The following is a 132,422-nucleotide window of genomic DNA, read 5'->3' on the forward strand; positions in this document are numbered from 1 at the left end:
CGGGAACACGCAGCAAGATCTAAAATGGCGCGTCACTCGCAAAGAAAAACAACTCGGCAAACGCTAAAATGACGGAAAGTGAACGCCGTGCACCACGCCGCGCGCCGCAACCAAGCAAAAAATCCGCCGCGAGCGGATTCACGGATTTTCGACAAATTCGCGAGCGTTCGCGGATTGCGGATTTGCCGAAAATCCGAAAAATCCGCGAGCGGAGCGGATTTTACGCCCATGCTTACCTGGGTACACTGTTACAGGGGCCAATAAGGTGAGCCAATTCCAATTGTGTATGTACCTAAGGTACATGGAGTCCATTTTAAGGAGAGAGCAATTAGCCTGGGGCCCTGAATAGCAGGATCCCAGGCCAACTATGTCAAAAACCAGCTAAACACCAGGCAAAAAGTTTGGGGGTAACCATAGTCAGATATCCACCTTCCTACATAACCCCCCCAAACGAAAGGAGATAAGGCTATCCTTGACCAGGTAAGCCTATATTGCCTAAGTGGCCATATAAGGAAGTACCAGCTCTGGCTTGGTTACCCCCTGTCTCATGGTCCACTAAGCAATCCCTCACCCTAAGGGTATCTGAGGGTCTCCACCATAGGGAATCTCTACCTGTGGTGTGTCTTTGCAAAGTTAAAGGCTGGTGTTGGGATGGAGTACCGAAGTGAGATTCCTCTGTAGGGCTCAGCTTCCTCCAATCACTCTCCACCATGTGTGCCTTTCTTTCTTTGACTGAGTTGCACTGTGCTCTCAGGGTCAACCTCTGGCTACCTAAAGCTGGAGGCTGGGTCCCTCTTGTTGGTTTACTGGAGGGACAGTTCAGGTTTGGGCCCTTGGGGTCCCAGGTTTGGCTGTGCCCAACAGAATCCATCTGTGGGAGGTCCCTAACTACTTTTAAGGGGTCTCCCTCAGGAGTTTTTAAAGTTTTCACCTCACTAGGGCTACTAGTTTCGGTGCCCCTAATCTGTTGATGGGGGTGCTTTATTTGATAGGGGGCCCTTTGGGGCTCACTGTCCTTCTTGTCCTCTGCAGCCCTGGGCTGACTAAGGCAAGGTAGAGAGGGGCAGGTTACCTGCTCCAGACTGGGTCCCACCTGAGAAGGGTCCACTGTCATCAGAGGCTCTGTCAGGCCAGGCCTAACAACCTCTGGGACAGTTCCTTCATCAGGGGTAAGATCAGTTCCCTGAGGAGGCTGATCCTTTCCTAAAGTCTGGTGGGAGGGAGATTTCTCTTCCTCCTCAATGCTCTCTGTTTGTGTGGAGTGATCCATCTTTTCAGGCTTCACAACACATGTATCAGTTTGAGTTTGGGCTGTGGCCATTAGAGCCCCACCAACCTTTTCAGGAGGAGACTCAGTTTGGGTATGGGCTGTTACCATCACAGCCCTGCTAATCTTTTCAGGAGGGAAGGTAGCTAAAGATGGGGCTGAGGTTTGCTCAGCCCTACCAACCTTTTCAGGAAGGACATCTTGGATTGGGGCTGTAGCCATCACGGCCCCACTAACCTTTCCATGGAGATTTACCATTTTAGAATGGGTTTCTTGTTCCACCTCAGCCCAGGCTGAGATTTCTAAATCATTCCCCAGTAGACAATCTACAGGCAAGTTTGATGACACTGCCACTCTCTTTGGGCCAGTGACACCTCCCCAGCTAAGATTTACTACTGCCATGGGGTGATTGCTTTCTATTCCATCAATGTTTGTCACCTGATATGTGGCATCAGGTAAAAGTTGCCTTGAGGGGACTAGACATTCAGCCAACATGGTGATGCTAGCCCCTGTGTCTCTAAAGGCCTCAACTTTCAAGCCATTGATGAGGGGCTCCTGTCTATACTTGCTCAAAGTGTTTGGGCAAGCAGTGAAATTGGCAAACCCCATGCCAGTCTCATAGACAAGAGTATCTGAGGTAGGGGACCTGGTTAGGCCAGAATCCACCTGTCCTCCAAAAGTAAACCCACCCAGATTCCTGGGTGTGCTCCCACTTCCTGGGGGATTACTGCTGACAGTAACAGGAGGTGTTGGAGCTGGCTTTGGAGGTATATTCTCTGTATTGCCATTCTTGGGACAACAGCTGTCTGTTTTGTAATGCCCAACCTGTTTACAGGCATGACAATAAGGCTTTTTCTGGGCTGAAGAAGTGTCTTGGGACCCACCCCCATCCTTGGAGTTTTGGGGCCCTGGGGAAGTCTTTTCCTTACTTTTATCCCCACCCTTCTCTTGAGGCTTGGTAGTCTCTTTCTTTTGGTCACCACCCTGGTTCTTAGGCCTGATCCTGGTTCTGACCCATTTGTCTGCCCTCCTACCCAATTCTTGTGGGGAGGTCAGATCAGAGTCAACCAGGTGCTGATGTAGAAGCTGATTTTGACAATTACTTAAGATTTGCTCTCTCATAATTAAATTATACAATCCTGTATAGTCAGTAACCTTACTTCCCAGCAACCAGCCCTCCAGAGCCTTAGTGGCACATTCAACAAATTCAGACCAGTCCTGAGTCTGTGTCTTCTGGGTATCTCTGAACATTAACCTGTACTGTTCAGTGGTTAAGCCTAACCCATCAATCAGAGCACTCTTCAGGACCAGGTAGTTTCTAGAATCCCCATCACTAACTGTGAGGAGTCTGTCTCGGCCTCTACCTTCAAAGGAGAGCCACAAGATTGCTGCCCACTGCTCCTGAGGGACCTGCTGTACTTTGCAAGCTCTCTCAAGTGCAGTCATCCACTTGTGGATATCATCCCCAACTTTGTAGGGGGGCACAATCTTACTAAGGTTTCTATTGTCATAGGACCTGTCTTTATCCTTAGGGATAGTGCTGCCACCAGTGGATTCTAATCCACTCTCTCTAGGCTGCCTTGCTCTAGCAAGTTTCTCTTTGGCCAGGGCAACTTCTAACTCTTGCCTCTGGATCCTAAGTTCAGCCTCTCTCATTTTGGCCTCATGTTCCCTTCTCTGAGGGCTAGTCAACTCCCTTCTGGAGTTGCCATGAGAACCTCTAGAAACATGGGAAGTATTGGACTCACCTGAGTGATTCCTCCTCCTCCTATGCTCCTGGTTAAGTCCATTTGGGGGTCTGAATGGGTTGGACCCACCTTCAGTCCCAAATAAGCTTAGGTTAGCCTGGTTAAGCCTGCTGACTAACACCTGGCTATCTCTACCATCACCAGAATCACTTTCTTCCACCTCCTCCCCCTCTTCTTCTTCCTCAGGCTGAGAATTCCCAGGGGTCTGGTCTTCCTCATCTATCTGGATGACAGGGGCAGGGGCATCAGGGTTATCATCTTCAGTGGGAGATCCTCCATCTCCAGTCCCTGAGGGGCCTGGTTTGGAGTTCTTTAGAGCTTCAGACTGGTCTAACAGCTCTCTGAGGTGTCCTGCTGTAGGAGTAGGACCTGTTTTGATTCCTCTCATGGAACACAGTTGCCTCAGTTCCTTAAATGGAAAGATAGCAAATTTGGATGGTGCCCTTGGAGGGTCACTCTCAACAGAGATGGTTCCAGTGGATCCCTCTGCTCCAGACATTGCTCTAGTGTGGTGGATGTGTTGCAATCTACCTACACTTGTGTTTTCCTACAAAACCTATCTAGTAGTTGTAGTCAGGGTGTGCTTCTCCCTATCCTCTACAACAACTAAGTTCAGTAGAACTTAAGTATATCTAGTCTTGTTTTAGTGTACCTATCAGGTACCTGTATGATCTTTCAAATGATATTTTCAAAGATTGTAATGGTAAAACAACAGCAAGCTCAAATCCCAATCCGCTGCTCACCAATGTGAGAAGTTGGCCTGGTATATGATGCTCACTAGTTCTAGTGATCACCTTGTACCATGCCAAGCAACCCTTATGGTGCAGGTTGTAAAGTCAACCTTATAGACAAGCTATCCTAGGGGTAGCATGGACTAAGCAGTCTTAGGCTAAACTCTGTAAAGGCATGTGAAGCAAGCTGTTTTACCATATACAATCCCTTGAATACCAAATGAAAGGACACCACACAGATATATATTGAAAATATATATAGATTTATTTCTACAAATATCCCTGATACTCTTTATGAGCACAAAAGCAAATGCGTTGAAACAAAACACAGTTTAAATACACAAAAGTTGCACAATATGGATGAGCCCTAGGGGCCACCTAAACCATATACTAAAATAGTGGTATAAGAACCACTATGGGGAAAGTGAAGAGGCCTAGGGCCTGGGGAATCGCTGGAGCTGTTCGGGACTAGCAGTGAAGAAGTCGGGAAAGGCCCGCGGGACTCGGGTGCAGTGCGGAAAGTGCACGCTTTACCAATGCAATGTCAATGGTGCGTAAAAGTTACAAAGTTAGTTATTAAGGAACCTTCCGAGTGACCTAGAAGGATGAAACTTTAGACACAGACACTAGAGGTGTATACCAGTGTGGGAACACCGGCGTTGCTGAGTTACCTCACCCACAGGAAGCGGGTGCACAGGGTCGAAGTAGTGTCGGGTTTCGTCACGCAGGTCGATGGTGCTTGGAGCTGAAGATGCTGCAGGCGGCTCGAGGTGAAGAGTTCCGGTGGATCCAAGGGTGGATCTGAAGAGGTGAAGACCTGAAAGCAGAGGGGACAATGTTCAAAGTCACTAGCCAGTGACTACCGTGGAACCAGGAAGGAACCAGGCGATGTCGGGTGCAAACAGGTGATGTCGTGAAGATTGTCTCTGCAGCCACGTGGACACGAAGAGGTCAAGGACGTCCAGGAGTCGGTCACGAGCTGCCCACGTAGGCTCTCGCTGATGGCGGTGTCGGCAACTTGATTGGAGCAAACAGGCCTTGGCTAAAGCAAGCCACGCAGGAAGTGATTCAAGCTTCTCACTCGGACCAGCAAGGTCAGAGCGGGTGCTCCTTTTCAGGGGAGCAAGGGCCAATCTGGAGCAACCAGACCAGCGGTGTAGTTCGTCGTTTTCGTCACCAAGATGGCCGCTAGCCACGTGGCAAGTGGCCGGGATGGCGCATCGAGTGGCACGGTGCAAAAGGGCCCCACGCAGATCGTGGAGATGCTGGGAGGCTGATCTTCGGTGCAAGGGCTGCTCGAGGTTAGGGCTTCTCAAACTCCAAAGCACAGCGTCGAGGGTGCCTCAGGTGCTGCGCAGTCAGCTTCTCGGGGGTCTTTCAAGAGGTCCGGTCCCACGTCTCTCGGTGCCTCCACGGGTCCCTTCTTTGCAGGGACTGTGGATCGGACTGTGAGAAGTCTGGGAGTCTGGGTCTTGTCAGGCTCTGGGCTCGGGCTCCGGCGGGAGGCGGCGGCAAAACAGACGTCGAGTTGCTGGTTGGTGCCTGTGTTCACAGGGTGGTCACTCCTTGGCCACAAGGGAGATTCTCTTCCGTCTTCTGTGCAGCAGAATGTCAAAGTCCAGTCTTCTTCTGTATTTCAAGTTGATTCAGGATGATCTGAAGTCTCAGGACACAGCTCCCACTCTTATTCGAATCTGGGGGGCCGGATCACCTACTAGGTCCCTCCTCTGGGTGGAACCAGGAAGGGGGGTGGTTACACCCCCTTTCCTTTGTCCAGTTTCGCGCCAGGACTGGGGCTGGAAAGCCCCAGCACCGGTTTGAACTGGCCTATGCACAGGGACACCTTGTGTGCCCCAGGCATGTCTGATTCTATTCAGCCCTGTCCTACCCAATACACAAAATCCTGTCTGGGGTGGTGCTAGCACCTCCCCAGGCAGGAAACCCTTTGTCCAAGCTGCCCTCGCTGGAAGGACTCCCAGCAGCAGGAGGTCAGACTTGTGTCTGTGGTGGCAGCATCCATTTTGTGATGCTGAGGCTCTGTTTAACTTTAACCGGGGTTCAGGCTAGGTACATGTTGTGTCCCTCTATAAGGGTGGAATGCTACCCCCGTCGCCAGAACTGGCGAGGGGGTAGTATTCCAATTCGTATGACACCTTACTCGACATGTTTTGATAAAGCCAAACCCAAGATAGCATTCAACCGCGAGGTTCATAATGCACTTAAGAGTATATGGTATGGCAGTATCATGAAACAGCTAAAGGACATGGTTCCGAAAGCTGCAGACAGGCTCAGCTCATGCCAGAGCACCATCTCACATATTTCCAAGCACTCTGCCTCCAGGATTGATGAGGCCTTCCATAGGAGTGACTGATAGGAACATATGTGTCCATTTTAGGTTAGGTATAGGCATACTACACCTAAGTAAGGGGTGGTTACACCGACTTACCCCAGCTGAGTGATCAGCCAGTTGTGTCAAAATATGGAGGCCAGGCCAGGGGTGGCATAATACATGCTGCAGCCCCTGGTAGGCCTTGGAAGCACCTATGCCCTGGGTACCTGGGTACACTGTTACAGGGGCCAATAAGGTGAGCCAATTCCAATTGTGTATGTACCTAAGGTACTGTGATGTATTCCTAAAGGTTCTGTATAGATCCCCCTATTCCTGACCCTATTCTGGTTAACAAATTAACTAGCAGCCATCCCATGATGCAGAAACCGTTATCTGATTAAGCCAGACCACGGCACAGGAGCGTGTTATCTGATTAGGTCATAACGCTTGCCATCTAATTAGGCAAGCAATATTCCTCCAGCCCCTGATAAGGCATACGGAGTTCTCAAAACAAATCAAACCTATGACAACCTGGGAAAATCCCTGCGGCCATTGTTTTGATTTCTCAAAGAACTTCAGTAAAAGAATGTGCTAACGACCAGCTCGTATGACATCCTTATTGACGTATCTATGTCCATCCTTACGTCAATCTCGGCACCTTACAGGTATAAATATTACCGACATTGCCTTAAGCAAACACACGCGGTGGTGACGAGATCGGAGCAGCGAGACTTGCCGAAGCCCAGCAGAGAGCGAAGCCCACTGGCGCTGCCCCGCCTTCCTGACGCGCTGAGAACGAGACGCTGCCTTTCTCCTGCCGAGAAATCCAGCTCCGGCGCTTCCGAGCAGCCCTTGCAGGCAGCTTGGAATATCGAGACCACAGACGAGAGATACCATCCCTCAACCATCCTAGATCTCAGGTACAGAACTGAATAACCCCTTGCAGAGAATTCTTGAGTCAGTCACTTGGCAAAACAAACTTAACTCAAACTGCTACTTTCTACTCCAGCCCACGTATTAGGCTTAGGTCAGGTACACCGGGGTAGGCGTGGTTAGAAGCACCAGTTGAGTACGAGTAGTTAAATGTATATGTGTATGTATATATTCTATCCATTTTAAATAGCATATGGCTTAGAAACCATATCAATGCTTTTACAGTATTATTTCATAATTCTGCTTTTATTGTATGCACTTTACTTAACCATAAGTATTGCAATAATATCGATTCATTTCTCTTGTACGAGAAAAGAGACTGATCAATAAATAACATCTTTTATTGAACACGCCCGTCTCTTCCTTTTCTCTACAATCTGATGAAACTAAGAATGCACGTACTGACTGAGTAAAATAAGTTGTCTTTTGTTTTCACACGACTCTAGAGATACACTCTTGATTAGGGGAGAGCAAAGTTGTCATGTTCTATGGTTGTCAGAAACTAAATCCCTTCTTTTCTATCCAGGGAGGTTCAACTCCTCCTTGCCTATTCGAGAAAGTTTCTAGTGAACTCTGAGCTAGCTGGCAAACCCAAAACTTTAAGTCTAATATCGACAGTAGAAGACCTAGTTAACGTCTGGTCTAGGTCTATACTATTGGAGGTATTATTCCAATGCGCAGAGCCTATTGGGATAATAGGAACTACACTACAGTACATGGAGTCCATTTTAAGGAGAGAGCAATTAGCCTGGGGCCCTGAATAGCAGGATCCCAGGCCAACTATGTCAAAAACCAGCTAAACACCAGGCAAAAAGTTTGGGGGTAACCATAGTCAGATATCCACCTTCCTACACCAAGCGTGCCAAGAGCCCCTGATCCCTCACTCAAGATGGCGTCCAAGGAGCGTGAATGCCCTGATTTCTCGCTAAGCAGCGAGATGTGTAATCACAGATTTTATATGCAGGTATGTGGACTGAGGTAAGAAAGTTTAGACCCAAGGAGCAGGATTTAAAAGCAATTTAGCGAACACTTTAAAACATACGATTTAGAGCAAAATACACGCAGCGTTTCAGGAGACCTTTCCCTCCCAGTCAGCGCGCTGTTATCGTCAGTCTATGCACTAGAACTCCTTTTATTCTTCAAAATTCATAACTCAACTTCTACTTATCGGATATTGGTTGTTTTGGTCTTGATTTATTTCTGAAATGATTGTCTATTTTTTTTAACCTGTGTGGAGGCTCTTTGGGGTGTGTTCATAGTGTTACTGTGTGTTGTGTTTCACAAATACTTCACACATTGCCTCTTTAGATTAGCCTAACTGCTCTGAGCCATGCTATCAGAGGGCGAGCACAGGTAACCTTTTAGGGTGTACCTGACTTACCTTCTCTAGGACTCGGATTCCTGCTTGTACACAGGGCATACCTCTGCCAACCAGAACCTCAGCTTCTGACAGTGCCTTATTGTGAAAGCTGCTCTAGCGGTTGTCGCAGACTGGAACCAAGACAGGAAAGGACATATTTTTGTGCAAGACACGTTAAATTTCGCAATCTATGAAAGGTGGGTGGCTTTGGCAGGAAAGTAAAATCTGTGCTGCCAAAGGGAATTTAATCTCCGATAATCCCCTTGCGAAATTTAGGCAGCATCTCACCTTTTTCAGTCACCTGTTACAGCTTGGCCAACATCTCCAAGTACACCCGGAACCCGGAAGTTCAAACAATGGAAAAATCCTTGAGGGGAAACACGGAGGCGTGAACCAGCTGGGCTTTGATCCATAAAAAAAGATGGGAGGCAAGGAAGGGAAGAGTGTAAAGCTGGAGAGAGCAAGTGAAGCCAGCTAACTACGGCTGAGTAGGTGAAGAGAGGTAGGTTTCAATGGCGCTTTTAAAAAATATATTGGTCAGTATTTTTTGCCGTTTCTTTGTGATTTTGCCACTTCTCTTTCCATTTTCTATAACGTGACGTTAAATGTTCTACATATAGTACGGGTTTGAATCCAGTTTTCACAATCTATACATTGAAATTTACAACAGACTACCATGCAGTGTTAATAAAACAAATACCGACATGGTCTATCTCAGCTGTTATAAATGAAGATTTCTTCTTGGTAACCAGGAGTTATTTAAACAGTTCATTTAGGTTAAAAGGTCGTAGGTTTGTATAAGAATTGGGTTGCCGGTGCTCAGCAGCACCCTTCACCTGGAGCAGCATCCTCCCTGCTCAGCCACTCCTGATAACCGAGCCACACAATCACACCACCATCATTCCATGACCTCACACACTGAGCTGACAAGGACACACACAGCCTCACAAAACTACACATTATAACAACGACCTACCACGTCTTCGTTTGTGAAAGGCAAACGTTGAAACTTAGTGATTTCTCATTAAAAGTGGTTTGATTCGATCCAGCCTGATTCCCAAGACTACAACTACCAGAATCCTTTGAGGAGCAACTATAAAAAGCCAAGAATCGGCAAGTTGGCAGTTTCATTCATTGAGACACGCAGCGCTTGGAGGATTTTCATCTAACAGAAGAACACCTTTTTAGGGTGCAATTGGTCTTTTGCAGCGATAATCTGTTGCAACCCAAACATCTGCTGTTGCCAGATCACCTCACATTTTGCTCTCGAGATATTTCAAGTTTTATGGTGCCACCAAATGTATGATGCAGTTATCGAGCCTCTGTGATACAGGAACAACCTTTCTGGCTGTGAACTAATTACAGCATCTGGTAGCCAATCTCAGACCCCCCACAAGTAACAGGTAAAGATAAATAATTAAAAGAGAGAACATTTTCTTATTCTTGCTTAATTTTCATTTACCTCCTAGAATGTGATGGCAGCTGAGGAGCAGCATGCTTATCTGATGTGCCCATCTCCTTTTACATTGATACACCTATAAGGTCTCCAACGTCACTCTTGCATTTCATTTTCTATTACCTTCACTGAAAAAAAATGTTAATACACTATTAACTCATATCACAACGGGTGTAGAACTGTTGATTTTAATGTTGTTGTCTTTTCATTTCACTAATAACGTCAATTAATTAATAGAGGGCTGGTAATTGATGATGAGGGGCATGGTAGGTACATGAAAGTCATTGATGACGTTTAGGAGGTTAAACAGCTAGTAGTGTTTAAACATATGTCTACTTGCAAGATTGATTTGATGTGGGTTTATCAATTGAAAATGAAGAACAAACAAAAAATAAATGAATTTGAGGATTAAATGTTTTAAAAGACAATAGAGATTTTTTTTATATTTTAAGTATTCAGTTCATATACTAGAAATTGATAAGACCAGTATTGGCACATATCAGTTTACTAAGGGACACTACACCGAATTGTGCAGTGCATGATCAGCTTATAATTGGCTCCTTGACTGGCGAGCTAACTTTTGGAACATGCATTAAAATAACCAACTTGATAAACAATGCAACTAATTCAGTGGATCAAACTCAATTTGGGATCCAAATGGGTCACCCTGAAGATCGTCATGGATTTTCTCCTGTAAAGTGCAGGTCCAGGTACAAAACGTGGTAATTTGGAGAACAAAACATTCCTACAATTGTGGCTTGTATGGGTATGGGGTTTCTCAATGATACGTTTTTCCCCACAGAAAAAAGAAAAATGTATCACCTGTGCAATAGCACGTGAGACGAACATTTTACATATGCATGTACAAATGTTCACATTCAAAAGGCATTCACATTTTAATATACTTGGATTCATAAAGTATTTCCTATACTAATAATGGGATGGGAATGTTGTGTTTCTTGAATAATCTGAGAATTCCTAAAAGTATCGAATCTGCTTGAAACATAAGCATACGTCTTTAGATGCAAACATCAATTTTATCACAATGGCACATACAGGGTGCATCACCTGTGTTTTGCTAACTATGATTCATTTTATGTTTGGAAAGTCAGAGTAGAGAACATTAAATTCCGTTCTCCCTAATTCCATTCAGAGGTGTGTTCTGACATTAAAATATACATGATAGAAAGTAGCTGGGAAATGGGATGTGACATTGAAAGGGAGGCACTCAGAGGACTGCAGCAAAGGATATTAAAATGGGGTACTCATTTCAGATTTGGTGGTTGCCGGTAAACCTAAGTCTACCCGTTGGTAACAGTTGGACTTGAGTTTGGGGATGCAAATAATCATCAATGACATAAAAAGGGAGTAATATCAAAGAACCATCTTAAAATCAAGGATATTCTACAACTTTAGTAGGAAGATAGTAGTAAATAGTGAACAGAAATAAGTTAAAGGAGTGTAATGTGTAGAAGTGGGCAAGATATGGCTGCCCTTGTTAGCTATCCGTGCATCAATGACTATATCTACCCTGTTTTATTCTTGAAGGAAAATGAAGAAACTCTGCCTGCTTCTGCCTGTCCTCCTGCCACTGACTTTGGCGCACTATGTTTGTGGTAAGTTAACTTTACATATGTGTTTAAGGAAAACACCGACCTTGGTTATGAGCAAATTTATCCAGGGTGGGGACAGTGAATGATTATCTTTTGATATTGCCTAGTGGGAAGTTTTTCTTTTTTTAAGAAATAGTTTTTCCCTTTTTAAAGGATAAAAGCCCTCCTTACAGAGTATCCATTATTTTGGCCATTGACAAATTATGGACTCCTTGATTTTCCCTTCAGTGGCAAGTAAAAACCGGATGGAAAAGTAAACACTGCAAACAAAGAGGATCAAACCACTGGCTTCCAAATGATCAGCAGTACATAATATAACCTGACGAAAATGTTGGCATGCGCATTGGCCCAGTATCAAGGCCTTTGACCCTAAATATGCTGGGACTGTGTTTTGCATGGTAAATGAACCCTATTCTGTGAGAGACAGGAAGCAAGTCTGTCTGAATTTAGAAAGTTGAAATAGAGTGCAATATTTCACTGAAATATTTACATTAGTACTTTAGCAGTCTATGTTTCTGAGACTTTATTTTTTCAGTTATTGGTCCTGATTCACAAAACGTTTATACATGTACTACAATATATGTGCTCCTAAACATGTACTATTTTAGAGGGATTTGAAATAACCAGATGGCCTTCAGTTCCTACACTGGCCCAACATATATTAAATAAAAACAGATGCCCCCAAGTGTAGACCAGGGGCAGGAGAAAGGAAATTATGTCTTCCAATCCCTATTGAACATAGTTATTTGCCTCAGGCTGAATAAAGCTTCAAAACTGCCAAATTTCTCTTTTACTTCAAGAAATGCAGTTCCTGTGTCTAGTAGCACAAAAAATCGTCCTGTGTGCTTTGGCATTCTATGATCAAGACAACAGTGAGACAACTCTAGGGTTAAGGCGTTGTACCCCTCACCCTGTGCTATCTGCTGCCATCCAGTACAGATTGGTCAATCTTACAGGGATTCCAGCATGAGCTACAAACACTGTCTCAGGAAGAATTGCAGCGCACAACAGTCACCTTGTCCATCAAAGCCCTAGATCTTCAAAGAATCAATTGTGACATGTCTTTTTTGATCAAATTTATGTTTTTCAGAAAATCACATGTGATGTGAGTTGAAACTAGTATGTAGTAGACCACTACAGTTGGATTAGGGATGTGGTATTCCAGGACTCAGAAATAAAATCTTACATGTGAATACAAATTCAAGCATTTCAGCTAAAGTACACGTAGATAATAGTTGTGAAGTTGAATTACCAAGCCCGAAATCCAAATTAATAGGGAAGTAACAGTATTGCTAAACAGGTAGTTATGTCTTCAGCAAAGGGCAGTAGGTCTCAATGAAGTGGGTAGCTGATGAAATGAGCAAGCAGGTGGCATGACAACCTATTACCAGAATCTGGATGTGTTGGTTTTTACACTCAACATGGAGCAAGGGCCTGTTGTGCAGGCTTCAGCTCAATTGAGAGGTCATGCATCCAATATACAGAGATGCAAATCAAAAACAGGCAAGCACATGCAGAGTACATGGATTTCTACATAATGCGTTGTCGCATAACGGTCACTCCTTCTTCTGCCCAGCTCGCGATATCAACAGTTCTGCATTAATCCATCGATTTCTGGTGCTTTTGTACCACTTGTTCATCAATAATCAGTATTCCAGTAACTTAAAAAGGCAAAGAGTACTTGTACAACAGAAACAGACACAAGAAAGAGAATTGTCATTGTCCACAGGATGAGGACCGGGTGAATTTAAATGACGCCTGCTTATTACACATACGACGCTTGTTGAGCGAAATTTCCAAAATTACACCATTACACCTTTTCATGTGAATTACGCATATTTGTAGGTAAAAGTTTCATGCTAGCACCAGAATAGCCTGAATGGCCTAAATGAGAGTGACTGATAAATGTGCCTTTAGATTTTTTTGCACTATTTTTTTATTCGAAAGTTGTCCTTGCGACAAATTGACGCAGGAATGTATTTTGCACCACAATATAGCCCTAAATTATAGATTAATGCATAAATTCATGTAACTTTCATTATATTTAAAACATTTCAAACACCCTTCCACAAGACTCCTGATATAAAATTGGATAAAACTCCACTAAATTGCACCATTCACTCCTTCACTTTCTGTTGCGTTACATCCTGTAAAAATGTACCCCTTTGATGAAAGTAATTTTAGATGTTGAATGATTAATCAAATCACCAGCTCAAATCTGCAGTTCAAAGAACTTGTCTTGATACAGGTCTCATTGATTTCCAACAAGGAGCATTCCCACACCTAAGGCCACAATCTCAGTTGGATCTTTTCATCAAACTTTAATAAACAATATCAAACAGAAAATTGTCCAACAAAGTTATGTTTTGTGTAGTACTAGAAAGTCTTACCTTCAGTTGTACCAGTTACTTCTTGCAATGTTAACCAAAATGGTAATGGCAAGTATTTATACAGGTAAGAGCAAGATTTTAAAAACTCTGTTGTCACTATAGTACTTTTTAAAAACATTTTGTGTATATTTGTGCCATTTATAAAGACAAAAGAAAACAGTTTTTACAACCTATTCTCAAACAATATGTACAACAGATCTTAATCAATAATATTACATTTGTAAATTTACCACACAAATCTGTGTGGACTTTCACAAATCAGCATTTTGTTGGAAATGATTGAAGGAATTTTGGAAAGGATAGTCTTTCAATATTGTCTGTACCACCAGAGACTATTATACATTTGTGTCTTTTGATGGAAGGATATAGTGTTTTCAAATGTTTTGTCTTATTAAACACTTTATTTAAATGCACTAGATCTCTGTGAAAATAGTGCTTTTTTATGACTTTGTAAATATGGATTTAAGACATTATTAGAACATTGAGATTTTGTATATATTTATGTCCAAATTTTATTGATAACTAAAAATGACATAAATCAAATGTTCACTTTGATGTAAGTCTGGCCATTACACAAATGAATGTACTTCCATGTCTTCCTTTGTGTCCTATTAGTCAATCATAATGCCTCCTTGTTGAAAGACTACTTGAGTATTATTTTATATACACAAACCTTTTTCCTCAACTGCACTATCTTGTGGGAAATATTAGGGATAATGATGACTGTGACGCATTAAAGTAACAGTTTTGTCAAAAAGCTGCGGCCCAGATATAACCTGTCAAGTCCTATTAGAAACACAAATAAAGGGGAGAGCCATTGCAAGAATATAACACTTCTATTGCATGCCAATTTTGTAGGAACTTTTTATTAACTATTATTTTAACTGTATCTACATCTGTTTTAAGTAGATGTGTCTTACTATATTTGTATTGAGTAGGATTTCATTCCTCATGTATATTTACCAGTGTACAGGCTGAGTCTTTGTCACTGATCTGCAATAATCTTCTTGATCAGATAGCTACGATCCTCTCACGGTGAAGAAGCTTGCCATTCTAGACTTGGTCGCCAAGTGGGATGACACCAAAGCTGATGAACATGGTCACAGCCATGATGACCCAGATGAGATACATGGCCACACGCATGAACCAACTCCTTTCCCTCTGAACAACGGCCAGAAGTTGAGCCATAGTTGCAAGGAAATCAAAGCAAAGAACCCCGCAAGCCGAGGTGGGTGAAATGCATTAAATGATAAATACTTTTATGGAAATGGTTCTCTTATCACATCTGGATGAGAGTTACAAGGCAAGCAACTACAGTGTAAGTAAGCAGGGGCCACTTTCATGTGATCCCTGTTCTCACAATGACAAGTAAATTAAGAGAATATCAATAATTTCAATGTGCTTTTGCCTACTTTTTCCTTGCATTCCATCAGTTTCATTTTGCATTTACTATCATAAAGTAGCTTAACCTGAGTGCTAAGAGCAAAAATGATCAACAACTTAACTGATTTGAGATCCTTAGTACAGGCCTTTATTTAGAGTTTGGCGGGTGGGGTACTCTGCCCGAATCTGACAGATATTGTGTCTGCCATACTACAAGAGCCATAGGCTATATAGCACTTATACCAAAGTGTGCCTTTTTTGAGTACCAAAGAGGTAGGCAAAATTCCTTTGAATGGACCTTCGCAATGATCAACCCCATAATTTTAAATATCTGTAATATGTTTATATTAAAAAAATGACTTCATAATGTTCTGTCACAATTATAGGTCCTATCTAAGTCTGTTTTATATAACATGGTTTCCTTAAACTAAAGGTCAATTCACAAAAGCATATAAGAGTACCACGAGAAGTACCACATGAGTACTCTTTTATGTACCCTAATATATTTTTGTGAATCTGCCTGAATGTCCCACTCTCTCTTGGTAAAAGTGCAACAAGGGCAGATTTCTTTCTAGGTAGAGTAATTGCATATGAATACTCTAGTTGATTCCCATGTTATTCTGATTTGAGATGTTTCAAGTCCAATGCCCAAAGACATTTAATAGTGTGTTAAGGAGTTCTACAGGAGTATTGCCCGATGAACTCCAAAATGCCTTTGTGAATAATATGCCCCATTCTGTAATACATATATCATCTCGTCATTGAAATATTAAATTTTCTGGTAAGAATTTCGATGTCTTTTCTTTAGAGGTGGTTTCTATTAATATTAAATTACAAAAACCATTGACAGAGTGCTTATAATTTATCAACGTGTCGGCTTTTCTCTTCACCATTTCTGTCTGCACTTCATTTATGGAAATATAAATAAAAACCAAGCATGTGATAAACATCAGTGAAACGTATGACATTTTTTCCATACCGAAGTTGACTAATTGAGAGGGCACAACCCTCCATCTCTCTTCACACTCAACTCTACAATGGCTCTTGGGTGTAGCCATTTACGAGGAATGTGCCACAACTAAATTGGGCCCTGACAATTATAGCGCTAAAGTCCAGAACTTTCCACCCAAACAGCAATCTATGCTTATAATTTATGATTATGACTAAAAGTTAGTGTTACTACTTATTGTAAGTGATTGAGGGCCAAATTTCAATCTCATTCCTGTTAAGAAAGGACCATTAGCCATGTCTGATGTTGGCAGCTGGAAATATTTTTGCTTTCAGAGGTAAAGGGACATTTTGTCACCCTACTCTTGATCAATTGGCAATATGTAAGGCTATTAAGGGAAATCTGGTGCTGCTCTGCAAGCAGCTCTCTAGCTACCTGTATGGGTGAGTTTGTCGTTAATGCCACAGATCTTTGGACACTGTTAATTTCCTAAGTGGAAGCATTTATTCCCACTTTTCAGCACTCACACCTGTGCCGTAGTTCAAATCTCCAGTGAGGAAAAAGGAAACCTACCACTCTGCTAGATGGTCAGGCAGCACTGCTTTACTTTGTCAAATTGGAGAGCTTAGGGAGGGGTAAAGGTGCTTGTCTTCACCACATATGCTTCCTTATCATCACAGGACTGGCTAGGGGTCAGTTTTGCATTCCATGCATAACAAAGGGATAGCAAGTACTTTAGGGCAGGTCTGGTCAAAATCAAGAGATGCAAGGGTCCAGTCTTTGGCCAGGGTAGCTTCTTGAATAGATTGATGTATTTTATCATATGGCCACCTGACTTGTAGAGTCTCTGGACCACTTCACCAAGACGGAGAACAGTGAATGGAGAAAAGAGGACAGAATATGAATTCCTTGGCAATTAATTTGTTAGCTATGACATACTGTCAACAGTGGCACGACCCAAGGAGAGCAGAATATATATATATAGATCTGATACTATGTGTTGGCACACCTTAAGGGGGGTTGGGGCATCAGTTATGGAAAATGTGCTTCTGCGTTGTTTCCAGAACCTTGTGTCACATAGTGTCATAGGGCTTGTACTTCTACGGTAAAACTGTGCATTTGTTGGACATCACAAACATCAGGATTGTGCCAGACTGATTCTGTGCACACCCTCAAGATATGTTGGCCTATAGTCCTGCTAGTCCACAGTGCACCATCTGCACCCCTAACCTAACAGGGTAAGGAATGTGTGAACAACCTCTGAACATGGCAACCCTGACTCCCCAAGAAAATCATGGTAACAAACCCAAACCCCCTTTGCTTAGTTACTTATGCATACCCTAAGATATACACAAGAAATACACAACATGCGGTTTCAATATTCAATGAAGCAGTATGATTCTTTATTAAAATATGTCCGTTGCAATAATCACCAGAAGGAAACAGAATAATGTAATTAGCATCATAAGAATGGTGAAGGAAATTAATATCTAAACAATTGAGCTATAGCAATGAAAATATGCGGGCATAAAAGTACTGTATTATAGTTTACTCCAGCCTAGCTTTCCCTAACCTAGTCTTGCCGAGGGGGGGTAATCTGCCAAATCTGTCTAACTCTCCATTACCTGTGGGTCAATGTCTACAAGCTGCCCCTCTTGGTGTAGAGTTGGACAGCATCCATCGCATGAGTTGACAGGAATAAACTAAGCTGGAATTCTGGCATGGATTAGCCTCACAGCATTAACTAAATGCTCCTAAACAAAGGCTTGATGTAATAAATATATGTAATGACATCCTCCATGTTGTCATGCCCAAAGCCCAAGTCAGGCCGGTACTTGTTTATTGTATTATGATTGTTCTGTTGCTGAGAGGCCTAAGACAAATAACATTGTGCATGCTGAACATAACCCTTGAACAGAATGATGAAGGTGTCTTGATAGAGTGACTACGAAACAGCTTTGTAAGTAAAATTAATTTGCATAATGTTATCACACATGTACACGCAAATGAATGTGAGTCAAAAGTCAATGTGTTTCAGGAGACTTTAGGTCCATGTCGTGGTCACGAACTGGTCATCCCTTGTAGACATATCTGTAACCTGTTGGGCTGAAGCATCACCATGTAGACACCTCGCAAATGACAACAAATTGATCTTCTGCCAACACCCGGAAACTGATGTTTATTTATAAAAGGTGTCCTTGCCTTGGGCCGAGATCTTGATCTGGCTGCCATTGTTTGTGTGTTATAGATAGCTATGTCACCATATGTATGAAGACAACAACCACGTTTGCACAACATATGTATAAACCTTGTACATGGTGTCAAGGTAGATAGTGTTCTTGCGAGTTGATTCTGTAAGCAAGCATAGTTTCCAAGAAAGTAATCCAGACTGTCACAGACGCAAATGTTTGTCAGATGTCATTTTGTAAAAGTGAAGGCAACTTCAAGAAAGACCCGTGTATATAATGGCAGTGTTTCTCTCCAGGCCTACCTGGAACACATGACACCTACTCGTAGGATATACGTCAACTAAGAAGCTATTCAAATGGAAGAACCTTATTGCTAAAAATGCAGCAGCATGTGCAAAGGAAATCTTAAGTGTCATAAAAATCAAAGTAAAAACTGCGTAAAAGTCAATTATGAGATTTAGAAGCCCAAAGCACAAAGAATGCCAATTTTTCAAAACATAAACGCATTAAAGGGTCAATTTAAAAATCAAATTAAAACAGACTGAATAAATGTTCACACCAAACGAAATAGCCAGAGTTTATGTGCTCCGAGTGGTAGACGAAACATTTCTGTTCCCAGCAGCCGCAGACGATGATCCCAGAGGGACACTTGAGCGCAAGTTTATAGAGCAAATATGTTCACATACAACCCACACAGCAGTGGCCGAGGGAGCAAAAACAGTAAGTCGGGTTCCAGAGAACCAGAGCCAAGATCCAACCGATCTGGGCAGAAAGATCCCAGGGAGGCTCATAGAATGCTACCAAGAGCAATGGAATATACAGGAGACAACTATACATATGGGCTTTTAAGGTGTCCACCAGTATGTTTATGTCTGAAAGCTCAACCAGTTGCGATCCCAGGCATAAATCCAAGGCACACTTGAAAGTGCACAGCAGACAGCGGAACACGGGCTGAACGCAGTGAAGCCACACAAGCTGAGATGATGAGAACCAATGCTTTTTACAAGGGAGCACCAAAGCAGCACACTATGTGCTCATGGCACAGTAACAAATGAGTTCGCCCCAGAACCATTTGATCTTGTAAGAGGACATCCATTACAGAGCAAACATCTTAAAATGACTGTCCTGGCAATCAGCAACAGGACCAGCATTTATAGATCTTAAATCTGCATTTGATCTAGTCCCCCGTAACAAGCTATGGGACAGTCTTAAGGAATCAGGGATGCCCGCTGAAATCTTATTTTTTATCATAAAATTACATGAATCTACTTATGCCAAAGTCCGTTGGGGTCAACAGGGTGAGCTAATAGAACGTTTCCCTGTGAACAAGGGAGTTAGTCAGGGTTGTGTTCTCGCCCCTACCCTCTTCTCGTTGTTCATAAATAATGTTATCTCATACTACACTGATTATCCTACGGACGCTCCTACTCTTGCAGGATCGAGGGTTCCGCTTTTAATGTTTGCAGACGATACCCTAATTTTGTCTAAAACACAAGTAGGTCTGCAAAGAGCCCTCGACCGATTTAGTCTTTTTTGTAAAGACCACGACCTTGTAGTCAATGTTGAGAAGACCAAGTTCATGGTCTTGCATAAACAAAAAAATTTGAAAGCTAGAGTAGAAATTAATAATTTGTCCCTGGAACAAACTGACTCCTTTACATATCTGGGCGTTACTATGGGCAAAAGGTTGAACTGGAAGCCACAGATGAATCTGTTGGTCTTGAGGCACAACCAACTAGCAGGGGCCCTGTTAAAAGAACACAGGCGATCCCAAAGCAAACCAGTTGCTCCGGCTCTAACTATTTACCAAGGGAAGGTTAGTGCTTCAATTATTTATGGAGCTGAACTTTGGGGCTTCGAAAATCTAGTTCCATTAGTCCAAGCTCAGAACAAGTTCCTGAGGGCATTGACCGGCCTTCCTCAATCCACACCTCTTAGACCATTACTTGCAGATTTGGGTTGTGTTTCTTTTGAGGAGGCTGCGGGCTTAAACCTCTTGCCTATTGGCGAAGACTATGGACTACCCCGGAGTTAGCTCCTTGTGCACGAGCAGTTAAGTATATTAGAGAAGCTGATAAATCCAACAAAATCACATGGTTACAAAAGATTAAGGCCACTTTATTGGCTATGGGCCTCATCCATTTGTGGGAGGACCCTGAAGGGAATTCTTTCCCTTCAAAAATACCTTTAAAGCCATATACAGGGACATGGTTATCCAAAAGTCTTTGTCTCTGGTTAATGGTGCTTCCCTAACAGGTCTCTTTCTGGATCACAAAATTGAATATAGGCTGGAGGCTTTTTGGGATACCATCACGAGCCCTGGTGACAGGAAACTCTAGCACCAATTTAGAGTGGGCTCTCTCCCCCTAAAATCTTTTACTAAAAAGCGGGGGATCAATCAAGAAACAAAATGTCACCTCTGCCCATGTGAGGAAGAGACCTTACTGAATGTTCTGTTTGTATGCCCTGCATACAAGGGTCCTCGTCATAAATGGCTTAAGCCGGTTTGTGCTATAATAGGAACAAGATCTTGTCAAACGGCTTTGTGTATCTTAAAAACTGATACTAGTGAAGTCATAGTTACTGCAATGGCTACATTTTGGAGCTGGACGTGGACCCTTAGAAGGTTTAGTTTGCAAGGTTCTACGTAACATGATTGTGTTGAGAGTACTGTGTTTTAGTCTTCTCTGATATATCCTGCTCATAAGAATGAAGGTCTAGCCATAACCTGTGTAAATAGATTTATTGTAAGAGTTTTATATAGCGCTGGCTAGACCCAGAGGTATCTGAGCGCTTTAATGAGGTTCCACAAAATTACAAGATTACATCAGTTCCAATTGACATCAGTTGCTAGACAAACAGTTACAAGAGCATAGAAAACGAGATAAGTGAAGTGTAGAGGGGAAGGGGTAAGGGCAAAGTAATGGGAGGAGATACAACAGAAAGACGAAGGAAAGTCTCACCAAACTCCGGCTGGGTAGGTGACGGTCACGGGGGAAGTCCCAAAACCCATCTCCTCTATAGCTATCAGGTAGCTCCACCGGGCTTTGGCCAAATAGCTAGGTCTCAATGGGAAACATTTAAGGAACATGGAGGGCAAAATAAATGGAGCGTAGAGGGGAGGGGACAGGGAAGGTGAGAAAGGGAGGACAGGGGAAGAGACAACAAGGAGAGACAAAATGAAATCTGTCTAAAGGCCGACTGGGTAGGTGACGACCAAGGAGAGGGTCCACGGCCCATCTCCCCTATAGCTAAACCAGTTAGCTCCATCAGGCATCAGACAAAATAGTTCAATCTCAATACACTGAGAGAGGAGAGAAGGAGAGACATAAATAGAGGGAGGATGCGGGAAGAGACGACAGGAGAGATGAAAGAAAGTCTGGCTAAAGACCGACTGGGTAGGTGACGTCCAAGGACCTGTCTCCTCTATAGCTAAACCAGGTAGCTCCATCGGGCATCAGACAAAATAGCTAGATCTCAAATGACGAGGGGAAATTCACAGGTAAACAGGGAGGGGACTTGGGTCAGGACAGGTGAGGGCAGAGGTCAGTAGCAGGAAAGTGGAGAGGAGTAGAGCGGGGAGGGGTAGGGGGTAGGGGGTAGGGGGTAGGTAGTTCGGTAAAAGTTCGCATGGATCTGCATCTAGTCATTCAAAAAGCAGGTCCGTTCCTTCTCAGGCGCCATCTTGAGGTTAAAACGCTGGGTGAGATTTTCGCCAGAAACCTTGTGTTGCTACGACCGGTTGGAAAGGCGGCCACAGCGTCAGACACTCCCGACCATCCGATGTCCGGAGATGGTTGAACAGTTGTTTAGGGGGGAATTAAGCGCCTCACTTAGTTGATGAAAGCTGGGCTTCAGTGGAACAGAGGCTCTGAGCAGCCAAGTTGGATCTTGGCCTATCCTCCTTTCCCTTGAGGGTGCCGTCGAGAGGTTAGATGAGGTTAGATGACAAGTCGAGCAAAATAAGAGCAGCAGACACCCTGTAACAGATCGTCCTCCATTCATCAGCATATAATGTTTTTTATTTGTTTTTAGTAGGAAAGGATTTATAATCATTTTATTGTTGATATGTGCCTAGAATGGTAACAGAATTCCACCATGATATGTTTAATATGTTTTTTAAAAACAAAATTCCTACCATGAATTTTAAGTATCTGTATTGTTATATGTGTCTTTTATGATTATTTATGATCGAATAAAGACAAATTTGAATTTGAACAGGACCAGCGGAAGACCTCCAAAGATGCACCAAAGGACAGAGTGAATAAAAGATTTAGGGCTAGATGTACAACCCATTTTTGCATGCGCAAACACGTTTACGAACCCGTTTGGCATGCAAAAGCATCATGGGCCATATACAAATCTTATTTAGCGAGTCACAATTTATTTCTGACTCGCTAAATAGGTTTTGCACACTCACAATTACCACCTACTTTAAGTCGGTGGTAATGCATTCTCAAATGGGAAGGGGTCCCCATGGGACCCCTTCCCCTTTGCAAATGCATGCTAAAATATTTTTAAGGCCAGCCAGTGGTCCCAGGGACCACTGCCTGCCCGTAAAAAAGGAAGAAAAAATGTTTCATTTTTGTTTTTTAATGCATCCTGTTTTTCTTTAAGGATAATGGGCTGCATTAAAAAAACTGCTTTATTTAAAAGCAGTCCCAGACATGGTTGTCTGCTGAGCCCAGCAGGCCACCATCCCTGGGAGGGCCTGTCATTCCCAAGGGGCTCGCAAATTGCGAGAGGCACATTAATATTAATGAGCCGTGCAATTTGCAACCCCCATTGGGAATCGCAAACAGTGTTAAACACACTGTTGTACAATTTATTCTGTGTCTCACAATTTGCGACTCGCAATTAGTCGCAAATTGCGAGGCTCAAAATAAAATGGTCGTACATCTGCCCCTAAATGACTCCGACAACTGTCTGCAAGGTGCTAACCAACCCAGAGCTTATACTTTAGAAAAAATGTTCTATTCCCTTTGTATTATGCATATTAAAAATACGATGCACCAGCTCCCCAAAATGTTTTGGGAAGTAAGAGTGGAGTAGCGCCTGCATTTCTGAAGAAGACCTTGCTACCTGAAGAATAAACATCTCCTTAGCAGTAGTTAAGGCCACATACTTTTGAAACCATATGGCTTTCAGTTTGTTAAAAATGCATGGTGGTAAGATCAATTGAAGGCCTAAGCGTCGCCTCCATAACTGTACGGGTAGGTGGAAACAGTACTTGAGTACAACAAGTAACAACAGAAGAAACTGTCACCAGATAGGCATCCCCCGGCTTCATTCAACAGCAACCTTGACCATTCAACATCAGGTAACTCCCGTTAGAGAGTAATCTGAAAGTCGGATGTATCGTGGATGCCAGGGAACCTTTTAACTACCAGGACATGTTTGCCACAGAAGCATTACAAGCCCCATGTAATGAAATGTCTTTGCAAACTAAGAATCCACTTAAAGTACTCTCGCAGTCTGAACTGCTGAGAAATACTTCATTCCCTTATTTCAACAGCAAAACTTAAAAAGGAGTCCCCAAGGCTTGTGTACAAACCCTTCTTCTAACATTTCATATCTGCCCACTTGGTGATGTTGTAGACACTACAGGAAATACCATGAGGAGATTGGCAGTGTAATATACCCACGGATTATCCAATTGACGGATACCATTTCAGCCATGATGAAAGGTAACCTCTCTAGCTTCTCTATGTGTAACAGTGTATTTAGCATCTTTGTGTGGCATAAGTATCTGCTGTTCTGTAAGATGGTATGAGGAAAACAGACTTGTGACGTTGATATGTCACCATGGCACGTGGCCAGTACGTAGTATTTGTAATGTCAAGCTCAATAGCATATTAGACCTAAGTTGTGACTGCCCATGTTGTAACATGGACATCTTTTGTTGCACAATGTTTATTACTGAGGATACTATGTTTCCCAAAGAGTATATCCTAAATGATAAGGTGGTCATACCGTTGTCAATCACTTTAAGAGCCTGTTCTAAATTAGCCCTATCGATTTCTTGCAATCTTTCAGCATCCTCCGGCTGAGAGGCCTTCCATATTTTGTTGTAAATCGCATACAAGAAGCGCTTTTGACATGGTTAATGGGTACCTAACAAATAGTTTCTAAGTTCCAGGTCATATGATAAAAGGGACAAGTGTTGTTTCACCTGGAACAGTGTCGAAGGTTTTAGCCAGTCAAGGTAAAACTTCTCAACACTGTAAGTTGTCACCACCGTTGAGTGTTCAGAAGGCACGCCCTGCATAACAGGCCTACTTGTTTTAAAACCTTCAGTGTTGTCGAAGAAGCATGCCTGAGATCCGTTCATGTCTAGTGTCCATACTAACTATCCCTTCCAATTGGGGTCAGATTTTTTGTATGTACCATTACGCAGCATTGTATCTGATGTATCCTCACTGCAGTGTGTTTTTCGTTGCCAGTTTTCAAAATGTGCAAATGTGGCAATTTGTGGTGTGTTTAAATCTTTAATCTTGGTGAGTCCACGTCATGTTTTTTGCACAGCTTTGTTCAGGAAAATCATTTGTTGTGGTATCAGGCATGCTCTAAACAAAGCCTCAGTTTCCTGAACCTGCCAGTCTCTTGTCTCCCATATAGACTTTATATCTATGGTGTCCTTCCGAAAGTCAAACCCTGTACAGACAGCTGGGAATTTTGGTGTCAGTTAGCATATTTTTCTTTGAAGGTGATGGTGCAAGCCTAATAAAATTTGAGTCAGGGTCAGATTTATTGTAAGCAGAAAATGTTCCCATTGGGTCTAATTGTAAACTGCACGTTGAATTCTTGCTTTATGCGGAAAATGGTAACCGTAATGTTGAAAACAAACAATGTCATCATAATTTGAAGTACCATCATACAATTCATCAGAAGAAAACAGTTGAATGCTGTAGATTTGCTGTGGATCTTCTAGCAGTTCATGCACTGTATCAATTTCCCAATCATTAGAAACAGTATTAGAGGTAATGACATGATTTAAGGAAATTCTGAACAAATGTGATATTTTTAAAGGCTCAGTGGGGCCATTCACATCATACAATACCCTATCTCAAACAATCCCAGCTGGAACTGGAACAGCTATAATGTTCACTAGGAAAAGGTCTCTTCGTTCTTGGTGTGATGTTGAATGTGTTCACCAGTTACACTGCAGAGCGTTCTGGGAGGAAAATTTCATTCAGAAGCAGGACAAATACTGTCACAAAACCAATCCAAAGGACTAGGAAAAGGAAGGCAATTATAATCCAAAGATGTCTCCATGGAGACACGAAATTTGTCCTTTTCAGCCAAAGATAGAAAACAAACACTTTCAGCTTAAAAGGAAGAGGCAGTGGAGGAGGTGGTGGTGGATCAGTTGAATCTGATGAGAAGTCATCAAAGTCGATGAAGCAGCCAGAGTCCATCCAATCTCAACAGGCTTTAGAGAACTGGGAGATGACTCGATCTGCGGTATATTGATGTAGACTGTGTTCTTTTCAGGTTTCTTAATTGAAAGCTTCCATGTGGACTTTCTGTACGGTAATGAGAGGAGGTAGGTAGCTACATAGGAGCCCATGTGGCTTACTGTTCAGTATTGGCCACATAGTGTGGTTTGATCAGACCAATGGGGACAAATCTTTTGTCTTTGCGACCGGTAAGGGCAGAAGAAGTACAGTTCTGGTACTTTCAACAGCCAGGAAAGGTACAGGTGCTCTGAAGTACGCCCAAATTCTTTCTTGTCCAACTTTTTTCTCTGACCAGATCCCCAACCTTGGGATCCAGCCATGCCTTCACTTCTCCAGTGGAGGTGCTTTTTACTTGGACGTTGCTTTGCTCGTCCCAGAAGCTGTTCATTTCCTGTAAAACAGTCAAACGTTCATTGATGTCAAATGTTTTTTCCAGGTCCACTGTGCTGGTATTGTTGAGGTGTGGAAACTACACCTTAAACCCAAACAGGATTTCATAGGAATGTGACCACCAAGGCATTTTCTTGACATGTTATTGAATTCCCTCTGGCTCCTATATAGGCGATGGACCCAACTGTGACCTTAGCCTAGGATTCTCGCCATTAAAGACTGGATTAGGTCACGTTTTGTCTTCTCCACAAGCTCATTTCCTTTGGGATGATATGGAGATAAGAGATGCAGGGTCACACCAAAATTTCCCATGGCCTCTTTGCAAGCCTTAGAGCTAAATGTCGGACCGTGGTCGGAATGTACTGTGCCACCTGCGTAAGTCCTGATAAAGACTCGCAGATCCTTTTATAACAGTCCGGGAGTCAGCCGATTGCTGTGGTCAAACCCACAGGAATTGAAAGCAGAAATCAATTGGTACCAAGACGTACTTATAAACCCCATCTGATGACAGCGGCTGGATTGGTCCAAATTGACACAAGTCTGAGGCTTGTTTGAAATAAGTAGAAGTGTCCGGTGTGGACATGCTATGCTGGAGCCCTTAATTTGCTGGCAGATGTATTTAAGGACAAAATACTTGGTCTGTTTATAAAGACATGACCACCAATGGCGCTACTGCAGTAATTAAATTGTTGCAGCCACCACGCATGTGCAGAAGCCAGACCCTCATATGCAGCTAGTATTAACTTCAATCTGCGATCAGTCTTTGGTATTACTCTATCCCCCACTACAGGAATCTGAGCATATGGTATGTTTTGGGCATCTAAGTTGTAGAGTACTTGAGTTGAAAGCCTTTCAGCAGGTGGGTGTCTTTGCGAGCAACATTGACGGCCACCATAATGTCTCTGTCTATCCTCGTGCTAGAACGAGTAAGTGCAGCAACCGCAGAAGTGTGAACTGCTCCTTATGTGGCTTCATCAGCCATAGAATTCCCTGCAATGTGAAACCCAACACGTGGATGACTCAATGTGTATATTACATGAGTCAAAGGAAAGCAGTCTTTCAGCTTTGCCACCTGTTCCCAAAGCATCTTGTGCTTTATTGTGTAACCCTTTGAATCACTGAATGCATTCTGCCTCCAATAGTGTAGGTATTCATTATAAGACTGGACACAGTAATATGAATAGCACACTATAAGTGAGGAATACAAGATCAGTATTTCCTAGTGCCAGAATTAGAACCTTTAATTCTGCCAGCTGTGCTGTACAATCACCAAGTGACTGTGTGTAGGTTTTCTCAGGATGGAATTCTCCATTGTGTATGCGCCCTTTCACAATTGCGTACACTTCGAAGTATTGGTGCTTCGTCCCTAAGGCAGGCTGGTCGAAACCATCAGTATGTATGATATAATCATTGCAATCTAAAGGCCTTATTTCATTAGGCAGAGGATATTCTTGTTCGTACTGTAGAATGACTTGTGTTTATAGTGTAGAATCAAATATGTAGTCTACATCTGTTGCTGTGAGTGAGTTAGCCCATTGTATCCATTGGAACACTTGCTTTGGTGATGGCCTCTAAGGTCGGCACCGGGGTCACAAGAGTTATACGTTTACCCTGAGCCAGGGCTTGCTATCTCACCACACCACTCTGCACTGCTGTCAGCATTTTTTCAGTAGGTGCAAAAAGCATTTCAGCATTAGTGTACAAATGCGATTTATATGTAATTGGTGCTGTGTCACCTTTATTAAACATGTCATATGTATACTTTGATGTTCCCGCAATGACGTGGATCACCAGGTTTGTGTTTGAAAATGTTTGGAAGCTATCATGTAAGCTTGTACGGAACATAACATATTTGTGTGTTCCTGTGTACAATGTGTGCTTGAGAAGTCTGGACATATCAAGTCATAGAATTGTTTAACCTATTTTGCGTAATCGGGAATGTATGTTCTGCCAAAATGTATGAATATCAATATGGATTGTAGTCTTTTCAATGTCGTTAGAGGTTGAAGCAGCGTACATTTCTCTAAGAACCTGCATAGGGCTGACATGCGGAGTAAGCTACCAATTACAGCTAGATCTGCAAAGGGAGGAAACTAGGTTGGCCTTGGTTCAGTCTGGGGACATGACCCCCTTGGACATACAGCAAGCAAAATTAGATCTCTGTAGATGCATAGAGGATACCTGGGCTTGTTTCGACAGATACACCCTGGAGCAGTGCAGACAGCGGCTACAAAGGGAGGAAGACAAAATGGGGCACCTCTTTGTGTGGATATTGAGTTGCAGACAGCAGCTACAAATGGAGGAAGACAAAATGGGGCACCTCTTTGTGTGGATATTGAGCAGGGAGACCCCCTCCCCGACAATAATGCACTTACCCCGGATGGCAGGTCAGTGGTCACACAACAAGGTTTAGCATAAACGTGTAGTTCTCACTTGCAGGAAGTGTATACAATGGACTCTGCCATCCCCAAACCAGATAAATCCCATTGCTGGATAGACTGGATGTCCTGCAGTTATCATATTAGGCCATAGAGGAGTTGGAGTCTCAACTGACACCCGAGGAACTCAGAGCCTCTTTGGGCATGCTTCCTCATCTGAAATCCCCAGGAGGAGATGTATTCCCGGTTGAATTCTACCAGGCCTACCTGCGGAGATGGCCTGGTACGTGCTTGAAGTCTTCCTTGAAGCAACAGATGCAGCGCCCCTCCCTCTAACTATGCGGGAGGGGGAAATCTGTATGCTCCTGAAACCAAGGGGGAGGGGGCGAATTGAACCCAGCAGCATAATGGCCAATTACTATAATCAACTCAGATGTTAAAATCTTATGTAAATTACTAGCAAACTGACTGGTTCTCATATGTCTACGCTATTCCATGAAGACTAGTGCGATTGTATTCCGGGCAGACATATGGGAATGAACCATAGGAGACTTGCACATGAATTACACAAACCCGGAGATCTGGATGATGAGATGGCGCTGGTCTCTTTCGACCTAGCCAAAGTATTTGACACAGTAGATTGGGGATACCTGTTGGAGGTTCTCCGACTAATAGGTTTTGGCCCTCATTATTGGGAATTGATCAAACTGCTTTACTCAGACCCTGTAGCCAGGGTCAGGGTGGATTAAGTTCTCTTGGACACCTGGGCATTGGGCAGCAGTACTAGACAAGGTTGCCCGCTGTAGCTGCTACTGTTCGCCTGAACCATTAGCCATCAAAGCCAGACAGCAATTGCAGCCATATAGCATCCATTTAGGTGACATACACCACATCATATTGTTGTACGCAAATTACCCGCTATTTTATATCTCGTCGCTTCGCACAGCATTGCCAGAGCTCCTGCATTTCCTAGTGGAATTTGGCAGCATCTCTGGCCGCCGCATTAATCATATGAAATCTTATATTCCCGCTTTCCTCCTTGGTTGTGACCCAGACAGACAGCCTCCCCCTCCTGGGGTTACGATGGGAACTGGTAGCATTCAGATACCTGTGAATACAGATAACTCACAGTCGGGCACAACAACTGAGACACTATATGGGCAGGGTACTTGACTTTCTTAAAAAATCTGTAAATTTCTGGAACACATTACCCCTGTCCTTAGATGGACAGGCTGGCCATCTCTAAGGTAGTACATTTGTTGAGATGCCTGTCCATGTTGCAAAATACCCTATGTCCCATTCCAACACAAATGTTTCGTCACCTTAACTCACTCCTTACGGCTCTCTTATGGGCTTGTAGGAGCAGCAGAGTAGCTTTGACCACGTTAACCAGACCCTATTCTTTGGGAGGATTGGAGGTATCACGTTCGTACTTCTATTACTATGCTACCCAGCTACAGCAGGCAGCTCGATGGCTTGACACAGACCCTAACTAGGAAACGCATCTACTGAAGGGAAGGGTGGATGCAGAGTATCTCCCAGTTATTAATGGAGGGTAAGGGCACACCGAGGAACACTCCCTACATTGTATGACAGACAGATCTATAACAGTGGTTTGTAACTGCAGTTCCTAAGCATGCACCGTTCCACAGAGAGCTCCCAGTCTGGATTCTCAAGCAAGTAAGGGAGATGGCACTCAGTTTGTCCTTCCAGGCCTGGAGGGAGGGGGATTGCAAGCAATGGGTTGGGCTATTGAAAATGCTTGAGATGCATACGGTCCGGGCAAGAGGCAATTTTTACAACACACAGGGTTCGCAGAAATAGCTAAGCAAGCCTGGCCAAGCTATCCAGCGGTCCCACGGACTACCCGCACTCTCGAGATACTTATCACATGTGGTGCAAGCAGACACTTAATTACACATCTTTACAGGGCAATGTGCTCAGATGCAGTAGGCGTTCACCATCGGTCTCCAGAGGCCTAAACTTAGACCCTGATACTCTGATTGGGGATGTGGATTGACATTGAGCATGCAAACTCACACACACACACACACACACACATACACACATAGTCTCAAGCAATGCCCTCTTTCAGCTGATACACAATAATGTCCTGCAAAGTTCCTATTTAACACCCAAGGATTGGTCTCGCCAAGACACATGTACACGATGTAACACAAGTGGGGCGAATTTCCTACATTTGGCATGGTAACTCAACACCATAAAATCCTTCTGGCAGCTGGTAGGCAGTGTATTGATGCGGGCCACATGGCTGCATATTGAGCTGATGCTCCCAATGCTGCTTTTTGGGGGTTTTTAAGATGCCAGAGGGGCCGTAAAAATTACTTATAAATTTGGCCAATTGGCAATGGCCCGGCGTAGAGCTGTTATCACGTGGCTGGCCCAACACACCCCAATGAAAGAACTCTGGCACAGGGATATAGCTGAGTGAAAGGACGACAAGGTAGATATGCACGATAAATACATTACAGGCTCCGACAGATAAGCTCCTAGCTCGCACCTCTGGAGAGACAACGGGCACGGACTCAGACCTGATACACATGAGGCAAAACACCTCAGCATGGGGGAAGTACAGGCATGAATGTGCAGGGGAACATCTTGACCTGTGGCAAGGTCACCACAAGGGCCCTCGAGGAAAGGGGAGACTTAAGCCCAGTTCCAGGATTACATGGAAATGTTATATGACAAAGCAAAAACAAGGAGATGATGGACGGAGCACTGAAACTTTTCAGAACCTCACCCCCAGTCACAGATGAGTCTGTAGCAAACACTCTTTGAGTTTTTACACCTACCCCAAAGCATTTTTGTGCTTTGTGGTATACCCTATGGAATCTCTAAATCCATTCTGGCTCCAATAGTGTAAGTACTCATTGTAAGACTGGACACAATAATACGAATCACACACAATTGTATGGGAAATCCGGAATCTGTATTCTCCAGTGCCAGTATTAGAGCACTGAGTTCTGCAAGCTGTGCTGTGCAACCACCTAGTGACTGTGTGCAGGTCTTGTGATGGTGGAATTCACCATCCTCAATTCTACCCCTAACAGCGGCGCATGCTGGCAAGAATTGGTGTTTTGTCCCTATGCAGAAATGTCAAAATAGATGGTGTATCATACTGTTCAAGAGGCATAACTTCATTAGGCAGTCGATATTCATTTTTGTATTGCAGGTATGCTTGTGTCTGTAGTATAGAGTCTAATCTGTAGTCTACATCTGTTGCGGTGAGAGAGTTGGCCCACTGTATCCATCATAAATGTAAAGGGTTAGAGTTAAGAATGCTGGCCTTTGTGACAGAGTCAAGGGATGGAACTGGAGTCACAACAATAATGCATTTCCGCTGAGACAAAGATCTTTCTCTCTCTAATGCCGTTTGTACCGCCATCACAATCTTCTCGGTTGGTTAAAACGCATCTCAGCATTGGTGTATAAATGTTATTTAAATGCAATAGGTAGAGAGTCAACGTCATTAGTGTGACATAGGTATACCCGCAATGATACAGATCATCAGGTTGGTGGTATTTACACGTGTTAAGTGTTTTTAGGCTCGCATGTCAGCTTGTACTGAACGTAAAGTGTGTGTTTGTTCAGCAGTCCAGTGTATGCTTGAAAAATGTTTATGTATTAGGTTGTAGGACAGTTTAACTCGTTCTGCATAATCTGGAATGTAAGTTCTGCCAAAATGTAGGGATCCCAATATGGACTCAAGTTTCTTCAGTGTGTTTGGTGGTTGTAAGAGTGCACACCTCTCTTAGAAATGCGTTGCAAGGCTTTTGCCTTCACATTACAGTTTATATCCTAGAAACAGGACACTGAGGTGGGTATTTTTTTATTTTTTTTAATTAAATTTGTTGCTCATGTGAGCGAATCCCAAAACAATGCGATCCCCTCTTGTTAAGTGCGTAGAAAGATAATCATCCGTTAAGTAAATGTCATTGAGATAGGACAATGCCTGGTCAACAAAATGTTGTAAAAGTTCAGTAACCCAAGCTGAAAACAGCCCTGGGCTGTTCTTATACCCCTGGGGATCTTGAGCGCATTTAGCGGGCTGGGGTCTCAAAACGGTCCTGTTTTGTGAACCCATCATGCTAAATGTGGTCAAGTTCCTGCTTTCAGGTGCTATATTTTGGCAGAAAAATCTATTTGAGATATGCAGTGTTGTTTTGTATTTCTTTCACACTATGTTGTTCTTTACCCCCGCGCAAGGAAAGTCTTGTACAGCAAATGTGCGTGTAGCTGTGTTCAGGTGTCTGTAATCAAATACCAGAAGATATGAATGGTCCGGTTTCATTACTGGAAACTAAGGATTATTCATAAGGGGTGTGCAACTTTCTATTACACTTTGGTATTTAAGTTGTGTGAGTCTCTCTATAACTTGTTTTTTTGCCTAATTTGTAATGCGGTATTGCCTTTGAGGTCATGGGCTGACCTCACTGGTACTACATGGTAAGGGAGAACAGTCATCCCATCCCACATGGTTGGAGATAACGCAGGAGCTAGAGCTAATGCTCACTCCTAGCATATGAATGTTTTACTGATTATGGAATGAGGTCGGAAAAAGCTGGTAAAATTACTAGTTCTCTCTCTGGGCAATCCATCACAAATTTAGCTGGCTATTCTTTTTCAGCCAAGAGAATGTCGCAGCTGAATGGCAAGTTCTTCCAAAAGAGAATATTAATGTATCTTAGTATGTTCTCCTCCAATTGGACTTGCATCTCATGTAAACGATGAAGCAAACTCGCCCTAGTATCTGATGTTTCCATGTGGATATAGTCATTCAATGCTACTGCCACCAGACAATTCATCAGGTAACAGCAAACTATTCTGACTTCTGCCATGTTGTCCAGCGTCGGCAGAGTCCACTCCCCACTCAGAAGCAGTGTCCTCAATATCCTTGGCATGTTTGACTTTCAGTACCATCGCCACCTTCTTTTTGAATTGAGGTTTTGACTGTTTTGGTTTAGCTTCCTTTTTTACTATGTAATCAGAAGAGCGTAGTTAGTCCTTCAGTTTCATGTACTCCTCTGATCTGCGCTCTGACCATCCTCCTCTCTCCAAGCATTTATTGAATGAATCCTGAAAGGATCAAAATGAGCATGTATCAGTTTCCTGATACCCATCAGGCATCTTAATATTGTCACGATTGCACAGGTTGTAGCGCTTTTTCGTGGCCTTGTGATGCAGAGATCTACCCTGTGACTTAGTCTTTTCTTTATGTTTCTTATCATCCCACTTTGACTTAACCTTTTGAGAATTACTCTTAATTTGTGTGTTACTAGTTCTGGCTCCCAAATTATCTCGGCCTACTATTGCATAGGCTTCCTCAATAATTGTAGGTATCTCGAGCTCTTGTTCTCCCGAGTGAAGTTGGTGAGTTGTTGACGTGATGCAAAAGCTGCTGCTTCCCTTTTAATGTTACTCATCATTATGGCAGACACTGCAGCAAAGTTGCCTATCGGTTTCCTCCCCAAATCCAGCGCAAGGGCTGCTCCGTACTAATTTTAAATCGGTTTAAGCATCTCTGGCAAAACAGCTAATGTAGGAGCACCATGAGTTCTGTTGTATACTGCAGCAAAAACGTTACTCCTAGTTGTGCAGTCTTCCAAAGGAGAAGCCATCCCCATTTGCAAGTATATTGTAGGAATCCTGTGGTTTCATATGGAGAAACACTACTTTAAGCTGACTTGTTTTTAGTGCATTTCGCAAAACAGAGGACCCTAGTAAATTAGGATCATGTAAATGATAGACATACACTGAATAGTATGTATGTCCTTTGTCCAGCCGGACAGGAATTTATTAATTTGAATATTTTATACTGGTTCATATTGTAAACATTTATACACAAGTGGGCACAACCTGTGACCCACAGAAAACAAGACAAAACAAGTGAAGACAAATTATGTACGGGCGCACAAGGCGGTCTGTACTAGTATTCAGTTTACAGACTTGGATTCATTTTAGCAAACCATTGTAAAAGACGTTTTGTGACTTTGTAGAAAACATATGGTGCTTTTTGGTCGACGACGTTTCGATGCAATTAGAAATGCAAGCATCATCATCAGGACAAAAAATATCATATCATGTTTGTCTTGAGAACATTTTCATAGTAACACAGCCTCTATAACATTTTACACAACGACATGAAATAGGAGGTGGAAGGAAGAAAAATGGGAAGAAAGACATAAGCAAAATTTGCGTTAAAATTCGAATTGCTAGGCATGAGTTCAGTTCATATTCTGGTACCGCGAGAAACTAACACACTGTGTAGCACTACAGCGGAAGAAAAAGTGTGTGACTCCGAATGGATCTGTGTGATTATTAGCAGCTAAGCGAAACTGGTTTCAATTATCATTCGTGATTTGGAAGGCATGCTTATCAAACGAAAGGTAATTACTAAGGATTTCAGGTGATAAGAACGGTGACTGTATTTATTCATGACTATAATTTACATTAAAAGAACTTTTCGGCGCAGTGAGATCTTTTCGGCGGAGTGGATTACGTGCATAGAAAATTGGAAGGAGAAAGATTAAACAGGAGTGGTATACCTGCGTGGGGACCACGCGTATTTCCAGATAGTGGTGGAGTAACGGTCTATTATTCTGCTCGTTTGTACACTGAAGCAGTTCTGTCAGGGTGAGTGAGAGAGGAGAATTAGATGTACTTAATGGCAGTTGTGCTGACTACAACTGTGATTATAAAATGGATACTCACTTTAACCGGCCATTCCAGACGGCGCGGCGCGTTTGGTAAAGTGGATGACTAGGGGGGAGAGAGAAGGAGATGGAGGGGATAATCGGTTGGGTGAAGATCACGGGTGAATAAACAAGTAACCGGCGAGCCTGGCAGGACTTACTTCGTATTGCGAATTCCAGGGCCGCTAGCACGGCAGCACGATGCTCCAGCGTACACATTTCTGGTGAATAAAAAACTGGATCATGAGCTCAGGGGGTCTAGTATCGGCAAGCGGGTGCACAAGGGAATAGAATTTGCAGCATGCAGTTACTTACTCAATGTTGTCTTGCTCGATGGCAGGACGGATGGGGTTCTGGCGGTGATCGCTGCCGGGGTGTGGGCGGGGCATAGTATTTAAGACCAATCTTGGAAATCGAGATGGGACTCGGGCGGGTGAAGGGAGTCACAATGGGGTAGGAGGAGGGGCGGCCATCTTGGAGTGGGGTTGAGGAACCCAGGAAATAAAAGAATAGTGACAAGTGAAAATTACTACAAGTGACTTATATGTCTGTATACAACAAAAACACTTAACCAAAAGTTACATTGTGGTCTAGACGATCAGGAGAAATTGTCCTTTTTAGGGGAAGTTTCTTTATTTAAGAAACGTCACAACAATGATGTCCAATCCTCAACCGAGAGACGTTACTAGAACCTCGAATCAAGAATAACCAAGACAGAATCACCTGTGTGACCACATTTTCCCCTGCATCCAATGCGATTAAGAAAAGTGTCCTAAAGCATTGGCCAGTACTAAATGCCGGTGTCCTTAACTTGGAACGACCATTGTTTGCCTTCAAAAGAGCAAAGAATATAAAAGATCACTTAGTATGTTCCTCACTTCCTCAGCCAGTTGCCAGAACTACTCTCAATGATGTGTGGAACTTACCTGCTCTCAAAGGCCACGTTAAATGTGGCCAATGTGTCTCTTGTGACTCAACTATCGAGGGTAAGACCTTCTCCTTCGGCACAATTAAATATGAAAGACACCATTTCACCAATTGCAATTCTTCAAATGTAGTTTATGCAATCTTCTGTACATGCATGTTGATATATATAGGACAAACAAGCCAGAATATTAAACTACGGATAGGACAACACAGAAGCAGGATCCGCTGTCAAACTGCCAATGCGCCCCTTGTCGAACATTTTTTGGAAAAAGGTCACACAGAGAATGATTTCACATGGACTGTGATCACACAGATAAAAGCCCCACCTCGGGGAGCAAACATTTCTCAAAATATGAACAAAGAAGAGCTACACTAGATTCTGAGAACGGACAGTATACGAAAAGGCCTGAACCGGGTTGAGGATTGGACATCATTGTTGTGACGTTTCTTAAATAAAGAAACTTCCCCTAAAAAGGACAATTTCTCCTGATCGTCTAGACCACAATGTAACTTTTGGTTCAGTGTTTTTGTTGTATATAGACATATAAGTCACTTGTAGTAATTTTTACTTGTCACTATTCTTTTATTTCATGGGTTCCTCAACCCCACTCCAAGATGGCCGCCCCTCCTCCTACCCCATTGTGACTCCCTTCACCCACCCGAATCCCATCTCGATTTCCAAGATTGGTCTTAAATACTATGCCCCGCCCACACCCCGGCAGCGATCACCGCCAGAACCCCATCCGTCCTGCCATCGAGCAAGACAACATTGAGTAAGTAACTGCATGCTGCAAATTCTATTCCCTTGTGCACCCGCTTGCCGATACTAGACCCCCTGAGCTCATGATCCCGTTTTTTATTCACCAGAAATTTGTACGCCGGAGCATCGTGCTGCCGTGCTAGCGGCCCTGGAATTCGCAATACGAAGTAAGTCCTGCCAGGCTCGCCGGTTACTTGTTTATTCACCCGTGATCTTCACCCAACCGATTAACCCCTCCCTCTCCTTCTCTCTCCCCCCTAGCCATCCACTTTACCAAACGCACCGCGCGGTCTGGAATGGCCGGTTAAAGTGAGTATCCATTTTATAATCACAGTTGTAGTCAGCACAACTGCCATTAAGTACATCTAATTCTCCTCTCTCACTCACCCTGACAGAACTGCTTCAGTGTACAAGCGAGCAGAATAATAGACCGTTACCTCCACCACTATCTGGAAATACGCGTGGTCCCCACGCAGGTATACCACTCCTGTTTAATCTTTCTCCTTCCAATTTTCTATGCACGTAATCCACTGCGCCGAAAAGATCTCACTGCGCCGAAAAGTTCTTTTAATGTAAATTATAGTCATGAATAAATACAGTCACGGTTCTTATCACCTGAAATCCTTAGTAATTACCTTTCGTTTGATAAGCATGCCTTCCAAATCACGAATGATAATTGAAACCAGTTTCGCTTAGCTGCTAATAATCACACAGATCCATTCGGAGTCACACACTTTTTCTTCCGCTGTAGTGCTACACAGTGTGTTAGTTTCTCGCGGTACCAGAATATGAACTGAACTCATGCCTAGCAATTCGAATTTTAACGCAAATTTTGCTTGTCTTTCTTCCCATTTTTCTTCCTTCCACCTCCTATTTTATGTCGTTGTGTAAAATGTCATAGAGGCTGTGTTACTATGAAAATGTTCTCAAGACAAACATGATATGATATTTTTGTCCTGATGATGATGCTTGCATTTCTAATTGCATCGAAACTTCGTCGACCAAAAAGCACCATATGTTTTCTACAAAGTCACAAAACGTCTTTTACAATGGTTTGCTAAAATGAATCCAAGTCTGTAAAACTGAATACTAGTACAGACCGCCTTGTGCGCCCTTACATAATTTGTCTTCACTTGTTTTGTCTTGTTTTCTGTGGGTCACAGGTTATGCCCACTTGTGTATAAATGTTTACTATATGAACCAGTATAAAATATTCAAATTAATAAATTCCTGTCCGGCTGGACAAAGGACATACATACTATTCAGTGTATGTCTATCATTTACATGATCCTAATTTACTAGGGTCCTCTGTTTTGTGAAATAGACTACTGCCCAAGGACCCTAGTGCTATTCCTTTTGGGTTTTCCCTTGTTTTGTATAATTGTTTTTAGTGCAAGCCAGAACAGAAATTCCTCCAGTCTGATGGGAACCTTACCCAAGACTGCATTAATCAGTTGTGGGCTTATGGTGAATACAATGAATAGCTCAGCCATTGTGCAAGAACAGTGACTATATGCAGTTTTATAAGTACTGTATAACTGTCTATTCCTACCTAGCACGTCCTTAACCTAGTCTTGTGTAGGGTGGGCAATGTGACAAATCCCTGCCTGGTGGTCTAACTCCCCATTACCTGTGGGTCAATGTCTGCGAGGTGCCAGTCTTAGTGTAGAGTTGGACAGCATCCCTTGCATGAGATGACAGGAATCAGCGGAGTTGCAATTCTGGCATGTATTGACTTCGCAGTGTCAGCTAAATGCTCCTTTGAATAAACAAAGGCTTGATATCATATATAATAACATCCTCCACATTGTCATGCCGAAAGCCCCAGTTTGGCCAGTATTTGTTTATTCTATTATGATAATTATGTCGCTGAGAGGCCAAAGACAAATAACATTGTGCGTGCTGAACCTAGCCCTTGCACAGAATGTTCAAGGTGTATTGACAGAGTGCCTATTAAATGGCGTTGTACACAAACTGAGTTCAAAGACAGTTATCCCATATGTGCCTGCAAATAAATGCGTGTCAAAAGTCATCGTGTTTCAGGAGAGAAGGCAGCTTAAGAAAGTGCACATGCAAAACGGTGATGTCTTAACTGGGCCTCAACAACCCCACATGACAGTAGCTTGGCCTGAAAAGTGTCAAGAGAAAGCATAATACTCCTGGGGTTCAAGTGTGATAAATACCACTCCACTGGATCTGAACTGGAAATCCCTACTCAGGGGGGCTCTTTGCCAGAGGTCTTCAGTGTAGTTTGGTGAAGGGCCCTGAATGATGGGGTGTGGGAGTGTGTGCAAGTTGAGTAGAGTGGGAGTGAGTGTGTGTGTGTCTAAAAATAGCTATGAGAGTCCAAAATAACTTCATTTGGAGGATGCTGATGCTATGATTAAAACAGATTACGTGAGTTTTGGCTGGCTAGGAAAATTAAACTTGCTGCAGCTCAAGGTGAAAGGTGAAGTGTGGGAGTGGTCAATTGGTCGACATGTTTCATGCCTCAATTCTCCAGATGGATGAGCTGCATTTCATCGGGGCCGGGTGGAGAATAACCTCATCTACTCTGCTAAAGGAAGAACAGTCCGTGTCCTTGGAGGCTCCGTCCCTGAGTACAGAATTCAAAGTCAAATTCGAGGTGCAAAAGGAGGGTGGGAGTAAAAACAATCTACCTTCTGGTAATACCTAGAAGGGATTATGGGGAGGCCCCAACCTGGATGGCCCGGACACTAGCAAAACTGACGAGGGCGAACAACTTGGAATTAGCTGCTCCTGCTCATGGTTCCTAACCACGTCCGGACATCGGGGGTAAATATTCCAATCTGACTAGGACGACGTAGTTGAGAAAGCTATGGCGGCTTGCAAGTGGGTTCAAGTCAGGGGGTCTCCAACCTTTTTGGTATTAAGAGCTGCTAATGTTCAATGAAAATCATGTCTAGCTACTGATATTAGTGTCATAATAGAGATCTTATTGGATTGATTACATTAGGTGACTGTATGCAAGATTACTACATTTATGACCTCAGTATATTAGGTAGAGTTGCATGCAGTAATGAAAAAAAAGACATTTTTGCCAACTTGGAAAGCCACATGAGTAATACAAAGCGTCCAAAGCTCCAGTGCCCCCAACAACATGTTAACATTCTTTGCAATTCTTCCTGCGGTCACATGATTTATCACTCAAATATCAGCTTTAAATATATTTAGGAAATGCAGTATTGTATTTCCAATGTTGTCTTATGAGTTCTGAAAATACACACATTTTCGTCTGTAATACAAAATCTCGATTTTGGTATGCAGATATTAGTTCAACCAAGGAAAAGCTTCTAATTTAGTAGGTTGGGCTGCACCTAGGTGAAGTATTTACAGGTAGCTGAAGAGGTACTAGGAGCTCACGAACTACTCATTGGAGAAGTAGTAATTTATTTGCATAGTTAATAAAAACCATTACAATTCGAATAAAACCATTGCAGTTCGTCCATTAAAAAATGACATGTATGTACTGTGCATTTTCACCATATCAATAATATAACGTATAAAATAATTTGCAATTTTTAAAATCATGATGATTAAATTCAATTTACCAAACATTATTATATAAAATTCATCTTAGTTTCATTGTTCTCTGAAAGCTTAAAGCATACTCATTTCTGCTGCTCCTTAGAGTAGATATTATTAGGCAACACTTTAGTCATAGTTCAGTTTAATTAAATAACTACGAACTTAGTTGAAGGTTAAATTCCTGCATCTTTTTCTCCACCACCTTCATAAACTTTACCAGGCTGCAGTTCAGCTGCGGATCGTCTGGTGTGAAACAGGCAAGAACTGCATGTCTGCGAGTACGTATTCCTCGTAGGTTAAACTGGAATTTCAGCAGACGTTTTCTTTCCTCCAGCAGTTTGTCACAGGAACACAACAGATGTGTCATGTCCTCAATTTCCTTGCCACATAAACGACAGAGGGAGCCCCCTTTATCCCTCAGCCAGTGGGGAAGATGGCATATACAGGGTAACAGGCCCAATCTGAGCTTTAGAAATTTCAGTTTTCTAATTCTTGAATACCCCTGGTCGAGGTAGCTCTGTTGACCTTGTTCACAATAAGAGTTTAGGATAATCCATCCGTGTGACCTCTTGGCAACAGTCGCCTTGTCCTCTATCCACGAGAGATATTTTGTTGTTTTCTTTACTAATCTTTTGACCGTGGAGTGATTAGTAGGGGTATTCCACAGCTCCTGTATACCTAAGGTGGCTGAGCTTTTTTCCAAGTATTTGGCAGCTGGCGAGGCCAGATTTCTCTGTATTTCTGCCCATAAAAAGCTGTTTAAAGTTCCCTTTTTGGCCTTCCTAATTTTGTCCCAAGTAGTTATGTAGGCCCCTTGTCTTGCCAGAGACTGTTTTTGGCCACCAAACTCTAACCTAAGTTGTGCCGGGGAGGTATGTTTTGGCAGACCAAAGATAATCCTATATGCTGCTGCCACAGTTTTGTCCAGAGTCACTGCGTCTCTTCCTCTTTGTGCTTCGCTGCCATAGATAATTGTAGGCAAGTGTTTAGCCCATATAACTTGCGTCATCGGAAGGAGAGATGGACTGGTGAGTCTTCCATTTAGTTTTTTTAAGGAGATTGCTATCGTAATACCTTTTCATCTGATGCTTTCTTTTTGGATGATGAACTGACCGCTGCTGTCAATTTGGACCCCTAAGTACTTTTAGACTGACGTGTCTTGTATGCGGATGTTATTCCAAAACCAGCTATGAGGGTTTTTTCCTTTCTTGTTAATTGACATTGTTTTGGACTTCTCCAAATTTATCGTCAGTTGATTCTCATCAGAGTACTTTTTTGTTGCATCCACAAGATTTTGCATCCCTATTTTAGTATGACTAATTAGGATCAGGTCATCTGTATATAATAGTGTTGGAAGTATTTGACTTCCTAATTTAGGTGCATGAGAATTGCAGTTATTAAGAACCGGGATGAGATCTCCTAAAAACAGGTTAAAGCGAGTTGGGGCCAGGACGCATCCTTGTTTGAGACCTTTATTTGTTGGGATGCGTCTTGATAGATAGGAGCCATCACCCAACTTCACCTGTACCCATGTTTCGCTGTGCAAATTGATCAGCAGGTCTAATAACGGCTTTGGTATTCCCCACCTTTCCAATTTGGACCATAAAAGGTTCCGGTTGACATGGTCGAAAGCCGCCTTGTAATCTATGAAGCACAAGTGGATTGGCATTTTAGTCGATTTTGCTTTATCGATTAGCAGACTCATAGTCAAAATGTTCGTTGTAGTCCCTATCGATTTGGAAAAGCCGGTCTGATTGATGGGGATTAGGGAGTTTTCTGAAGCCCAGGCCTGTAGTTCCTCCAAAAGAATCCCAGCAAAGTACGTTGCCTCATTATCCATAAGGGCAATCAATCTGTAATTGCAGGGTAGAGATTTATCCCCTGACTTGAAAATTGGGGAGATAATTGAGCCCTTCCAGGAGACAGGTAGTTTGTTGAAGTGTATGATTTCCAAAAACAAAGGCTCAAGAGCTTCAGCCCAATCCTTTTCCTTCAGTTTATAGAGGATAGGAGGGATTCCATTCGGACCTGGAGCCCCCTCTCTTCTACCTTTTTTGATGTAACGCCTCATAGTCTTTTGTAGATTTGTCTCTCCTGTGGTTGTAGATAGAGCTATTTGTTTGTTTAGAGTGACGCCCTATGGTTTTAAATTCTTTTCATCATTTTCCGTCGCTGTACCATAGGTTGTATGTTGTGTAAAATGATCTTTAAGATGGTTTACCCATGTTTCTTCGGAGATGTGAGAGGAGACTCCATCGTGCCTAGGGTTTAAAAATGAGTTGATGGTTTTCCAGAATCTCGCTGCATCGTTCTGCTTGATGTCTGCATTTAACTTGGCCCACAAACTGTCCTCCATTGCTCTGTTTGCTTCCCATTTTGTTTTTTTCAAGGATGCCTTTAGTTCTCGCAACTGGTTGTGCTTCGCCGTTTCTTTTGGGGAATACCTAAGTTGGCGCATTGTTTGAGAGATACATTTTTTTATGCATTTTATCCTTTCTTTATGATTTTTTGAAAAGGAAGTCATGTTATTGTCCTTCTGTGCATATTGGAGTTTTGGAGTTGTAGTGTAATTTGCCATGGTTGTTGTGAAGTTCTCCCATTTATCAACCTCGCTCTCTCCAATTCTCCCATCAAAATGTGGCTTTGCCATTTTTTGGAGGTCTCCATCTTTTACTACAGAATACTTAATCCTTTTGTAGTTAATGGTGTAAATTAGATCTTTCGATACCAACGATTGCTCAAATTTGGGTTTACCGATGTTAAGTATAATTTCCTGAGGACAATGGTCGCTGTCAGCTTTTCCCCCTATGTGGAATGAAACAATATGGGGGAATAAGGATAGTGACATGAAAGTGTAGTCCAATATTTTGCTGAGTCTTGTTGTATAAAATGTACATGCTGGTGGGATGTCCTCAGTAAATCTCCCATTTAATGCTCTCATGATATAGCACTCAAGATTCTCTAGCACCTCCTCTCCTAATTTGGAGTATTTGGATGACAGTGGAGGCTCTTGTTGCGGTATTTTCCAGGCTGTGTTTTGATAATGATTCTCATCAGTTGTCGTGTTTCCCATCAAATTGAGATTGAAATCCCCGGTGATCATAAGGTCCATTGTCGGTGTATCGTTAGTGATTTCCTTCAGGCATTTATATAGTTCTTTAGTTACCTTTCCTTTCCTTTTTGGGTGTATATAAACATTGATCAATATAAGATTTATGCCCTTTTTGCCCGGTTTCAAGGTGGATAAATTTATTATCTTTAAATCAGGGGAGGTTGGTCCTGATTCCCTGATCTCATATGCACTTGAAGCTGAAACATATGTTACTAAGCCCCCTTGGAGATGGCCATATTTTGCTGTTCTTACCGCACTAGTAAAGAAACGTAAAAATCCATGCAGGTGAGGGGGTTCTAGTTGCCATGTTTCTTGCAGGGACACAATATCAAAAGATCTTAGATAGTTGATAAATTCTATATCAGATATTTTGGAGGCCAAACCGTTGATATTCCATGAACATATTCTGAAGTGGTTTTGAGTGCTTATATTAGGGGGGTTTTTTGTTGGTCAATGTGACTGATTATTAATTGTTCTCGCAATCCATCTTACATCTTGTGTTACGTCTTAAATCTTGTGTTACGTTGGAGAAGCCTAGATTAGGTAAACTGCTGGCTTGTCTACATGAATGCGCATGCCATCAATTGAATCTTGTTGTATAAATAAATATGTCATTCCACAAGACTCAGACTCGAATTTAAATTATCCTGTCACAACAGAAGCATAACCTCCGGCCTCCAATCTAATTTACTGCAAAGTGCTCTTCCACTGTTACTACTGGATGTAGAACTAAACTTGGCTTGGATTAACCAACTCTCCTCTATGTGTAAAAGGCCAGCCACAGCAGCTAAATACAAATATTGCCAGGACCTTGGAGGACAACTTTTTTCAAGCATTATTTTCCTTTACTTTACTCACAGGCTTGTTGCTGAGCTTGTTGTGAATGTTGAAATGAGGAGACACCAGGAAATGAAGGTATTTCTCCTCACAATCGTAGTCTAGAATGTCGAAGAAGGAATACTGAGCGGCCAAACGAAGGAAATCACAAAGGCTGGAAGAAGAGATTGTGTACCATCCATCAATTGGGGAAATTGTAAGTGCACTACTCACCCATGAGGGTCTCAAGGCACGCGGGGCCGGTTATAATTGGCAACCTTCATAATATTTGAGAAATTCTAAATGAAATGTGAAACTAAATATCAAAAAACCTAAAAACATAGGTGCAGAACATGGAGGTGCATAAGGGATCAATATTATTTAGAGTGAACGTAATCTTACAGGCATGCGCTATGTTGGACTGTATGAAAATTATTCTGTTTTTGTTTGTTTTAAGCATTTTGTTGATAAATAACGTAATATAAGAATGGCATAGAAATCATCACCAGTATAGCTTGGCATCTCCGAGAAGGAATTGTGGTTGCAAAAGTGTCCAATCCACAGCAGGCATGAGGTAGACAGAAGCCATCCAACCCATTCATCTGTGTCCCCCTTTCTCTGTCCAATTGTGCAACCATGGAAAGCTTGGACATCCTTCCTCTCAGTTATCATATTTTATCAAGCTTCTCCAAACAGCCCCGTGACTGATACTCCATCCGCTCTACTAGCATACACCAGTCCATGTTCTGTGCGTATAGGCTCGAACTAGGAGGCCTCTTTTTACCCCAAGGCTGAATAATGTCTCTCCTAGCCACCATCAATGCAATGTTACAAAACAGAAGGGAATACCACTGCAGGGTCTGTTCCCCCACAGATGTCCAGTCACACCATCTGTGCCAATAGATCAACCAGAATCCCCACTTCATTTTCTAGATGTCCCCGTATGGTCCACCAACACACCCCCAAGCCTCAGGCACTCCCACAGGGTATGCAACAGGGTCCCCTTCTGTCCGCAGCCGCTCAGGCACTTGTTGTTAGGAAGTCTGGCCACTGCATGAAGCCTCGTCTGTGTGTACTATGCTCTCTGCCATATCTTCAGCTGTTTGAGGCGAAACCATCCTGATCACCCCCTTCCTCGGATATCTGCATGACTCTGCCGAGTCTGCATCCTCCAGTGAGCCCAGGTTCCACTCCCAACTACCCTTCAACTTGTCCAAAGGCTGCATGCAGTTCCTAATTAAGGTGGCCTAGATGATGGACACCACATGTCATTGAATTGGGGCTGCCAGAAGTCTAAATTCCAAAGGCGATTCTTCCTCTATTTGCTTCAGATACCCAATGTACTTGGTAAGGGCGTATCTAACCTGCAAGTACCAAAATCTCTGTGACTCTGCCAATTCATTTTGCTCTTGGAGCTGCTCAAATGAGACCATCCCAGTCTCTCCCTATAGGTTCTCCACCTTAGAGTTTCCAATCAAATCCCACTAACCGAAACCCTACAGCAGTTGTAATCCACAGCAGCATTTACAAGGTGATGCTCCCCTCCCATCTAGTCACCCTGCTCGCCTTCTTCCATGCCTGGACCATTACGTCTGTGGAGGCCAGACCCTCCTGCACTGCAGTCTGGCCGTAAAGTGCCCTCAGATACCCTGTTGAGGTAAAGCCCTTCTGTCCACCAGAAAGGCCGGGTCATGCTGCTCCAGAAATGCCCACTCATCAACCACCTGCAGATGTGCTGTCCAGTAGTAGATGGGACAAAGCAACGCGCCCATCATATGGGCCATGCATGAGGGTGTTTAACGTTATCTTAGGGCAACCCCCCTCCCATAACAATGTCTTAGTAGCCGATTTCACTGCCCCAAATAAATCATCAGGCATATTGCACGGTGTATTCTGTAAGACATAGAGGAGTTTAAGTAAATATATCATTTTGTAGCGCGCCGCTTTACCCATCAGGAATAGCGGCAGCTTCCTGCATCTGGTCACATCATCTCTGTAGCGACCAAATAACCCCTCCAGATTCTGAGCATAGAAGTCGCGAGGGTCTTTAGTTATAAAGATGCCCAAATACTGAAAACCAGACTGGGACCAATGCCGGCGGCAATCCCAATTCTCAGGCAGACGCCAACCCATAGGCGAATATGTCGCTGACAATATATCTTCATCCCAGAGTACCTTGCAAAGACATTGAGGATTCTCAACACTCAGATAATGGATTGTAGTGGGCCAGCCAAGTGTGACAACAGGTCATCAGCATAAAGCCTCAAAAATGGGGTCCCAGTGTAGCCCCCTCGTATAGGGGGGTTACAAGCACCCTTGCCAATAATTTTGCCTCTAAATTTTGCAACAAGATAGGACTATAGGAGGCACAGTCTTCTGGCTCCTTCCCCACCATGTGTATGGGGGCAATGTAGGGCGTCCAAATGTCTAGGAGTAGAGTCCCTGCTGCCAGACTCTACCACCAAGGCAGCATGTTACATTCCAAGGAGTAGCTCCCCTAAACATTTGAAAGAATCTGCTGGCAGGCCATTTGGGCCTGGAGTTCCTCCCTTAAGGTGGGGTATGGCATCCACAATCTCTATCACCTTGAGATGCCTATACAGGGTAACTACCCTCCAGAGTCAAGACCAAAGTAGGGATATCACCTATAAAACTCAGTAGTTCCTCATGTGTGAATTGCCACCTGGCAGAGTATAGGGCCTCCAAATACTCTGTGATCCTCTCAGTGATTTCTGGGGCCGTATCCACGGTGTGCCCAGTCATCAGGACCACCTCATGGACCCACCTCTGAACCTCCTCCTGATGAGCTAACAAAGCCAGGAGCTTCCTTGCCTTATTCCGACCACATATAAACTAGGCTTTCCTGTTTCTGTTTTTATTTTTGGTCAATTCTGGTGGGGGTTTTTTCCAGTGTTTTCAATACCTTTAAAAAACTGTGATTATCAGTGGTTACACATTTTCGCACCATTAAAAAACAACAGAAACAGTGTTTTCCCGGTTTCAAAAGAAAGGAGAGACAGTGGAAACTTCCTAATTGTAGCACCTAACACAAATCCCCCCCAAATTTTTAGTCGCCCCTGATAGTTTGTATGGGCGAAGTGTGTGCACACTGGTTAACACCCACTGTCACAGTGATGGTTCATCCAAGAACTCAAGTAATCAATACATAAACGCAAAGGTGCACCACACAATTCCAAAATTACAATGCCAATAATCACAGACGTAGGTTTTCTTAGTTGTGATTTTCTTTATTCCAAAAGGGTGTACAATCAAAACACGGGTGTTCACAGCCGACGCGTTTCGTCCTCAAGGGACTTCTTCAGGGCTGCCATAAAAACATATAAACATACAATTAAAATCTGAGTTTAAAAAAAGCTTAATCAACCAGATGTGTTTTTCCGGTGTTTATGGAACTTCTTACTTTTATTATTGCTTGCTTTCTGCACTGATAGTGCATGGTATATAGACAGTGTATATGAGGTCCAAATACATTTTCACAAATCAAACTTATCGTAGTACACCATACAATACTTCTTCAGTGAATCTTTGGTCATACACACTCGCTCTTAACTTCTCATGTAAACTTTTATCTGAGAAAAGGCCCTCTCAACATTGGCACTTGAGACAGGCAACACTAAAATAGCCAGTACACAATTTGCTAACTCTGGCCACAGACTCCAGTTTTTTTTTAATATGTCCACTACAGTAGTCATGCTCTCCTGTAAAAATCTAAGAATTCAATAGAGTGTACTGTTTTTCAAATCACAATCAATATGTGACCAAAGATCCTCACATTTCTTGTCTTTGGCATCATCACTCAGCAAAAGTTCTGTAAAAGGTTGCCACATGGATAATATAGCATTCATGGCCTCTAGGACTGAGAACCACCAGCTAAGTGACACAGATGGGATGACTCTTTTTTTGATGCCACACAAAGCACAAAATGAGAATAATTTGCGTTTTAGTTTCCATGAATAACAAAATAGTGCACCAGAATGGACTTAAAAGTCATCCACTCGCTCACGAAGAATCCCGAAGGTGCCAGACACTGCTTCCAGGAAGGAATGAAGAATGTGGCAACCTGGATGAAGGACAGCTGCCTGAAGCTTAACTCAGAGAAAATCAAGGTTCTCATCCTTGGAAACTGCTCCACCACCTAGGACAACACCTGGTGGCCCTCTGCCCTCTGGAGCCCACCAACCCCTAGAGACCATGCTCGGAACCTCTACATCATCCTGGACTCCTCCCTCTCCATGAACCGCCAGAACAACGCTGTCACCTCCACCAGTTTCAACTGCCTTTGCATCCTCCATAAGACTTTCAAATGGATCCCCACAACTGCAGAAAGAGCATCACCCATGCACTCATCACCAGCAAACTGGACTAGGGCAACGCCCTCTACACTGAAACCAACAAAACTCTTCTACATAAACTCCAAACATTCCAGAACGCTGCAGCCAAGCTCGTCCTTGGAACACCGTGCCACGAGCACATGACCCATCACCTACGAGGCCTCCACTGGCTCCCCGTTGAAAAGAGGGTCACCTTCAAACTCCTCACCCATGCCTACAAATCCCTCAACAACATTGTACCCAAATATCTCAACGAGAGACTATCCTTCCACGTACCCAAGAGGAGCCTCCGCTCTGCCGACCTCGCCCTGGCAGAGGTCCCCCGCATCAGCACAAACAGATCCGGTGGGAGAGCTTTCTCCTACATCGCGGCGAAAACCTGGAACGAGCTCGCTGTGAACATAAGACGCTCCCAGACTCTGCACAGGTTCAGGAAGAACCTCAAGACTTGGCTCTTCGACTGACCCAGAGCCACTGCCCCCCCCCCTCCCCAAGAGCCTTGAGACCCTCACGGGTCAGTAGCACGCTTTATAAGCCCCTGATTGATTGATTGATTGATAGCATTCTTGATTAACTCTGAAGATTATAAAGATGTTTTCAGCATACCATCTAACAACCAGCAAGGATCTCTTACAGGGAAGCACTTCAGCTCAGGTATCAATTTTGACAGGTCATCACACAACTTTTTCATAAATGTAGCTGAATCGCTGAAAATGCAAAAATATCACTCCAATCTTTGTTGAACTTGGTAAGAACTTAGTAAGAAGTTCTTGCAGCACCATTCCAAGCGACACTGTGTTCCATGTTTTCCAAAAGTCTGGTGTCATGTTTTCACCAGTATCCCAGATGCTTTGTGACTGCACCCTTTTCACATATACCTGTCACTATACCTTGCATTGAATGTTTAAAGCCTGGGGTGTTTGGCAATTCACCTACTATCAGTAGACTCACTAGAAAAGGGGGCTGACGCATCAAGGGGTTTTACCCATTTTCTGAGGATAAATGTGATAGTACATATTGGGAAAGATTATTATGAAACCTGCATGTTTCCTATCAGTGAAAGACTCAAACGTAGCCAAAAAATCAAATATGATTTTGTTATTTCCTGATTCTCTACAGTTTATAAAATAAATAAACAGCCCCGAAAACATGCTTCTAACCCCTGTATCTTTAGACTAAAGGCAACAAACTGAAAAAGGAAGAAGAAATAATATTTTAGTGACATCCCTAAGCAACAAAACTTAAGCAGAATAATGTTAGCCCAGTCTTTCTTACTGATACTTTATATAACAAAGTTACATTGTATTGGCCCCTTCATGAAGAAATAAAAATGACTTTCACTCTCCTTTTCCTTTCTTTGAATGGCAATTACTTTGTGTTTGTGCAGGTTTTTTTTCAGTTTTTTTATATTTACACTGGTAAGGGCTAATTCCCTTCCGGTGGGGTTTTATCAGTTATTTTAGGTTTAAACCTAAAACCAGACAGCCTGCGTATAATCTATGTTGCATGGCCCTAGGCTGTTTCCATGCCATGTCTTCCTCTAGCTGCCTGTATTCCTCCCACATGAGTGCAAGGTAATGCACCTACACATGAGTCTGAGTGGTCAGGTAGTCCTATTTGAAAACAACAGGTGCCATACCTCCGCCTGTAGTTGCCGAATGGCCCCACCCTTTTCCTTCACCATAGTGCTACCATCCCCACTCACATCAACATTTCTGGAAGTCCATCCGCAAGAGAGTGAGGTCCATCGCCACCATGTCTATTTTCTGTTCCAGCATTGATTTGGTCTTCGTAAACTGCCAGCAGTAGGTCTCTCTAGAAGGGCTGGGGAAGGAGACACATCTTTTTGCTACAGTCCGTGGGGGGCATGTGCCCCTGGTCATCCATCATCGCCACAGCGCTTTCTGGCCTTTGTCACACACCATTGTAGCCTACCCGGCCTCTGCAGTAAACACACCGTATCAGGCAGCAATACCTTAGGACATGCCGATGGAACGCAGAACAGATTCCAGAGCCCACTTGAAGCAGGCCTTGAAGGTAATTAATATCACCTTGGGGCCATGTACTTCCTCCTGGAAGAGAGCGTTGTCCAGATCAATCCAAGGCCCGCATTCATAGCTCCCTCTGGCTCAAGGCCACTGTTCTGGTCATAGGAAGAGCAGGAACACCTCCAGGCTGGGGCACACCAGCCTTCTTCAGTCTTTGGGCTCTCACAGCACCCCAGGGGCTCGCTACAGTGCTACCTGGCCATCCACCAATCACTGCACTCCTATGAGGAGGGAATACAGGACCCCTGCCGGGTCCATGGGATGTAGAGCATCCAGCACCAGGACGGGCCCTCCAGATGAGTCCTCATGTGTCCATGCTGCGTTGTCGTTCTGCACTTTCTCCTGCCAGTACCACATGGGAAGATGTGACTTCCTCTTTCGCATGGATCCTTGACACATGGGATCTGCGCAATCAGCCACCAATTTCTGGGTCCCAGGGCCACCACCCCTGCTTCTCCAACTTCAGCAGGCCTCAGTCTTCAGGGCCCACTCTCTGGTCTACCATGCCGGTGCTCACCTGATGCCTATGGACTGGGCCAGCCCATCTCTCAGCTGGCGTTCCAGTCGCTCATGGCATCAGGCAGCTTGACCATGCCCCTTCCGCATTGTCCAACCTCCACCCAAACTTCGGACCCAGCGGAGCTCGCAGGGAAGGCCAGGTCACAGCCTCTGGTGCGGTGCTCTCTGCTGCATCATCCTGCAATGCCTGGCGTGTGCAGCCAACCTACACTGCCCTCGGACAGCACTGCCACAAGGGCCGGCGCACAGCGATCCTCCAGCATGCCAAACTGCTCCCCTAGAGTCCGGAGTGCTTACAGGGGCACTGAGAGGGAGTCACTGCAGAGGCCCCAGTGCGCTGCGGGGACTGTCTGGGGGCTTGCTGAAGAGGACTCCCCCCCCTCCTGAGACTGCGGGTGGAACGGGACACGGGTGTTTGCGGTCCCTGCGCGGCTGCCATTTTGTGCATTGGAGGAGCTGCGCTGCGGATTCGGCGCCCGCCAGGGTGGTCCTCGTCCGTGCTGGCAATTGGTTTATAGGGGAGAAGACCCCTGCGGCCCTGGCCACTGAGAGGCAGAGCAGTACATCAGCGTCTCAGGACTAGAGGAACTGTCCAGGTGTGCTGAAGCGGCAGGAGGAGGTGGCGAAGCGGCAGGAGTGGACAATCTGAGGCAGAAGGAGGGTTGTCTGGAGCTGGCACTGGATCTGCATGCCGGTGGTGGCAAGGTGAGAGCGACTTCTGCCACTGGAGGCTTAGAGGGATCGGCAACTAACTGCTAGTTCGTGGGGACTCCCACTCCCAATACGGTGCCAGGACAAGGAATGGGGGCTACTGGCTGCGGGCTCTGGCCAGGGCGCGGAGACTGGGGGTCCGGGACCGCTGCATACAACCAGGTGAGGTGGCCGATGCCGCTGGTGCTAGGGCGCACAAACTGAGAGGCCGACTGCTCTGACCCACGAGCAACTAGCGGATGGCATGTGCATTGGCAGGCTCAAAGAGACACGCAGTTGGATGCAAAAAAACGGTAGGCTGAGGTGCGGCGAAACTGTGGGGATTGCACATGGAAGCTGCCGACTGGAAGAGGAGTTCTTGATGGGACACTGGCATCATTGTAAGAGCACGGAGGTGGGGTGATGTGCAGGCTGCAAGGGCGCTGTACTGCGTGACTGGCGCCCTTCCCCCTATGCAATATTGATGCACTGGTATTCTGCTGACCGCAAGTGGTGTATGAGTGCAGACTGGAGCTCTACTGCTGGACTTGGGGCATACGAATTGAGGGGCCACATGCATACTTTTTGTATGATGCCCGGTGGAGCTACCTCGCTAGTTATGGGGGAGATTGACTTTGGGCTCCCTCCTTTGACTATCACATACCCAGCCGGACTTAGGGCTAACGCGCCCACGTCTCTCCTGACCTTACCTTCCCCCTCCCCCTTCCCCCAACCCTCCCCCCTCTCCGCTCCTACTCTTTCCAGCTTCTGTCCTCTGCCCTCACATGCCCTTGCCCTTTGTCCCCACCCTGTTTTTCCGTGAACCTCTTCCCTCGCCACTTGAGACTGATCTATTTTGTCTGATGCCCGATGGAGCTACCTGGTTTAGCTATAGGGAAGATGGGCCGTGGATTCCCGCCTTGGTCGTCACCTACCCTGTCGGTTTTTAGACTGACTTCCTTACGTCTCTACGGTTGTCTCTTCCCTTATCCTCACTCTCTCTCCTCCCCTACCCCCCACTACTCTCTCTCTCCTTTCTCTCCTCCCCGAATGTATTGCTGACTGTTTGATTTAATGTTTACTTGTTGTTCTTTTTCTGGTATATTGTTGAACCACATTGTTGCACTTCTTTTCGTCTCTCCTGTTGTCTCCTACCGCATCCTCCCTCTATTTATGTCTCTCCCTCCCTCCTCTCTCAATGTATTGAGACTGAACTATTTTGTCTGATGCCCAATGGAGCTACCTGGTTTAGCTATAGGGGAGATGGGCCGTGGATTCCCTCCTTGGTCGTCACCTACCCAGTCGGTCTTTAGACAGACTTCCTTTCGTCTCTACGGTTGTCTCTTTCCTTATCCTCACTTTCCCTCCTCCCCTACGCCCCACTGCTTTCTCTCACCTTTTTCTCCTCCCCTAATTGTATTGCTGATTGTTTGATATAATGTTTACTTTTGATCTTTTTCTGGTATATTGTTGAACCACATTGTTGCACTTCCTTTCGTCTCTCCTACCGCATCCTCCCTCTATTTATGTCTCTCCCTCCCTCCTCTCTCAATGTATTGAGACTGAACTATTTTGTCTGATGCCCGATGGAGCTACTTGGTTTAGCTATAGGGGAGATGGGCTGTGGATTCCCTCCTTGGTCGTCACCTACCCAGTCGGTCTTTAGGCAGACTTCTTTTCGTCTCTCCTTATTGTCTCCTCCCTAGCTAATATCCTCTCTCCCCTGAATCTCTCCCCTTGTCTGCTACTCTGCCTACCCCCCTGTCCTTTGTGCCCTTTTGACTAAGCACTCCTTCTCCCCTTGTTGGGGAAAGATCCAATATTTATACTCTGGAGTTTCAGCGAACCCGCTGAGTGAGTCCATTGCGCCAAGGGAGCCACTCACACTTGAGGTATGTTATGGCACCCCTTGCCAAAGCACTCCCTCTCCCCTTTTTGGGGAAGGATCCAGTATGTAGGCCTTGGAGTCTCAGAGACCCCTCTGAGAGAGTCCACTGCGTAAAGGGAGCCTCTCGCAATAGAGATAGGGAAGGGATACCACTTCCCCTGGGATCACAGCTTACTGGACTTTGGACGTTGCCTTGACTCGTCTACCGGTTTGTGTCCCCGTCACCCTTCCCCTCCTCTCCCCATGCTGTGTCTCTCACCCTCCCCTCCTCTTTCCCGCCTGCATTATCTGTCTACTTCCCCTGCTCCTACCCCCCTCCCCTGAATTTCTCACCTTGTCTGCTTTTCCCCTAACGTATTTGTGCTTATTGTTTATCTCGACCTTACCAGTAACTATGATGCCATGCTCTAAGAACTGTGTAATCTTTCTAACAATGTAACCTGTAACTATGATCTGATGCTCATGTAAAGCGCTCTGATACCTCCGGGTCTAGCCAGCGCTATATAAAACTTTTTAAAATAAAAAAAATAAAAAACAGCTCTCAGCAGGAGCTTGGTCTTAGCACACCATGCTGCTTTGGTGCTTGGCCATGCCCCCTGTGAGAAGTATTCTTCATTGCCTATCTGGTGCATTTAAAGTTTCACCTGCCCACAATGTCCTCCCATAGAATATGATGAGATTAAACCAACAGTTTGTTCATTATCATAAATTTTTATTCGATTTGAATAAAACAAATCACAAAAGTTCATCAAAACACAATTTACAATAATATCTGAGCAGCAGTCACCCTCGATAAGAGGAGAAAACCATCTAGCAATTAATACACAGGAATGAAACCAAAAAACAGAAACACAGACAGTAGGTGTTCTTAAGAAATGAAGATAGAGTAAGGCTCTGTGAACTTGCCTAAAATTCTGTGCTAAAAACAATAGTCAAATATACTTAAAACGCAAATTAGAGAATTTAGGACATATAAAAACAATGTGCAAGTATCAAACATAGCAGCAAAATCACACAAACAAGGTGGAGACTCAGAAGGTGTGTGCCAGCCCGCTACCAGCTGGGGAAAAAGGTTCAAGGGCAAATAGGACAAAAGTCACCTATGGTGAACTGGCATATCAAGCAGCAAATATAAATCAATAGGGTTTGGGGATTTGACCATAGTATAATGTATTAGAGATTTTTTAGCAAACCCATTGTTGTTCTTTTTCCCTGGGCACGTTGAAAAAATGCTTTCTTAACCCAGGTAATATCAGCCTTAGAATTGAGTTTGGATCAGAGTTTATCTCTGGTTCCCCTAGAGTACTCTCTCAAAGAACATTTCACATAATGTAACCAGGGAATGTCAAGCGCACAACACAGGGTAAGAAAATCACCTAAAATCCTTCTGTTAAACTCTAATTCCCTCTAGGTCCAAATTGACAACCATAAAATTAAAGGGCGAACTTGAATATCATCCGAAATAATTTGTTACCAATATTTAGAAGAAGCAAAGGCAAAGCTCAAAAACAACCAGAACAAGAGAAGGTGAGAATTTAAAAGTATGGAGCATATTATGGCCTATGATTTCTACAAGCAAGATCAGGTGGGTGCAACATTGTCTCTTAGGATCTCTTTGATTAGTTGCCACCATGTATTTTTTTTATAGTGTCCCGTTTTTAGTTAAGACTGACTGTAACGGATAAAACAGTACGAAAGAAAATATTTGATTTATAGTAGAAACTGGAAAACACTGGATTTTGTTTCACTTTACTGCTTTAATGCTCTCTGGTGCCAAACAGTATAACTGCAACTTCAACCTCTAAGATCTTTTCTGTGTTGAGTGCTCCTACTATGATCCATCTGTGCCATGATAAACTATGTGACCATCTGCAAGGTCCCAGGACCCCTAGGACCTATTTCACCCCTATTTTGGGAGCCTGGCTCACTTCATGGGCCTTCATTTCACGGTTCACTACATGTTGCTATGTAGTAGTTGCTATGTGCCACTGGAATCAAGCTATCCTGGCTGATGAGGGGTGAAACCCCGAGACCGGTCCAAGGATGCTTGTTTCCGATCCAGGGAGGACCTGGCCTGGCAGTTCGGGCTGGAATGTTCCATGAGGCACAGGGTCAAGACTGATTTGCATATGGCCGGGTCTGAACTGGGGTGGCATGGTGAGCAAAAGAATGGTGGATTAAACCCAGATCTCTTGACTGGGGGTGAATGTTTTGATTTGTTCTGCATTCCGTCGATCAGAAAAACTAAGACTAAGGGGCAGATTTACAAGCCCCTTGGGACACTTTTGTGCCGCCGTTGCGTCACTTTTGTGACGCAGCTGCGGCATAAAAAATGTGGCCAATTTACAACGTGACTCTTTGTAAAGCCCTGTGTCACTTTATACCTGAGTCAGGTATAATGTATGCAGGGTGGGAGTTCCCGCACAGGAAAGCAGCGTAAAAGTGACGCAGTGAAATTTACAAGATTACACTGTGTCACTTCTAGGACGCCACTGCATCAAAACCGTATGCCTGCTTGAAGCAGGCGTAAGGAGTGACGCAGTGTTGGAGTTGTGTCGTGCTTGCGACACGATTCCTGCGATGCGTGACTTTTCCCCCAACCAATGCGTCAGAATTTCTGACTCATCTGTCAATCCTTGTGCCATGGTGCGCTGTAGTGTAATTACAGTGCATCCATGGTGGCGCACGGGTTTCCCAGGGTGGTGCAGGGAAAGAGACGCATCTCTACAGATGTGCCAGTTTCTTGTAAATCTGCCCCTTAGTGCATGAACTGCAGACAGTAGAGGTCAGAAACATGAAGAGGCTGTCACTGCTCTGTGGTTTTGTTTTTTATGAGGACAGCACGATTTTAGGAAAAGAGGGTGCACAGAGCCTTTGTGAACTTGCACACTGAAGGAGGGAGCTTTCATGATACAGTCTCGGGATTACAAAGTTCAACTTTCATTCCCACTTCCTCGAAGTGAATATAAATACTCGAACTCATGGGCTGAAACAAGGCTTGAAACTTAGCAACAACGCTTGTATAACCCCCTAAGATTGCAGTTAATGGAAAAATATTGAGTTGTACGTCTTCTTTCAACCCATTTGGAAAATGCACTAGAAAAGTGCACGCGCTGCTCATAACACAAAGGGAAAGAGCTTTGTCCAGTTCTCACACGTGTGACCCGGCCTCACACTACATTCAAATAAAGGCCCACATGAGTGGTAAAATCAATGCTAAAATATCTTTGCGCTGGTTTCTAAGTAAACTTCAAATAAATAAAAAATTCCATAGGCAGGGCCTAAGAATGTAAAATAAACTTCGCTCATAGTATGAACTGTACAGACAAATGATTCTGCCAGCTACGACGTGTGTTCGCTTCCTCGGCTGCCTCTTCATAAAGCAATCACAATTTGTTATCAACGGGGTCCCTCCCAATAGCCAACAGTCAGCATGCTTATTTCTGAGCTGACTTCTCCGACACAATTCGGACTTTAGTATTCTAGGGCAATCACATTATGGTTTGAAATTTGCCTGCGAGCGTGTTCTTTATCTAAGAGGGTTACTCAGTCGCAAGTCGTTTCACAATTTATTTATTTATTTATTTATTTATTATCTTATATAGCGCCTGATTCCATTCCCGAAGGGATATCTCTGCGCTTGTGCTACCATTGGTTAGTCTCTATCAGGGTTTTTTGCTGTTTTTGTAAAAGAAATTTTACCTAAGGCAGTGTAAAAAGATAGGTTTTTAGGTTTTTCCTGAAGGATTCAAGACTGGTGATTTGTTTCAGCACAGGGGGTAGGGAATTCCAAAGGACAGGACCTTTGTAAGAAAGGGCCCGACCTCCCTGTCTGACTCTTCTGAACCTTGGGACCTGAAGCAATTGGTGGCTACTGGAGCATAAAGTACGTCCAGGGGTATATGGAACAAATTTTTCCTTTAGGTATCTGGGTCCAGTGCCGAACAGGCATTTATGTATGGTACAACATATCTTAAATTTAACACGCTGCTTTACCGGTAACCAGTGGAGTTGGTGAAGAAGGGGACGAGAGGGCGTTCTGGGAGGGGCATTGAGAACTAGCCTCGCTGCAGTGTTTTGGACCACTTGCAATTTATCCAGTTGTTCCTCATTGGCCGATATGTATAGGCCATTACAGTAGTCCATCCTACTTATTATTAAAGTCTGAACAAGCGTTTTCCTGTGGTTGTCTGGCAGAAATGGAAAAACGCGCCGGAGCAGCCCAACCACACGGAAACATGCACCTGTGACTTGGGTAGTGTGTTCCTTAAGTAGGAGTGCTTGATCCAGCCGAATGCCAAGATTTTTGACTGTTTGTTTCGGGGTTGGGACAGGTCCCAACTCTAAGGGCCACCAGTCTGGAGACCACATTAGAGTTGCCCTCCCAAACAACATGACCTCAGTTTTGGTCACGTTGCATTGGAGATAGTTCTGTGCCATCCAGTGTGCCACTGCTCTCATTCCGTCTGCAAATGATTTTTGGATTACGGGTGTGAGAGTATGGAAAGGAAATAAAAGCTGGGTGTTGTCAGCGTATGACACCGGGGTAAACCCATGAGATCTTATGATGTTTGCCAAGGGGGCCACATACACGTTAAAAAGCGTGGGGCTTAGGCATGAGCCCTGTGGCACTCCCTTGGTGAGCTCCCTATGGGTGGAAAAGTGGGAGCCCAACTTGACACCTTGTGAGCGACAATACTTTTCTTTCCTGTGTGTATCAATATGACTTTGTCAATTTTAATAATAAATCGTACAATCCTTTTCACTGCACTGCCAGATCAGCCTACTGCTGTGTAGACAACGCTACTATTGGTGTGACTTTTCCCTTATGCCATAGATCATTACATTGTTTTCCAAATGGTTTCAGCAGATTGTCAAATGAGGGAGAGCGAGGGAGAGATGTGGTGCAGCGACCAGAGCGGCTGGCTCCGGAGCGCGGGCCGGTTCTGTTCGATCCCCGGCACCGGCAGCTTCACTCTGTGCTTGCCCGAGGCCACCCGGTGGCCATCAGGAGGGCGGGCCCTTAGTCTCAGAGGGCTGCCCCCGTCCCTTACTATGGTCAGCCACTCCTCCCCAGGGCAGGTGTTGCCCGGCGGGAGGTGGGCGGGTCGGTGACGCGCGTCCGGGGCGGCAGGCAGGATGAGGGGGTATATCTTTCCCCCTCGCCATTGTTCAGGCCTCTTTGCCGCTCCGGACGTCGCGCGTACTTCTTCGGGGACACTCTTTTCCCGGTTAGTGTGGCCTACGGGCTGAGGCCTACAGGCTTTCCCCCCCCTCCGCCTACTCCCTCCCTGCGGAGGTCTGAGCTATGGCTAGGCGGCCCGCTTAGCGACGGGCCGCTGTGGAGGCGGGGGTTACGATTCAATATTGGGAGGTTACCTCAGCTGCGGGCCGAGGCCTACAGGCGGTACTTCCTCAGCCCCCCTCCGCCTACTCCCTTTCTTCTGGGTGCGGGGCAAGGCCAGGCAGCCCACTTGGTCGCTGGGCCGCTCACGAGGTGGGTGTCTTAGGTCCCCGATCCCCATCAGCCGCTGTGGAAGTGGGGGGTGTGTTAGAGTCGTCCGGTGGCCCTTCCAGCCGACCTCTTTGTCGCGCTTCCGAGGGGTGTGTTTCGTGCGCTCCCCGGCTCGGCCCCTGTTAGGGCGGGTTGCTGCACGCGTCGTGGTGGCCCTGCCAGCGGGGCCCCACGTTGCTGGCCATATCCGCTACTGTTGATGTCTCTGGATCTTCGGGCCTCCCCCATCTACCTCCTGTGCTCGGTCCCTCCACGTGGGGGTTTAACCTAGCCAAGCGGCCGCCTAAGCTGCGGGCCGCTGAGGGGGCAGGGGTCCAGCGTTACCATCTGGTCTGCCGGTCGGAGTGGCTGTGGAGCGATGGGGGCTGTGGGGAGGGCCCTAACCTGGTTAAGTCTGCGGGTCATCTCCCCCCCCACTCTATCATTACCCTTGCCCGCCTTCCCCCTGTCTCCTTTCGAGGTGGTGTGCACGGCCATTTCTTGGACGGGATGCGATCCGTAAGGATCTGTCGTAAAGGGGTTTTTGTTGCGGGCTCCTCCGTTTGGGCCTGTCGGCCAACCATCCTTGTGCTGTCTGGTTAGCTCAGTTGTTTAGAGCATGGGGCTCATAATGCCAAAGTCGCAGGTTCGATCCCCGCCAAAGTCGCAGGTTGGATTCCCGCACGGGCCACTCGTTAATTTTTCACACTTCAATACTCGAGGTGGTGCTGTGGCACAATTGTCCTGGACATTGCGGCTGCCCCCTCCAGAGCTTGACCCCTTCGGGGCGTTAAGCACCCATGTGCGCACGCGACGGCGTTTCCTTTTCCCCGCTGTCGATTAGTTCTTTTCCCTAACTGTCACGGCCCATTCGGGGGTTTACTGATCGGAGGCAAGGGGTGGCGCATCTAGTGGGGCTGACGCCGTAGGCTCTGAGGTCTTGTAGTGGCCCACCGTGTAGTCGCTCTGTCCTTGCGCAACTTGGCCCCTGTTCCTTTCTGGGTCTCGTGGTTCATGGCCGTCTTCCCCCTCCCCCAACCTTGCAGCATTGCACGAAAACAGTTTGGGCTAGAGAATTTTGTTCACGAATTTTAACTTTGCGCCATGCCTATTGCTAGATGTTTTCTACTTGTTCATATACAAAATATACATATTTCCGCCTTAGACGGCACTCTCTTCACTGTCTTACAATGCGTAGTAATTCCCGATAAGCTAATTTCGTAGCGATTTGCACTCTTCCTTGTTTTCGCATTTAAGGCTTATCTACATGTTTCAATTTGCCGCTGGAAAGCATCCGAGGGTGGTGCAATAATTGGCTTCTCTTCTATGTGAATGGCTACACGATTTTCGACGGCTCTGTTCAAAACAACCAGGTTTCTACATCTGTTAGGCAGTTAATCTACTGGATGCGTGTAGTGAGCGGACAGTGTGAATCCTTCAGCCCGTTAGTCCCCAGCGAGCCATCGTTGGCCTGTGATGTTCTTCTTATTTATACGAAGTTGATTCTTTGCAATATCATGGGTACTTTAGTGTTCGCGAGGAATCTGTCAGTGTTCGCATTTTCTGTTGTTCGGAATGCTGACGGAGGCTGGGCCATACAGTATATTATAAATGTAAGACTTTTGCCTGCCGCAATACTTGTGTGTTCTGCTGACACGTTGCATGTCCCGGGGGGACACCTTTTGGGAAAACCGAGAACACAAACCCTCTTATCATATGCTCAGCAGGATGCACATTTATTTCTACTATGGTACCGTGTGCTTGCGGCGCTGCATTGTGGCCACAATGAATAATTACATGGATAGATAAAATTCCTCATCTGCAGCCAGGTTTCTGACTCGCCAGCTATGGTCCGGTCAGCAGCCAGTCTGCATCAGCTACAAACATCGAACCTTGCGGGGTGGTGGGGGGGGCGCCGCCCGGGGCTGACACAGCCCGGGAATGTTTCTACCCTGTACCCTCGAGGGGAGATTGTCCTGCCTGTCTATTATTAGGAGAGGAGGTGGCCGAACGGGTAGGGCGGGCGACCTTGAATCTGGTGATCCGGGTTCGAGTCTCGGCGAGGTCGCCGAACATCCTGTGATTATGATCCATTCAATTTTCCGTGCCTAACAAAATGGATGTGTCATGAAATGCAACTGGAGCTAGGTAATGCAACTCGATGCCCAGGCCTCGTCTCGCTCGTGCCATTTAAAACAGGAAAATATTTTGTCTCGGCTTGCTGGGACCTCGTTTCCAGCGCGGGTTAGACTCGTTTGGTCATTAGGGTTCCATATCGCGCGGGGCCATCCTGTGTGAGGGCAAGGTACTGAGCCGCTCGTCCTTGGGGTGAGCGTTATTTGTGAGCTCCTCCCTGGTCTTTACCCGGGTATCGGCTTATGCATGCGTGGGCTCCTTCGTGCCTGCTGGCTGTCTCTCTGGCGCCAGTATGGTTGAGGCCCCGCTTTCACTACGGACCCACATAATTCATTATAGCGCACAACTTTTGATTTGCCTGCCCTGTTCACGAGCGTGATCTAGACACGGGTTTGTCGTGCAGCCCCTGCTGGGCAACTGGCTTGCAGTGCTGCCCGGGTCACGGGGAACGCTTCATCCGTTATTTACCTTTCCTGGTATCTACCCAGCACCCTTGGCTGGTCAAATCTTTGCCAGCAGGTGCCTTGTATGTTTAATAATTGCACTGTACTAACAATTGTTCAAGGTAGCGCGCCATCCTGCGCCGAGTCGCACTGTACCCTTGGTGCTGGATACAGGGTTCGAGCCTGGGGTCCATCTAACAGGGTTCTCTTCACAGTTTCGCATCGGCTTCCTGGGGAAGCTTCTAGCGCCGGTGGCCAGGGGCTGGCCAACCACAGCTGGGTCAGCCGGTCTTAGCAGGTCATGCAAGCTGATTATTACTCTTGCATATTAAGCCAGTGAGCATAAGAGCCCGTGCTGGCACGTGCCATTAGACGCCCTTGGTTAGCCTCTGGAAGGCCTCCGGTTGTGGCTGCCGGCAAGCATTGTGGGGAACTTTTAGTTCATTCCCAGTCTTTTGACAGAATGTTAACAACCAGACACCTGGTCGTGAGAGTTATGCATGAATGTTATTCATTTATGACTGTCCTTTAGGCCATCTCTCCTTCACTGTGCTCTTCTCTTCCTTGCTTCCCCCGCCCAAACCCAAGGTTGGCCGCTGATCATACCTTACATTTGAAGACTATCACGTTGTGTATAAGGGCATGATGTTCCTTGAGTGTGGGTGTGACACATATTGTGTTTAGAGGCGCTGTAAGTGCCACTCTATGAACACCACGTGAGGCGGTTCATGGGTGTTACTTGCGTTGTGGTGTTTGCTGGACTGGAGAGGGCTGGGATATTGTTAACTTGCAGTATATACGTATAATCGTGGGCATGATACTTTTTGCCTGTATATCGGTTTTCCGACTGTACTAGTCATGCCTTACCAGTTCGGATCCTTTAATGGATCCCTTATGTCGGCGCATACATTGGAGATGTCTTGCGGTCGCGCTAATGTTTTGGCTACCATATGCAGGGCTAATAATCACTCTAGTTTGTACGCTGTACCATGACACAGACCCATGCACTTGTCGTCTGCCCTATTGGCCCATTGGGGCTAGGCCATTTACCCATACGGTGGGTCGCAATATTTCAATGCTTTTACACCTGTCTCTGACTGGAACTTCATGTCAGGAGGAGTTAAAAGATGTGTTTTAGACATAGGGTGTCCTTACTATGATGAGTTTTGTGGCCACGCCTGAGTGTATCCCTAACTGTTTTCTAGTTGGACTTGGGAGACTAGTTGAGCAGCGGTGGCTGAGCGTGAGAATAACTGTATTTTGAAGTAGATGCTCGAGCAAGTCTTTTTTCTCAAACCCGATAAGTTTTGTTTGGAATAGACACGCAGACCAGCAGGGGATGAGTTCGCTACCACGTGCATTGAGCGGCGCAAATGGAAGCTCTAACAATCCTAGATAGCCAAGAGGGTATTTGGATTTTCGGTGTTGCAGCCAGCGTCTTCGTGTGCCGCGGAAGGTCCTAGCCGCTAAATGGTATTATGTCGAGGTCTAGTAGGTGCTTGTTTTATCCTCCTTCTGCTTCTCATGAGTGCATGTCAGGTGGGTATCTTCCTATCTGGAAGGGTAGGTGCGAGGTGGTTTGTTTTGCGACTGCGTATGTGTGGTACGGAAGCTCCTTTTGTCCGCACTAGCATGGGTCAAGGGGTGCTTTTAGCCTTGGTACCTTGGGTCTTCACCCAGGTCATGTGCTTCAAGGCCGTGTGTTGCGCCAGCCTCCCACAGTATAGCAGCGCAAACAGTTGCAGCGAGTTGCTCTGTGGTTTACAGTCACTTTACATGGCTTGCCCCGGTAGTGAGAATTCCATTCACACCCCATTCACAGCATTAGTGCACCCCCCACACCAGGCATAGCGCCCGTCCTGGGGGCCCCTCCTTGGTCGTGGGCAGTTCAGAGTATCCTGGGTGTCCTCTTTGGCGCCGGGGTCGCGCGCACTGTGAGAAGCCTGTGTCGTGGTACCTTTCCTTTGGTGGTTGGAATTTCTGGAAACTTTGGGTCCAGTTGGCGCCGGGTGGCATGCATCGTGGGAAGCTGGTTTCGGATTATGGCTTGAGCGAAGTCTCGCTGCGTGGCTATCATGGTCCTCGTGCCATCAGGAGGATGCATGTGGCCCTCCGGCATGTCCGATTGATGCAGGCGCCATTATGGCATTCTTGAATGGCTGGGTGGAAATTTATATTGGCATCTGAATATCATACATATGGCAGTTGGCTGCTGGGCTTACTCCTGTGGCCCTCAATGGGGAGGGGCCCTCACTTTTGGGTATTACCTTACTGTACTGTTATGGCAAGGTATGACTGTATGGAAGTCCGCCTAGGATGTGCCAAAATTAGGATAATTGGCAATTCTAGGTCTAGCCCTAGGATAATAGGATCATAATTCCCCCTTGCGCATATCAATCTCCGGGGGCCTTAACAAAGAGGGATAGTTGGTCTTGTCATATGCACAATCCTGGGACCTACACGGTTTTCAACTTAATATATGAGAAGAAAAGGTCACATGACAATAGTCATTTCGCTCTTCCATAATACTGCTGTTTGTCGTTTATCCACGGCTCTGGAATCTGGAAGGCAGCCCATCTGCTGAGCCATCAGTTCGGGAGCTCATGCTGCCTCTCAGTAGAATGTAGGGTCTACAGCCTGCAGTGTTACATTCATTTCATGTACTAGTGGAGCAACTGTGCAACCACAGCCTGAGCCTGGATTGCCAATAATACCTATAGAAGTGGGCCCCTAGAAGACTGTATATAGAATTGCTCAGAAGTGATTTAACAGCTGTTATGAAAATTCAGAAGGATCTACCTGGTATCCTAACTCCCCCCTTTTGCTCGTTTTCACTATTATGGGTGGTGGCTTTGCACGATGGGCTCCTTTCAGGTATTGGACACACGGCTCCTCGTTCACGGTTAGTGTGGTTGGTCTCCCCTGGCTTGCGTGGGAACAGCCTCTTGATTGAACCTGAGTGACCTTTTGATTCCTTTGTGCCCCTCCCAAGGTGATTAGTTGCCTGAGGTTGATATCACCAATTATGCGGGCACCTTGGTTCAGCTTATTAAATGCCTCATGGCGAGGGGTCGTAAGTCAACCGCATAGACAAGCTATTCTTAGGTAGCATGGTCTAATCAGCCTCCAGGCTAAACTAGGGGGCATGGGATTCCAGCTGTTTACCTTTGCAATCCTGTATATCAAATGTAAGTCCTCCACGCAAGTTTACTAAATTAAGCATTGCGCACTGAAATATCCCCCTGTACTTTGCTTGAGGATAGTTGCACAAGCGTACATAAAGCACAGTTTACGGCTGTATTTGGAGAATTGAGCTTCGGCAGAAGTTGTTCACTACTGGGTGTAGTCTGCTGATGCTTTGTGTGAAGGTGTGTGGTAGGTCTCAGTGGCATGCGCTGGTTCTCCTATTGGATAGATTAAGTAGCGATATCAGCAGGGGAGGCCCCCTCTTCACTTGGTCCCTTACCAGGGGTATGTCCTCACGAACCTGGGATAGTCTACACTATTGCTGTAGAGGGTTTTGTTCCCGGGGGTTCATGCTGATTAGTGTCAGGGTGGCATTGGTTTCAGCGGGCGTGTCATGATGCAGGTCAGGATCTTGAGGGGCACTTGGTTGCAGTCCCAGCAATCCCTTTGTGGTGGTAGTAAGTCAACCCCACAGACAAGCTATCTTAGAGGTAGCATGGCCTAAGCTGCTTCCAGACTAAAACTCGAGAGGGCAGGTGATGCCTGCGGTTGTTACCTTTTCTATCCTGTATTAGCATATGAAAGGACATCGTCCAAGTTATATAGTATAATAAGTATTGATCCCTTCAATGCCCCTGTGCTCTTTGAGTATTGCAGCACAGTGTTCAACATAAGCACACTTTCTCGATGTTATGCGGAGTACGGCGTTACAGTAGTAGTTGTAACTTGCTGTGTGTAGCCCGCTGACGCCTTGTGTGAAGGGTGTGGTTGAGTTCAGGGCATGTGCTGGAACGCCTTTTGTTTGTTACGAAGCGCCTTCGGCAGTAGGGGCCCCTCCTCATCTCTTTGTCATTACCTGGTAGTATGCCCTCACGAACCGGGGATGGTTACACTAATGTGGTAAAGGAATAAGGACCCGGGGGTATCTGCAGATTAGTGGCAGAGGGGCCTGGGTTTCTTCAGGCATGTATTGTTCATGTCAAGATCAGGTCACTTCGAGGTGAAAAGGGTCCACCGCTCACCTGTTGTTTTGGTCTTGTTCCTTTGGACTGACGGGATGCTCTGCAGAACAGGGTTGCAGGTTTCCCTAAGAAGCGAAGTGGTGGGGGGCCCGGTCGGCGACGGTGGCCGCCGGCCGGGCTGTGGCGGAGATACTGGGCGATCCGGAAGCAGAGAGGTGCAACACTGTACTTCAGCGGGCACTTTGGGGTGCCAGAGCCTAACCTAGAACCTCATGGGAGGTCCAGGAACTCGTGTCGGCGCCCCAGTAGTCCTTCGGGCGGTTGTGGGCCTGTGCAACCTGGGGTTTGCCTAGGTACGCCCCGCAAGGGGCGTCAGTAGTAGTATGATTACCATAATGGTGCAGCAGTTGGGTGGTTCGCCACTGTGCTGATTGGCTCAACAGGCGGGCAGGTGGCGAGAATGTGGTCTGCCCTTGGATCGCCCGTAAGATAACCCACCGTGATTACATATTGTTGTATGTAATAATAAACCTGCAGCAACTTTTCCCAATCTTAACACTTGTGTCTTTGTGTTATTTGCGGGATGTGGTATATGTTGGGGTGGGGGGTTCCTGTAGTCTCAGAGGGCTGCCCCCGTCCCTTACTATGGTCAGCCACTCCTCCCCAGGGCAGGCGTTGCCCGGCGGGAGGTGGGCGGGTCGGTGACGTGCGTCCGGGGCGGCAGGCAGGATGAGGGGGTATATCTTTCCCCCTCGCCATTGTTCAGGCCTCTTTGCCGCTCCGGACGTCGCGTGTACTTCTTCGGGGACACTCTTTTCCCTCCCTACCTCTAACCCAGAGTGTCAGCTAAGGGGGGGCTCCTAAGGGAGTTTTAATGTGTTCCTTTTTCGTTGCAGGCGGAGTTACTGGGCGATCCGGAAGCAGAGAGGTGCAACACTGTACTTCAGCGGGCACATAGGGGTGCCAGAGCCTAACCTAGAACCTCATAGGAGGTCCAGGAACTCGTGTCGGTGCCCCAGTAGTCCTTCGGGCGGTTGTGGGCCTGTGCAACTGGGGGTTTCCCTAGGTACGCCCCGCAAGGGGCGTCAGTAGTATGATTACCATAATGGTGCAGCAGTTGGGTGGTTCACCACTGTGCTGATCGGCTCAACAGGCGGGCAGGTGGCGAGAATGCGGCCTGCCCTTGGATCGCCCGTAAGATAACCCACCGTGATTACATATTGTTGTATGTAATAATAAACCTGCAGCAACTTTTCCCAATCTTAACACTTGTGTCTGTGTGTTATTTGCGGGATGTGGTATATGTTGGGGCGGGGGGTTCCTGTTGCCCTGATGTGACTAAGCATCATGTGACTCAATAGCTCTCTTAATCTCCATGATGGCTCCCCAGCGCCTGGATACCCTCAGAGGCGATAGGTCCATGCTTTATAAATGCGGAATTATTATAATTTATTTATTCATTACTTTCTGGAGCTTCCGGGAGTAGTTAACTACGCAGTGCTTATTTATTATTCCTGTAGGAATATGCCTAATATTCCCATAGGAATTTGAACCATTGATGTGCAAGCTGGTGAAGACTTTAGCTTCCAGAAAATTCTCGAATGGAATACTTTTTGGGGATGACACTTGGACTGGCTAGTTACAAAGGGAAGTAACTGTGGGACTGGCGTGAGACATAAATGCTATATCCCACTGCTGTGGAAGTCAGGATTGGTTTGGATGTTCTAGCTTTTGTTCTCATTCTACACGAAGAAACCTCCATTTTAGAATGCACAGAAGAACAGGTGGGGGGGGGATCCACCATTTTAGATGGGAAACATTCTTGGTGGTCATTTGAGAAGTAAACCTGCCTCTGTAAGGGCTGCTGTGGCCTGCAATGAGGATTTGGCTTCTGGCAAATGTAAAGCGAGGAATTATTTTAACTGTTGGTCAAGGTCATTTATTTATAAATAACTGAGTTGCTTTTAAAGATTTATTTTTTCTTTCTCGCATATCCATAGATTGGGTGAAGGGAAACAAATATGAGAAGTGGGGTGTAAACCATATGGGTCTTGTGTGCATTTGCTTCCACTAACAGTGAGAGCAGGAAGTTACTTTTGGCCGTACTCCATTTTTTTGGAATATTTTGAGACCTCATTTGGGAAAAGGATACCTGCACCAGTCGGCAATGTCAAAAGTTAGTCATCCAATAGTTCATACCAAGGATGAGTTTCATGTTCTCGGACCACTGAAGTCTCTAGTGCTTTCACTGTGTGCACATTATAAGCAGAATCTGCCGAAAAGTGGTCTTTAACCCACACATAGGCCTAAAAAATTCAGCAAAATCTCCATCTGGGAAGAAACATGACCGGGAGTTTGAATTTACAGTCCCCAAAAATCCACATACACACCTCATGGCACTTCTGTATTTCTCATCTTTGCCTGGTAAGCTCATGATCAGATGAAGCGCGGGCCAGGGAAGGCAGATCCAGACTTGATGGGGGTCCAGGTCAAATGCCACCCGGAGGTGCGAAGCCCTCCCCCCTCCCCCCGTTGCATAGCCCGTGAAATGGGCTGCGACCAGGAGTGGTCGCCGACTGCCCCCCAATCAGTGGGTGAGTTGGCAAGCAGCGGGGGGGGGGTTTAAATAGGGTACGGGGCCCTGAGCAATCACATAACCCCACCTCTGCCAGGAGAACATGGAATCCCACCCACCCTCACCAAAGGATGCGGGCGTCACAGCCGCAAAGTGAAGGGAGGGCAGTAGAAACCCAGGAAAGATTGACAAAAGAGAGAAAATTACTAAAGGTAGATCGAAGACTCACACAGTGTCCTCACAGCAGGGGCACTGAGGGAGCTAAGGGCAGCACACAGAGTAGATGTGACGCTCCCACAGGGCCCTTGGGATGCCTTACAGCAGGGGTACTGAGGGAGCGAAATGACAGGACACAGCAACAGGCAGAGTAGATGAAATGCTCACATAGGGGGCTCTGGGGATGCCGCACGACAGGGCCCCTGAGCAGCAGGTGAGGGGCCAGCAAAGGATCCAGCAGGGCAAGCGGAACCGCACTTGGAGCCCGGCAGGTCCTGACGGACACCCACCCAATTCGGTAGCAAGTTGAAGCCTGGAACCGCAAACACAGAGGCTCGGACAAAAGGACACTCCGCAAAAAGACACTGCCTGGTAACACATGCCCACAAGTATTGTGGGTAAAAAAGACAATGACAAACACAATAAAGTATGTAATAACATGGATGTTTATGAATGACCAAGTTAATTGCAAAATGTACAGCCATGTTATATGTATGTTTAATAAACTGCAACCTTTTAATGCACCAAATCATGTTGTCTGTGGTGTAATTAAAGGTTAAGGGATGCAGTTGAATGGGCAAAGGGGGGGGGGGAGAGGGAGACTCACCCCTGGGAGGGGTTTGCAGGCCTTTGCCTATCCTAATGATGCAAGTTAATTACTTTGCTCCCCAGCAGAAGGATCAAAGGCTGCCTCTCAGAAAATGACAATTAACAGTGATACGCCAAGTTCCTAGGAAACTAAGGGGAGGGGAGACAATCTACTTTTGAAAAATAGCATAGTAGTATTTATTAATTTGTATTATTAATTCATTTGTGCATAGCATTGAGTATTGTGTGTGTATGTGTGTGTGTGTGTGTGTGTGTGTGTGTGTGTGTGTGATAAAAGTACTTTTCCTTTTTATGAGAAAACCACTGAATGGACAATGAGAGAGAGAGAGAAACTTGTTTATTTAGACCATGGTCTTTTAAACAATACAACACAAAACACAATCAGGATCCAAAAAGTATGAACAGACAAAATTCTACTACATCATAAATAGTTAAAATTCAATACATGTTAAAAGAGGGTTAAAAGAGGGTAGCACCCTCAGAAACACACAGTTCATTAAACCCAAGTTTTACGGAAGTCTCACATCTCTAGAAGAATAAAAGGAAAAATTAACTTTATAAAAGGCTTAAAAGGACTTAAAATCAGTGTCCCTCCTTTGATAGCTCCCTTCCAAAATCTTTTATGGCCTTCAGGAATTTACCCAATCCAATTGCAATTTCTAACGAATGCATATCTGTAAGTAAGCATATCGCCTGGGCACGTTATGTTATGTTATGTTATGCACTTTTGTATTGCGCACAGCTGCCCCAGCTAAGGGGCGTCCTGGCGCATGGCAGGCAAAGTGCAACAGATAGCAGAAACACAACAGAGAAAGAAAATTTATTTAAAATGGAAAGTTTTCAGCGCTTTGCGAAAGGCCAAAAGGTCATCCAGTAGCCGCAAGTCCGCGGGGAGGGAATTCCAAAGTTCAGCCGCCCTAACCCGGAAAGAGCGACCCCCAGCCCGACACAGCCTGTATCGTGAAATTATAATATGTGATAGGAATATAGGACGTAAAAACAATTTCCTTATATCATATACAAATGTGCAATCAAGCAATATGTGCAACATATCATTTCTTAGGCAACGCCCACAGTTACAATTACCTTCTGGTCCAATCAGTACTGATTTTAATTTTCCGTCTATTTTCCAGGGGTTAACCCCAACCCGGGTCCTTAGTATTTCATGTCTTAACCCTTGGTTAGGCAATATATCCAGATGCGGGAACCAACCTTCATTTACCCAGGAGTTTTTTAACCACTGGACCGATTTTTTCCCCAACATGTAATCAAGGTCCTGTGCCCTTGAGAACGACTGGCCTTGTTCCCTAAGTGTTCTCTTTTCGAAGTCGGCTATCAGGGCGTTCTGGTAGAATCCCACATTAAGGCGCCCTGATACTTTCTGGAGGGTTTTTCTCACATCCTTTGCCCAGCCAAGATTACTTATTTGGATTTCCTCTCCACACCATTGTGAGACCTTAGGTGTCACTCCTGGGTCTTGGCGCTTCCAAAATCTTACCAGGGCCATTTGGGATTGTACACTCCAAGAAGTTAGCCCTAGTTCCAATCTAATTGCTTGAACCATTGTACAATTAGGTAAAGACAATAACATTTGTTTAAATCTTTCCCTCTTCCTGATCCCACTCATTTTTACCGCTCAAGTATAACACCTCTGCCCCGTACAATACTTGGGGGGGGGGATCATTGCTTCGAATGCCTTTATCATTGGTTTGTGTGTCATGTCGCCATATTCTTTATTAAACTTTTTTAACCCACATGTGGATGAGAAGGCTTTTGCCTTTTGAGCCTCCAAATGGGTGCGCCATTTTAGCGCACTATCAAACCAGAGGCCTAGGTATCTATATTCCTTGACTGCCTCTAGTTTGTCATCACCCAAAAACCAATTGAATTTCTTCTTACTCTTCCCAAAACATAAGACCTTAGTTTTTTCCATATTTACAGTCAGTATTTTCCTATCACAATAGTGTTTAAAAACATTTAGTTTCCTTTGGAGTCCTATTTCAGTTTTGTCCAGGATCACTAGGTCATCAGCGTATAAGATGCAAGGCATTTTGTGCCCATTCATTTTAGGACTTGCGCTTCTTTCCACTTCAAGTAACGCAGGAAGATCTGCCAAAAAGATTGAAAATAACAGGGGTGCCAAGACGCACCCCTATCTAAGACCATTCCCTACTAATATCTTATGAGTTAGTGACCCGTGCGTATCTCTAATGACCTGGGCCCAATTCCCTCTATGAAGCTCTTTTAAAATCAACAACAAGCCAATCCGGAATTCCATATTTTAACATATTTTCCCAAAGTTTATTACGATCCACAGAGTCGAACGGAGCCCGAAAATCAACAAAACAACAATGTAAATTCCCATTTTGGTCTATCGATTTCCGGGCCAAGGCCCATAAGGCAAAGCAGTTATCTATTGTGGAGTGGCCTTCTTTGAAGCCACCTTGTTCCACTGGGATAATTGCTCTCTCTTCTGCCCAAATCTTTAACCTACCTAATATTATCTTAGCAAATATTTTTCTCCAATATCGAGTAGGTAAAATTAATCTATAGTTCCTTGGTGCGTTGACGTCCCCTTTTTTATGGATCGGTCTAATTATCGCACCCTTCCAATTACTAGGTATTATCCCTAATTCTAGGATTACTGAAAACATGTGGGAGAAAAATTCAGCCCACCAAGATGTCCGAGACTTAATTATCAAGGCCGGCAGGTTATCTGGGGCAGCAGCTCTTGTTAAGTTAAGGGTCTTTATTGTATTAAATACATTTTCTACTGAGAAGTCTGGTTTTAGATCGTCAACTAGACCTCTCCAGTCCACTTGCACTTCCTCTTCAATTTCTCTCCCCGTTGGGTAAAGTTCTTTCAGATAATCCTCCCAAGCACCCTCTTCTACCACACAGATCATTGAGGCAGCTGAGGCCTCTGATGCTGATCGGACTAGATTCCAGAACAACCGTATGTTCTTGGATTCTATTGCCTCCAGCAATTTCCCCCAACAATTATCCTTATGGGCTCTTCTTGTACTATAAAGAAGCATGGTATAGTCTTTCTTTAATTTGGCGAGGTTTTCTGCTTTAGCCTTATCAAATTTTTTACGCAGACTGCGCTGTTCTCTCCTTAATTCGCTTTTCTTGTTTAGACAGTCTATGTTAAACCAGTTACCTTTCTTAGCCTGTATGTTTTGTTTACTCTTGCTGGCCTTTACATCTATTCTAAGTTCGACCTTGATACTTTGTACCACTTGGTTTATCTTTTCAATGTACCAGGCCAGATCTACACCTGCTGCACATCCTAAGGGTATCTTTTGTTGAAGCCTGGTTAACTTTTCTATATATTCTTCGGTTAGCCGTGTTGAAATGCGCCTGGGATAGTCCATCTGGTGTATAATTACTTTCTCTGCAACACTTTTGTGGAAATATGCCAACTCCAGTTCTAAAATATTTTGGTCACTATCTTCTATATGGTTGACCCTGAAGCCCTTTATTAAATTAAAATTCCATGCTTGCATAAAAACATAATCTATAGGACAGTTTTGTGACCCTTGTTTAAAAGTTTTCTTTGCCGGGCGGTCTTGTGGAAACCTGCCATTCAAACAGAAAAAACTCTTGAAGCTAAATAGTTTCCCAAACTTACATCATGCAGTGAGCATGAAGTTTCGGGAAACTTTGCTTGAGTTATATCATTGGATTCTAAAATTTCCAGATACATGAGATCATGCCGCTTAGGGTTAAGTTAATGATTAAAATCTCCCACCAACAAAATCAAATCTGAATCGTACTTTTCATACAGTACATCTAAATCATTCTAAAAATTTCCCATTTCAGCTCCATATTCCTCCTGGGCACCCCATTGCATATACACATTTAAAATCAACACATTTTCGTTCTTATTACCAACAGCAAATAGGGTTATTCTACAGCAGAGCAGCCATTTACATGTTACAGTGAGCTGGGATACATTTTCCACTAATTTTGGAGATAGTAACGTCAATAAACCCCCTGCCGGGCATCCTGATCTCGATTTTACTGCCGGTCGATAGGCTTGATGGAGCCCTTCCACTATGGGTGGCTCGCCACATAGCCAGATCTCCTGGATACAAAGGATCGCATTATTTTTTGCAAGTTCTTTTAACCGTTCAAGTTTTATTGAATTTCCTAAACCATTTATATTCCAGGAGACCACTTTTAGGCCATATGGCTTCCCCAATACCTATTCCACATAGCTAAGGGGCCCGTACCTATTAGATTCCTCTAAGTACTGCTAAGTATTGCTTGGAATGTCCTGGAGGGCTAGTACTAAGGCTCCAATTCTTCCAAGAGTCCTCAGGAGCAGAGTTATTTATTATAATATTAAGGTTTCCCGAGCCTTGCCCTACACCTCTTTCTAACAATCTTACTTGCCTTTTGCCAAGCCCTGCATGGTGCTTTAAGAAAGCTTTTCCTTGCAGTACACTTTCTTCTGCCCCTACTTCTTCGATAGGTACTAGCCGAATTCCAGATTTTAGTATCTCACTTTCTGCTCTCTCGATGGCAATTTTTACCAAGTCAGAGTAAACTTGGACCTTAGTAAACTCTTTTCCATCAGAGGTTGCTTGAAAATCGACCTGTCGGAGATCTTTTATGCCGATCCCTTTCAAGTAACCAGTCCCAGGATGCTTGTTTCCGGTCCAGGGAAAACATGGCTTGGCAGTTCGGGCTGGACTGTTCCCATGAGGCACAGGGTCAGACTGATTTGCATATAGCCATGTCTGAACTGGGGTGGCCGAGTGAGCTAAAGAATGGTGATGGATTAAACCCAGATCAGTTGACTGGTGGTGAGTGTTTGATTTGCTCAAACGCTCCGTCCATCATCCCCTTTTGTTTCGCTTTGTTCGCCCCAAGTGTGGCAGGGTATGCTCAGACGTGAGCCCCTTGCTCACTTGGCCACTGGATTCAAGATAGCCTGGCTGATGAGGATTATGAATCCGAAACCGGTCCCAGGATGCTTGTTTCGGGTCCAGGGAAGACATGGCTTCGCAGTTCGGGCTGGACTGTTCCCATGAGGCACAGGGTCAGACTGATTTGCATATAGCCATGTCTGAACTGGGGTGGCCGAGTGAGCTAAAGAATGGTGATGGATTAAACCCAGATCAGTTGACTGGGGGTGAGTGTTTGATTTGCTCAAACGCTCCGTCCATCATCCCCTTTTGTATCGCTTTGTTCGCCCTAAGTGTGGCAGGGTATGCTCAGACGTGAGCCCCTTGCTCACTTGGCCACTGGATTCAAGATAGCCTGGCTGATGAGGATTATGAATCCGAAACCGGTCCCAGGATGCTTGTTTCCGGTCCAGGGAAGACATGGCTTGGCAGTTCGGGCTGGACTGTTCCCATGAGGCACAGGGTCAGACTGATTTGCATATAGCCATGTCTGAACTGGGGTGGCCGAGTGAGCTAAAGAATGGTGATGGATTAAACCCAGATCAGTTGACTGGGGGTGAGTGTTTGATTTGGTCAAACGCTCCGTCCATCATCCCCTTTTGTATCGCTTTGTTCGCCCTAAGTGTGGCAGGGTATGCTCAGACGTGAGTCCCTTGCTCACTTGGCCACTGGATTCAAGATAGCCTGGCTGATGAGGATTATGAATCCGAAACCGGTCCCAGGATGCTTGTTTCCGGTCCAGGGAAGACATGGCTTGGCAGTTCGGGCTGGACTGTTCCCATGAGGCACAGGGTCAGACTGATTTGCATATAGCCATGTCTGAACTGGGGTGGCCGAGTGAGCTAAAGAATGGTGATGGATTAAACCCAGATCAGTTGACTGGGGGTGAGTGTTTGAATAGCTCAAACGCTCCGTCCATCATCCCCTTTTGTATCGCTTTGTTCGCACCAAGTGTGGCAGGGTATGCTCAGACGTGAGTCCCATGCTCACTTGGCCACTGGATTCAAGATAGCCTGGCTGATGAGGATTATGAATCCGAAACAGGTCCCAGGATGCTTGTTTCCGGTCCAGGGAAGACATGGCTTGGCAGTTCGGGCTGGACTGTTCCCATGAGGCACAGGGTCAGACTGATTTGCATATAGCCATGTCTGAACTGGGGTGGCCGAGTGAGCTAAAGAATGGTGATGGATTAAACCCAGATCAGTTGACTGGGGGTGAGTGTTTGATTTGCTCAAACGCTCCGTCCATCATCCCCTTTTGTATCGCTTTGTTCGCCCTAAGTGTGGCAGGGTATGCTCAGACGTGAGTCCCTTGCTCACTTGGCCATTGGTTTCAAGATAGCCTGGCTGATGAGGATTATGAATCCGAAACCGGTCCCAGAATGCCTGTTTCCGGTCCAGGGAAGACATGGCTTGGCAGTTCGGGCTGGACTGTTCCCATAAGGCACAGGGTCAGACTGATTTGCATATAGCCATGTCTGAACTGGGGTGGCCGAGTGAGCTAAAGAATGGTGATGGATTAAACCCAGATCAGTTGACTGGGGGTGAGTGTTTGAATTGCTCAAACGCTCCGTCCTTCATCCCCTTTTGTATCGCTTTGTTCGCCCCAAGTGTGGCAGGGTATGCTCAGACGTGAGTCCCATGCTCACTTGGCCACTGGATTCAAGATAGCCTGGCTGATGAGGATTATGAATCCGAAACCGGTCCCAGGATGCTTGTTTCCGGTCCAGGGAAGACATGGCTTGGCTGTTCGGGCTGGACTGTTCCCATGAGGCACAGAGTCAGACTGATTTGCATATAGCCATGTCTGAACTGGGGTGGCCGAGTGAGCTAAAGAATGGTGATGGATTAAACCCAGATCAGTTGACTGGTGGTGAGTGTTTGATTTGCTCAAACGCTCCGTCCATCATCCCCTTTTGTATCGCTTTGTTCGCCCCAAGTGTGGCAGGGTATGCTCAGACGTGAGCCCCTTGCTCACTTGGCCACTGGATTCAAGATAGCCTGGCTGATGAGGATTATGAATCCGAAACCGGTCCCAGGATGCTTGTTTCGGGTCCAGGGAAGACATGGCTTCGCAGTTCGGGCTGGACTGTTCCCATGAGGCACAGGGTCAGACTGATTTGCATATAGCCATGTCTGAACTGGGGTGGCCGAGTGAGCTAAAGAATGGTGATGGATTAAACCCAGATCAGTTGACTGGGGGTGAGTGTTTGATTTGGTCAAACGCTCCGTCCATCATCCCCTTTTGTATCGCTTTGTTCGCCCTAAGTGTGGCAGGGTATGCTCAGACGTGAGTCCCTTGCTCACTTGGCCACTGGATTCAAGATAGCCTGGCTGATGAGGATTATGAATCCGAAACCGGTCCCAGGATGCTTGTTTCCGGTCCAGGGAAGACATGGCTTGGCAGTTCGGGCTGGACTGTTCCCATGAGGCACAGGGTCAGACTGATTTGCATATAGCCATGTCTGAACTGGGGTAGCCGAGTGAGCTAAAGAATGGTGATGGATTAAACCCAGATCAGTTGACTGGGGGTGAGTGTTTGAATTGCTCAAACGCTCCGTCCACCATCCCCTTTTGTACCCCCTTTCAAGTTAGGGCAATGGGCGAATGAATTAAGAAGAAGTGCTCTATTTAAATACGAACTCTTCTTCATTTTTTTCCCACCCCTTCCCATTACTTGCTCAAAATACAGCCATTGGTTTCCATTAGGCTCCATTCCTTTTGATTTTGGCACCCTATGTATTTGTTGTATATTAGTTCTAACTTCATTGGCTTTCTCATTGTGTTGCTTCCCCTTTTTAGGTCTCGTGACCTTTAAATGCGCGCAAGCGCATTGAGGGAGCGAGAATTCAAGTGCTCAAAACAATCGTGAAACCAAGGGTTTCGTTCGTGCGGTTTTCTTGAAGTTCACGTGAATCACGTGAGCAAACAAGCACGCGCATTCACGGCCGCACAGCACATCACAGGGCTTCGCCCAGCGTGCGCTCTGCGGCTTCTCCTCCCCTAATTAGCAGCTTCTCCCATGTCTCTCCGGCTTCCCTCCGGCCATTTGCCACACTCCTTGCCTCTGTCTTGCCTCCCCCTCCATTCTCCTCCCCTCGCTCGCATTCCCGCCCCCCACCAGGCTCTGCTGGCCGTACTTTCAGTTTCCCTGCCGCGTTACTTGCAGCTTTGCACTGCATCTCCCCGTGTTGAACATAATCACCGTCTTTCTTTGTTTCCTGCTAAAATACATTTCAACTCCCCTCGGCAGCCTTCGTTTGCTATAGTGCGAACAGCTGCTGTGCAACAGGGGATTCTCTATATTTATTTTGTACTACTGGTCTGCTATAAAAATCCCCTTCAGCACATTAATATCTAGTTACATTTGCTCTTCTTGCTCACGCAGAGCTGGGCTTCTTTAATTGCGCGAATACATAACAAATGACGTCGAAGTGGAGACCCAAAGAAACCACTAGGTGGCGTACTTGCCAAACCTCTAAAGCTCTCGACCTGCATTCCCATGCATGATATGACAGAGCGCTTACACGGCTTTTTCAAAACAATGACATAATTCTAACAAATATAAACTCAGGGGTGTGGACAAACATTTGCAGCGAGTAGATTCCCCTCCAGCCTTCGTAACATGACCGGCTAAAGAAATCGTCATAAAGACAAAAGCACTCAAGACTTCATTCAGTCACACAGCTCCTAAGATATCGGGTTTTCGCCACGGGGCACCAAACCCCTTACTAATTAAGTCAGAAGCTTGCCCTAGATGTTTTTACTTGTTGGCCACGTCCACTTTACATACACTGAGAGTTCTGCAGCGCGCTTGGTATGAATAGAAAACAGGCTTCTGTTTCATGCCCGAAAACAATGTCAACTGGCAATGAACCTAAAACGTGCTAAGGCCAACTGGGGCCAAAGACAAGGACCTCATGTAGAAACAAGCACTGGCGTTGCCAATAGGTCTCGCATTAGGAAAGTTTATGTCATTTACAATACCAATAGGTTAAACTTTCCTAATGCGAGACCTATTGGCAACGCCAGTGCTTGTTTATTTTGTTTTCTACTGCCAATACCTTTTATTACTTGCTTCCTTGCTGGATTCTCTGTACTTCCTATTCTTACTCTACTCGCTCTCTCTCTCTCTTGTTTTTTGGGGACTTTGATTAATTTTAACACTTGTTCCGTTAGACTTATTGATTTCTCCAACTCTGTCCCTTACTCTGCCTTTACCCTTTCTTTGCACTCTTTCCCTAATGGGTCTCCCCTGTCTTGATAGAGTATGTCTCTTGTATTCGCCCCTTCTTTTTACAAGCATAGGCCATTTTGAGATATACACTGACAATGAAGTATTGGGCATTGTATGGCAGGAAATTGGAATTGCTAGCCCACAGCACCTCCTTTAAATAGGGCTTGAACTGCTCAGCGTCACTACTCAGAGAGTCAAGTGCTACAATGCCTGGTTCCCAGTAAAGATACAATTATAGACCCATTACTTGTAAAGGGCTCACATCCTTCGCAAATAATAGCCCAATTTCTAACAGCCAGCATATCGTGAAGTGCAATAGTCCAATCTGCTCAAGATGAGAGACTGAACAACTAATATCTTTCTAGTAGCAGGAGGAAAGAGGGGTTATTTTTCTTAAAACCTGAAGCATGAAAAAACGATGACATGAGTGGAGGGGTATGAATTGTAGACACTTTTGACAATGTGTCTTCGAATCATGAATGGAACCTTTGACTTTATTAACTTTTGTGTTGTTAGCATCAGCAAAACATGCCTGGACAAAGGATGCAACAAGATCCACGGGGGGCAACACAAAGATTAAACAAGATAAGGCTAAAAGAAGGGCCCTGTGAACACTTTATCTAACAAATAGGCTTAAAAGGGGAATTAGAAGAAGGCATTGAAACAGCTTAAGCAAGGCCAATCAGAAGAATAAAATCAGGCTCAAGTGTCTATTGTACCAGAAGAGGAGGCCAGTAATAGACAGACAGGGGTGGTGTACTCCTCTAACCTAATATAAAGCAACTCTATGTAGTATTAAACATGCTGGCTCTAAAGCAGATTGTACTCAAGGAGAGTAATTTTATGGCTCCAAGGTGAAGATATAAATAATGTGACCTATTCTACAAAATACAAAAACAACATTGAATAAAGATAATATAACTAGCATTGCACTTCATCTTTTAGGTATTAAATGATGCAATTAGTGTTTTAAATAGCGTTGATGTGCCACCTTGGGAACACTTCATAGCAGTAGGTGGTGATGGTAATAGTTCAGGTAAGTACAGATTCTGAATCTGTGTAGAGTAACAGATCGGGAAAACAATGGCTGTCAGTGAGGTACAGCCACACATCAAAGCAAGGAATCTAGGTCTACCCAGGACATGTGAGGTAAGATCAGGAGAACTTAGTGGGAGCTAGGTCCCGGTCCTTGTGAGACAGGGTTCAGTCAAGGGAAAGCAGCAATGTGTGGAAAACAACTCTGAAACCACTTGGTTTAAATTGAGAATAAAATTGATCACCTCTTCAAGATGAATCAAGTTAATTTCTAGAGGCAAGTGCTCCACTCATTCAGATGTCGCCTCCAAGCTTTAATTTACAGTGTTCACTTGGGCAGAGGCATGATGAATTACAAAATCTCAAGTTCCTCTTCAAGCACTATTATATGAGTCCATTTAATAAATAAAGGCGGTTTTCAATGAATCCCTTGTGCATGTCACATACAACCTTGGTCCTGCTCCTCTGCTGTACAGTAAGCAAACACCGGTCCATTAGGCAGGGGAGATGGGCTCAAACTTTCTGGGGATGAGATACCTTCTGGACCCTAAAGTTTTAATTTGACAATCCATTGAATAGAAATGTTGGGAGCCCAACATAGATTATATTATTTTATTACTTTATCTTAGTCCAACATTGAGTGCCAGGGTTACAGCCCAATCATCAATTAGATGATTGGGCTATAACCCTAGAAAAGAACATCCACAAGTATTTTAGAGTCTCTAGTCTCTCCTAGGCCAAATAAATAAACACTTTTCAGGGGAAGTGAATGGGTTTGTAATGGATAAGAAGACATTGTCAGACTAAGCAGACAGTATAATTTTGCTTGTCTATACCATTAGGGCTTTGGTGGTTTTGATGGTTGCTTCAAGTGATTCTCATGTGATAGGAAGCATGGTAGATAAAGGACAGGCTTGTATATCTTATATCAGGTTACTGTGGAAGACCATCTGCCTTGTCGTAGAGGAGCACCGACATCCTGATGAAGGAAAATCAGTCAGCGAAAATTTCCTTTTTTAATGAGTTATTTACTTATTTAGGAGTTATTAAGTGTGGTAGTTTGACATAAAAAACTAGGTATTTGTCTCTGCTCCATTCTAAACCCAGTCTTCTTTAAATGTACTTTCCATGTTGGACTATAATGCGATGTCCTGAAAGGGAGCAAACAAGTGAGGTTTTCTAATACAGTATAACTGTTGGATAGAATTTTACTTGTAGCCTTACAGGGCCTGCTTCCTTACGTTATTGTGTGGTTTGTTGCTGCTTTAATTTTCGCTAATCGGTAACTATAACAGAATCTGGTCCATGGTGAAGAGACAACTCAGTGGATATAGCACCACCAAAATTAAGTTCAAAGGGGAAAGATGCCAAATCTTGGTACTAGCCTTTGTTGGATGTCAGGTTCTGTTGATCTCTGGCAGTGCCCAAAACTCAAATCCTTACTCTAAGTACACCACAAGTAGTAGGTAGGATAGCGAGTAGAGACATTAATCCTGGTAGCGAGTGCTATAGAAATAAAGGCAGTGGAATTAGTAGATGTAGCATTAGCCGATAAATGTAGCAGTTTAAAGATTTATTAACAGTTGCAGAAGAAATAGGAAAGGATCTATGAGAAAACTATAATTGATGGTGCGTCATAAGCGTCACATGGTAAGACTTCATAGAATGTGTAAAATATTTAAGACTGTCTTCTAATTCAAAAGTGTAAGCACTTGATTGTGTAGCCTGCTTTATATTACTTTAACTATATCAATAGCTTTGCTATGATTTCTGACTGCTGATGCTATGGCTCATCTTCTCAGTCGGCTAATAGACGTTGGGCTTTGTTTATGAATAGATGGAATATACTCTCTCATCACTGAAAATGGAGTGGAGTACCAGACCTTCTGCGACATGACCACTAATGGAGGTGGCTGGACCTTGGTGGGCAGCGTGCATGAAAACAACATGGCTGGAAAATGTACCGTGGGGGATCGCTGGAGTAGCCAGCAGGGCAACAACCCTAAAAACCCAGACGGTGATCGCAGCTGGGTGAACTATGCCACCTTTGGGGCCCCTGAAGGAGCAACCAGTGATGACTACAAGGTACATTATTTGTGTACTTCGTTTGCATTGAGTTGGGGGAAAGCCAGTGGTTCATGAGAGTAAAATTAAATTCAAATAGATCATCTTGGGCCAAACTACGATTCATTTGAGTGTTTCGGACAATGTATTCCTTTGATGCAAAAAATGATCTATGGAACGGATCATCATTCAGTAAGAAAGACCAGCACTTAAAACAAAAGCTACAAAGTTCACTGAGGATATATAATAATGTTGCAACATGGATATTTTAACCACTAATGAAGGAATAATAAAAGGGGAACAAAAGTGGATGTCAAGGAACAGAGTGGCAGTGTATATGGCAAAGGGAAATGCCAGGCCCTATATGTTGTCCCAAACACCAAGAAATGACCAGATGATGGTTGCCACTCAATCTAATAATAGGCTGGGTAGAGATTATAGATGCAGAACCATTACACTATCCCCATTATTGCAGAATTTGCAATTGTATTCAGCAAGGGATGATTATATACCCACATGTTTGCATTCAGCTTCCTAAATCAACACATATGATGGCTGAGCCATCAAGTTTGAAGACCATGGCTAGCAGTGGTAACCACATTGATGCTTGGAAGATTCAATATCATCTGCAAATAGGTTACTTTCAGGTATATTTCTTACTTTTTATACTTTAAAATAGCTCCCATACTTACTTCACTTTTCTAAACAAGCATTTGACCTTCCCCAACTCCTCTGAAACAAACAGTGATGTACAACTCATCCACATCCTGAAATAATTGTTATTGTTCAGCAACAGTATATGTTCTGGTGCATCCTGTCACAGTTTAATTGGAATTTAATTAGAATTGCAAGGACTGGTGTTCCACTCCCAAGCTGGGTATTCTCTTTTTTGATAAAGATACCTTTCCACAAATACTTCAGGTTGCTGAACTCTATCCTTTTTTGAAAGTATACAAGAATTACTACAGGTGAATCCAACATCAGAAGTCACTTATATAGTAGTCTAAACTATTTCACACTACCCTTCAAACCAAATGAGTAATTACTGTGGGTAGAAATGACATAAAATTGATAAAATCAGCAAGAACTGTGACATTAAGCAATACTTTCAGAGTTCCTCATAATTCCTTCATCTTAGTCACAATATGTGGTGAAGAATTATGCGTGATAAACAATGTTACACAAAAAAACGAAGCATCATTCCACAATGTTGTCTGTATCATCTCAGCACCAATTATTTCAAGCCCTGTCCTCTAGAGACCCTCCAATTGCTAATGGAATTGTAAGTCATCATAGCATTTTGAGGTAACCTTGAATGAACAGTACCACAATGTGTTTGAAGGGGAGTTATGGTATGAACTTTGATACATGTGAGAGAAGGTCTCTGTATGTAAGTGGGAGGCTTTATTTGAGATTCAAATCAAATACCTGTCATAAGGGACCAACACAGCAGAGGACAAACGATTGAAGCAGTGATTAATGATCTTTAATGGATTAAGTTGACTGGACAACTTCATTACCACTATGTCTCCATGTTCACCTGCTCAAAAAATGGAAGTAATACGTTTTTTTTTGTTTTCTGGTCATGAATCATTTCTATCAGTGTTCACTGACAAGTATAGAACATTTGACAAGCTTCATTCTTAATGTATTGAGCAGGTCATGTTTTCTTTTTTAACTAGAACCCTGGATATTTTGATATCCATGCCAAGAATTTGGCAATCTGGCACGTACCAAACGAGACTCCTATGCGTGACTGGAGGAATGCATCGATACTGCGATACCACACGGAGACTGGATTCTTGGCATCAGAAGGTGGCAATCTCATGACCCTTTACAAGGTAATAGGCGTCATTTAACACGCTATTTGAATTAACTCTAGACAACTACTTATATTTTTCTGCAAACTCTCGAAGTTATTTAAAGACATTTGCGCTTATTCGTTTAGAAATATCCATTAGAATACAACGGTGGAAGCTGCCCAAAAGACAATGGCCCATCAATTCCTATTGTCTATGACTTTGGCAATACTGAGATCACCACAAAACTTTATCCGCCAAATGCTAAAGGTAAGTGTTTGCTGGTTAAGTGACGCTTCCCTCAATTTACCAAGCTAGCCACTTGGACTGATCTCTTCATCACCACAGGCAATGCATTTTAAAAAGTTAATCATTTGATATATGAAATTACTTTAATTATTAGACATGCAACGTTGCAGCTATTAGGATTCAGATGTCAGACTTTGACCCTCTTCATAAATATTTGTACTAAGATCTACATTTTAAAGCCTATATCATAAGTTCTAAAGCACGATGAGCATATGTTTTGGCAAATAAAAAATGTATTGCTGTATATATTCTCAAAAATCTGATATGGACGTTAGTATTACAAAACCATAAAAGGTCAATATTATATTATCTATTGTGTACTGCTGTCTTTTTTCCTAAAACAAAGATATCATGTCAAACTGGAAGTTTAACCAAGCCCAATATAACAGCCACATACCGGAATACCATAATTTGAGAGGTCTATCTAACAAGCTCATAAATACCCATCTGCTTTGAGTAGGTTTCTCCATCTCATGAGAAAAGTACAGGTACTACATTTGAGAATATAAATGGCAGATACGGTGGCCCAGATTTAGTAAGGACTTGCATTGTCCTTCCTCGTCACAAATCATCGTAAGGCAATACAAGTCCTCATCTGAGATTTACTAAGTTACACAACACCCTTTGCATGTCTGTGTTGTTTAGTAAATACAAAGTAACCCAAGCCAGCGCACTGTGCTGCATTGTGCTAGCTTCCATCTAGGAGGCGTTCACTAGGTAGAGATATGGTGTCCAACGCATGGAGTTTGGTGCATTCCCAGATTTACAAAGACTTGTAACCCTGAGAATATGTTAAAATGATAAGCCTTCCCCAGTGAGGTGTAAAGAGGAGAAATGTCTTTATTTTACTTCATCATTTCCTCTTTCCATGTATGCTGCATTTTGCAACACATGTAGAAAGAGGAAAACACCATTAAGGACTATTTTTATACAGGAAGGTGTCCCTTTCTGCACAAAACCTGCTACGTTGCATGAAATATGAGAAAATATGCCTCTGTATGTTATTGGGAAGAGGGTGTAGCTGATCATGTATTTTCTTCCTTTTATCCTCTCACCCTGCCTCAGATTTAGTAATTGTCTTTGTATTGACCACAGCGGACTATTATTTTTATTGGATTTCTTTCTAAGTAGCTACACAATTAATTTTGTAGGCTTTCAAGACCAGTTTTCCCATAGTTTTAGGATATACCACAACATCTTGAATTGATTCTACTTTTATGTCCTAACTACGATGTCGGGCGGACTTATCAGGTTTCAGTCCTGGGACCAACCGACCTCTGGTCGGTGGTCCAGACTACCGAATTAGGATGCGACCGAACACTGTTCAGCTGCATTACTACATTTACCTATTGGAGCATGTCTCATGCTCCCATAGGGACATGGAAGGTGCTGTTAGTCCCTGCAACCCGTGGCAGCCCCTCGGGCACCAACCGGAGGCCGCGCACATAAGGTGGCCCCTACGGGGGGCCCCTAAAACACGCTTTCCGACATGGTTTCCATGTCGGACTGGCTGGCATAGAAACCATGGCGGAAACCATTCATCGTAATCCCAAGGGTGGAAAGGCCCGCTTCTTGGGATTACAAGCTGGTTCCGACTGGCCAACAGGTTCCTTGAGCCCATTGAAAATTAGCCAGAATGAGAGGCTGGTTTCACTCGCGACCGGCTGATACATAATCAGCCGGTCAGACGTGAAATCAAAGGTCGGAGGCTGTATGACCACCAGCGTAATGAGGCCCCAAGTTTAAATAATTCTTACAACTTGCTGAGATGTCATTCATTCAGATATTTTAATTCCCACTTCTAGTCACTGGGAAGGAGTTCCCAACTTGCTAAGACATGCTTTAAGGCGGTAAGGGGGACGGTGGCAGCTTCTTCCCGACTCCGCTTGGCGCCAGACTCAGAGCACAGTTGCTCTCTCTATGTTTTAATTTAAAATCGGCTCCGTGAGCGAAAAGAATTTTAATTTGAAAATTGTATTTTAATCTTAAAATTGTACTGACATTGCAACTGGATAGAAATATAATTGATTTCTGTCACGCTGTTCTAAATACCTCACACTTGCACACATCGAGGGATCAGCTCTAAGCATGGGCGGATTTTGCGGATTGGCAATCCGCGAACTTGCGTATTTACGGATTCGCAATCCGCGAAGATCCGCGAACTCTAGCGGATTTGCGGATTTTTCCGTTTTTTGTGTTGGCGCGTGTTCGCGCCGATTTTGGGACAAGTTCGCAATTGCGAACTTACTTTTCGGCTTGCAACGGCCGCGACTATGTTGTTTCTACGTCTGGTTTATCATCACAGGTTCACAGCACCCTCTGTTTCACCACTGCCACCCTCTGGGACACCCATGCCACCCTCTAGTACATCCTCACTGGCACCTATTAGGTTTATTTATCACTGTAGATTATGGTGGTTGAAAAAAGCAAGCACACCTGCCCTTCTTCAACTGCCATCAATTAATTTGTGTTTCATTAATGTGTCAGTAATTTTGAAAGTTCCAGTCTGGCTGGCACCTGCTTCCTTCCTTATCTGTAATTTGCTTTTTGTTGCAGTGAAATTTTTTTTTCACAGGACCTTTATGGTGCTATTCTATGAGCCTGCTGTTTGGGTCATAGCAGGGTCATAGAATAGTTGCAAACTCTGGAGGGGCCCATCAGGAAGCACTACCTTGAATGTTACTAATGTTAAGTTTGAACTTTTGCACCTGCTCATTGCTTTCAGTTTAGCTAAAATCGTTTTTTCTGCAATTTCGCGCGTTTTTGGGGGCGCGAATCCGTGCGAGATCGATTTCGGAAGCCGCGAATACGTGCGAATACAAAATTGTTTTTGTTGCGACGTGTATGTTCGCGTGATCTTGCGCGTGTTCGCGAGGCGCTTCTAGCTATACGTTTGCCAAGTTACCCTATCGGTCGTACACGGGCGCGGCCATCTTGTTGGCGTGACGTAATTCCGTTTCCGCCCGCTATGTGTAATCTCGCAAAGTGTGCTGCTCGCTAGTACAATTTCGCGCGTACTCGCAAGGAAAATCTCGCGCGAACTTACCCACGCGGTCGTGAGCGGGCGCGGCCATCTTGTTTCTCATTCATTGCTATGGTTCTGGGCATGCTTTCTCTATCCTCTCTCAATCTCTGCCATCCTTTGCTTGTTTGAAGTTTTTTTGATCTAATTTTACTTATTATCTAACCCTCTATTTTTCTAGCTCTATATTTTTGTGTTTTCTGCAGCTTTTAGTTACTTTTAAACTACTTTTTTAAACTCTTTTCTTTTCTTCTTCACTATTCTATTTCTTCTTTATCATTTAAGTTTATTTCTGCCCAGACCATGGTAAAGGGAGCCGGGAAGCACCCTGAGAAGGGGAAGGGTCCCGCACCCCGTGCCCGGCTCCCGTGCGGGCGTTTAAGGGGGGAGCAAGTGGTCCCGAGGGAGATCTTCAGCGCGGAGGAAGTGGCGGCACTGATCTTCCACGTCCAGCGCCGCCTCCCCAAGACGATCCTGGGAGGCGGCAAGATCGCGACCGGCTATGGCATCCGGGAGCGCCGCCAGCGGTGGGAGAAGGTGTGCCGGGCCATGTACAAGATCTCTGGGGTCCGGCGCACATATAACCAGGCCACCCACCGCTGGACCGATGTCATGGACCGGGAGCGGGACTTGCTGGACGCGCTCGGCGTAGAGGTCCCCGGGCTTGGTGAGTAGTAGTAGTAGTACATTTACTACTCTGTTTTATCCTGCTCTGTTATTTGCAAATCTTTGTTCTTTACCAAGAGCAATAATGCTGCCGATTACATTGAGGTAAATTATATTTCAAAATCTTCTATGCATTTCATTTTCAGGTGCACTGCTCTCCTTCTCAGTAGCCTTGCTTGCTACTATGCTTCTTTGTTTTGTATGTTGTGTTCAGAAGCATTTCATTGGCCTGAGAAATTATGTATGAGTGTACTGTAAAGAAAAGAACTGCGTAATGCTAGACAGTAAGGGTCATATTTTCAATTACCGGCGCATCCCTGCAAAGTAGCAGGGATGCGGCAGTAATTGTGTGCCATGCCACCACCACCCATTGGCCCAAAACGTCACAGAAGCCTTACGCATCTGTGCCGTAAAGGCAGCGCATTGCTGGAGTTGCGTGCCAACGATGGCGCAGCTCCAGCAATGCTCTGGGGTACCCTATCTCCCCAATGCTGCATCAAGCCGTACGTCGGCTTCAAGCGCGCAGGGTTTGAGTCATGCATCATTGTCCTAAAAGTGACTGATTGACATCTTGTAGATTTCCCTCAGCCACTTTTAGGATTCGTTCCTGCGCAGGTACGCCCTCCCTTGCGCCGGAACGCCCCCTGATGGCGCAGGGCTTTACAACGTGATGCATCGCCCATATGCCCATATGTGTTTTTTTTTTTTAATATATACGCCGCACCAACACCATGGCGAGTCTTTTGTTCTGCCGCTGCGTCAGAAAAGGCACGCAACAATGGAGGAAAATCAGCCGCAACTTCCGCAAGGGACTTATAAATCAGCCCCAACAGACTGAAGTCCAGTCCTTCCTTTAGACAGTCACATGGCTATCAGAAGAAATAGTGGCGGTGGTGGCGGGTGGATTGATAGTTTGAGTATTCACTGATCTGCAAGCAGGATGGACTTTGTCTGTCACGTGTTGCGCACTGCTGCCTGCAGTGCCAGGCCTAGGCAAACCTCTTTAGTAGTCTGTTTTTTGAGTTACATAGGAACTTTCTAAGTCAACGTTCCGCAAATCAGGCAATACGAATAACGTAGTATACCACATGAGATAGATCCCGTGGAATAGTTGTCTATCTATTTGCTATTTTTCCAAAATATGTTGTTATTGTTCTTTTCAAATGTTTGATTTGGTTGAAAAATCTCATCCATGTTTTCTGGTTTTTCTTTCTTTCATGTTGTACATCAGCTCCCCCCAAGGGCAAGAGGACACAGGAGGAGGGTGCTGAGGATGCAGGCCAGGATCGGGCAGGCGAGGGCTCCTTTGCTGGCCCCAGTAAGTTTACATTTTAATAAACAGTACCTATTTTTTCCTAGCGTTCCTCATTCGATTTTTTCTAAATCGTCTTTGATCTTCTTGTAGACTGGATATAAATTCTTATCCTGCCTCGAATATGACTCCCTGTGGTATTACTAGACTATTCTTATTAGTCTGTCTGTGTAGCTAACTAAGATTGGACATTTGGCAATTCCATTGGACTCCCATTATATTCAGCAATACCTCTATGCACTGTCTCCTTACTGACTAGATAGTGTGGCAGAGTCATTCAGCTCCCGAAGTCACCGATTATAGATCCCCAATGATCTCTAGATTATCGTACGCAGGACAAGAGAGTAGTACGGAGTCACAGCACAGTCAAGAAGTGTCAGAGGCACTCATGCTTGCAAAAATTCCAAAACCTTTAGCTCATCCACTCTAGTCTGGAGGAACAAAAACCACAGAGTCTATTTAAGTTTAAAAGCTTTATTAAAAGTAAACACATTTATTAAAATCTACTTTGTCATAAAACTATTTAACTGTAAACAGAAAAGTGGTTAGTGCTGACGATTAATTGGACACATTTCTTGTGGTCGAGCCGAACTCTCACCTAGTTTGAACTTGATCCTGGTCGTGTTCTTAGGACTCAGGAGTCAAGCTTCTGTCTGTTAGGAGAAAAAGTGGTGCGTGTTAAAAATCAAAAGCAAGCATTCATCAGTTGTGCATAAAAGTGCAGCAAGACAACAGCCTTCCCTGGAAAATGGGACATTTTTACTATGGAGTAGACAGTCACAAATTATTACATTGTATTCTGTTTTTTTAACATTTCTCCTAGACCAAATATTATATAGTAGTGAGTGGTGTATTCTAACATTCTTAAATGTACTTTGTAGGTGTAACATCTGGTGACGGGGCCAGCGCGGAGGTGGCTGTGTTGGACTTGGACTCGGAGGCCTCTGGGGAGGAGGCGGCGTTAGAAGAGCTGGTGGCCGTTCCTGTGGGGGATCAAACGGTGGTGGCGGAAACAGGTAAGCTATATATTCCTTACTTATTGAGATTGAAGACTGCATAGTGTGCTTTCTGCACGGGTGTATTACAATTACAAATCAACCAGGTAGTAGCCTCCTCGAAATGTACTTCGACTTAGCTGTGAAGTTTTTGGTGAGAAGAATCCCAATAAGTTCTTAGACGAACGTGATGGATGGGATGAACGAAAAGCGAAAGAAGGGTGTAAGTAAGTGGGACGCGAACTTGTATGATGGCTGGCAAAGAAGAACGATATGTGTTTGCTTGGACCCAGAGGTGGCTGGGAAGGAAAGAATATGGTATGGTGCATGGCTGGGTCAATGATGAAGCAAGGATGGGTGGAAGGACAGCAGCCTGGGTGGGTGAAACAGAAACTGTATGTGTGCGTATACTTTGACTGAATGGATGCCTGGAGCATGGTATTCTCTGACTCTTACATAGCACATGTGTATCTAGAGAGAGTAGATGGTCGCCAGGTGAAGTAAGTGTTACCTTGAAGAGCATGTACCACCGCACCCGCACGTCCGTCCCAGTGCAGGGAAGGCAAGGAAAAGAAATTGTAAATGTGTCCAATACTACCATGAATAGTAGCAGTACTTTGTATTGCGTTTGCATTCACAGCATATATCTGGTTATTACGGTGGACACTCCGTACCTCTCTTAATAACTTTAGTTTACTTGTAGTACGTCATTCATGTGTGGGTGTATCACTGTTCACTCAATATTAAGCAAAGCACCTAAAGTCATCTCATCTGTCATTAAATACGTCCCATGTGAAGTGATAGATAATCAAATTAGTTAGCTTCTTCAGTTTCCTTTTCTAGTACTCATTTGCACTGTAGGCTGAAAGGTAAATTAATTAAGCAGTAGCCCTTGTAACAGAGTATTCTCAGTGCCACCCGTAATAGAAAAGTAATAGCTTCACCACCTGCATGTACTGGACCGGTACAGTAACGCAAGTCTGTCTCCATCATCATGGTGTGCAACTTTTTTTCTCGGGTGCAACTTCACTGTGCTGTGTCCATGTCATTCTGCCGGCTTGCATAAGATAACGTACCCATTTCCCTAAACAAGAGAGAAGAAGAAGAATAAGACTGGTGTACTGTCATAGTCGACTGTAATGGAAGTCCATAGTGGTCGTAGAATTAGTTCATTAAACTACCACTACTGTTAGAGCAAGGATGCAGAAGTGGGAGGTTACATAGATACTGTCCTCAATAGTTATGTACTGTGCTTTCAATTTGCTACTTGTACTCTGTGACCCAACTTTCGGCTCAATCACTTTGTGTTATTAATAAGGAGCATTGGTTACAGACTATGTCTTTCTTTCTTCATATAGTTGCTCCTTCCAAATCAACAACAAGGAGGGAGCAGGCTAGATTGGCCCGGCAACGGAGGCTGGAGGCCACAGTCGCCGAGTATCGGCGGCTGGTGGCCCTGGAGGAGGAGGAGGACACGCAGTCGAGCGGGGCAACATCTTCGACTGTGACCACTGCATCCTCCTCCGTGACTAAGCCAGCGGGACCGAGCCGGGCTAAGAAAGCCGACCGCCACCGCCAAGCAACCGAAATACCAGCTGCCCCCCACAGGAGCTGCAAGGAACGCCAACGCCGCCTACGAGTCCGCATGTCCAACCTGGAGCAGGAGGTCCTGAGGTATAAGAACTTGGTTAAGGGCCTCCGCTCCGAGCTTGCCACCCTCCGCAAGGAGTATGATGCCCATGCCGCATCATGCACCAGCACCAGCACCCTCCAGTAGTGGAGTGTCCCTTGCCCTTTTTTTATAGACTTTTGGGGGGTGGGATTTGGGAGTTGGGATCATTTTGGGACGTTTCAGAGACAATCGTTGGGGTTAGGGTGGGTGAGGGAGATTATTTTGTTAGGGCTAAATAAATATATTTTTCAACTTTATCTGACCATACCTGTTTTTTACTGCTTTTCAGTCTGGTGGGTGGGGGGCGGGGGTGTAACAGTAACTTTGTTTTCCTGAACAGTCGTAGGACTTTAGTAGTACAACCGTCAATCTCTTGTCTACTCCGAAATAATACTCCATTATACTACCTCCCACCAAACGCTTATCTTACCTGTAATTTGTGTTAGAAATTAGGGCTAGGCCCAGGGCTGGCTCCAGGTGAAATGGGGATTAACGTTGTCAATCCTGGGCGGGTGACATTTCCTCATTGCGGTGGTACTAGTGGTGTGACACAGTGGCAGTTGCATGCCTATGGAAAAAAAGAAAACGAAACCTTGTTTGTCCTCCTTACTGTAGCATTACAATGGTTACGGTACGATCGAGAAAATAGCAGGTGACAGTACACTAGAACAGTGCCATAATGTAGCCTAACAAATGGTAAAGTATTTGCTTGCAAGTATAACTAGTACTTGCGTTGAATTTATTTGACATTGGCTACTACTACTAGAAGATATAGTACTGAAGCTGAGTAAGTCTAGAAGATATCCTCGTATTCCTTCACCAGCCTGTTGCTGCTATCACCTTATCCTCCCCAGCAAGTGTGTGGAATTATTGATGTCATTTTAGTCAGACATCAAGCAAAACAACACAGCCCGGGGGAAGAGGGTTAGGGTTTGTAAAATGGATGGGAATGGGGGTTTCTTTTTGGGTAGGTTTTGTTGAGAGAAGAAAAAAAAAGCAGAGCATGGACAAACAATAATTGAAGATACAGAGTTTACAGACAATCTTTGGTTACAAACTAAAGGTAAGCACATGCAGTCACACTCATAGAATAAAAGACAACAATGGATACTGTATCTGTATTGCGTATGTTGTTGGAGTTGTCCTGTTGAAATTGGTAAGTAAGTTGCATGCAGCAAACAATTCCTCTTATTGGCGGCACTCCTCCATTCCAGCTGACGCTTCGTCCATCAATGTGGTGGTGACCACTGACAGAAGAGACACCCTGTCCACTGCCTGCCTGGCGGATGTTGACTGAAACCCGGCCTGTAATTATTGAACGGAAAACAGGAAGTGCTATTACAATACCACTGATAAATAAATAAAAGGTATGTACGCTGTGTGGTTCAAAAAGTGACACTTTGATTTCCCTAATAGACAGTACAATATTTTTGAAATTGCGTGCTCTGTCTGAGTCACCTTTTTAAGGATCAATAAGTATGGCCAAAATATTATAGCGGATCTTTCCCCTCAAGGTGGGTGTACTACTGTGTTTTAGAACAAAATTTGACCTTCCCAGCAATGCTCCCACCAAGACCCTTACTAAAGCCAGTCGCAAAAATGTAGAAGAACCCAATCATATCTCCAAAAACGATGCCTAGCAGAAAAATGGTTACAAAACGTACTTTGAAAGTAACAGTAGGCCCAAATACAGACCGTGGATTGTATTCAAACCACTTGCCTGCAAGCAAAAGTATCCATAGCCAGCATCGCTCCAACAGTGCTCTACAACAACAGAACCGCGTTGCAATAGAACCCCCCTAAACACATGCAATCCTGCTGCTAGGGCTAACCCTAACGAACCCTAACTTACAAAAAGTGCCAAAACTGGTGTTTCCTTATGGATTTTGTCCAACAAACTTCTAGCCGGTATTAGACCTTCCCAGGAATGCCCCAGGCAAGACCCGCCAACCCACCCGCAAAAAAACACCCGACACAACACCACCAAACAGCGAAAAAGCTAAATCTCATACTTACAATGTCTCTCGGCCTTCGGTCCAAACGCGGCGCTGTGCAGCTAGGTCGTCATCAATCATCAATCATCATAACTCCTGTTTTCCACCACGGATTTCCTGAAAAGCAAATGCAATCAAGATTAGACTGTCGCAGCAGTGCTTCGACAGAGACCCCGGCCGCAACCCACCCACGAACAGCAGGAAGCCCCCCAAAACGCTACATTGAGCAAGATGTCTGAAGAAATGGCAAAAAAAAGGCTTTTCCTTAAGGATTTTGTCCAAAACACTTCTATCCGGCATTAGACCTTCCCAGGAATGCCCCAGCCAAGACCCGCCAACCCACCCGCAAAAAAACACGCGACAACACCCCCAAACAGCGAAAAAGCTAAATCTCATACTTACAATATCTCTCGGCCTTCGGTCCAAAGTAACGCGCTGTGCAGCTAGGTCATCATCAATCATCATAACTCCTGTTTTCCACCACGGATTTCCTGAAAAGCAAATGCAATCAAGATTAGACTGTCGCAGCAGTGCTTCGACAGAGACCCCGGCCGCAACCCACCCACGAACAGCAGGAAGCCCCCCAAAACGCTACATTGAGCAAGATGTCTGAAGAAATGGCAAAAAAAAGGCTGTTCCTTATGGATTTTGTCCAAAACACTTGTATCCGGTATTAGACCTTCCCAGGAATGCCCCAGGCAAGACCCGCCAACCCACCCGCAAAAAAACACCCGACACAACACCCCCAAACAGCGAAAAAGCTAAATCTCATACTTACAATGTCTCTCGGCCTTCGGTCCAAACGCGGCGCTGTGCAGCTAGGTCGTCATCATCATCAATCATCATAACTCCTGTTTTCCACCACGGATTTCCTGAAAAGCAAATGCAATCAAGATTAGACTGTCGCAGCAGTGCTTCGACAGAGACCCCGGCCGCAACCCACCCACGAACAGCAGGAAGCCCCCCAAAACGCTACATTGAGCAAGATGTCTGAAGAAATGGCAAAAAAAAGGCTGTTCCTTATGGATTTTGTCCAAAACACTTCTATCCGGTATTAGACCTTCCCAGGAATGCCCCAGGCAAGACCCGCCGGCGCCAACCCACTCGCAAAAAAACATCCGACAACACCCCCAAACAGCGAAAAAGCTAAATCTCATACTTACAATATCTCTCGGCCTTCGTTCCAAATGCGGCGCTGTTCAGCTAGATCATCATCATCAATCATCATAACTCCTGTTTTCCACTACGGATTTCCTGAAAAGCAAATGCAATCAAGATTAGACTGTCGCAGCAGTGCTTCGACAGACACCAAAAATTACACACAAACCCCCGGAACCCCGCCAAAGAGCACCTCAAAGGCAAGCAAGTCAGCAAAAACGGCAAGAAATTTCCACCTCATATTTGGTCCAAAACACTTTTGTCCATTATTAGAGCTTCACAGCAATGGGCCCAAAACCGTCAACTCACCCGCAAAGAAGTACAACACCCCCACAAGTGCTGAGTCTTTCTTCATTGTGCGTAATCCAGCACTCTGCTTGGAGGGAAATCGCAGTCTGGAGGAGGAGGATAGAGGAGCATGTTCTTCAGAACTTGTGAACCTGAGGAATGTAGACTGCGGCACCTTCAAATCAATAAGCAAACAAGTGAAGACAGTTCTGATGATGGTCTTGTTTTTGGGATTAGGTGATTAAAGTTTGAATTAAATTAACTGTGCAAAACAAAGAAAGAGAGACACAAAGCACACAGGAATAAAAGTGAATAAGGACGAAAAAGAAAGTTCTTGATTGATTGTCTCATTTTCAGGGCTCGGTGTCAGGGAATAAGAACAAGATTTCGTCATCATACTCTGCGAATTCAGGCTGGATGAGGTCAGTGGCACCGAACAGAGAAAAAATCCCCTCATCTACGTTGCTGTCCTCCTCGTCTTCATGCGGCGTGCTTTCTCGTACTTTGTAATCTGGTGGTATGAGGTGCTGATTCATCTTGATCATTGTCAGCCGCTCCACATTTTTGGGCGAGAGGCGGCTCCGTTTGGGAGTTACAATGCCACCAGCAGCACTGAAAACACGTTCAGAAGACACACTTGCGAGTGGGCAAGACAAATAGTTTATAGCCAGGTTGAAGAGCTGTGGCCACAATTGTTTTTTGCCATGCCAATACTGCAATGGCTCATCATTAAGGAAGACCTCTGTTGAGTCATTCAGATAGTCCTGCACCATCGACTCAAGGTCATCAACTGTTCCTCCACTTTGCTTACTTTTTGCTGTGCCTGTGACATTTTTTCGAGAACCATACCCCATCAAACTTAGCCAATCCTCCTCCCCAGCCACTGTTAGTGTTGTCATTGTGTGTGGTGCAGATGATCCAGTTGCCGGTGTCTTTAACGGCTGAGAGGTCACTTGTGCCCCAGCCACAGGTGCAGAAGTGGATTCTTGTGACTGCGGATGGCCTGCTGATGCTGATGCTGATGTACTGGCTTCTCCTTCAATAACCTGCCGTTCTTTTTCAAACCTCTTGGCTGACCAGGCTAACCAATGTTTGTACTTTTGAACATCTGCATCAGCGAAAGGAAAGAATGCGTTGTCTGCCAGCGCCTTTTTGTAGCGTGGATCCAGAATAGTAGCACAAATGTAATGCTGATCTGAGTTGATGTTTTGAAGACGTTCATCACCACGTAGGCGATGTAATAATTTCTCAGACAAAATGAAATGGTTTTTTTTTTTTTCATCTTTTGCAAACTCAGAAGAAACCGCCATCAGTTGGTGCTCCAGTATGCACAACAATGGGATAGCTTTTCCCAAATTACAGTCCTCCTGGCTGACTGCACGCGTGAAGAACTCAAAAGGACGAAGCATGTCTGTCAGGCTTTTAACTATGTCCCATTGCGCCTTACTCATCCGCAGGTCCTCCTTCTGAGATGTAGCCTCTGTCAAGAAATAGTGATCGAGTACCGTATACTGCTCATGCAGACGCTCAAGCATGTAGAAGGTTGAGTTCCAACGTGTTGCCACCTCCTGGATGAGTGCTTTCACTGGCATTCCACGTTGAAGTAGCAGTCTCCGCAGATGCTTCCGGGCCTTAAAAGAATGGCTGAAATGGTTGCACATTTTGCGGCAGGTGGCCATTACCTCGAACGCTGGACTCTCTTTATCACTCAAGAATTTTTGAACTACCAGGTTGATACAGTGCGCCAAACACGGCACTCTAACATGGTCACCAAGGAACATGGCCTTAACTACATTGGCACCATTATCCGTGGAAACATAACCAATCTTGCGTTTTAGGGGGGATAGCATTGTCAAGACCTTTTTGTCAAACTCTTCCAAAAGGTTTTCTGCTGTGTGACTTTTCTCCAAGCCAAACATGGCTAGTGTTGCATGTTTCCGAGCAGCTTTGAAAACTTGGTCCGGGTCAACACCTGCGTTTAGCTTTGCTATAACACCTGAAAAAGAGACCCAGTGTGCAGTGATGCACATGTAATCATCGCCTGGGCCACTGGTCCACATGTCTGTTGTCAGATGTATTGTGTGAACAGCACTCTTCTGCAAAGCTGCCCCAATCGCCTGCAGCACATCTTCATGTAGTGCTGGAACCGCAACTCTGGCAAAATAGAACCGGCTCGGAACCTTCCATTTAGGGCAGAGCGTTGCAACTAATTCAAGAAAACCTACCGCTTCTACAAAAGAAAAAGGTAGAAGGTCCACAGCTAGCATTTTAGCCAGCTTAGTGTTATACAGACGCGTCAGTGGGTGGTTGCGTTCATATGGCACGTCTGAAGTAAGCATTGTTCTAATGTTGGCCTGGACCAAGCATTTACGGGCTGATAATGACTTCGTTGACCCAATTTTGCTCGCTGGTGAACTTTTGTGCGTTGGTGTCTCACTCGCTCCAACACTCTTAGTGTGCCTCACATTGGGTGTGCTGCTGACAGGGGTACTGGGTGTAAGGGAAGTGTTTGACACGTCTTCTTCCTGCTCGTCAACATCAGATGAAACATCAACGTTTCCTTGATTTTGGCCTTTCTTGATCGCAGCTAGGTGCGCAAACCATTTGACAGCGTGCTTTCTCTCAAGATGACCACTCTGGCCGCCGGTACCATAGTTGGTACCTGACTTACCACGACTAACTGCAAGCTTACAAAGGGTACAAATGGCAAACTTTGGATTTTTGGGACAAACAGTAAAGAAGTCCCAAACTGGGGACTTGAAGTGTCTGTGGGACCTGGAGGAGGCGGCGATACTGGTGGTGGTGGTCATGAAGCTAATGCCAGATGAAGTGGAGGATCTGGATTGCCCAACTTTTGTACGTTTTCCACTTTCACCGCCACTAATTAAGGTCGAGGTTGACGCAGGTCTCTTCTTGCCAGAAAGAAATATGGAAGCGGGACGAGTTGGTGTACTACTTAACTCCAATGATTGTGGTGTTTCCACTGCCTCCTCATCGACAACATCATCATCATCATCATCATCACGCGCAGCAGCTCTTCGGGCTAGGGTCAAAATGTCTGTTTGCTGCATGCCCGCTGGGGCTGCAGTGACCTTTATGATGACTGGGTCGTCGTTGGCAGAGTCTTCATCAGCAGCAGTATCCGCCACTTCTTGTTGAGCCTCATCACACTCCATAAGTCTGAGACTTTGGACGAGCTTCCTTTTACGCTTAAGTACCTTTGTTGGATCATGGTGTGCCTCACTCTCAGACGGCTGTGGTGCTGGTTCCCAAGTTTGATCCGTATCATCAGAAGGAGGTGTGCTTGAAGAGGATGTAGACACCACCCTTGATCTCTTCCTTGCTAGGGTTGTGGAAGACAATGAAGGATCAGCAGGAGGAGTGGCTTCCTCAAATGATACCTCGCCTTGATTGTCGATTTCCTGATGTGCCCCTACTTCGGGAGGAACAACTATTGTGGGCACTTGTGACCCTCCATGCACCTCTGCTTGCGCATCTCCTTGCGCTGCCTCTCCTTCCACATGTACTTGGGCTTGTACTTGCACATGTGATTGTTGTTGCGGCTGTGGTTGTTCAACACTCGTCAGATGAGCTACAACAACCTGTGTTGATTGAGGGACATTGCTGCTGCTTTCTTGCGATGAGCCAACATCACTGGTCGATGGTGATTGAAGAACTATACTGGCTGCCTCTGCAGCACTCAAGGGCTTGGACTTAAGTTGGCGTGGTGGTGGTGGTGGCACTGAGCCCAATGGAGCGGGGGGGGTGCTGCCAGCTTGGTCCCCAGCAGATCCCGCTGCTGCTGCTGCAGGCATACTTTTTTTTTTACTCCCAAAAAAAGGGGCGGGCGGCACACCAGTCTCCTTGGTAACTTGCTTCTTCTGCTCCTTACTGGCACCTTTCTTGCTAGAGGAGCTACGGGTTACTTTTTTTGGGGCCATCCTCTTCAGAGCAGGTCAGCAGGCAGCAGTTGCACGAGTTGCAGAGGGTTCTGTGTCCAGACGTGACGTCGCGTGACGTTATGCTGCACACACCGCTGCAGGACTTCTTCCTGGCACTGGTGGTTCTCTTGAGTCTTCTTGTGCACCTAAAAGCAATGGAAGACAGAGGAACATCAGTTCAGTTATACACCCCAAAAATTCGACAAAACACAGAAAAATGAGCACAATCCCATGCCATCCTTGATGTTTACATTGAAGACACCCCACAGAAAGACTACGGACATGCAAGTATGCAACACTCACTACCCCTGGGCATAATGGATGAAAAGTAGGCAAAATAAGTGCAGGCCTCAGACACTGCCTCTCCTCAAAATGGCCCCTTACACCCCAGGCACATGTTGCCTGTACCAGCCAGCACTCAAGATGGCCACCACCACCACCCACATGGCCAGTCCACATCAACAGTACACCCCCAAAAAACAGAAAAACAGCCAGAAATCACCACAATCCAACGCCATCCATGATGTTTACATTAAAGAGAGTGAGACCACACCACAGGCACACTCAGTCCATGCACCACCCACCACCCCTGGGCAAAAGGCCACACCAGCAGCCCCCCCAAAACGACAAAAAACAATAAAATAAGCCCAATCCCAGCCCATCCATGGCCTCAATTATGTTTAAATTCAAGAAGACACCCCACAGAAAGACTAGGCCCATGCAACACTCACCTCCCCTGGGCAAAGGGCCCCACCAGCAGGCCCAAAAAAACGACAAAAAACAATAAAATCAGCACAATCCCAGCCCATCCATGGCCTCAATGGTGTTTAAATTCAAGAAGACACCCCTCAGAAACACTAGGCCCATGCAACACTCACTACCCCTGGGCATAATGGATGAAAAGTAGGCAAAATAAGTGCAGGCCTCAGACACTGCCTCTCCTCAAAATGGCCCCTTACACCCCAGGCACATGTTGCCTGTACCAGCCAGCACTCAAGATGGCCACCACCACCACCCACATGGCCAGTCCACATCAACAGTACACCCCCAAAAAACAGAAAAACAGCCAGAAATCACCACAATCCAACGCCATCCATGATGTTTACATTAAAGAGAGTGAGACCACACCACAGGCACACTCAGTCCATGCACCACCCACCACCCCTGGGCAAAAGGCCACACCAGCAGCCCCCCAAAAACGACAAAAAACAATAAAATAAGCCCAATCCCAGCCCATCCATGGCCTCAATTATGTTTAAATTCAAGAAGACACCCCACAGAAAGACTAGGCCCATGCAACACTCACCAACCCTGGGCAAAGGGCCCCACCAGCAGGCCCAAAAAAACGACAAAAAACAATAAAATCAGCACAATCCCAGCCCATCCATGGCCTCAATGGTGTTTAAATTCAAGAAGACACCCCTCAGAAACACTAGGCCCATGCAACACTCACTACCCCTGGGCATAATGGATGAAAAGTAGGCAAAATAAGTGCAGGCCTCAGACACTGCCTCTCCTCAAAATGGCCCCTTACACCCCAGGCACATGTTGCCTGTACCAGCCAGCACTCAAGATGGCCACCACCACCACCCACATGGCCAGTCCACATCAACAGTACACCCCCAAAAAACAGAAAAACAGCCAGAAATCACCACAATCCAACGCCATCCATGATGTTTACATTAAAGAGAGTGAGACCACACCACAGGCACACTCAGTCCATGCACCACCCACCACCCCTGGGCAAAAGGCCACACCAGCAGCCCCCCAAAAACGACAAAAAACAATAAAATAAGCCCAATCCCAGCCCATCCATGGCCTCAATTATGTTTAAATTCAAGAAGACACCCCACAGAAAGACTAGGCCCATGCAACACTCACCTCCCCTGGGCAAAGGGCCCCACCAGCAGGCCCAAAAAAACGACAAAAAACAATAAAATCAGCACAATCCCAGCCCATCCATGGCCTCAATGGTGTTTAAATTCAAGAAGACACCCCTCAGAAACACTAGGCCCATGCAACACTCACTACCCCTGGGCATAATGGATGAAAAGTAGGCAAAATAAGTGCAGGCCTCAGACACTGCCTCTCCTCAAAATGGCCCCTTACACCCCAGGCACATGTTGCCTGTACCAGCCAGCACTCAAGATGGCCACCACCACCACCCACATGACCAGTCCACATCAACAGTACACCCCCAAAAAACAGAAAAACAGCCAGAAATCACCACAATCCAATGCCATCCATGATGTTTACATTAAAGAGAGTGAGACCACACCACAGGCACACTCAGTCCATGCACCACCACCCCTGGGCAAAAGGCCACACCAGCAGCCCCCCAAAAACGACAAAAAACAATAAAATAAGCACAATCCCATCCCATCCATGGCCTCTATTATGTTTAAATTCAAGAAGACACCCCACAGAAAGACTAGGCCCATGCAACACTCACCACCCCTGGGCAAAGGGCCCCACCAGCAGGCCCAAAAAAACGACAAAAAACAATAAAATCAGCACAATCCCAGCCCATCCATGGCCTCAATGGTGTTTAAATTCAAGAAGACACCCCTCAAAAACACACTAGGCCCATGCAACACTCACTACCCCTGGGCATAATGGATGAAAAGTAGGCAAAATAAGTGCAGGCCTCAGACACTGCCTCTCCTCAAAAGGGCCCCTTACACCCCAAGCACATGTTGCCTGTAGCAGCCAGCACTCAAGATGGCCACCACCACCACCCACATGGCCAGTCCACATCAACAGTACACCCCCAAAAAACAGAAAAACAGCCAGAAATCACCACAATCCAATGCCATCCATGATGTTTACATTAAAGAGAGTGAGACCACACCACAGGCACACTCAGTCCATGCACCACCCACCACCCCTGGGCAAAAGGCCACACCAGCAGCCCCCCAAAAGCGACAAAAAACAATAAAATAAGCACAATCCCAGCCCATCCATGGCCTCAATTATGTTTAAATTTAAGAAAACACCCCACAGAAAGACTAGGCCCATGCAACACTCACCACCCCTGGGCAAAGGGCCCCACCAGCAGTCCCAAAAAAAAGACAAAAATCAGCACAATCCCAGCCCATCCATGGCCTAAATGGTGTTTAAATTCAACAAAACAGTTGTATCATGCACCCCTAACCAACCCTGGTCCTACTGGATACTGTGGCTACCCACAATATAATTTATTTAATGTTCTGAAAAAGTTCCAAAATTTTACTTGCAGCAACTGTAATGCCCCAAACAAACTTACTTGTGAAAGTTGATTTCTAATCCAAAAGTGATCCAAAGACAGTCAAAAAGGCCTCAAATCCAAATATCCAGCAGCACCCACAAAAAGTAATCCTTCCAGCTCCAGATCCAAATGAAAGTGACCAGGAGATGGACAAAGCACTGGGAGGAGCCTGCTGGACAGGAACAGGAAGTTGGAGACTGTGGGGCACTTCCTTCCTCCCCCCCCCCAAAATGGACTCCTTGCAAAAAAAAAAAGGCCATGCAAATGTCAACCTGAGGAGTGATTCTGATAAAAATCATAATTTTCTGAAGGTTTATCCTGTTTGCTGGTGATTTTCTTGTGCGAAATTGCAAAATCTCTATTTCGCAAGTGCGAGATTGTTCCTTTCCGCCGCAACTACGTGTTCGCAATTGCGAACTCTCGCGAGGTGTGCTGTGCAAGGTGGCAAGCCGCGAGTACGTATTCGCGGGCGACAAACTCCCGCGGGAACAAGCAGCAAGATCTAAAATGGCGCGTCACTCGCAAAGAAAAACAACTCGGCAAACGCTAAAATGACGGAAAGTGAACGCCGTGCACCACGCCGCGCGCCGCAACCAAGCAAAAAATCCGCCGCGAGCGGATTCACGGATTTTCGACAAATTCGCGAGCGTTCGCGGATTGCGGATTTGCCGAAAATCCGAAAAATCCGCGAGCGGAGCGGATTTTACGCCCATGCTTAATCAGCTCCAAAGGTAGCTTGACCTGTGCCTGCACGCCCGGTCCGACCCTCCATCCAATCACGGGTGTGGAAGGCGGGGCAGAGCCAGGCACATTCAGGGAGGTGAGCGGTTAGCGCTCTAGCTCTCCCCTACTCGAGGAGTATAAAGTTAGCGAGGAGGATTCAAGCAAGCCGGGCCGAAGACGGCTGTAATGCCAGAAACCGGTCCCCGGAAGCTTGTTTCCTTTCCAGTGAAGAATTGGCTTGGTAGTTTGGTCTGCCCTGTTCCCATGATGCACTGGGCCAGGGACAGACTAATTTGCATATAGCCAGGTTCTGAACTGGGATGGTGCAGTGAGCTAAAAAACGGTGATGGATCAAGCCCTGATCTGTTGACTGGGTAGGAGTGTTCTGATTAACTCAGATACTCTGTCCATCACCACCCCCTTTTTGAAATATTTTGGCCACCACAAGCGTGGAAGGGTATGCTCAGACATGAGTCCCTTGCTCACTGCACCATCAGGATTCAAGCAAGCCGGGCCGAAGACGGCTGTAATGCCAGAAACCGGTCCCCGGAAGCTTGTTTCCTTTCCAGTGAAGAATTGGCTTGGTAGTTTGGTCTGCCCTGTTCCCATGATGCACTGGGCCAGGGACAGACTAATTTGCATATAGCCAGGTTCTGAACTGGGATGGTGCAGTGAGCTAAAAAACGGTGATGGATCAAGCCCTGATCTGTTGACTGGGTAGGAGTGTTCTGATTAACTCAGATACTCTGTCCATCACCACCCCCCTTTTTGAAATATTTTGGCCACCACAAGCGTGGAAGGGTATGCTCAGACATGAGTCCCTTGCTCACTGCACCATCAGGATTCAAGCAAGCCGGGCCGAAGACGGCTGTAATGCCAGAAACCGGTCCCCGGAAGCTTGTTTCCTTTCCAGTGAAGAATTGGCTTGGTAGTTTGGTCTGCCCTGTTCCCATGATGCACTGGGCCAGGGACAGACTAATTTGCATATAGCCAGGTTCTGAACTGGGATGGTGCAGTGAGCTAAAAAACGGTGATGGATCAAGCCCTGATCTGTTGACTGGGTAGGAGTGTTCTGATTAACTCAGATACTCTGTCCATCACCACCCCCCTTTTTGAAACATTGTATACAGAGGCAGCAACTGAATATGATCATTACTGCAATACCTAGAAATGACAATACTTTCCATCCCCAGGCAGATATGATACTCCAGAGCCAACCGGACCATGTCCAGGTGCCTGGATTCTGGTGTAACTGATGGGCAATTTTATGAAGTCTAGTTATAGCTGAATAAACAGACGGTGCGTTATTTGGAATGAAAATGCAACAACTAGATCCGATGACTCTACATGCTCCTCCTCTATCGGCCAGTATGACGTCAAGAACGAGACGATTTTGGAGCACGACAAATCTCATAGCAGATTGCTCTTCGGTTAAGTTACCTAGAGCAGAAGTAGTCTCATTCACTACTGCTTCAAGGGTTCTGGTTAGTCTACGTATTAGCTTACTATTCTGGACAGGTCCTATAAAGAAGAAGAAACCTTTATTAAAGTCTTGATACTGTTCTAGAGTAGTTTCAGTTTGATCGACAATTGGGGACTCGATCTCCCTTCTATGCCTGACGTGTACTAGATGTGTGTTTCTGTGATAATCAGATGGGGCTAGGAAAACTGGTGGCAGTAGGAAGGCAATGTAACAGGTTCCATCCCAATCGAGGGGTAGACGAACATATGCGGTCTGACCACAAACAAAATAAGAATGACGTGAAGCTTTGAAAATAGATTTCCCACTGTCACTATACTCGACAATAGTAGTACAATCACTATGTCCTACATGTGTGGAACCATTCTTTCTGACACATAATTCGCCTTTGACTGGTAGTACTGAAATAGCAGGCAAGTCTGGAGTAGTATCAGACTGAACATTCAGGACCATGAGATTCGAAGAATAATTACCTAAATCATATACTTCATTTTCTATATCTAACCCTGTTCTATGGGGGAGACCTTGCTTGTCTGGGAAACATGTTCTATTCAGAAGGGACATATCATTGGAGGATGACGTTAACGTGGACCATGCTCCACACGAACCATTATGTGAAAACGGATAAGGAAAAAGTGGCAGAACTCCCTTCGGTGTCTGGAAAGGGGGGAGTCGACCACACACCCAACAATTAGTAGCATTGCTGGTCTGGTGTGAATAGTGTAACATTCTTATAAATGTATTATTACGCATAGCAAGACGATAGGATAACTTGTGAGCAGGCAGATCACTAAATGTGTGCTCTACTGTAGTATTAGAAAACTTATTTACATGTGAACTTGGAAAACATAAATGTAATGCATAACTTGTGCAGGTAACCATCAAACTTAGAAACAATAAGAAACTTAGAAAAACGATACATCTTATAGAGTTTTGACTAACTCTCTCACTATGGGGGTCTATCTCATACATGTCAGATACCTGTCTAACCGTTTCACCCGAGAGGGACTTAGACAATTAAACTGGCTGACTTATTTTACTAGACCGGAGCTTTAACTTATACTCCTGTTGCGGAGTTTTCTCTAACAGAGGAACTTTCAGTTCAGGATTCAGATTAGAGTCTGGTTTCAGGCAGTCTTTAGAAATGGAACAGTCCTTTGAAAATGTTTTTTCTCGAACTCCATGGAACTTCTTTATATGGGACAGATGGACCCACCCCTTGCGGCCTTCCAACTTCACGGCCGTGCGGGTGGTCAGGAGGACAAGTCGCGGCTCTTTCCAACGAGGCTCCAGCGGACTTGAACGATCAAAGTTCCTTACAAGGACGAGGTCGCCTGGAATGACCTCATGCGGTTTCACCTCGGTGTTGTCTGGAAATGCGGCGGCAACCTGTGAACGACAAGAGTGTAGGGCAGACATCAAGGAAGCTAGGTAATCTGTCAGCATACTACTGGAAACATCTGTAATACTGCGGGGTCTAGGTGTACCCCACATGTTTGGAGGGCGGCCGAATACGACCTCATAAGGGGACAGACCTGATCTGGAATGTGCAACCATCCGCATGAAGAATAAAGCAACTGGCAGGGCAACTAGCCAGTCTACACCTTTCTCTTTACATGTCTTAGCAATACGGATTTTCAGGGTCTGATTATGTCTCTCTACGAGACCGGCTGCTTCAGGATGGCGTACACAATGGAACTTCCACTGGTACCCTAACAAGAGGGAAACATGTTTCATTAACTCGGATGAGAATGGCTGGCCGTTATCAGAATACACGACCCTAGGGAGTCCATAACGGGGAAAGAATTCACGAACCAACTGCCTAGCAGTGGTCGCTGCTGTATAATCTGGAACTGGATATGCTTCTGTCCACCTGGACAAAGCGCATACAACTACGAGGACATACTTGAAACCTCGACATCGCTCCATCTGAATGTAATCCATCTGGAGGACTTCAAAAGGGTGGTCAGGGGGTTGGAATCCACCTTGTTCCACCGGGACACTTTTACCTGGATTGAATTGACAACATATCATACAGGTACGGACTTTCTGCTTGGCTGCAGCTCGTAAGTGCTTGTTGAACCAAAGGTTCTGTATACTATCTAACATGGCTTTTTCTCCTAGATGTGCTGGACTATGTGCGGTATTGATAATGACTTGAACCATAGAGTCAGGGAGAAACCATGTGGCTTTTCCCTTCGTCAACCATCCTTGATCTGTCTGGACCCCTCCTTGTTCGGACCATTTCTTGATTTCTTCAGGAGTAGCATGTAACTGTATGTCTATGACATCTTGTGTAGGGTCCTTTACTGTCATACATGTAGTCGGATCTGGAGTGAGTGTCTGTGTCGGAATGTCTGGGGTCTGAGCTGTAAGCTTGGCTGTTCGATCTGCTAGATCGTTACCTTGGGAAATAATGTCAGTAACTTTCGTATGTGCTTTGCACTTCATGATAGCGATAGCTGTCGGTAAATGTATTGCATCTAACAGAGCTTGAATGAGGAGACCATGCTGAATCTTGGTTCCATGAGAAGTCATGAAACCTCTCTCCTGCCAGAGCACTCCAAAGTCATGTACGACTCCGAATGCATAACGTGAATCTGTATATATGTTTACTTTCAGGTTCTTGGCACGTATGCAGGCTTGGGTCAGAGCGACTAGCTCTGCTGCTTGAGCAGACAGGATGTCAATACGGTGTGTTTCTATAACTTCGGTTTCAGTAGTCACTGCATACCCGGCTACTAGTTCTCCTGTACTTGTTCTCGTACATGAACCATCCACATAAAGTGTCAGGTCGGGATTAGGTAATGCAATGTCTGTCAGGTCTTGTCTTGGCTTGGTCATAGTGTTAACAACTTCCACACAGTCATGTGTGGCAGGATTCGAAGTAACTGACGGTAACAGAGTAGCAGGATTTAGAATGTTGCAGCGTCTGATTTCTATGTGTGGCTGAAACAGTGTCAGTTCATAACCTGTTAAACGTGCAATTGTCAAGTGTTGAGTCTGTGTTCGGTTTAAAAGAACTTCCACGGAATGTGGGACTTGTACTGTCAGGGAATGTCCTAACACTATGGAATCACTTTGTCTGATAGCTAGAGCTGTGGCCGCAACTGACTTGATTATTTACAACAAGGGGTGGTGATGGACAGAGTCTCTGAATTAAGCAGAGTACTCTCACCCAGTCAAGAGATCAGGGCTAAATCCAACACCGTTTTTTAGCTCATTGCACCATCCCAGTTTCAGAACCTGGCTGTATGCAAATTAGTCTGTCCCTGGCCCAGTGCATCATGGGAACAGGGCAGACCAGACTACAAAAGCCAATTCTTACACTGGGAAGGAAACAAGCTTCCGGGGACCGGTTTCTGCCATTACAGCAACTGACTTGAGGCACGCAGGCAGAGCCTGGGCTACTGGATCTAATGTGCTAGAAAAATAAGCACAGGGCTTGTATTGTCCTGCTTGATCTTGTGTGAGAACAGATAATGCAGTACCATCACGTTCTGTGACAAAAAGTGTAAAAGGCTTACTGTAGTTCGGTGTTGCTAGAACAGGTGCTTGGCATAAAGCTTTCTTTAATTCATTAAAACTAAGTGTATGTTCAGATGTCCAAGGGAGGACAGTCGATACGGCTGCCTCCTGTGTCGTTAACTGTATCAGTGGCTTGGCTAGAAATGCATACTGAGGAATCCATTGTCTGCAATAAGAAGTGAGGCCGATAAAAGCTCATACCTCCTTCTGTGTCTTGGGCTGTGGAAGACTCGCTATTAACTGGATACGATCTGGTGTCAACTGCCTACCCCACTTGGACAGCAAGTGGCCTAAGTAGATCACTTGCTGGACACAGAACTGGAGCTTCGAAGGGGACACCTTGTGCCCCTGCTCGGCTAGGAAATACAGAACTGTAAGTGACGCACGCTCGCAGTCACGTTCAGAACGGGCTGTGATCAGTAGATCATCGACATACTGGAGCAGGGCAGTGTCAGTTGGCATGTGAATATTGTCTAGTTGTCTCTTAAGTGCTTGTCTGTAAATACTAGGACTTTCTGTGAAACCTTGAGGAGCTCGTGTGAATTTATAGCTCCTTCCATTTAAACAGAATCCGAAAAGAAACTGACTGTCTGGGTGAATGGGGACACTGAAAAATGCATTCTTGAGGTCGATGACAGTGAAAAATGTAGCTTCAGAATCAATGGCTGTTAATAGGGAAGAAATATCTGGGACCACTGGGTACTGGGGTATGATACATTTGTTAAGCTCTCGAAGGTCAATCACTAATCGATATACTGGAGGTGCATTTGGATCAGTACGTTTCATGACTGGAATGATAGGAGAATTACATACATTGGAGTCAGTTTCTACAACCACTCCTTGAGCAATGAGCTCGTTAATAATTTTGGATAAGGCTGCTACAGCCTCAGGTGGCAATCTGTACTGTCTGATTCGTGGCAGGACTATACCTTGCTTGAGAGTCACACGATGGGGTGTGATGTGCATAAAACCTACATCAGTTGGACCTTGCGCCCATAGATGCTGCGGGACATTTAGTAACCTTGGATCAAAATCGCGTAATACATAGTGACCTTTGAAGTCACGCAAAAACAATCGGACTCCTTCTGGAGAACAGCAAATAACTGCACCTAATTCTTTCAATGTTTTAATGCCTAACAAATTTTCTGGACACGACTTCGTAAGTAACAAATCAGTAGTTCGGGACAATGGACCAACTTCTAGGGAAACTGGTTTTGAAATCTCGTTAACAATTGGCTTTCCTGAAAATCCAAGGGAAACATTTTTAGAGCCTGAGAGCGGAGCCCCTGGAACCTCGTCGTGACTGATAGTAGTCCTACTTGCCCCTGTATCAATCAGAAACTTTCTGTCTTTCCCTAATACTTGACTGTGTACATAGGGACCCTCTTGATCTACAGGTATCTCGATGAGAGGCAAGCCTACCTCCCTCTCTAGGCTGTTTCATGAATACTGTTGATACTCTGGATACTCTGACTGAGCATACTGGTACATTTGCTGTGTAACGTGCTGTGTTGCAGCGATAGGCTGCGATGCTGGAACTGTCTGTTGTGCATTCTGTGGTGACTGTGAAGTCTGTGAAACTTGTTCTTGTCTAGGCGGACGTGGTCTTTCTTTAGTTTTACCAGTGGCTATGTTGTGTTTCAGAACTGCACACTCGTTTTTAAAATGACCTGGCTGTTTACAATAATTGCATGTCCCTTTAACGGGAGTTGCAGGATGACTGGCTTGATTCGGACCCCTCTTCTGACTGTCTTGTGGAACAGATTGTGCAACTAATACTTTCATTTTCGTGTCTTTCATACGTCTCCTTTCGTGTTCTTGCTCTTCCCTGATTCTGTTCTGGTGATACTGGAGCATTTGGAGCATTTGTGACGGGGTATTAGCTTGCCAACTACTTTCGACTTTCAATACTCGATTTTTAACTTGTGGACTTGAATTCTCGACTAGTTTAGAAACAAAAAGATGAGGGTACGACTCGCTACTTGTCTTCAAACCACTGTTAATAATAAAACATTTTTCAAATCTAGAATAAAAATCACTAGTGTCTTCATCCTGTTTCTGTTTACATGCTGAGATTGCATCCCAATCTTCCTTTTTCGTGGCTAGTAACCTTGGCAAAACTTGTATCAATAACTCGGGCAATTCTTTACATTTGTCCCCAAGACCGGTACCTGGTACTCGTATTTTATCTTCAGCTTCTAGAGCTGTCCAATCAATCTTTTTCTCTCCCACCTCCCATTCTTTTTCCTTGAGTTTTTCATATACCCCTGCGGGCAACAGGACCTTTAGCATTTTAATAATATCTGGATACGTGTATTCTCCCATTCTGAGCATGTCTTTTAATTCTCGATGGAACCCTGCTGGATCTGTCGTGACAGGGAATTAATTTCTTCATCTCTAAGAGTTCCATCTTGGTGATAGGGGTGTAAACAAATACTCGTTGCATTTCACCACCCGCTGTCCTAACTGGGTGTACTTCTCGTAACGGATGCTGTCTATCTATGTAAAACGGTTTACTTTCTGGAGGTGAGACGTGAACAAAATGCGGATTCAGGAACGTTCTATATTTGTGGCGCTGTTCTAGAATGACACTAATTAAATCGGTACCTAAACCTTTCCATCTATACTGGAGTAACTCGTTCAGAACATCATGTAACGGACCTGGATCAGAATGTTGACCCTCATACAGGGTAATGAGGTACTGGGTCATATACATACCCACCAGTCGCTGTTCGGCTGGGGGCAGTTTCAGAAACATTTGTGCCACTATTTCGTCTGGAAAAGTGGTAGAATCAGTAGTCCATCGGACTGCTGATCGGGCTAATTCTTGTTCATGCATGGTACTAAGTTCACTATAACCGATACGTGATTTCAGAATGTGATCGGTAGCTTGAAATACTTGCTCTAGAGAACCTTGTTCTGGTGCGGGAAGATGAAAAACTTTCTTGTGTTCTAGGCGTGAATGTCGGTCGGAGAGTCTAGTTCTACCTACATACGCTATTCTGGTGGGATTCTCGTCGTCTACCTCTTCCGTAGAAGAGTTGTCTTCTTTCTCGCTTACTTGTGCTGCTTTTCGTTTCTCGTGTAACTTTATTATTTCCCTACGGATCTTCTTATACATACTATCTATACAGTTCTGTGTCTTGTGTCTTCCCTCGGCTATATGGTCACTCCACCTGGTCAGGACTTTCATTTCTTCCGGGTCTTTATCCGGATAATCTTGTTCTCTTATTAAACAATTAATTAGAAATTTTAAAAGCATGAGCTGGATCTCGACTTTTCTTTGAGACATGGCTTCGCCAATACTTCCTGGATCTACTCCTGTACGGATGAAACGATATATTCTGTCTAGATATTCTTTCATATTCGGTAGGGTGTCCAAATATTCGGTCACCCGTCTTACACGCAATGAATATATGACCATACCATCATCGCCTGGGACTGGATCATAACGGCATTCAGTAAGAGCTCGTTTAATATCTGCAACGGACTGCTGTTTGGGCGTACGCTGTAACGCACGTTCATGTAACTCGACTAACGTTACACGTTTGTGTTGGGGCGGGGTACGAGGAGGACCTCCCCCCGCGGCTCCTAAACTGGAATCGTCGACGGGTATTGTACGGGCTGGCAGAGTGACTGATGTAGCGGGAACTTGTACTATGGGCTGGACCGGGGGTACCGTAACAGGTGCTGTAACAGGTGCCCCGGTGGCTGGAGGAACAGGAATTACATTATTTACAGGAACTGGCGGAGCAGGATTTGCATATTCTGGGACTGTGTCGTCCAAATAGGACGAGAGAAAAATATCAGCTGCGGTCGGTTTGTGACGTAACTTAATCGGAACTAATGGCGGCGGAAAATTACATGGTGCTTCCGGGGTTGCTTTTGGCAAGCCCTCGGCAAGAAGAGGATACATACCCTTAATGAGGGCATTTCTCTGTCTGTCTGACTGTTCAGCTTTAACTCGTTCACCTACTTCGATTAATTCCCTTTCTTGGGCTCTTTCTGAGGATTCCCTACTTAATTCTGTCTTTCTGATTTCTTTTTCGATTCTTCTATGAGATTCTTTGCGCCATAACTCGATGGCATCCTTCTGGGACTGTCTGGCTTTCTTTTTCCATAATGCTTCTTCTACTCGCATGATGCACTCGGCATCCCACGTACCTGATACGGGCCATCTATACTTTTCTTCTAATTCTTTGGTGTACTCCACCCATAAGTCTAGATATAATATGGCACTTATGCCATGCTTTTGATACATAAAATGACCTGGACTGTCCCTAGGCGGGACAGGAACTGCTTCTTCGAGCAGACCTTTTCTAGTTCTTAACTGGCGTAACTTCGTGAACAGAGGCATAACTAAGACTGGAATCTGGACACAATACAATACACGATAAACACAATAATAACTTTAAGAAAACAAATCACTCATACCACGACATTGAAAACACATGAAATAACATTTAAAATAACAGTTCGGACAGAATATTACCTGGAATACTGAAAACAGAACACATGAATTTCTCGAGAACAGAACTTACTGGAACAGAAACTTACTAGAATGACTAGATGCACTGCTAAAACAGTACGAAACTTACCGGTCCCATAAAGAGACACGTCAGGACCCGCGCCCACCTAAGTGAACACTTCGTGTTGGATTTGCGTACCCAAACCCACGGACCAGAGACAAATTGATTGACCCTGTCTAGATACTACCCCAGCAACGGTACTCACCGGGCAGCAAGAACGGAAGGCCTCGGACTGGACTGGACTGCTACGACGACGGACGGACGAACTTCGGACTTCAGTTACAGGTGGGCCTCCGGATACCTCGGACCTTGGACTCTCGGCTTGGGCTCTGGTCGGGACTCGCCGCGTTCCTCCACCGCCTCGTCTGGATGCTGGACCGCAACCTCCGTCTCCTCCGTGGGCCTGAGGGATACTTGAAGCAGAAATATCTGCACGTGCACGGTATGGTTCCGTCACGGCTGCAGAGGATCAGGGGGCCTGAGTGGCTTCTCCGGCGCGTGGGGAAAGGGCAAGTCCCTATTCGGGCGCCATTATGTGGTAAATAAATAAATTATTACCGGATCTATTTTTGACTATAATCAATAAACAGGTAGCTCAATAAATAAGAGTCAAGATTCGAGGTAGTTGGAGTTGACAGGCTTTAATCAAGCATAAAGGACAGGAACAGGACAGCCTGTACGGGAGTAGGATGGCAGGGCCCGACAGCTGTCGGGCAGGATCTGGGAATTGGCTAGCAAACTTTAATATCCGTGCACAATATATATATCAAAATAATTGCATTACATTCAATACAGTAGGCGTAGCAGTAGGCGGGGTTTGTAGCAGTCGCGAAAGATAAGGGTAAAATGATGTAACAAGAAGGCGTGTACAGGGCGTATACATAGACATGTGATGTAAACGTAACAGAATATGTCATAAACGGGGCGGAAACATGGAGGGGGCTACCTGAGCAGCTGGGACCTCTAACCTAGTGGTGCGCGCAAACGGGCAATGACGTGTTACCAGGGAGAACTGGGGGGCTATGACTTCTGCGCTAGAAGAGGAGACTAAAGTCTGGAGTGTCAGAGCGACATGTACCCAGGCATATCTAGTATCTGTTGTTTAGAGTACATGTTGATAGAATCCAAAAGTTATCAGGGCAAAGGCTAATAGACTTTAAGACGGGTGCATGCATAATTCTATATGTAGTGCGTGTGTGAGGAATATTCTATGAATATTAATACAGTATTTCTCTTACATGGAGACATAAAGGCTAGACTATGACGGAAACTATTGATGCGATTCAGTAGCTTAGGAATGCAGAGAAGGAGGGCTGGACTGATAACTAGAAACATAACATACTCTTGGCAGACTGGGAGGCAGAGCCAGGCCGAGCCGGGCACTGCGAGGCATGAAAGTAAGCTAAGGGTCAGGGATACAGGTGGGGGCTGTATCGCTCCTTGGAGAGGGTTCAGGAGACAGGAGCTGAATCTGAGTCCGGGCCCTTTTGAGGCCTAGAAACGGGGACAATTCAATGAATTAACGTGCACACTGTAAAATGTGGCAACGTAGGTTTACATGGGCCTAATATTCGTTGCTTTCACGAAGACTGGAAACTGGCATACTAGAGATGGACACAACTGTAATTGCGTCTTTAATCGATCAGAAGGGAATACATGCATATCGATCATGCACATATAACATAACATGGGGAACACGTAGGCACATACAACATGGCAAAATTTACTTTTCCACAATATGATAAAATATTGGCCTCCAAGAAAAATAGTAATAATATGCCTATAGCTGACAATACTGCTCAGTCACTTACCTGCGTACATATGAACTGCGTTGGTAAGCTTGCTGAATTCCCTCCCATATCCACGGAGGAGGTCATTGCCTTAACTACTCAAATAAAGAGCGGGTGCCCTTCAGATATCATTCCGGCACGCATCATGCCAATATTGGCCAATGATTTGGGTGCCGGAATTCGACATATAGTTAACATGTCTTTAAGCACAGGGGAAGTTCCCCCTGATTGGAAGCATGCACTTGTGAGACCTCTGAGGAAAAACAATACCATCCCTTTGACTGAATTGACAAACTTGAGACCAATCTCACTTCTCCCTTTAGTTGGGAAGCTTACTGAGAAGTTTGTCAATCAGCACCTGTCAAATTACATCGAAAGTGCAGGGGGGCTAGATCCCTCTCAGTCTGGGTTTAGGCCGAGACACAGCACCGAGACTGCCTTGCTGTCCGTCGCTGACGATCTTCGTATGCTACAGGATAGTGGTTCTTCCGTTATCCTGGTGCTTTTAGATCTGTCAGCGGCGTTTGACACTGTGTCATATGCATCATGATCTCCAGACTTATTAACATCGGCCTGGAAGGCAAGGCGCTGGCCTGGCTAAGGAGTTTCCTTACAAAGCGTACCCAGAGTGTCATCTTGGGTCCGTATCGGTCGGAGGAGGTAGAGATCTCAAAGGGGGTGCCACAGGGCTCTTGTTTGAGCCCCACGTTATTTAATATCTATGTGGCCCCCCTAGCTAACATCATGAGATCTCATGGCTTCATCCCGGTATCGTACGCAGACGATACTCAACTCCTCTTTCCGTTCAAAACGATGACATCAGAAGTGCGAAACTCCTTTGCCAGGGGGATGAAAGAGGTGGCCCATTGGATGGCACTAAACTTCCTGCAGTGCAATGTCTCTAAAACAGAAGTGATGCTTTTCGGGGAAGCTAAACGCCTGTGGGCTCCTGACTGGTGGCCGCAAGATCTCGGCCCCGTCCCTGAGCCCAAACAGGTTGTAAAAGATCTTGGCGTAAAATTGGATCAGGAGCTTGCCTTGAAACAACATGGGAACCAAGTGGTTGGCTCCTGTTTCCATGTTATTGGGCTTCTCCGGAAAGTGTTCCCCCTGCTCCCAGATACCACCAGAAGAACCCTGGTACAATTGCTCGTGTTGAGTAGATTAGACTATTGCAACGGTTTGCTGCTAGCTGCCAACGAGGGAATCATTGCAAGACTACAAGTTGTGCAAAATACCGCTGCACCTCTTGTTCTTAATGTCCCTGCCCTAACTCCATCTAAACCTCTGCTGACCAAACTCCACTGGCTTTCAGTGAAACAGAGGGTAAGGTTTAAAGTATGCTGCGTTATTCACAAATGTCTCACAGGGAATGGTCCCGATTACCTGACTAAAAAGTTTAACGTATATGTCCCCTCTAGATCTCTCAGATCTGGAGATCAACAATTATTATGTGTTCCCAAGTTTAACAAGACAAAACAAGGGGGCAGAGCTTTGTCAGTGGCCGGTCCGAAGCTATGGAATGATCTCCCCATGGAACTCAAACTATGCAGAGAACACTTTCCATTTAGAAAAAAAATAAAAACTTTTCTCTTCCAGCATTAGGTCATCTATTTAGGGATGACCATTACATTACATTGTCTGGGTTTCTTTGCTCTTAGATGTGTGCCAGAGGCGCGGAGATACTCCTTCGGGAGTCGAGTCCTAGCGCGGTATAAGTCTGAAATAAATAAATATAAATAAATGCTTCTGAAAGAATTTGTAATCTCTTCCATTACTCCCAGGTTGGGACAAGGTTTTGGAAATCTACAACATACTGTTAATTTGCACACTTTACTCATCTGTCTATTAACCCAGTAAGTATTGAATGTATATTCTGGTTCAGTAGTTAGCTTGAAAGTGAAGTCTTTCCTAAACATGACCAAGTGTGATAAAATACAAAGACACAGCACAAGAACAATACAAAGCAACAATACAAATAACATAATACATGGTACTGGGCAAAGAGGAAAAATGGCTGAAGAGTTCAGAGGTCAAGGTGGGCCAGGGCACAAGCTTCCCCTTTTCATAATTGTTTCTTGAAGAGAAATTGAAAGTGCACATGTTGAGCACGCGTGTGAATATATTGTAAGTAATGCAGCATGTGCTTTCAGAATACCAGCATTCTCCTGTCTAACCACATTATTCTCTATTATTTCAACAGTGGAAATTGTTGCGGGCTTTGTTGGGTTCCGCGCGTTTAACAACGAGAAGGCGGTATTTGCCCTCTGCTCTGGAGTCAAACCAATTGGCTGTAGCTCTGAGACTGTACGTACTGGAGGGAATGTATTTCGGTTGAGTAATCCAAACCTACTCATGAGGAATCAATTTCATCAAAGTTCTAACCTCACAAAAGTTTCAATAATTCTTTGTTCAGATTGTTTTGGAAATTCAAGTGAATTATTCTGCTCATTTCGTCAACATGACTTAATTGAATAGAAAATCCCAGTGTTTGAAATGGACCATGTATACACCGGAAACCTATAAATTGAGTTACGGGACCTGTGGCCTAAAGGGAGTTCAGTAAAGATTGGGGGTAACCAGTAGATGCTCAAGGACGGTCGGCCTATGCATTTTTTTTTTAATTTTACAAACTTTCACACCAAAGAAATATGAAAACCTAGAAAAATGTGGTAGCAAAGCTTGTTTGTTCTACTTAGTTACAAAGAGACTGCATTTTATGTTAACCCTGGGAGGTAAAGTCACCTACTACAGTGAACTATTTTACTATTTTGCAATGTCTGGTAAAATAACTTGTGATGAATTTACGTGCTGGGTTTGAATCATTAAATAGCTCATAGAGTTAATATAGCTGTTACTTATAATGCATATATTACCAATGTGTATTTAATGTAAGAGAGCACAGCTGGATAAGGCTTCTTGTGCAGAGGTCTTTATTTGACCAGTAGGCCACAAGTTACAGTCAGGCATCCACTGCAAAGACCTGCGTGTAACTAGCAAGGGATCATTTTAGATCTTGGCTGGTTTTAACTCAATCTTTTGTTGGAAAGAAGCTGTGAAAGAAGTGAACTAAGTTTTCTGTAACTGAAGGGCGTGTGGGAGGGAGACAGCAGAAGAGGTGGGGACATAGAAGAACATAGAGTGGAGCAATGCTTGCAATGGAGAGTGACTTGAGAGGGTGTGTATCACTTACAACGCAACTTTTACGTCGTAATGCTGTTACAACGCAGCTATTACAACGCAGGATCCATTACATCGGATGCCATTACAACGCATGGCATTACATAGCAGATGGTATTACAACGCATACCATTACTTCGTAAGTATTGGTAAGTATATACATTTTTTTATTTTATTTAATATTATATAATTGATTTAATTATTATTAATTATAAATAAAAATAAATAAAAATATTTATTTATGTTTTTAAATATTATAAATTAAATTTATTAATTTAAGTAATTTTTTTAATAAGTATGAGTATAGGAGTATATGTTTTGGGGTACTGAGGTATATGTTTTGGGGTGTTTGGGTATTTTTAGGTTTTAGGGCAGGGTTTGGGTTTTGGGGTACAGGGGTGTTTTTAGGTTTTAGGGTTTTGGGGTACAGGGGTGTTTTTAGGTTTCAGGGTAGGGTTTGGGTTTTGGGGTACAGGGGTGTTTTTAGGTTTCAGGGTAGGGTTTGGGTTTTGGGGTACAGGGGTGTTTTTAGGTTTCAGGGTAGGGTTTGGGTTTTGGGGTACAGGGGTGTTTTTAGGTTTCAGGGTAGGTTTTGGGTTTTGGGGTACAGGGGTGTTTTTAGGTGTCAGGGTAGGGTTTGGGTTTTGGGGTACAGGGGTGTTTTTAGGTTTCAGGGTAGGGTTTGGGTTTTGGGGTACAAGGGTGTTTTTAGGTTTCAGGGTAGGGTTTGGGTTTTGGGGTACAGGGGTGTTTTTAGGTTTCAGGGTAGGGTTTGGGTTTTGGGGTACAGGGGTGTTTTTAGGTTTCAGGGTAGGGTTTGGGTTTTGGGGTACAGGGGTGTTTTTAGGTTTCAGGGTAGGGTTTGGGTTTTGAGATACAGGGGTGTTTTTAGGTTTCAGGGTAGGGTTTGGGTTTTGGGGTACAGGGGTGTTTTTAGGTTTCAGGGTAGGGTTTGGGTTTTGGGGTACAAGGGTGTTTTTAGGTTTCAGGGTAGGGTTTGGTTTTTGGGGTACAGGGGTGTTTTTAGGTTTCAGGGTAGGGTTTGGGTTTTGGGGTACAGGGGTGTTTTTAGGTTTCAGGGCAGGGTTTGGGTTTTGGGGTACAGGGGTGTTTTTAGGTTAAATTAAATTAATTATATTATATTAATTACATTTCTTAATTAAAATAATTAAATTAAATACATTATTTTAAATAATTTAATTTAATTACAATCAAAAAAATATTTAAATTAAATTAATTTAATTATATTAATTAAATAAAATTAATTACAATTTTTATTAAAATTAATTTAAATAAATAGATTTACATTTATTAAATAAAAATAATTACTATTTTAAAATGTATTTTAATTAAATTAATTAAATTAAATTAATTAAATTAACTTAATTACATTTTTTTTAAAAAGGTATACTTACCTATACTTACGATGTAATGCCATGCGTTGTAATAGCATCTGCTATGTAATGCCATGCGTTGTAATGGCATCCGATGTAATGGATCCTGCGTTGTAAAAATTCCGATGTAACGGAATGCGTTGTTATAAACCGCGTTGTAGTGACACCAATCCCTTGAGAGAAGGGATGAGCCAGGGGTCTGCAGTCAGTATGGTTGTTGTGAGGAGATGATTGGTGTGCGTTTAAATCAGTTACCAAGAAGATTCAATGCTGTGACAAAAGGCAGGCACTAGACTTTGAGAGGGGCTTCTTAATTTGCTGATTCCAACAAGAGAGGCCCAGAAGGGGACTGAAATCCAGTTTTAGCCTCACATTGTATGGAGAAAATCTCTCAAGTGCTTTAGGGTTAATGAACAACTTTATTGATAGAAAAACCAATAGTTTGATGAAGGCCGATGTGGTGTTTTCAGGAGTTTCTAGTGAGAAAGTTGCTGATTGTGGATCTTGGAGACTAGAGATGTAATCTCAGCTTCAGTAAGAGAAAACCGCGTGAGTCTGGGCCAATTAACTGCTTTCTTTCTGTGTTCCCCAGTAAGCATTATATGAATACTGGATATTTAATGATGTGACTACTCCCTGTGATTTACTTTAATTTAGTTCTGAAAACCATTTCTGACTCTCCTTTTTCTTTTTGCAGTTTTGCATTGGCAGTGGAGGGTATGTTCCCGAAGGTGATCCAAGGCAATGCGGGGACTTTTCTGCCTTCGACTGGGATGGCTATGGAACTCACGTGCGCTGGAGTGCTAGCAAGGAAATCACGGAGGCGGCTGTACTGATGTTTTACCGCTGATTCGGACCACCGCCATGACTCTGGGGCACTGGACCACTGAGGAATAAATATATTCTATGCTTGTGACCAAGTCTTGTGTGAGATAGTCTTATTCTATCTGGTCAGCTTATCACAAATGGGTATTTAATGGTGTTTTGTTTCTACCAAGATTCATCAGTTAATCCCATTAAAAAAAGTTGGAGAATCTACTTTCAATCCTATGTAAAAAATATAGATTCTCATTTGCTCTTTCTAGGTTCTTGCTGGATTCTTAAATCATTTCACAAGCCTGCCCAGGCTGGACCTTGAACACCCCTCCTGGTGATCACACACCAGACCCTAGTTATGGGGAAAGGGAACTTGGGTTCTTCAAAGCCAACAACATCTTTACATGTCACATCTGTCCTACAAAGAGTAGACGAGCAGTGGTTGGCCATCAGGATCTCGCAGGTTGGAGAGTTGACACAGCAAGGTAGAGGAGGCCGGCATCAGACAAGCCTAAGAATATTTTTTAAAGGCTGTGATTTTGGGTCATAAAAAAGATAAATAATTGTTGCATTTACCATTACTGAGACCGTCAACAATCTTAAAAATACAGCAAAGCATTAGAAATGGAAGAGCTTGAAATTAAGGTTTTAAATCTAGAGGGTGTCGCTATTAGGGGCATACATGGCCTATTCAATTAGGCGTATGACAAACAAACAACATTTTTGTGATTTCCATAGTGTGTCGCCTGACCAGTATTTTGGTTCCTCTCAGAGGATGACAACTTGACAGCTGACATATCTCTAAAACTAGCCAGGACTATTAACTTTGTCAATGGTCGTTAGCAGTTTAAGATTAATGAATACAAAACAATGTTTTGTTGTAAATAATATTAATAATGTTTCAATTATAAAACAGCGAGGCTCTGAATTAAACAGCTAAGGCCTGTAGCAATGGTAGTGGTCTTCTGGGTGTCTCAATCACTCCTGTTAAGTTCAACCTATGTTAGCCATGTGTGCCCTTTGCATCCCTTTTCTCTCCACATCTGCAGATCTTACACAGGTGCAGTGTACTTGTTTGTGTCACTTTTGCCTTGTCATTTTCATACACATTGAAAAGGACACATTTGATAATTAGACTGGAATGCAGTACACCGAGACATACAATGGGGTGGTAGCAGAGGTAAGGATTGACTAGATATTTAGACCCATTACTCCCAGTGAGCATGAGACTTACACCCACATAGGTGGAAGCAATGTATTTGCACCTTGGACTGTTAGACTGCAATATTTACCTGAGCATTTTTCTCCACCTAAAAGCACTGTTAAGGTGGCATGTTTATGGGGTACTTACTGATGCTGCCATTGCGCACATGGGATGGCCACAGTGGTGTATATAACAGTATGAGGGATCTTGTGTGGATAAAATGTGGGGATTTGTATTTTGGCAGTCTTAGGTCATATAGATTTCCTTTGCAAAATCCTGTGTGTACACTATTTGAAATTGGTGGCAACCGTCCACAAGTCTTATAGATGCCATTCATGACATCTTGAATGAATGCCCAACGACAAAATGGTGTAAATAGGTGGGGTTTGTTTTTTTGGTTGTAGCCCTGAAGGGTCATGCCAGGCAGGTGCGTGCTGTTGGGGTACAATGGAAGCATTGGCCAAATTGGTTTTTCGCTACTGTGAGGCCTACTCCTCTCATTGGTTATCACTGGGAATTCTTAATTACACTTTTAAGCTGTAATTCCTGATTGAGAAGGAGTAGCTCTGTTATGTTTTAAATCTTTGGAATGGTAATTATAATCTCTCTTTATTGGTAAAGCTGGATGTAACATTGCTATTTTAGAAATGATACTTTTAGAAAGTGGTTACATTTAACAAGGGCAGCCCTAATGTCTGAACCTGGGGCAGATAAATATTATGGTAGCTACAATGGTTTGAAAAAACAATTATATAAAATCAACAGCAAAGTTTCACATAAATACAGACAAATTTAGTTAAAAAACAAAATCATGCAAGAATGAGAAAATCATAAAAGGTCCCCATAACAAACCAAAAAACAATTAATACTGCAAAAACCTTTTTTACCAAAAAGACAACTATACAAAACAATTTTCTCAATTTTGCATGAATTTGTATTTGAATTACATTTTTCATAATTTATGTGAAGTAGTAATAGTTTGCAGTTGCTTTTGTGTAATTGCTTTCTTGAATAATTGTAGCGGTCATAATAACTTTTAGAAAGTGGACATTTCACTGCTCTTAGAGCTGTGTGTGCCTGCAGCCTGTCTCCAATACATCTCTGGGGCGCCTAACAGCGTGACTTTGTGCATTCCCTCTAGACAGCCACACACAAAAAAGGTAAGGTGTGTCTGAGTGCCCAGCTTCATCCTGATGGCTAATCCTGGGCAGGATGGGAGGGAAGATCTACCAACTGAATAGGCAGTTTCCTGTCCCCTGTGTAGTGAGTCTGGCTCCAGGGGTAAGAAGAAAGGACATCTGGGCACTTCAAAGACCCTTCTGTGAAGTCACCCCCACTTAAAAGACACAACTGGGTATTAGTACTGGATCTCTGACCCCACTAGATCAGAAACTTCTGGACCTGTAAAGATACTCTGTCAAGAGGAAGGACTGTGGTGCTCCTACAAGGACTGTCACTCTGCTGAACTGCTGCTCCTGAAGAAATGCTTTTCAGTTCTGCTGCTTGTTACCCTTTGCCCCTGATTAGGAAAAACTTGACTGTGCTTGAACCCTGAGTGATCTCCAAGGACTTGTTGGTTTTATGATTCGTAAATGTACCCCAATATAGGCTTAGGTAGGAACCCAACCTTTCACATATATTTTTCCTGACACTACACTACATAACAGTTTTAGTAGTGAAATTTTACCTAGTTAAAGTGCTGCATAAATGTCGTGTGGTTTTCTCAGAAAACTAGCCTCATTTATTATGCATGAGGATTGTCGTAATAACTGCAGGACTACCATCTTCTGCATAATAACTATGTATACTGGTTATCCTTTTAGTCACCCTCGGCAGATGTGACACAGCAAAGTAGAACCCTTGAGCGTACCTCTTTGGGTAGATTAACACCTGATCCAGCGTTCAGGGATCGATAATTTTTCACAAACGAAGGACCATTCACACTACCCAACTGATCCCTTCGTGCTGGGATTCAGCGTTATGCAAGTTTATACCAGACTTACCAAATACACAATAGAACCTGCATTTCTCCTTACAAAATGTAAATAAATGTGGTGACAAACCTTTTGGATGTTTTAAAATTGATAGCAATACTTACTTATCCTTTACTACTAAATAATAACAGAATCAGTAAGTAATTTATAATGTTAATCGACACTAATGTAAAATAAATGCTCATCAAGTACCGTCATACAATGCAAATTGTGAACTATCATGGAGAAATAGTATTAGCAATGAACAGAATCAAACTCATATCAAATAAACAATGCATTGAAGAAGTGGATAGGTGAAGAGAGAAAAGTTTCAGAGACAAAATACATTTGCAATAATTATGCAAAGACAGGATATTATCTATACTAACCCAAGTAAGAATCAGGGAAATCTATCCTCTGGCCAAAGGGCAGTAAGGCCCTTGAGAAGAGTCAAGTGGCAAAGACTAAGTCAGGAAACAGGTAGGCCTCTATCTGGAAACAGCAAACCAACGACAGCGACGATCTCCCGCTACCTAAACACCAGCTGACCACAACAAACCCCACCCACCAGGCTCCTCAATTATACCCTAAAACCTAAATGTCCAACCCTCATTAATTTCAAAGTGAGAACAAACTCTGTTTCTCATTGGCTAAGGATAGGGGTGTTCTGTCACACCACTCTCATCATGACCATTTTATTCAACATCCTTTTGCCTTAAACTTTTAGCATTATGACAGATTCTTCCCAGAAAACAACTTTGAACACAATCATAGTACATATTTCCTGCGGCACATTTTATGTATCAAGTCCTTATGCTTCTACTGTTTGCTTCTGCCATCTCATGAAGGAAGTGGTCTGCTTCCACTGATCTCATATTTTTCATTTCTGTAGCTTGGCAGTTACACAGTGCACTGCAAAGGTCACGTTCATGCCTTTGCTTTCTCTCTTCTCATTCGAAACCCTCATTTGGCCATTTTAATTCCACTGTCAAATATTAGCCCCAGACTGGCATCCAGATGAGTAGGCCCATGCTTGCTTTTCTACAGAAAATAAACACATAACATGTATTACTTTGATGAAATGAAATTTCATTTGCACACCATCCCAACATTGCACTAACCCATGCACAACCCAAGTTATTTTCCTAACAATCATTATTAATGTGCACAAAAGCAGCATTAGTCTTTTAGTTTTCTTTAGTTAAAAGTGTCTGCGGCCTAGTTTCATGCATTAGTACACACATGCGCAAAAGTTTCCCAGTATTTTAGCGTTCATTAATGATATGTTTTCACAGTACACTGTTAATGAACGTTTTCTCAAAATCCTGCTCCATCAATCACCCCTTTTGATGGCGTTTTTGAGCTATCATAAAATAAATACAAGTTGCCGCTTATTTAATATACTGTACTTCTTTCTCGTTTTATCATTCTTGCGTCTAAATCTTTCATGATCTCATAATAATTTCCTCTCCTGTCCTCTAATTCTATCTCTTCTCTCTTTCTCGCTCTACAATTAAGATCAGATTCCTCTTTCTACATTTGTATTTGTAACATTTATAAGTCAATAATCATTAATATCACTATAACTACTGAAGTAATAGGTATTAATATTTTTCCGAATAGGCTACCCCCTAAAGTAAATACAAAATAAGGAACCAGAAATGGACGATGTTTAACGGGGTCCAAAGTATGCGTCCAAACAACTTGTAAACAAATTAATACTTAGTTCCCCAGGGTTAAAGAGAGGGAGGAGGTGTAAAGAGATGGAGATGGGACAGAGGCAGGGAACACAGTGTTCCCTTGTTGGAACTAGGAGACCTCACACACCCAGGAACCTAGGTGTCATGCTTCATCATTGGTCTCCTGCTCCTCGTCAGACTGGCGTTGCAATGTCTGACGGGCTCTTTGTTGGAGATCTTCTGTTCCAGCCAATTTTTGCGTGCGTGTGAGGGGTCTGGTGTAAGTGTAGTCGTGAGGGATAGGTGAGGTATAAAAAAGGTGAGTCAGTCCACAATGAACTTTATTTGGGGTGGCTGGCTCCCTTATTAAAAGGGGTGGGAGGGGAGAAAGGGACTGTTTTAGATTACAGTGAACTTGCTCAACCCTCTAGAAAGGTCGACATGTTTCATGCCTGTGTGGCAATTCTTCAGGACCTCAAACTTTGGGTACTACACAGTGAAATAAATAATAATAAAGGAAAGAGTAGTAATACAACCTCATTGGGTCAATCAGGGAGCAAGCCAGCAGGTCTTGCTCTATGGGGGAACCTAGAAGAGACAGGTAGGAGGAATGTAATTTAGCATTTCAGGTTACATATTCCTTCAATAACTAGGTTCCAAATAAATACTCCATACACCATACAGCATCAATTTACAGGGTAGCGCTTCAATCACACAGTAGTGGACACACTCGTTTGTAATAGGACCACTCATGAGGTTTCAGGCAGTGTGATTAGAGGCTAGCACTGCAAAGACAATGCAGACAAACCAAAAGTAAAAATGAAAACTAAAGAGAGAGAGAAGAGGTACAACATAGCATACGTCGGTGACTGGATGAGTGCTTACCCTAAGAACAACCCTAGTGGGCCCCGCAGTCTGTTCCCGTGGGGCAGTTTGTGTGGTCGGACACCTGTAATAAGGAAACAAATACAGGCACCCAGCCGGGTTTGTTCATCTCAGGCAGGGTAGCATTAAAATGGCCAAGTAGGCATAGGGACCCCCTGCCTAATTCGAGGACAGTAAGTTAATGGATGGAAGACCCAGAGAGAACAATACAGTCCTCCTCTCGGGCCCATGAGTCAGCCCTTGACGCGGGCGAGCCCCGGGTTTAAAGCGCACCAGGGCCGTGAGGATCGCCGGTCCCGCAATAGTGTCAGGAGACGGAACGGTCAAGAAGATCAGTAACCGTCCGCGTGCCAGTGACAACACCGAGGGCACCAGGCGAAACCCCCCCCGGGCCCTGAAACGGCAAAACAACCGTGAGGTATCCAGCGTACTAGAGACTGCACATCAGAGCCGAGCCGAGGGATCTGGCCAGTCTCTCGCCCCGGTAAAACCAACCATCAGGTTACAGTGTCCACTATTGGAGTGGGCACAACTTCGCATCCGCGCTTACCTGGTATGACGAACAGCCTGGCTGCCCTCGGTGTTGTCACCGGCACGCGGACGGTTACTGATCTTCTTGACCGTTCCGTCTCCTGACACTATTGCGGGACCGGCGATCCTCACGGCCCTGGTGCGCTTTAAACCCGGGGCTCGCCCGCGTCAAGGGCTGACTCATGGGCCCGAGAGGAGGACTGTATTGGTTCTCTCTGGGTCTTCCATCCATTAACTTACTGTCCTCGAATTAGGCAGGGGGTCCCTATGCCTACTTGGCCATTTTAATGCTACCCTGCCTGAGATGAACAAACCCGGCTGGGTGCCTGTATTTGTTTCCTTATAACAGGTGTCCGACCACACGAACTGCCCCACGGGAACAGACTGCGGGGCCCACTAGGGTTGTTCTTAGGGTAAGCACTCATCCAGTCACCGACTTATGCTATGTTGTACCTCTTCTCTCTCTCTTTAGTTTTCATTTTTACTTTTGGTTTGTCTGCATTGTCTTTGCAGTGCTAGCCTCTAATCACACTGCCTGAAACCTAATGAGTGGTCCTATTACAAACAAGTGTGTCCACTACTGTGTGATTGAAGCGCTACCCTGTAAATTGATGCTGTATGGTGTATGGAGTATTTATTTGGAACCTAGTTATTGAAGGAATATGTAACCTGAAATGCTAAATTACATTCCTCCTACCTGTCTCTTCTAGGTTCCCCCATAGAACAAGACCTGCTGGCTTGCTCCCTGATTGACCCAATGAGGTTGTATTACTACTCTTTCCTTTATTATTATTTATTTCACTGTGTAGTACCCAAAGTTTGAGGTCCTGAAGAATTGCCACACAGGCATGAAACATGTCGACCTTTCTAGAGGGTTGAGCAAGTTCACTGTAATCTAAAACAGTCCCTTTCTCCCCTCCCACCCCTTTTAATAAGGGAGCCAGCCACCCCAAATAAAGTTAATTGTGGACTGACTCACCTTTTTTATACCTCACCTATCCCTCACGACTACACTTATACCAGACCCCTCACACGCACGCAAAAATTGGCTGGAACAGAAGATCTCCAACAAAGAGCCCGTCAGACATTGCAGCGCCAGTCTGACGAGGAGCAGGAGACCAATGATGAAGCATGACACCTAGGTTCCTGGGTGTGTGAGGTCTCCTAGTTCCAACAAGGGAACACTGTGTTCCCTGCCTCTGTCCCATCTCCATCTCTTTACACCTCCTCCCTCTCTTTAACCCTGGGGAACTAAGTATTAATTTGTTTACCCCCTAAAGTAGAAAAACAATTTCCCACTGAGGAAAAACTCTTACCAAGTTTCTCCCATGCACCATCAACCTTCAATTCAGTCAAATCTTCATGAAGTTCTGTAATATTTCTAATCTATCCCTCAAAATGTATACTCTGATCAGGGACAGAAGTACAGCGTTGTAGTATGTTCAACATGCTACTGATTCCACCCTATTTTGCCAATAATACAATAAGGGCAAGTCGATTTTGCAAAACCATTAATCTAATTGCAACCATTTCAGTATCAATCATCAAAAACCCACCAACAGCACCTGTTGATAAACGATCAACCACTATGGCCAATTTTCTAATTTTATGCGAATTCAAAAAGACTCCTACTGAAGGTATCAGTGCTCCAAAAATATCCCCCATTATTTCAGTATAACTCGCTCCTCTATTATTACATGTTAGTCCTTGTTTTATTTAATTAACTCTATTATTCTTGTCTATATGATACACTTTTGGAAACACTATGCTTAAATACCAACATCCATACCAACGTGCAGGTAACCTATAATAGGCATTCTTGCCACACACAATAGATTCCCAGGAAAAAAAGGTTCAGTTCCTCCTTTCAATCCCTAGTTTCCTTTTATCAAGAAATTATGCTCCCATTCTCTAGAGCCAATGAAGTAACTATTAAGTTCAGTCTTTTCTCTAAACACACAAGGTTTTCTTCTATGTTGAAAATCTAGAGTCATGGCACCGTGAGTCTCACCCTTTTTGTAATCACCCTCTCTGAAAGCCCATGGAGGTACATTAGACTTTTGCTCAGCAGCTTTTTTTTTTAAAATCCTGCCTTCTATCTTCTACCATCTTCATAAATTCTTTTCTTCACGTCGTAATGTACAGGTTAGATTAGTTTTATATGCATCTATTGTATCCATTGGTTTGTTACTAATGAAAAAATCACCCATGTATGCTGCATAAACAGGTCCATAAACAATTTTTTAATCTCTCCTAACAGGAATTTCTGAAAATATTATATCAAAATTAGGAGTAGTAATACTCTAATCCTTCCCTCTCATAAAATAAACTTGTTAAAACACTACAAGACACACCAAAAGTTAAAGATAGGTGATATGTCACCCCCTCTGAAACAGACAATGGTAATTGCAAACACACATAACAATCCCTCACAATCCTTGTATTAATATATTCATACAACAATTTAGCAAAAACATTTAACAAAAAATCATTAATCGATATATCATGATAAATACTATCATCTATATTTTCTAAATTAGTGTTTAAATTTTCTTTAGTAAAAGAATCTATTCTCTCACTTCCCACGTCATTAGTATTATATTTGCGATTAGTCACCATTAGAACAGGCACAATAACAATCCGTGTTAACCACACAAACATTAGTAATAAAACACTACGTAAGCAAGCATTAATAGATCTATGTTTAAAACTATAATTTTGATATCCAATCTCTGTTACCTTTGCCATTTTAGACACTATATAAAAATCTAAGAAAAAATCCTAAAATCTAAGAAAACTTGAAAAACGTATCCAAAAATCATCTAGAGTAGTGTATCCTTACACTTTAGGCCTCTCTTCTTTACAACCTCTTTTTATTTCATTTTATTTATATATCTTATTTTTCTTTAAATCTTTTGAAATTCTTCAAATAATCTTCATTGAAATCATTGCACCTTAATTTTCACAGTTCTTTTTAAGGTGGTCTTAATTTGCTTTCATCACTTCGATCAGAACCAGCTTCTTTTTGATTTGTGTTTTCAGTGTTGTCAATCTATTTCAACACCACATATGTTCATTCTGGAAATGTGTATTTCTTACTCTAAGTTCTTACTCTTTTGGTTTTTTGTACTAAATCTCCTTCGGAGTCACTTTGGTCTGTTTGACGCGATACTTCATTTATTTGATCTGGGCTTTTCTTTTCAAGAATGTTTATCAATCTTTTCACTCCTTTTGGCCACTCATTCACCTTTTCTTGCTTTAACTTGAACTGCTTCTTCAACTTTTTTGTCAAGTTCGCAAGTCCTTTTATTCGGTTCTCTTCTTTGTTGTACTTGCTCTTGATTTTCATCAATCACTTTCTCTTTTTCTTTCTCAACAACTGTCTTTTGAGACCCAGTAACTGGTGCCCGCTTTATTCGACTTGTGCGTGGTTCTTTTCATGTTCAGCCCTATCCTAGTCTGTCACACTAAATTCTATAGCTTCATGTCCTTCAGCTTCTGGTTCTTTTCTCCAGCAGTTGCTGCTATTCTTATTGTCTTTCAAGTGGACGTGGGACTCTTCTTGTATGACTCGCAGGAATCTAATTAGGCAAGCCACCACACTTCACTGCTGTCGTTACCAAAATAATCTGGTATGGTCCGTGCCATCTGGGTTCTAAACACAACTTCCTCGTGTGTTTCTTAACCAGAACCCACTCTCCTGGACTCAAATCTTGTGCTTGATCCAGCTGTGTTGTGGCTGCAATTTATCCAACCTGATGAGACACACTAGATCAGCCAATCCCTTGCAATAATCAAGCACTAGATCATCAGTAATATTCATCAGTTTGTTTGCTGGTACATTGGCTTGTATCATTGCTCTCCCCCATCAAAACTTCATGACAACTTAATCCAGTCTTTTTTATCAGGAATGCTTCCAAGACTCATCAATACCAGGGGTAAAGCATCTGCCTATTTCAGTGCTGTATTCACACACACTTTGGACAGTCTGGATTGAATAGTGACGTTAATTTGTTCGACCACTCCTGATACTTCAGGTTGTTAGGCACAATGCAGCGTTTGCTCAATTTGTAATGCTGCACAAATCATTCCAATTATCTCATTATTGAAATTAGTTCCTCTACCTGTTTCTAAAGAGACTGGAAATCCAAATCTGGGAATTCTCTCTTAAAAGCAATTTTGCGACTGTCATTCCTTCTTGTTGGGTAAGCCTCTATCCAAAGAGAAAACAAACAAACAACCACCAACACATTTCAGATCTTTACAAGGGGGAAGTTCAATAAAGTCTAACTGTAATCTGGTAAATGGTCCTGCCACTTTACCAATCAGACCGCAACTAAAAACTGTCTATCCACCTGAATTCTGGTGATGGCAGAGTACACACCATAGGCTTAGACTCTCTGCAATAGCCCTAAATTTTGGATTATACTATGACTGCTTGAAGAGTCTAATCATAGCATCTTTTACAACATGCGCAATTCCATGGTACATCCTTACCATTTGAGAGAGTAAACAATCCGGCATTACTGGTCTTTCATCAATATACACCAAGTCTAATCATAGCATCTTTTACAACATGCGCAATTCCATGGTACATCCTTACCATTTGAGAGAGTAAACAATCCGGTATTACTGGTCTTTCATCAATATACACCAACGGTTCCCAAACTGGGCTCCGCGGCTCCCTGGTGCGCCATGAAAACTAGCCAGGGGCGCCACGAACAGATGAGCACATAGTTTGGGAATCAGTAATAAATAGTATGTTGCACTTATATGCATCTGAATTCAACACTGCTCTGAGTGATCAGGCCTGCAGTGGTTGCTCTTGTGGTTGACTTGTGTGCAAAGAATGCCGAATGCAAGGAAAGAGAGGCCTTGGAAGAGGGGCGCAGTTGCAAATTCTTATGAAACTTTGGTCTCAATACAAGACAATAATATCCTATTCATGTGTGCTGCGGATATGCAGATCTCTGACCGCAGTGCGGTTAATTCAGGTTCATGGCATGCAGCCCCCCCCCCCCACCCCATTGTAACTGAGCGCCGGACCTGCAACTTTCTGCCAAGAAGGAAACAACACACAATTAAATATTAATTAACTCCCTGCTCTGATAGCCAGAGAATAACGCCCATTTTCTATCGTCTGGATCCAGTAATCAGCTCAACAATAAAATAAAATAAAATAAAATTATGGTGGTGCTTAGCAGATAGGGAAGTACATCACATGTGTACTGTATATTCTTTTTTACTTGCGCACAAAAACCATTATAACTCAAGATATTTGGGTAACATTTCCATGCCCTTACAGCTGCTTCTCTGTTGCACTTGAAAGCTAAGAGCGCTTCGAGTAGCCTTGAGCTGCCATGGCTGAGTAATTAGAGATCTTTTCCTAATCAAAACTATTGGGGTTTTATCACGCTCCGCTGTGAGTGTTTTTGAAGGTATGGGTGTGTTTGAAATGACTATGTTGTGTGCGCTGTTATCTTTCGTGCCAATTAAAACAAAATAGCATATGGTCAGTTTGCTTATCTTCAAAAATTAAGACAACAACCTTCTTACGCTCCCTCCCCACTCTTTCAAATATTCACCACAATGTAAAACTTTTGGAACGTGGTAGCACATGTGTGCTCATAGACACCTACTCATCTGTAGTAAAATATGCTTACACGTGTGACTCACGAATCAGCACGAGTCATTTGGAGGCGAGTTCACAGCACTGATGGTTCCACTGTTCACACTGGGAATGTCGGTGACCAAGGCCTGCTCCAGTGTCAGCTACAGGACTCAACAGACAGCAGGACTTTGCATGAAGGTGCTTACTAATTATTAGTCACTTATCAACACAGCTCAAGAATACATTTAAAAGTGATCTCAAATGATATTTGCTGTTTGAAGCAGGAACAGATCATAAAGGTTATATAAAAAAAAAACAGTTTTGGTGGTGGTATTTTTTTTGGACCAGCTGGGACTTTTCAAATACCGGTGGTGCTGGTAGAAAACTGGTCAGGTGGCAACCGTAACTGGCTTGTTTATTTACTGTTGGGGTTTTTGTGTACATGCCACTTTAGCACAGTCTGTCTGTGAAGCAGAACCCCCAGTGTTTTTTGAACAACCATTGGATGCCTGGTAAGCAAGTGACCAACCACCGGATAAAAGCGGAGAAAAATGAAAGAACTCCAGAGGTCGGGCTTACATCAGCGCCACCCGAAAAATAAAATGACAATGGGGAGCCGCGGACAACTACCAGTAGATAAAGGGAGCCACGAGTCGAAAAAGTTTGGGAACCAGTGACACACACCAACACTTTACAACCTGATTTTATCAAAATGTATTTTTCTTCCTCATTTGCTTCTTCCTGTAACTGTCTAATTTCTTCCCTTGTTTCCAAAGAAGAAAACATCAATAGCAATTTGTATCTTTTTTCTCCAGCCCTCTGTTAATTGAAATAGAACTTTGTGCACAGAAACTAGCCACTTGGTCTGCGTATC

At 44.4% G+C, this 132,422-nt stretch overlaps 1 protein-coding gene across 3 annotated transcripts; it reads left to right on the forward strand.

Moving 5' to 3' along the window:
• The first annotated feature begins 8,794 nt into the window (after positions 1 to 8,794).
• LOC144799627 (intelectin-1-like) lies at positions 8,795 to 119,765 on the forward strand. 3 transcript variants are annotated; one of them, XM_078671046.1, is made up of 8 exons: positions 8,795 to 8,870; positions 11,373 to 11,440; positions 14,843 to 15,055; positions 81,596 to 81,843; positions 83,505 to 83,663; positions 83,771 to 83,891; positions 116,479 to 116,608; positions 119,547 to 119,765. In XM_078671046.1, exons 2-8 carry the CDS (start codon positions 11,377 to 11,379, stop codon positions 119,683 to 119,685), a joined length of 1,074 nt encoding a protein of 357 aa, XP_078527172.1. In that variant the 5' UTR covers positions 8,795 to 8,870; positions 11,373 to 11,376; the 3' UTR covers positions 119,686 to 119,765. The 3 variants fall into 3 exon arrangements, with proteins under 3 accessions (XP_078527172.1, XP_078527171.1, XP_078527173.1); XM_078671045.1 differs by having other exon boundaries at positions 8,807 to 8,869; positions 11,369 to 11,440; XM_078671047.1 differs by having other exon boundaries at positions 8,807 to 8,869; positions 11,369 to 11,440; positions 116,479 to 116,582.
• The last annotated feature ends 12,657 nt before the right edge of the window (positions 119,766 to 132,422 follow it).

The sequence above is a fragment of the Lissotriton helveticus genome, chromosome 12 (assembly GCF_964261635.1).
Source record: "Lissotriton helveticus chromosome 12, aLisHel1.1, whole genome shotgun sequence".
NCBI classification, from domain to species: domain Eukaryota; kingdom Metazoa; phylum Chordata; class Amphibia; order Caudata; family Salamandridae; genus Lissotriton; species Lissotriton helveticus.

Bases quoted from the DNA above. Each gene is read 5' to 3' on its own strand.
- LOC144799627 (XM_078671046.1), top strand. From the start codon at position 11,377: ATGAAGAAACTCTGCCTGCTTCTGCCTGTCCTCCTGCCACTGACTTTG. The intron at 11,441-14,842 runs GTAAGTTAACTT...CTTCTTGATCAG, and splicing joins TTTGGCGCACTATGTTTGTG to ATAGCTACGATCCTCTCACG. The intron at 83,664-83,770 runs GTAATAGGCGTC...TTATTCGTTTAG, and splicing joins ATCTCATGACCCTTTACAAG to AAATATCCATTAGAATACAA.